Genomic DNA, 121,896 nt, shown 5'->3' on the forward strand with positions numbered 1-121,896 from the left:
CTAGTTACTTAGGAGGCTGAGGCAGGAGAATCGCTTGAACCCGGGAGGCGGAGGTTGGGTTGCAGTGAGCCGAGATCGTGCCACTGCACTCCAGCCTGGCACAGAAGGAGACTCCGTCTCAAAAAACAAACAAAAAACACTTCAGCCAAAAATGTAAAAAGATACACTGTTACGACAATGGCTTTGTGCTTAGGTGGATTCTTTTTTTTCTTTTTTCTTTTTCTTTTTTTTTTTTTTTTTTTTTCCAGATGCTCACTAGAGTATTTAGGGGTGAATGTGACTGATGTCTGCATTTTTTTGTTGTTGTTTTGGAGATTTTTGTTTTTTTTTTTCTTTTTTTTTTTCTTTTTCTTTTGTTTTCATTTTGATGTCTGTATTTATTTTATAATACTTTAGAAGAGGTCAGATGAGGTGGTTCATGTCTGTAACACCAATGCTTTGGGAAGCCAAGGCAGGAGGATCACTTGGGGCCAGAAGTTCAAGACCAGCTTGGGAAACATAAAGAGACCTCGTCTTTCCAAAAAAAAATTAAAAATAAAATAAAATTAGCTGGGTGCAGTGGCCCGTACCTGTAGTCCTAGGTAGTTGGGAGGCTAAGGTGGGAGGATCGCTTGAGCCTGGGAACTGGAAGCTGCAGTGAGCTATGATTGCACCACTGCACTCCAACCTGGGCAACAGAGCAAGACCCTGTCTCAAAAAATAAATAAATAAATAAATAAATAAATAAATAAATAAATAAATACTTGAGTGGAAAATAAAGGCAAAATAGCCAAATGGTTGTATCAATTATATAAAGGTAATGGGTATATAGGGGCATATTATGCCATTCTGTCTCCTTTTCTGTGTGTTTGAAAAGGCTTATAATAAGTTTTTTCTTTCTTTTTGTTATTTATTCATTTATTGAGACAAAGTCTCACTCTGTCACCCAGGCTGGAGTGCGGCGGTGCTATCTTGGTTCACTGCAATCTCTGCCTCCTGGGTTCATGCGGTTCTCCTGCCTCAGCCTCCTGAGTAGCTGGGATTACAGGCACCCGCCATCACGCCCTGCTAATTTTTGTATTTTTAGTAGAGATGGGGTTTCCTCATGTTGGCCAGGGTGGTCTCGAACTCCTGACCTCAGGTGATCCTCCTGTCTTGGCCTTCCAAAGTGCTGGGATTACAGGCATGAGCCACTGCACCTGGCCAAGTTTTTTTTTTTTTTTTTTTAAGTAAAATAAAACACTAAAGATAACATTGTCTCCCCTTCTTAGGATGCATCTAGCTAAACAGAGCAATTTAATGTAGGTGCAATGCCTGAAATGGCTGCCGGCCAAAATGGAGGGCTCAACACATTCCTTTAACTTTTACCAAGGACATAATTTGTGCTGGGCACTGGTCCAGGAGCTGGGGGCACAGCAGGAAGCAAAGCAAAGTTCCCACCTTTTGTGGTGTTGACAGTGGGGAGCAGATACGTGTTATCTAAACTTTCACTGTCTGAGAGGGATAAGCAAACTGGAGAAAGCAAAGCAGGCTGAAGGAAGTACCTGGGTGTAAGTGAGGCGTGAGCTGTTTTAGGTGGGTGATCCAGGAGGGGTTCCCTGCGCAAGTGGCATTCAGGCAGAGGCTGAATGCAGTGAGGGAAGAAGTGGGGCAGATGTGCAGGGAACCTTTCCAGGAAGCAGAAACAGCCAGTGCAAAGGCCTTGAGGGGGAAGCCTGATGAGATTCTAGGAATGGAAGAGATGTCAGTGTGGCTAGAACAGAGTAGGAGAGGAAGAGAGTCGTAGGGGATGAGTAAGTGGTAGCTACTTCTACTGCTGTAATAATGATTATACTATGTGATTTGTTGTTGCTGTTTTTGAGATGGAGTCTAACTTTGTCTCCCAGGCTGGAGTGCAATGGCGTGGTCTCGGCTCACTGCAATTTCCAACTCCTGGGTTCAAGTGATTCTCATGCCTCAGCTTCCTGAGTAGTTGGGATTACAGGCATGCCTGGCTAATTTTTTTTTTTTTGTTTTGAAATGGAGTATCTTTCTTGTTACCCAGGCTGGAGTGCAATGGTGCAGTCTCGGCTCACTGCAACCTCTGCCTCCCAGGTTCAAGAGATTCTCCTGCCTCAGCCTCCTGAGTAGCTGAGATTACAGGCATTCTCCACCACACCTGGCGATTTTTTTTGCATTTTTAGTAGAGACGGGGTTTTACCACGCTGGCCAGACTGGTCTTGAACTACTGATTTCAGGTGATCTACCCACCTCAGCCTCCCAAAATGGTGGGATTACAGGCTTGAACCACCGCGCCTGGCCCTAATTTTTGTATTCTTAGTAGAGATGGGGTTTCGCCATGTCGGCTAGGCCGGTCTTGAACTCCTGACTTCAGGTAATCCACCTGCCTCAGCCTCCCAAAGTTCTGGGATTACAGGCGTGAGCCACCGCACCTGGCCCTAATTTTTGTATTGTTAGTAGAGATGGGGTTTCACCGTGTATGCCAGGTTGGTCTCTAACTCCTGACTTCAGGTGATCCACCCACCTTGGCCTCCCAAATTGCTGAAATTACAGGCGTGAGCTACTGCTTCCAGCCTATACTATGTGATTCTTACTAATTCATTGAAGCTGTAAGCTAATGATTTTAAGATAAGGTTAGAAAACAAAAAACAAAAAACTCCCAATGGTGAGCACAGCGGTTCATGCCTGTAATCTCAGCACTTTGGGAGGCGAAGGCTGGAGGATCGCTTGAGCTCAGGGGTTCGAGACCACCCTGAGCCACAAAGTAAGACCTTGTCTCCATAAAAAAACAAACAAAATTACAGCCTGGACTACATAGTGAGACCTTGTCTCTACAAAAAATACAAAAATTAGCCAGGCGTGGTGGTGCACACTTGTGGTCTCAGCTACTCAGGAGGTTGAGGTGGGAGGATCACTTGAGCCTCAGAAGTTTGAGGCTGCAGTGAGCCAAAATTGAGCTACTGAACTCCAGCCTGGGCAACAAAAGTGAGACTGAAAAAAAAAAGAACTCCCAAAGAATTTCCTAAGAAGTAGTATAGCCCAGTGGTTAAGAGTGTGGGAACTGGTCTCAGATTTTGAGAATTTAAATTCCATCTACATATTGGCTGTGTCACCTCTAGCAGGTTACTTAATCTCTCTGTGTGCCCAAGCCCCTTATCTTGAAAGTAGAGATAGCAACGATCACCCTCCCAGGGCTGGTGTACTGGGGAGCTAAAAGAATCCACCTAAAACGACTGAGCGTGGTGGCTCACGTCTGTAATACCAGTGCTTTGGGAGACCAAGGCAAGTGGATCACTTGAGATCAGGAGTTCAAGACCAGCCTGGCCACCATGGCAAAACCCTGTCTCTACTAAAAAATACAAAAAAAAATTAGCTGGGTGTGGTGGCATGCACCTGTAGTCCCAGCTACTCAGGAGGCTGAGGCATGAGAATTGCTTGAACCTGGGAGGCAGATTGCAGTGAGCCAAGATCGCACCATTCCACTCCAGCCTGTGCGACAGAGCTAGACTCCATCTAAAACAAACAAACAAACAAAAAGAAGAATGCACCTAAGATGCTTGCCACAGTGCCTGGTACATAGTATGTGCTCAATAAAAGCAATAGCTGCCAGTATTATCGTTGTTGCAACTCTGGACTTTCACCTCTTCCTGGAGTAGGAAGGAAGATGGAGGCCTGTCATTGAGTCTGACGTCAGCAGTTACCATGCGTCAGCTGCTGAAGTGGGACCTTCCCTGGCTGGGTCACCTGGGCCAACAATGTTCTTTCTGAGCCTCAGTTTTCTCAGCTGGAGAAGGGGATCCCTCTTGGGGCTGGTGTGAAAACTAAACTAGATAGGAGTGTACATGAGGTGCGGAAGTAGAACGCTGGGGTGTTGGTCCAAGCAGGCTTGAGACCCAGCTCAGCTACTTGCTTCTGGGTGACCCTGGGCAAATGGCTTCACTCCACTGATCCCTGACTTTCCCACCTATGAAATAGGTCTGGGGTGGGTGGGGGGCATCTCTCAGTGAAGAGAAAACTCAGGTTTGAGGGTCATGCGGAGCTGTGTGCTCTGCTGCTACCACTTCCTGGTTGGATGACCTCACTTCTCTGAGCCACAATTTCCCAATTTCCTTTTTTTTTTGGAGATAAGGTCCTAGGCTGGAGTGCAGAGGCATGATCATAGCTCACTGCTGCCTTGAACTCCTGGACTCAAGCGAAACTCTCACTTCAGCCTCCTAAGTAGTTGGGACCTAGGGGTGTTCACCACCATGCCTGGCTATTTTTTCATATTTCGTGTTTTTTGTACAGATGGGGTCTTGGTCTGTTGCCCAGGCTGGTCTTGAACTGCTGAGTTCAAGTGATCCTCCTGCCTTGGCCTCCCAAAGTGGTGGGATTACAGGTGTGAGCCACCATGCTCAACCAATTTCCTCTTTAGTTAATAAGAGGTATTTCAGAGCCCACTCATCACTGCCCAAGGCTGCCCTCGCCTCCTGAAATCTGTCTTTTCCTGTGTCTGTCTTTGTCTTTTTCTCTCTCTCTGTTTTGTCCTTTTTCTTTTTCTCTGTCCCTCTTTATCTCTCTCAATGCCTATCTCTGTTTCTCCAACTCTATCACTTTCTCTGTCTGTACCTCAATCTCTGTATCTGTTTGTCTCTCTCTTCATGTCTTTCTATCTCTGCTTCTCCCTTCTCTCTGTCTTTCCCCATGGCTCTCTTTCTCTTTCTGTGTCGCTGTTTCTGTTTCTGATTCTTTCTCTCTCTCTCTCCCTCAAGTGACACACACACCTGTAAGGTTCTGCTGACGTGTAAAGGGAAGGGAAATGCAGGGATCAGGACTTGGACACTCTCCAGAAACACTGCAGGGATGTTGGCTCCTTCCTCCTCATGACTCACCTGGGCCTCACCCAGCTCTTGCCTGCCTGCAGGGTCATGGGTGAGGCCCATGGGTTTCGGGGGCTTCCCCAGCCTGTGGAGAGGAGAATTTCAGGCAGAGACAGAGAGGGTGAGAGAGTTGGAGGCAAAGAGAGGGAGAGACAGAGAGAGCTGGGGATAGAGATGGAGGTGGGGAAAGGAGGCAGAGGGAGAGAGAGGAGACCCACAGACAGACTGGTTCGGGGGAAATCTGAGATGGGGGTGTGGGGGGAGAGAGAGAGAGAGACAGAAAATAGCAACCGAAGGACAAGGACAGGGAGAAAGAAAAGTGGGCAAGCAGGGAGAGAGAGAAGATAAGAGACTGACAGGAGTTAGAGAAAACAACACACAGTTGCCTTCAGAGAGCACAAAATAGACATAGTGATACAGGGACACTGTGTGTGTGTGCGCGCGCGCATGTGTGTGTGAGTGTACATGCATGCGTGTGTGTGTGCACATGTGTTCGTCGAACATAGGGCATTTACATTAAACAAATTCTTGTCACTACGAATACCCCCCTCAGTTAGTGGTTTCTTGTTCACCATCCTCCGTGAAATCAATATCCCGCACAAGAGTGCTACTCTCTTGTGCGTGAGTGTGCGTGTGTGTGTGCATATGTGCATGTGTGTGTGCATGTGTGTGTGAGTGTGTATGCATGCATGTGTGTGTGCATCTGTTTGGGGCTCCTTCATCCTCTTGCCACCTGCCATGGTGAAGTGACTACCCTCTGGCCTGGCCACTGGGAGCGTCCTTCTCTGGTAGGGGAGCAGGGGTGGGGGATGGGGGGGTGACTGGGCTGATGGTAGGGAAAGGGCCATTCTCCATAACCTCCCCTTTCTGGGACGCCTAACAGGCCACACTGATGTGGCTTTCAGATCCTGGCCTGGCCACCTCTTAGATGCAGGGAACCTCTCCACTCAGGGCCTCCCTAGGGAGTGGAAGAGGTGGTAAGCCCTTGAGTCCAATAACCGTCTTCCCCCGTTTTCCAGGCGGAGAAACTGAGGTCCAAAGGGAAGACTTTTTATTTTTTTGAGATAAGGTCTTGCTTTATCGTCCACGCTGGAGTGCAGTGCTGAGATCTCAGCTCACTGCAACCTCCGCCTCCTGGGCTCAAGCCATCCTCCCACCTCAGCCTCCTAAGCAGGTGTGCACTACCACACCTGGCTAATTTTTGTATTTTTTGTAGGGATGACATTTCACCATATTGTCCAGGCTGGTCTTGAACTCCTGAGCTCAAGTGATCTGCCCACCTCGACCTCCCAAAGTGCTGGGATTACAGGCATGAGCCATGGCGCCTGGCCTAAAACAGCAGACTTTAAATGAGTTTCTCCCCATCTCAAGTTTATTGTGTTTGTGTTGCAGTGGGTACTGTTCTGAGAGTATTATCTATATTATTGGTGAATCTGTAAATATCCTATTTCGTACACACATATACACACGCACACGGAAACTGAGGATTAGAGATGTGTGGTGGGCTGGAAAATGGTCCCCCAAAATATGCAGGTCCTAAGCCCCAGAGCCTATGGGTGTTACCTTATAGGAAAAAAGGGTCTTTGCAGGTATTATTAAGTTAAGGAACTTAATCAGGAACATTTTCCTAATTATCCAGTTGGGCCCTAAGTGTAATCAGAAGTGCCCCTAGAAGGAGGGACAGGGACATTTGACTATAGACAGGAGAGAAGTAAGTCATGGGAGAGAAGCAGAGGAAAAACAGGGTGGGAGAGAGAAGATATTTGTTGCGAGCTTTGACGAAGGAGAAAGGGCCAAGAACCGAGAAATATAAGAAATACAGCTCCTGCTGGAAAACGACAAGGAAATCACTCACCCCGAACATCTCTTGACCAGAGCACTGCTCTGCTGACACCTTGATTTTGATTACGAGACACATTTTGTACTTCTGACCTCCAGTCTGTAAGAGAATAAATTTCTGTTGTTTTAAGCCACTAGATCTACGCTAATTTGTTACAGCAAAATAGGACACCAATATAAGAGGTTAACTTACTTGCCTGAATTGAGCTGATATTTTTTATTTTTTGAGACAGGGTCTTGCTCTGTTGCCTAGGCTGGAGTGCAGCGGCAAGATCATAGCTGACTGTGGCCTCCAGCTCCTGGTCTCAAGTGATCCTCCTGCCTCAGTCTCCTGAGTAACTGGAACTACAGGCCCAAGTGACCAAGCCTGGCTGATTTTAGAGAGCTTTTTTGTTTGTTTGAGACGAATTCTGGCTCTTCTGCCCAGGCTGGGGCACAGTGGCGTGATCTTGGCTCACTGCAACCTCCGCATCCCAGGTTCAAGTGATTCTCCTGCCTCAGCCTCCTTAGTAGCTGGGATTACAGGCACCTGTCACCATGCCCGGCTAATTTTTGTATTTTAGTAGAGACAGGGTTTCACCATGTTGGCCAGGCTGGTCTTGAACTCCTGACCTCTGTTGATCCACCCACTTTGGCCTCCCAAAGTGCTGGGATTACAAGCGAGAACCATCATGCCCAGCCCCCTGGCTGATTTAAATCTTTTTTTTCTTTTTTCAATAGAGACAGGGAGTCTCACTATGCTGCCCAGGCTGGTCTTGAACTCGTGACCTCCATCAATCCTCCAGTGTTGGCTTCCCAAAGTGTTGGAATTAATAGGCTTGAGCTACCACATCTGGCTTCTAAACTGACTTGTTAGGCCAGGTGCCTCATGTTTGTAAACCCAGAACTTTGGGAGGCTGAGGCAGAGGGATCACTTGAGGTCAGGATTACAAGATCAGCCTGGCCAACACGGTGAAACCCCATCTCTACTTAAAAAAAAAATGAAAATCAGCCCGCTATGGTGGCAGGTGCCTGTAATCCCAGCTACTTGGGAGGCTGAGACATGAGAATCACTTGAACCCGGGAGATGAAGGCTGCAGTGAGCCGAGAACGCACCACTGCACTCCAGCCTAGATAACAGGACGAGACTCTGTCTCAAAAATAAATAAATAAAATAAGATAAACTGACTTGTTAAGTATAGTGTCAGGATTTGAATCCCCTGCAGTCTGGCTCTACTTCCTACATGTACACCCACCATGCTGAGGGGTGCTGCCCTGGAGTGGTGGAGGCAAAGTCTAGGAGCTATTAATAGAAGTTTCATCCCGTTCGCTCGCAGCTCCCCCCCCCGCCTCTTTCCATCTCATCCCTCAGCAGCCTTCTTTGCTATGCCTCTCTGTGGCTTCATGGGATTAGGGGTGACTTGGAGAGAAGAGGGGACCAGAGAAATAATATTCGCTGAGTTTGTGTAAAGAAAAATGCTTTTCTTGCCTCTAGCACCTTGCAGCTCTTTTATTCCACTGCCTAGATGCAATAGCAGAAATAATCTTTGCAATTCAAGGCCTAATATTCTGCATATATAAGGAGCTCCTGTTATGGGTTGAAATGCTTCCTATCCACACCAGAGAAAGATAGGTGGAAGTCCTAACCCCCAGTACTCAGAATGTGACCTTATTTGGAAATAGGGCTGTTGCAGATATAATTAGTTAAGATGCAGTCATACTGGAGTAGGTTGGGCCACAAATCACTATGACTGGTGTCCTTATAAGAATGTGGCTCAAGGCTGGGTGTGGTGGCTCACGCCTATAATCCCAGCACTTTGGGAGGCTGAGGTGGGTGCATCACCTGAGGTCAGGAGTTTGAGACCAGCCTGGCCAATATGATGAAATCCCGTCTGTACTAAAAATACAAAAATTAGCCAGGTGTGGTGACGTGCACCTGTAGTCCCAGCTACTTGGGAGGCTGAGGCAGGAGAATCGCTAGAACCCATCAGGCAGAGGCTGCAGTGAGCCGAGATTGTGCCACTGCGCTCCAGCCTGGGCGACAGAGTGAGACTCCGTCTCAAAAACAAAACAAAAGAAAACAAAAAAACAAACAAACAGAAAAAAAGAAGGCAGCCCTGTGACGACAGACAGACACAGGAATAATGCCATGTAAACACAAAGGAAGAGACTGGAGCTAGGCAGCTGCAAGCCAAGGACCGCCAAAGATTGCCAGAAAGCCACTGCTGCTGGGAAGAGCGAGGAAGGATTCCTCTATGGGTTTATGGCCCTGCTGACACCTTGATCCGGACTTCTGGACTCCAGACTGTGAGACAATACATTGTCGTTCTGACCCACCCAGTCTGTAGTCCTTTGTTACAGCAGCCACCGGAGGCTAACAGAGCTTCTATGAATCAACTGAGCTGAGCACAGGGGCTCACGCCTGTAATCCCAGCACTTTGGGAGGCCAAGATGGGTGGATTGCCTGAGCTCAGCAGTTCAAGACCAGCCTGTGCAACACCGTGAAACCCCGTCTCTACTAAAATACAAAAAATTAGCTGGGCGTGGTGGCGTGGGCCTGTAGTCCAAGCTACTCGGGAGGCTGAGGCAAGAGAATTGCTTGAACCCGGGAGGCGGAGGTAGCAGTGAGCCAAGATCGTACCACTGCATTCCATCCTGGGGGACAGAGCGAGACACTGTCCCAAAATAATAATAATAATAATAGAGGACAGGAAAACAAGCACAAATGACCCCTATAAAAATGACACTAGCTGGGCACATTGGCTCACGCCTGTAATCCCAGCACTTTGGGAGGTGGAGGCAGGGGGATCGCTTGAGCCCAGGAGTTCCAGACGAGCCTGGGCAATGAAGGGAGACTTTGTCTCTACAAAACAAAAAAAGGTTAGCCAGGTATGGTAGGACATGCCTATCTTCCCAGCTACTCAGGAGGTTGAGGCAGGTGGATTTCTTGAGCCCAGGAGTTCAAGACTGCAATGCGCTATGATCGTGCCACCGTACTCCAGCGTGGGTGACAGAGTGAGACTATGCTCTAAAAAAAATTAGTCAATAAGAGAGACCCCAGAGATCTGTTTTGTCCCTTCTAACAGATGAGGATGCAGCAAGAAAATGCCTTCCATGAACCAGAGAGCGGGATCTTGCCAGACACCAAATCTGCTGGTGCCTTGACCTTGGACTTCCCAGCCTCCAGCACTGTGAGAAACAAATGTCTACTGTTTGTAGGCATTCAGTTTGACAGATGGTCTTATTCATACATCTAGACTCTCAACTGCAATGTTGGGGGTGCTGGGAGCCTCTCTCCTCAAGGCTTCTTACCCTGCAAAAGGTAAGCCTGGGCTACTTCATCCAGTGTCAAAAGAGTTCTCAGCAGCAAGAAAGTGAGAACAGCAGTGGCAAGTTCTTTTTGTTTAAATTTTTAAAGCTCATTATTAATTTTCTTTATTTTTTTGTTGTTTTTTTGAGACAGGATCTCTCTCTAATGTCACCCAGGCTGGAGTATAGTGGTGAGATGTCGGCTCACTGCAACCTCTATGCCCTGGGCTCAAGCAATTCTCCCACCTCAGCCTCCGGAATAGCTGCGACTACAGGTGCACACCACCATGTCTGGCTATTTGTTTGTATTTTCAGTAGAGACGGGGTCTTGCCATGTTGTCCAGGCTGGTCTTGACCTCCTGAGCTCAAGCAATTAATCTGCCTCGGCTCCCAAAGTGCTGGGATTACAGGGGTGAGCCACTGCACCCGGCCTAATTATTAATTATTATTATCATTATTATTTTTGGACACAGTCTTGCTCTGTGGCCCAGACTGGAGTGCAGTGGCGTGATCTCGGCTCACTGCAACCTCCGCTTCCCGGGTTCAAGTGATTCTCCTGCCTCAGCCTCCTGAGTAGCTGTGATTATAAGCGCCCGCCATCATGACCAGATAATTTTTGTATTTTTAGTGGAGGTGAGGTTTCACCATGTTGGCCAGGCTGGTCTCGAACTCCTGACCTTAAATAATCCACTCACCTCAGCCTCCCAAAATGTTGGGATTACAGGCGTGAGCCACTGCACCTGGCCTAATTATTCTTTTTTAGAGATGGGGTCTCACTGTGTTGTCTACACTGGTCTTGAACTCCTGGGCTCAAGTGATCCTCCTACCGCAGCCTGCCAAAGCACTGGGATTACAGAGGTGAGCCATTGCCTCCCACCAAAGCTGCAAGTTCTTGAAGCCAGGAACTCAAGGCCCAGGCTCAGAACTCATGGAACGTCAACATATCTCATTCTATTGACCAAACCAAGTTACAACACCAGCTCAGATTTGAGAGGAGGAGGATCGACGCTCTCTCTTGATGGAAGGAGCTGCACAGAACTCGTGGCCACTTGTATTAGACCACACACCTTTTCACCTGGCAAAAATAAAACGGTTTGATAATGCATGGAGTTGATGAGGCTGTGGGAAAACAGATACTCCCCACTGTTGCTCCTGGGGGTGTAAACTAGTATAGCCCTGTGAGAGGTAATTTTGCAATCGCTCTCAAAATCACAAATGTGGCAAAACCTTCGTCATTTTGCAAAACCGCTCACCACGTCCAGGAACTTGATGCATGTATGAAATGATATGGGCACAGGGCTCTTCATTGCAGCATAGTTTGTGATGTCAAATGGGAGCATACTAATGCTACAAGAGGTGCATTTATCTAGTGGAGAAAAGAAAGAGGATACTCTTCATGCAATTCAGGTTACATTATTGCCAAGTTCAAAAATCTAGGGCAGAACAGTGCGGAGAATACCCCACTGTGCATTAAAGGAGAGGGGCCTGCCCTGGCCAACAAGGCAAAACCCCGTCTCTACTGAAAATACAAAAATTAGTCGGGCATGGTGGCAGGCGCCTGTAATCCCAGCTACTCGGGAGGCTAAGGAAGGAGAATCGCTTGAACCCGGGAGGCGGAGGTTGCAATGAGCTGAGACGGCACCACGGCACTGTAGCCTGAGTGACAGAGCGAGAGTCTGTCTCAAAAATAAATAAATAAATAAATAAATAAATAAATAAATAAATAAATATTAAAAAAACAAAAAAAAAAGAAAGAAAAGAAAAAGGAGAAGGGCATATGTCTATATTTGCTTGTAGAGTATATGCATTAAATAACTTTTCGGTGCTGGGCGTGGTGGCTCATGCCTGTAATCCTTACACTTTGGGAGGCCAAGGTGGGAGGATTACTTGAGCCCATGAGTTTGAGACCTGCTTAGGCAACACAGGAAGACCCTGTCTCTACAAAAAGTAAAAAAATTAGCCGGGTGTGGTGGTTTGTGCTTGTAGTCCCAGCTACTCAGGAGGCTGAGGTGGGAGGATCGCTTGAGCATGGGAAGTTGAGGCTGCAGTGAGCAGAGATTGTGCCACTGCACTCCAGCCTGGGTGACAGAGCTAAACTCTGTCTCAAAACAAAAAATAAAAAAACAAAACAACTCGTCTGATGCCCCCTTGCCTCCACATTTCAAGTGAAGTGCAGGGAAATGTCCCTTCCCTGTGTGCCTGCTCTTCATTCTTCAGTCCACTAGCCTCGTGTTTGTGCAGCTCCTGGCCTGTCACCCAACCCGAGTTATCAGTGATGATAGCATCTAGAGAGACTGGCTTCCCCTAGTCACGAAGTGCCAGGTGCTGCTCCCTCCTATCCACACTCTAGACTCGCTGGGGGACTCACTGTCCCGTCTTCTCACCTCTCCTGCACCAAAGGGTTCTGGGTTTACCTGGGAAGGATATGAGCCAAGACCACAGACTTCTCCCTGCCCCGGCAACCCATCGAGAAAAGCCACCTCCCCATCCCCAGGCTGCTATCTTTCCTTCCTAGGCTTGGCGCCTTCCAGAGTCACCTCCTTGATTGTACACACTGATTCAGGGGCCCCACCTGGGATTCTGGGAAGCCTGGCAGGCCCGTGGGTGACCTTGAACTTGTCCTTTCTTTTGCTTGGGATCTCTCCTCTGAGCCAAGAGGGGAGGTCAACCTCAACTTGCCCCCTTAGCAGCCTTATTTTTGTTGCTAAATAATGATGATGATGACGACGACCACAATGACAGCAGCAGTTACTGCCCACTGTTCTAAGTGCTCTACATAAATCAACTCAATCCTCACAGCAGCCCTTCGATGGAGGTCCTCCTAGTTGCCCTGTTTTACAAATGAGGAAACTGAGGCCCAGTAGGTAAAATGTCTTGCCCAAGGCCACTTAGCTTGGAAGTGGCAGAACTGGAATTTGAACTCGGATTGTCTGGTTCCAAAGCGTTCATCACTCCTCTGGACTGGTGTGCAGTTTCCTTAAAGCCCAAGCATCACTACTACAAATACCTCCAATCCTAACAGAGCCACCATTTAGCATTAGTAAAGAGGCAGGCTGGGCGCCATGGCTCAAGCCTGTAATCCCAGCACTTTAGGAGGCCAAGGCAGGAGGATCACTTGAGGTCAGGAGTTGGAGACCACCAACATGGTGAAACCCTGTCTCTACTTAAAAAATACAAAAATTTGTCTGGGCATGGTGGTGGGCACCTGTAGTCCCAGCTACTTGGGAGGCTGAGGCAGGAGAATCACTTGAACCTGGGAGGTGGAGGTTGCAGTGAGCTGAGATCGTGCTACTGCACTCCACCCTGGGCATCAGAGTGAGACTCTATCTCCCCCCCAAAAAAAGGAGGGCACTTACAACTTACAGCAATCCAGGCCCTGGGCTACACCCATTTAGCAGATGAGCACACTGAGGCCTGAAATAGGGGAAGGGACATCCCCAGAGTTGCACCTCAGAGTAGGAGCAGGTGGGGTGTCAAAGCCCATGAAGGGTGGACTTGCCAGGCACCAGGCTGGAAGGCCCCTCACGGAGTGGTTGAAATTGATCTTATTCCCATTGAACAAGTGTGAAAATCAAGGTGGCCCAGGGAGAGGCAGGACAAGAGCGACGCAGGTCTCATCCAGAGAGGGCAGATCAATTTCCCTCTTGGTACCTGCCCTGTGCTCAAGCCAGAGACGTTTGGGTTCAAATCCTGGTTGTGCTGATTTTCTTATTGCATGCCCCTGGACAAGGCCTTGACTGCTCTGAGCCCTGGTTCCTTTCTTTGTAAAAGAGGGAACCCCAGGGCTGGTTTCATTTGTACTGGTTGTTAAAATATTGAGGTATGTCCAGATTTGGTCGATAAAATTCCCCTGTCTGGAGGCCTTGAGTGCCCTGATGGCATCTCTGGGTCCTCCCAGACATCCTCATGTTCTAGAAAGATGAGGGAAAGACTGGGTCCCTGGTGGCCACCAGGATGATACTCTAGCAACTGGGCAGAATTGTTACTGCCAATACCCTGGCTATATTGACAGGTGGTCAAATATTTTGAGTATCCTTCCTGGGGTTAATGATAATGGCTGGTAGGACTACTGTAAGGATTTTGTGAGCTAACGTCTATAATGAGTGATGAGGCAACCCATTATTATTTTATATTATTATTATTATTTCTTTTTTAGAGCAGAGTCTCACTGTCACCAAAGCTGGAGTGCACTGGCGACATCATAGCTCACTGCAACCTCTAATTCCTGGGCTCAGGCAATTCTCCCACCTTAGCCTCCCGAGTAGCTGGGACTGTAGGTGTGCACCACCATGCCTGGCTAATTTTTATTTTTATTATTTTTTTGAGACAGAGTCCCACTCTGTCACCCAGGCTGGAGTGCAGTGGCGCAATCTTGGCTCACTGAAACCTCCGCCTCCCGGGTTCCAGTGATTCTCCTGCCTCAGCCTCCCGAGAAGCTGGGACTACAGGCACGCACCACCACACCCAGCTAATTTTTTGTATTTTTAGTAGAGACAGGGTTTCACCATGTTGGCCATGATGGTCTCAATCTCTTGACCTTGTGATCCGCCTACCTTGGCCTCCTAACGCGCTGGGATTACAGTTGTGAGCCACTGCACCCAGCCCTAATCGGCTTTTGCCATCCAGTGTCGGGCCCAGCCTTCTCCCGCAAGTATGCAAAACAAGTTGGTAAAAATCAGAGAAGCTGGATGGGTAAGCCTGAACTATGAAGTTAGATTTATCGGCAATATGGGGCTCTTCAGTAACTTCAGGAAATGCCTTGGATATAGCATGGAGTTCAGCTTTAGTTCCAGAGACATAAGAAATTTGAGGACCTCAGTGTCGTCAGACAGCCTGGTTTTAAGGGGATAAGTTTTTATAGGTTGAGGTTATGAAGCAGAAGGGGAAGGGGTGTTAGTGGGGAAAGACTTCAGAAAAGAAAGAAAGAGAAGGGTTAACAACCAGTATATGGGACCTGAGAGAGAAAGATTTGGGGCTTCAAATGCTTTTTTTTTTTTTTTTTTTTTGAGACAGTCTCGCTCTGTCGCCCAGGCTGGAGTGCAGTGGCATGATGTCAGCTCACTGCAATCTCTGCCTCCCGGGTTCAAGCGATTCTCCTGCCTCAGCCTCCCGAGTAGCTAGGACTACAGGCACGTGCCACCATGCCTGGTTAATTTTTTTTTTTTTTTTAAGTAGAGACAGAGTCTCGCCATATTGGCTAGGCTGGTCTCGAACTCCTGGCCTCAAATGATCTGCCCACCCTGGCCTCCCGAAATGCTAAGATTCCAGGTATGAGTCACTGCGCCTGGCCCACCTGTCTAATTTAAAAATTTTTTTTTAGAGGCTGGGTCTCACTATGTTGTTCAGGCTGGTCTTTAACTCCTGGGCTCAAGCAATCCTCCTACCTTGGCCTCACAGAATGCTAGGATTACAGGTACGAGCCCCTGCGCCTGGACACAACCTATTAATAGTAGTAATAATAATAATAATAACATGTCCCCCTGTCCTTCTCTGGCCTCACTGAGTAGTCCCAGGCTTTCCCCACATGCCTCTCAGGACTCAGTTTCCCCATCTCGATGCTCTTTCAGTCCCCTCTCTTGCCGGGTGTCCCAGTGGGCAGGAGAGTGGGAGGGGCCGCTATCTTCCCGGCCTATTTGCTCTCCCTCTTCCGGGGCTGCTACCCTGGCCAAGGCCCTTGAATAAAAGGCAAGGGCACCTATGTCCTGCGTCCTCCTCTCCGGCCTGGACCATGCTCTGGCTCCTCTCTGCCCTGGTGCTCCTGGGAGCGCTGGCCGCCCCAGCAGGTGAGCGAGTCGTGGTCCATCAGAAAGGAAGAGGGTTGGCTCAAGGTCACATGGGGTGGTAGGAGTCCAGCTTCAGAGTCTGGACCCCAGGTCCTTCCAACTGGGCTCACTGTCTGGCAGAGGCAGAAGAACAGGGCGGCTGAGAACCTGGTTCTGGAACCAGGTTGCCTGGGTTCAAATCCTGACTCTGCCACTTCTTAGCTGTGTGACTTCAGACAAACCACATAACCTCTCTTGCCTCATTTTTTCTGTGAAGTGGTGACAATGCCCCTGCCTCAGAGGGTTGTTGAGGCATTGGTTGAATCCACATGTTTGAGGAGTTCAGAACAGTGCCAGCCTGGCAATGGCTCTGTTTGAGGGTGAGCTCTGCTGGATTATCCAGGAGCAGTTGCTGTTACTCTTTTACCTCGTCTGCTTGTCTCCCCTTTGGCTCTAATTCTGCCACCTTTGCCTGAGTTGGGAATTAAGTGGTTTGGATCCTGGCCAGGACCTCACTGTGTGATCTTGAATTGAAACCGTAAACCCAGCAGCTCCCACTTAGAGATTCGGTGATTCCCATCTCCAAACCTTTGCCTGCATTGTTTCATCGACTTGGAATGCCATTCGCACTCCTCACAACAAACAAGGTTGTTGATCTCCCAATGGCCCTCCCCCGCCAGCCCTTAGTTTTATTCTTTATTTTATTTTATTTTATTTTTGAGACAGGATCTCACTCTGTTGCTCAGGCTGGAGGGCAGTGGTGCAATCTTAGCTCACCGCAGCCTGAACTTTTGGGCTCAAGTCATCCTCAGCTTCCTGAGTAGCTGGGATTACAGGCATGAGCCACCATGCCTGACTAGTCCTATTCTTGAATTGTGTGTGTGTGTGTGTGTGTGTGTGTGTGTGTTCTTTGTCCTTCTCAAACTGCAGAGTTTGATCGCTGTTCTCTTCCTTGCAGGAAGCTCCAAGACATGTCCAGCCTGCTCTTTGCTGCGAAACTGCACTGAAATAACTTGTCCTTCTGCCCAGGACTCCTGCTTGTTTAGCCAGATGCAGCTGGGTGGGGGACCGGGCTGGGGACTGGACAGGGGCTGGGTGGAGAGAATGGACAAAGGCGGTGGTTGGAAGGGGGGCATGGATGAGGCATCCTGGGACTGGAGATTGCCAGCCCTGCCTCATAGCTCAGCCTGGTGCTGCTGGGGTAAAGGGCAGAGGGGAGCTCAACAGCAGAAGAGGCCCTGGATTGACCATGGGGATTGCTATAGAGTGGGCAGAGGTCCTGGAGGGCTTGGAAAGCAGGGGCCCTAATCTCCCTTCCTCAACCTCTATCCCTAGAAAATGGGACTCTCATTGAGAAGGTGTCATGTGTGGCCCCTGGAGAATGCCAAGAAGGTGTCTATGCCCTGACCTACGGCCCCCATGCAAGTCTCTGGGTCAGCACAGTCTGTTGTGAAAACAACTGTAGTAGCCTTCCCCAGCAAGGTTTGTTGGGGGGACCTCGGGCTCACACACCAGGGTAGGGTGTCATGCAGACCCGGCCTCAATTTCCTGCCTCACAGACTTTTGTCTGACTAATTGGGGCAAGAAGGAGACCCTCAGTTTTCTCATCTGGAGAATGGGTGTGATGTAGATTTTAAAGGGTGTTCATCCCCTAAGCTGGCACGTGGTAGACACTCCTTTTGTTGCCATGTTTATTGAATATTGGGAGGCTAAAGAGAACTCCAAGCTCTTTTCTGTCTCTCTCTCTCTCTCTCTTTTTTTTCTCTTTTTTTCTTTTTTTGAGACAGAGTCTCGCTCTATTGCCCAGGCTGGAGTACAATGGCGCAGTTTTGGCCTACTGCAAACTCCACCTCCCTGGTTCAAATGATTCTCGTGGCTCAGCCTCATGAGTAGCTGGGATTACAGGTGTACACCATCACATCCAGCTAATTTTTGTATTTTTCGTAGAGTTGGGATTTTGCCACGTTGGCCAGTCTGGTCTCAAACTCCTGACCTTAAGTGATCTGCCCGCCTGGGCCTCTCAAAGTGCTGGGGTTACAGGCATGAATCACTGTGCCCAGCCTCTTTTTTTGTCTTTAATAGAGGGGCTCCCCTTGAAGGCTAGTCAAACAGAACATAAAACCTCACAAGTGGTGACAGGCCCAGGTCTAGGGTGATCCCAGCCAGGAGCCCAGGATGCCAAAAAAAAATTTTTTTTTAAAATTTTTTGACAGAGTCTCACTCTGTCGCCCAGGCTAGAGTGCAGTGGTGTGATCTTGGCTCACTGCAACCTCTGCCTCCTGGGTTCAAGCAATTCTCCTCCCTCAGCCACCTGAGTAGCTGGGATTACAAGCGTATGCTACCACACCAGGCTGAGTTTTTTGTATTTTTAGCAGATATAGGGTTTCCCCATGTTGACCAGGCTGGTCTCAAACTCCTGACCTCAAACAATCCACATACTTTGGCCTCCCAAAGTTCTGGGATTACAAGTGTGAGCCCTCGTGCCCAGCCACAGAGTGCAAAATTTAAGGAGATGCTTACTCTAACGGATGGCCCTCTACTTGCACAACTGTGAAAAGTCGTGCCTCCTCAAATTCTGGGCCCCTGGTGTCACCCTAGACCTGTCCCTGGGTGGTGAAAAAGATCACTTTTCGTTGCTTGGTTATTTCTTCTAAGAAGGAATTCGTACTTGGCAGATGTAGCAATGGGGAGAGGTAGCCATCCTTTCAAATGAGTGGGATTTCCCGCTTCCTAATTTGTGTCTAATTTCCCTCCTAAATTGTGTCTCTCAGCAAAATAAAACCCCAGGTTCAAGTTAAGAGGTGGGCATGCTATTCAGAATATAAAATGCCAGGTATGATTATAACTGCATGAATTTTTTTTAGACAGTCTTGCTCTGTCGCCCAGGCTGGAGTGCAGTGATACAATCTTGGCTCACTGCAACCTTTGCCTCTTGGGCTCAAGCAATCCTCGCACCTCAGCCTCCTGAGTAGCTGCAGCTACAGATACGTGCCACCATACCTGGCTAATTTTTTTGCATTTTGTAGAGATGGAGTTTCGCCATGTTGCCCAGGCTGGTCTGGACCTCCTGGGCTCAAGCCTTCCACCTGCCTCAGCCTCCCAAAGTGCTGGGATTATAGGCGTAAGCCATTGTGCCCAGCCTCAGGTCTCAAACGCTCCTTGCAGACCCTGAAAACTTATTCTGGGGCCAGGTGCAGAATCGCTTTGGGTTGGGAATTCAGGAAGAGCTCCTTTGGAGAGTTCAGGGTCTCTCACGTGTTGTAGTCAGAGGGTGTTAGGAGCTGGAACTGCTGGGGCAGGAATAACCAGGGGCTTTCTGAGCACCTCTTGCATATATGTAAAAACAGGGCCTTTCTATGTGGCCTCTCCACATTGGTTAGATTGAGCTTCCTCCCATCATGGCTACCTCAAGGCTCTTTACATGGTTGCTAATGATTTCATTCAGCAAACAAAGTTATAGCAGCTTGGTCTTTATGGCTCAGCCTTGGAAATCACGTAATGTGACTTCTATTCTGCTTTATTGATTGAAATGGTCACAAAAGTTCCATCTGGTTTCAAGATGGAAGAGGCATGGACCCCACTTGTTGACGTGTCATAGATTTGCAGAGGTATTTTTTAAATCACCACTATGATTTGCAAACAGTTGGAGAAGAGGACTTTTCAGCAAAAGATTTATAATATAACCACAGTAGCCAGAGGATAAACTAATTATGAAGCCAACCAAATAATCGAGAGCAGTAGCTTGGGCTTCTGCTTTTGGCAGTATGGTGGACTTGATCCTCTAAAAGGTCTTTTGCTCCAAACAGTGGCATACTGGGAAGGTGGAGGACAGAGACAGTGAAATAGAGGAGGTGGCCCATCATGGTGGGGAGGAGCATTTTATCACTGACATTGTTTAGAATTGCTGGTACTACATGGTGATAATAAAAAGCAAACTGATCTTTTAGTTGGTTTTATGATTTTAAAAAATTCTCTATAGGCTGGGCATGGTGGTTCATGCCTGTAATCCCAGAACTTTGGGAAACTGAGGCAGGTGGATCACTTGAGAACAGGAGTTTGAGAATAACCTGGCCAACATGGTGAAACCCCGTCTCTGTTAAAGATACAAAAATCACCCGAGTATGGTGGCACACACGTGTAATCTCAACTACTTGAGAGGCTCAGGTAGGAGTGAGCCGAGATTGTGCCACTGCACTCCAGCCTAGGTGACATAGTGAGACTCTGTCTCAAAAAAAAAAAAAAAAATTCTCTATAGACAATAAACCCCTTATAGCCTATTCCCAGGATGGACTGCTCCCGTTCCCTACCCCTGCTTAGTATGCCACTGTTTACAGATGAACAAGATCCTATACAGAAATACTTTTCCACACTTTTTCGGGTTGCAGAAAGTTAAGAAAATTTCCACGTGTCCCTAAGCAAAACAAAAATGTGAACAGAAATCAGAATGGGAGCAGTGAGAAAACATGGAAGGCACAGTGGTCTGGGAGCAAATGCTGATAATAGCCTGCTTTAGGTAAACAGGTTTTGGGCTGGCAGCATGCTTCTGGAATTTAGATTCCCACATAAGCTAGGGACCTTGGACAGAGGCCGAAATGATCCCTGGTCAGTAGCACCTCCTGGCACTCAGTAGAAGCAAAAGCAAGTCCTTTCCAGGGAAAAGCTCCCAGGATTCCCACAGATGAATATCAACCAAATATGAGCTGACAATCATAGTTCATGAAAGGCACAAGGAAACAAGCCACCATGAGTGATAGCAGAAATAACAAATCACAGATACAGACCTGTGAGGAGCTCAGCTATTGTAATTATCAGCTGTAGAACATAGCATAACGGTATATGATATGTCTGAAGGAATAAACTTAGAATCACAAATGTGAGCAGGCAACAAGAGGTTGTAAAAACTGACCAGGTAGATTTGAAACTGAATCATATAGAACTACTAAGATGGGAACTTTCAGATAGCGAAAGATAGACATCAAGGTGGGAGGGTTGGACTCTGAGCCTCTTGTTGCAATCTCCTCTCATTTCTGCAGGGGGTCCCCAAATTCTGAAGGGCTGTGCTACACCAGAGGTCTGCAACTTACACAAGAATGCCACCCTGGGTCCAGAAGACTCTGGATTTCATCTCACCGCTAAGCCTGAATGCAATTACCTTACTCCTCCGACACAGCCAGGTTCTTTGAACCCTGCCTTTCTTACCTCCCTGGATCCCATATGCTCTTTTCAAACCTATGTGTTCCCAGGGTGTCCACATTCCCTATGATAATGCTCCCAATGAGTACAATTACCCATACACACACACACCCCACCTGACACACTCAGAAGCAGAACATCTATTGGCACATATCCACGAACATCCACATTTACATCCTAGCACCCAAAACAAATATGCAGAGGCACATAAATTTCTAAACATGAACATACTGTGAACATATTATGTGAGTGAGATTAAAGATCCACACTCTGTTTAAATGGATCTGAGCCTGGGCAGCATGGCAAAACACCATCTCTACAAAACAACAACAACAACAACAACAAAACAAAGCTAGGCATGGTGGCATGCGCCTGTGGTCCCACCTACTTGGGAGGCTGAGGTAGGAGGATGGCTTGAGCTCGGTAGGCAGAGGTCACAGTGAGCTGAGATTGCATCACTGTACTCCAGCCTGGGTGACAGGGCAAGACTTCTTCTCAAAAAAAAAAAAAAAAAAAAAAAAAGGAAGAAAAGAAAAATTTGATGGTGGTTTATCTCTCTTTTCTTCACTTCCTCGCTTGTGAAAGAAGACAGATTTGCCAATAGTCTCCTTTTGGCTTAACAAAGAACATTCACAAGAAGTTTTGTCTTCCACAGAAGTGATATGCTAATTGAAATAGTATTTACTGGGGCCACAGTTTATTAAGCAATTCAACCAACTCAACAGAGGGATAGATGTTTTAGAGGTGAGAAAGGCAATTTTCTCTGGATAGAGCTGCCTTCCCTCAGCTCCAGAGATATAGAGGAAACTGTGTTAGAAACTACACCAGAAAGGACCATTCTGTGTGTGTGTGTGTTTAGAGACAGAGTCACCCTCTGTTACCCAGGTTGGAGTGCAGTGGCACGATCATGGTTCGCTGCAGCCTTGACTTTCCAAGCTTAAGTGATCCTCCTGCCTCAGCCTCCTGAGCAGCTCGCACCACAGGCACACACTGCTACACTCAGCTGATTTTTAAATTTTTTTTTAGAGGCTAGGTCCTCCTTGTGTTGCCAAAGCTGAAGGACCATTCTGTGATGCAAAAGAGAGTGTGTTTACTGGCGTGGTGGCTCATGCCTGTAATCCCAGCATTTGGGAGGCTGAGGTGGGAGGATCACGAGGTCAAGAGATCGAGACCATCCTGACTAACACGATGAAACCCCGTCTCTACTAAAAATACAAAAAATTAGCCAGGCGTGGCGGCGGTAGTCCCAGTTACTCAGGAGGCTGAGGCAGGAGAATGGTGTGAACCCAGGAGGTAGAGCTTGCAGTGAGCCGAGATCGCGTCATCACACCCCAGCCTGGGTGACAGAACGAGATTGTCTCAAAAAAAAAAAAAAAAAAAAAAAAAAAGGCTCATCAAAGAGTGTGTTTACTGAATTTTCAGGCAAAGCTGAAACATTCTCACCTTAGCTTCTTCAAATCTCCAGCTGCCAGGAATTTTCCTTTTTTAAACTGAGCAGTGGATTTTTTTTTTTTTTTTTTTTTTTTTTTTTTTTTTTTTTTTTTTGTGAGACAGAGTCTCACTCTGTCAGGCAGGCTGGAGTGCAATGGTGTGATCCCGGTTCATTACAACCTCCGCCTCCTGGGTTCAAGCTATTCTCCCTGCCTCAGCTTCCCAGGTAGCTGGGATTACAGGTACCCACCACCACACCTGGTGAATTTTTGTATTTTTTGTATTTTTAGTAGAGACAGTGTTTTGCCATGTTGGTCCGCCTCAGCCTCCCAAAGTGCTGGGATTACAGGCATGAGTCTGTAATTTACAGCAGATTTAATTAATTATCACAATGAAGAAAAAGGCTGACTTAGGAGCTCAAAATTTACAATACGGAAAGAAAAAGGGCAAAATAGGAAGACTGACAACAGAAATGTGGGACACGGAATTTTTGCACACATGATCCCTGTGGACACAGACACAGAACATATCTATGCATGGACACACAGGCTTTCATATACATGACGTGGAAAAGAGGCACAAGCACCCACAAGCATACAAGAGCACAAAATATACACAGGCAAGCTGAAATACATTACCAACATCCACGAACGTTCACATCTGTACACCAACATATCTATATATATATATATAAGCACCCCCACATCTTGATGGAAACACAAACACACCCAGCCACAGAAACACACACATACCCTTAAAACCAGCTTTATACACATACACATAAACACACACCCTTGTTTATACAGACATGCAGGTAAACACTTACTCACACAGTGTCCTGCAGAGCTACACTCTCCTCTGAGCTCTCACCAGTCAGTTTCCTAGCTTGAGCTTCCTTACAGTATGGTGACTGGCTTCTGAGAAGGAAGAAGTGGGAACAACCAGAAGAAGTGGGACACATCCCTGCCCTCCTGCAGACAGTTTCAGAAACACACAGATAATTCAACACAGGAAGGCGCAGCCAGATGTGCACACAGACTTAACAGGCCTGCAAACTTGCACACACAAATGGCATTCTTGCAGAAGTGCGCACACGAAGGCACTTTTGCGCACTCATGGGCACATATTGATGTGCCCAGAAACTCAGCTCCATGCACATGCATGCACACTGGTTGTCTTCCGTCCGGTTCATCTTCCTCTGTCCCCAGGTCCTCATGCAACTGTGACACACGCCAAAGCTGAGACCACCATCTGCTTCACCTGCTCAGACCTCCACAGCTGTGGCCCACTTCCGTGCCCAGAGGATAATAACTACTGCCTTCAGATGGCGGGCATCACAGCAGAGTGCCCATGGGGACAGAAATAGGGCCTAGGGCACAGCAAGACCTATCCTCACTCTCCCACTTTGCTGCCTAGCTCCAGCCATTGTAGCCTTTTCCTGGGCATGCAGGACAGAGGCTGGGGTGCAGTGAAGGGTGTGAGTTTAAAATCTACTGCCATTGTTGTTTAAGTTACTGCTGAATAACAAATTGGCCAGAACTTAGTGGCTTAACCGATCATAAAAAGACAAATACTGTATGATTTCACTGAATTATCTAGAGTAGTCAAAATCATTGAAACAGAAGATAGAATGGTGGTTGCCAGAGGTTGTGGGAGGGGAAAATGGAAGTTGTTCGATGGGTACAGTTTCAGTTGTGCAAAATGAGTTCTAGAGATCTGTTACACTCAACAATGTGAATGTAGTTAACATTACTGAATGGTGCACTTAAAAATTGTTAAGAAGGCCAGCCGGGTGTGGTGGCTGACACCTTTAATCCCAGCACTTTGGGAGGCCAAGGCGGGTGGATCATCTGAGGTCAGGAGTTCAAGGCCAGCCTGGCCAACATGGTGAAACCCCGTCTCTACTAAAAATATAAAAATTAGCTGGGTATGGTAGTAGGCACCTGTAGTCCCAGCTACTTGCGAGGCTGAGGCAGGAGAATCGCTTGAACATGGGAGGCGGAGGACACAGTGAGCCAATATCACGCCACTGCACTCCAGCCTGGGTGACAGAGTGAGACTCCGTCTCAAAAAAAAAATAAAAAATTGTTAAGAAAGCCACACATGATGGTTTATGCCTGTAATCCCAGCACTTTGGGAGTCTGAGGCAGGAGAATCACTTGAGGCCAGAAGTTCAAGACCAATCTGGGCAACACAGTGCGACCCCATCTCTATTTTTTTTTAAAGGTTAAGAGGGTATATATTATACTGTGTGATTTTCAAAAAAAAAAAAAATCACAATTGGCAAAAAAAGCTTCTCAGATTAGACAAGTATTTGTTATCTCTCACAATTCTGCAGCTGACTGGGCTCAGCTGGGCAGTTCTGCTCTAAGTGGTAAAGGCTGAGGTCACTTATGTGATTGCATTCAGCTGGGAGCTTGACTGCAACTGGAATGTTCAAGACAGCTGGGGAGAGCATCGCTCCTCTGAGCTCTCACCAGTCAGCTTCCTAGCTTGACCTTCCTTACAGTATGGTGACTGGCTTCTGAGAAGGAAGAAGTGGGAACAACCAGGCCTTCTTCTTTTTTTTTTTTTTTTTTTTTTGAGATGGATTCTTGCTCTGTCGCCCAGGCTGGAGTGCAGTGGCGTGATCTCGGCTCACTGCAAGCTCCACCTCCCGGGTTCACTCCATTCTCCTGCCTCAGCCTCCCGAGTAGCTGGGACTACAGGTGCCCGCCACCACGCCCAGCTAATTTTTTGTATTTTTTTTAGTAGAGATGGGGTTTCATCTTTACTATTAGCCAGGATGGTCTCGATCTCCTGACCTCATGCTCTGCCCGCCTCGGCCTCCCAAAGTGCTGGGATTACAGGCGTGAGCCACTGCGCGTGGCCACAACCAGGCCTTCTAAGTGATAGACCCAGAACTGTCATAGTGTCAGTTCTGCCACTGTCCATTTGTCAGAGCAAATCCCAAGGCCAGCTCAGATTTAAGGGGTGAGGTAACAGATTCCACCTCTTGATGACAGAGTGGCAAGGTTAGGTTGCACAAGAGCATGCAGGATGGGGGATACAGTTGTGGCCATCTTCGTATCTACTACAACACTCTGGGCCGGCAGCCCCCCTTAAGGCTCCTGTCACTCTGCCTCCACAGAAGGAAAAAGTTGACTCTTCTGTAAATGGGAAGAGGAGTTCAACTTGAAATCGGCTCTTTGCTATCTTTTTACAGCATAAAGAGGCATAATAAAGATGGTGTTCCAGTCTCCAGTTCTAGATATTTCTGGGATCTTAGAGAAGTTTCTTACTAAGCCCATGAGATGCTCATAGACAGGGCGGGGAGACTTCCCAGGTACAGAGCCGCCCTATTAATTGGAACCCTAAGGAGAGAAGGCAGGGGATCATGGAAGGCTTTCTGAACTATGTGATTTTTTATTGTTGTTGTTGTTGTTTTGAGACAAGGTCTCACTCTGTCACCCAGGATAGAGTGCAGTGGTGCAAACTTGGATCACTGCAGCCTTGACCTCCTGGGCTCAAGCGACCCTCCCACCTCAGTCTCCCAAGTAGATGGGACTGCACCACTATCTCTGGCTAATTTTATTTTATTTTTTTGTAGAGGCGGGGGTCCTACTATGTTGGCCAGGCCGTTCTTGAACTCCTGGGTTCAAGTGATCCTCCTGTCTCAAAGTGCCAGGATTATAGGCGTGAACCATTGCCCCCAGCCTGAACTTCATGTGTCTTAATGAACAATTACCAGCTTTGGATGTATTATGGGGAGATCTCAGGCAGAGTGAATGCCATCAGGGAAATACCCAGAGAGATTTGGGGAGTTCGGTTGGGTGGTGGGTTGTGATTGCCTTTCCTCACTAACCTGGCCTCCATCTCTCTCCAGACTTTGGAGAAGGTAACCCAGTTTCCTGGAGAAACGGTTTCTGTGTGACCTCCAAGGACTGCAAATTTGGCAACTCCATCTATGCCCTGACCTACGGCATTGGCTTTGGCTTCTGGGTCAACACCACCTGTTGCCAAGGCAACTGCCAGGAGCCCACCCCTCTTGGTATGCTGTCACCAGAAAGCAGTCAGATGGGTGGCCACAGAGGTGGTGGGTGACTCTGGAGGCAAAGTTGGGGAAGGAATGCAGGAAGGAACATCACTCAACCCCCATCCACAACCAGGCTGCCCTCAGGCACCCTGACCCCAGCTTGGGAGGAAATCCCATCAAGGTCATGACAATGTCAAGGTCGTGACAATATTAAGGTCGTGACAATGTGGTAGAGCCTAGGAGTGCACTGAGGGCTCCAGGAGGTCCTGAGTTTCCTTCTGACTGACCCTCATCCTCTTCTACACAGCAGCTCATCTGGCCTCACACACCCTGAGTGAGATCTTGTGTCCTACATGTCCTGGGAGCTCCTTGGAGCCCTGCAATTCCTCCTTCTACATGCAGTGTCCCAGTGGGGAAACTGAGTGTGTCCAGCTGGACCTGACGTCTGAAGAAGGTAATGGGGACAGCACGTGTGTGTGTGTGTGTGTGTGTGTGTGTGTGTGTCAAGAAGGTAATGGGGACAACATGCCTGTCTGTGTGTATGTGTGTGTGAAGAAGGTAATGGGGACAGCATGTGTGTGTGTGTGTATGTGTGTGCACATGTGTGTATGCATGAGTGAGCCTGAGCACGTTGGATTTGGACACTGGTGTGCTTGAGTTTGGAGTTTCCCCTCCATCCTTTACTCTGTGTAGCTCAAGGCAAGGGACTTTATCGCTTTGAGCCTCAGTTTTCTCTTCTGGTAATTGGAGATGGTAGACACACACCTTGAAGGGCATTGTGAGGACAAAGTGAACTTATGAGGGAGGTGAAAGAGTAAAGGGCATGAGAACAGGACCCTAGGGCCAGGCTGCCTGGGTTCAAATCCTGAATCCACCACCTATGAGCTGGGTGACCTTGACCAGATGACTTTGCCTCTCTGTGCCTCAATTTCTCCATCTGTAAAAGGGGATAACTTGGTATGCAACAAGTTCCTTAAAAAACAGGGGAGGGCCGGACACGGTGGCTCATGCCGGTAATCCCAGCCCTTTGGGAGGCCAAGGTGGGCAGATCATGAGGTCAGGAGATTGAAACCATCCTGGCTAACATGGTGAAATCCCATCTTTACTAAAAATACAAAAAAATTGGCCCAGCATGGTGGCAGGTGCCTGTAGCCCCAGCTACTTGGGAGGCTGAGGCAGGATAATGGCGTGAACTCAGGACGCGGAACTTGCAGTGAGCTGAGATCACACCACTGCACTCCAGCCTGGGCGACAGAGCGAGACTCCATCTCAAAAACAAAACAAAACAACGACAACAACAACAACAGCAACAAAAAAAACAGGGGAGGCCGGGCGTGGTGGCTCACACCTGTAATCCCAGCACTTTGGGAGGCTGAGGCGAGCAGATCATCTGAGGTCGTGAGTTCAAGACCAGCCTGACCAACATGGAGAAACCCCATCTCTACTAAAAATACAAAATTAGCCAGGCGTGGTGGTGCATGCCTGTAATCCCAGCTACTTGGGAGGCTGAGGCAGGAGAATCGCTTGAACCCGGGAGGCAGAGGTTTGGTGAGTCGAGATCGCACCACTGTACTCCAACCTGGGCGACAGGACTCTGTCTCAAACAAACAAACAAACAACAACAACAAAAAACAGGGGAATAACAACAGTCGCTAAGTCCTAAGACTGTTGAGAGAATTGAATAAGATAATCCACTAAACTATATCAGTGCTGTCTGAAAGAAATGTAATGTAAGACGCGTGTGTAATTTAAAATGTTCTGGGCCAGGTGTGGTGGCTCACACCTGTAATCCCAACACTCTAGGCGGCCAGGATCGCTTGAGCCTGGAAGTTTGAGACCAGCCTGGGCAACAGAGGCTGACCCTATCTCTACCAAAAATTGTCAAAATAATTAGCTGGGCCTGGTGGTACAACCTGTAGTCGCAGCTACTCAGGAGGCTGGGGTGGGAGGATCACCAGAGCCCAGGAGGTCGAGGCTGCAGTGAGCCATGACTGTGCCACTGCACTCCAGCATGGGTGACAGAGACCCTGTCTCATTAAAAAAAAAAAAAATTAAAAAGGAAACATTGCACACAAGTGAAAACACACCTGTAACATACGTGTAAGGTAGGAGTGACAATGAGAGAGACAGCGGTGACCAGCCTCCAGCTCAAGGAAAAGAACATTCCTGATGAGCTTTCACGAAGGACATGGACTCGAGGGGCTCGCGGACACTGAGTGTGCAAGGCACTCTGCCTGAGCGCGCCCCCACGTCCCCTCCTTGCACCCTGTCTCCGTCTCCGCAGGCGGCCGGAACGTGAGCGTACGCGGCTGCGGCTCCCGAGACCTGTGCAGCGCCCCGGACTGGACCCACGGGCTCTCGGTGCTCCCGAGACATCGGCTGTCCAGCCACTGCAGCCCCGGCCGCCGCGCCGTCCTAGAGTCCCACTGCCGCTCAGGCGCCGCGCCCGGCCTCCGCCTCACCCTGCCGGTTCTGGCGGTAGTCCTGGCGACCGCGACGCTGTCCTAAGGAATCCCGCCTGGACCACCCTGCCGTCCAGGGGACCCCCCTCCTCCTGCTTGTTCGGCACGTTGCTAGATGGTGCCCTGGCTCCCCTCTGCTGGGGCAATGCGCGGACCTGGAAGCTTCTGGTGAGGAACTCAGGAAGTAGGGGTGATCTTCCTCCCTCAGACTAGCGCTTCCCAAAGCCAGACCTTTTGCTCCAGACTCAGGGCTTACTCAAGGCTAAGTCCTCTTTCCTCCCACCAGGGCCCCAAAGGCCATGCCTCCATCAGCCTAGGGTGTGTCTTCCCCCCTCAGACTAAGGCCACTCACCCCCTGCTGAGATCAGACCTCTGCTTAGCTGGGGGGGGGGGGGCGCTGTACCTCCCCCCTCTGATTAGCACTTTCCCCAAGGCCAAACCTCCTCTCTCAGAAGAGGGCTGTTCTTCCTCAGGTTAGAGACGTCAGGGACATCCCCATAGCTGCACATTCTTTCCTTTAGATCAGGGGGCCTCAAAGACTAAGCCTCCTTCTTCAAACGAGGGGGTCCCCAACATCCGGCTGCTCCCGGACACCAGGGATGTGTCTCTTCTCCCACACACTGACAAGCCACTTCTCCTCTTTCGTTCTCCCTCTTTGGGGTCTAGCAAAATCCTGGGCAGCCAAGGTGGGGCTTGAGGATCCAATACACCCACTTCCAAGGTTTTCAGGGCAGCCTCCTCCACCCCTACCGTGGGCCAAGACCCGGCAGGGGGCTTGGGTGGGGTGAAGAGCCCCTCTTCTGTGTGGGCTCAATCTCCCAGCTGTAACCAGATCTGAATGAATCACATGTCACAATGCCAAGTGGTCTGAGTTTCCTTTTTCTGACGTTTTAACCTCAAAGAGGGACCTGGTGTGGTCCTCTCTCCTCTGGGGCTAGAGGAGGTTAAGCCTCTTCAACTGGGGAACCTGGAGGGGACATACCGACAACAGTGTCTGGGAGCCAGGGTGGGCATAAGACCAAATGCTGCATCTAGAACTGAACTCAGAGGACTGAGCGGAGAGGTGACACTGGGGAGCTCACCATAGGCACAATGCCAGGAACCATTTGCTTTCTGCTGAAAGTGGCTGGGCGTGGTGGCTCACGCCTGTAATTCCAGTGACCGGGGGCTGACAGTGGGAGAGAGGGCTACCTAAGAAACCACTCCAGGCCATGCACCAGACAGATTAGGTGGCATGGCTCTAGGGTGCTTGAAAGAGACCGCCCCCGCTGGGCGCAGTGACTCACGCCTCTTATCCCAGCACTTTGGGAGGCTGAGGCGGGCAGATTACTTGAGGTCAGGAGTTTTAGACCAGCCTGGCTAACATGATGAAACCCCTGTCTCTATTAAAAATACAAAAAATTAGCGGGTCATGGTGGCGGGTGCCTGTGTTCCCAGTTACTCAGGAAGCTGAGGCAGGAGAATCACTTGAACCTGGGAGGCGGAGGTTGCAGTGAGCTGAGATTGCACCACTGCACTCCAGCCTGGGCAACAGAGCGAGACTCCGTCTCAAAAACAAAAACTGAAAGTAACAGAAAGCCCAGCCAAAAGAACAGAAACAATTTATTTAACATTCATCTAACAAATCTTTATCAGTCACAAGCTATGCATCCTTTTGTAAGTGAGACACTGGTGATACAGACAAAATTCTCTGCTCTCATGGAGGTTGTGTTTTAGTGGAGGAGACACATAATAAATAAATATCACCTATTATACATCACACATCAGTGAGTACTAGGAAGGAATCATAGTGCAGGGAAGGAGAATGGGCAATGCTGCCAAAGAGATTTGATTTCATATATGGTGAGTAAGAGCCTCACTAAGGTGATGTTCAAGTAGAGACCTAAGTGAGGCAAGGGAGAAGACCATGCAGGTGTCTGAGGAGGGGGAGGGGGGAAAGCAGAGGGAACTGCAAAGGCAAAGGCTCCAAGGCAGATGCAGTAAGAAACAGTTAATGTGGACCAGACGCAGTGGTTCACGCCTGTAATCACAGTGTGATTTTAGGAGGCTGAGGTAGGAGGATTGCTTAAGGCCGGGAGTTCAAGACCAGTCTGGGCAATACAGCAAGAGCCCATCTCTACAAAACATTGAAAAGTTAGCCTAGCATGGTGGTGGCTACTTGAGAGGGTGAGGGAGGAGGATCACTTGAGGCCAGAAGTTCAAGGCTGTAGTGAGCTATGATTGTGTCACTGCACTCCAGCCTGGGCTACGGAGTGAGACCCTGTCTCAAAGAAAAAAAAAAAAGAGAAGGAGAAAAAGGGAGAAAAAAGGAAGGAAGGAAGGGGTGGAGGGAGGGAGGAAGGGAAAGAGAAAGAAAGAAATGAAAGAAAGAAAGAAAGGAAGAAGGGAGGGAAAAAGAAAGGAAGCAAGGAAGGAAGGAGGGAGGGAGGGAAGAAGAAAGGAAGGAAGGGAGGAAGGGAAAGAAAGAAAAAAAGAAAAAGAAAGGAAGGAAGAAAGGAAAGAAAGGAAGGAAGGAAAGAAAGAGAAAGAAAGAAAAAGAAAGAAAGAAAAGAAAGAAAGGAGGGAGGGAAGAAGAAAGAAAGGAAGGAAGGAGGGAGGGAGGGAAGAAGAAAGGAAGGAAGGAAGGGAAGGAGGGAAAGAAAAAGGAAGGAAGAAAGGAAAGGAAGGAAGGAAGGAAACAAAGAGAAAGAAAGAAAAAGAAAGAAAGAAAGATGGAGGGAGAAGGAAGGGAGGGAGGCAGGAGAAAGAAAGAAGTTAATGTTATACAAATGGAGGTAGAGTAGAGGCTATCCAGAGGTCAGTAATTCAGCGATTCAAAGGAAACATTGAGAAACTATCTTTCTCCTCTGCCGTCCTCTGCATGTTTCCATGATGATGGCCATAGCTGCAGCATCATGGCCTCGTACAACCATATCCAAAGCCAGAAGGGGGGACCTCTCATCCTTGTCTTTTCAGAAGCCCCATCCCCTAGCAGACTTCCCCTCATACCTCGTTGGCCAATATTGAGCCAGCCAATCCCTGGCAAGATGATAGACTTATCCTGATTGACTTCACCTAATCAAGATTCAGTCCCTGGGGTTGAGAAATGTTCCAGTCTCTCCTATGGATCATGGCTGCCCCAGAGTCTGGATAAATACAGGGTTTGAGAAGGGGGAAATGAAAAAAATATGGGGTTTGAAAAGGGGGACATGGTGAAAATATGGGGTTTGAAAAAGGGGAAAAGAAAAAGAAGAAATGGATCAATAAGGATCGGTCAGAAAGACAAGTTACCCTAGGCATTTCAACAGAAGGAATTTAATGCAGGGAGTTGGGAAGGGTTGGGAGAGCAAAAGGGAGAAGCAGGGGAGCTGGAGAGTAGAGAGGAAGAAATTGAGGGTTCAGTTACTGTGGCTGTATGACATATTTCCCCCCAAAACTTGGTGGCATAAAACAATTCAGGACTGTGAATCAGGATTTGGGGGTGGGGTGTGATGGTTAATACTGAGTGTCAATTTGATTGGATTGAAGGATGCAAAGTATTGATCCTGGGTGTGTTTGTGAGGGTATTGCCAAAGGAGATTAACATTAGCTTCTAATTTAAGATTACCAATTTCAGTCGGGCGCAGTGGCTTATGCCTGTAATCCCAGCACTTTGGGAGGCTGAGGCGGGGTTATCACCTGAGGTTGGGAGTTCAAGACCAGCCTGACCAACATGGAGAAACCCTGTCTCTACTAAAAATACAAAATTAGCCGGGTGTGATGGCGCATGCCTGCAATCCCAGCTATTTGGGAGGCTGAGGCAGGAGAACTGCTTGAACCTGGGAGGTGAAGTTTGTGGTGAGCCGAGATTGCACCATTGCACTCTACCCTGGACAACAAGAGTGAAACTCCGTCTCAAAAACAAAAAAACAAGATTGCCGATTACCAATTTCACTTTGAGTTCATCAACAGGGAGATCATCTTGGTGGGCTTAATCTACTCACACAAGCCCTTTAAAAGTAGAATGTTTTCTCTTGCTGGTAGCAGAAGGGGAAGTTAGATTTGAAGCATGAAAAGGGTTTGATGCGGCATTGCGGGCTTGAACATTGAAGGAATCAGGTGGAAAAGACCCAAGAGTAGCCTCTAGGGGCCAAGAGTGACCTGAGACAAGAGCCAGCAAGAAAGTGGGGGCCTCAGTTCTATAACTGCAAGTAACTGATTCTGCTGAACACCTGAATGAGCTGTTTTTTGGTTTATTTATTTATTATTTATTTATTTTGAGACAGAGTCTCGCTCTGTTGCCCAGGCTGGAGTGCAGTGGCACGATCTTGGCTCACTACAACGTCCACCTCCCAGGTTCAAGGGATTGTCCTGCCTCAGCCCCTGACCCCCAGCCCGGTGGCATGTGCCACCATGCCCGGCTAATTTTTGTATTTTTAGGAGACGGGGTTTCACCAGGTTGGCCAGGCTGGTCTCGAACTCCAGACCTCAGGTGATCCACCTACCTCACCCTCCCAAAGTGTTAGGATTACAGGCGTGAGCCACCGTGGCCCGCCATTTTATTTTATTTTATTTTATTGAGAGACGGAGTCTTGTTCTGTGGCCCAGGCTGGAGTACAGTGGCGCGATCTCAGTTCACTGCAACCTCCGATTCCCAGGTTCAAGGATTTTCCTGCCTCAGCTTCCCAAGTAGCTGGGACTAGAGGCATGTTCCACCACAACCAGCTAATTTTTGTCTTTTTTAGTAGAGACAGGGTTTCACTTTATGTTGGCCAGGCTGGTCTTGAACTCCTGACCTCAGGTGATCTGCCCGTCTCAGCCTCCCAAAGTGCTAGGATTACAGGTGTGAGCCACCACACCCGGCCTACCTTAATCATTTCTAAGTATGCAATTCAGTAATGTTAAGTATATTCACATTATCATGGAATCAATCTCCAGAACTTTTTCATTTTGCAAAACTGAAATTCTATACTCATTAAACAACTCCTCCTTTCCCTCTTCCCAGTCCCTGGCCACCACCATTCTATTTCCTATTTCTATGAATTTGACTACTTTAGATACTGCTCATAAGTGAAATCACACAATATTTGTCTTTTTGGGACTGGCTTATTTCACATAGCGTAATGTCCTCAAGGTTCATCCATGTTACAGCGTGTGTCAGAATTTCCTTCCTTTTTAAGGTTGAATAATATTCCATTGTATGGATAGATCCAAATGTTGATCTATTCATTGGTTGATGGACACTTGGGTTACTTTTGCCTCTTGGCTATTATGATGCACATGCTGAATGATGCTGCAATGATCATAAGCATGGTTATACAACTCTCTCTTCAAGACCATGCTTTCAATTATTTTGGATATATACCCTGTAGAACTGGTGGATGATGTGGTTATTCTTTTTTTTTTTTTTTTTTTGAGATAGATTCTTGCTCTGTTGCCCACCAGGCTGGAATGCAGTGGCGCAATCTCAACTCACTGCAACCTCTGCCTCCCGGATTCAAGCAATTCTTCTGCCTCAGCCTCCTGAGTAGCTGGGAGCCACACCACCTGGCTAATTTTTGTATTTTCAGTAGAGACGGGGTTTTACCATGTTGACCAGGCTGGTCTTGAACTCCTGACCTCGTGATCCACCCTCCTTGGCCTCCCAAAGTGCTGGGATTACAGGCATGAGCCACCATGCCTGGCCTGATGTGGTAATTCTATGTTTAATTTTTTTGGGGATCACCATAGTATTTTCCATAGTAGTTACATAATTTTGCATTGCCACCACCACTTGTTATTTTCTGGTTTCTGTGTGTGTGTGTGTATATATATGTGTGTGTTTTAATTTTTTACATTTTTTTAGAGACAAGGTCTCACTCTGTCACCCAGGCTAGAGTACAGTGGTGCAATCAGTTCACTGCAGCTTTGAACGTCTGGGATCAAGTGATCCTCCCGAGTAGCTGGGGCTATAGACATGTGCCACTATATCCAGATAATTTTTTTTTTTTTTTTTTTTTTTTTTTTGTAGAGACAGGGTCTTGCTCTGTTGCCCAAGCTGGTCTCAAACTCCTGGGATCTCGCAATCCTCCTACCTCAACCTTCCAAAGTGCTGGGATTTTGAGTGAGTCATCACGCCCTGCTTGTTTTTGTTTTTTACAGTAGCCTTCCTAACGGGTTTGTACACATGGGTGCTATTTTAAGCCCCTAGGCTTGTGGTAATTCATTACTCGGCACTAGGTACCCTTGGGTGAGAATGTCAAGAGAGGGAAGCCATGTTGCCATTCTGATGTACCCTCGGAGATCATACAGCATCACTCTTGCCATATTCTGTTCGTCCAAGTTCAAGGGAAGGGGCAAAAGAATAACAGCGTTCTGAAAAAGGATGTAGGGCCTGAAATATTGCTGTGGTCATTTTTGTAATACCACATGTTGGTGGGTTAGGGCTTCAACATATGAATTTCAGGAGACACAAATATTCCATCCACATCACTATTTGAAAGTAGGTGGGAATTGAACAATGAGAACACGTGGACACAGGGTGGGGAACATCACACACTGGGGCCTGTCGTGGGGTTGGGGGAAGGGGGAGGGATAGCATTGGGAGCTATACCTAATGTAAATGATGAGTTAACAGGTGCAGCACACCAACATGGCACATGTATACATACGTAACAAACCTGCACGTTGTACACATGTACCCTAGAACTTAAAGTATAATAATTAAAAAAAAAAAAAAAAGGAAAAAGGGAAGGAGGTATCATTTCTGGCTAGAACTGTGTGGATGTTTCACGTAATTTATTGCATTTGATGCCCTATGATGTAGGCATTATAAGCCCTTATTTTGCAGATGAGGGATGGAGACTTCTGAGTGTTCATCTCAAAGTCTAACAGCAAGTAGCTGGACTCAGCTATGACTGCTGATTCACGATTCATGTGGATCAAAAGGTCAACAGGTCCCATGTTGGAAGAAAGGACAGGAATGTCCTTGCAGAGACTCTGAACTGTGGGCGGATGTAACCTGAGTCATTTCCAGCAGATTTCAGAGCTTGAGTGGTTTGTCAGCCGGGTATGGGGGCTCATGCATGTAATCCCAGCACTTTGGGAGGCCAAGGTGGGTAGATTGCTTGAGCGTAGGAGTTCAAAACCAGCCTGGGCAACATGGCAAGACCCTGTCTCTACAAGAAATTAAAAAAATTAGCCAGGCATGGTGGCACACACCTGTGGTCCCAGCTACTTGGGAGTCTGAGGCAAGAGGATCGCTTAAGCTTGGGAGTTCTGCAATGAGCTATGATTGTGCTATTGCACCCCAGCCTGGGCAACAGAGCAACACCCTGTCTCAAAAAATAAATAAATAAATAAAGTGATTTGCCCTGTCACTGCTCTCTCTGCCATATGGACCACAAGGTTCCCGATAGAGTCCACCTGCCGGCTTCTGGAGTGAAGCTGACATTGAACAGAGCCACAGTGGACTCCAGCAGAGATGTGATAGGAGCGAGCAACCTGCTGTTGTAAGTCACCAAGACACTGGGGCTGTTTGTTACTGTAGCATCACCTGGCCTATCCTGACTAGTCCAGAAGTCTCAGAGGGGATTGATGACAGAGGTGAGGGTAGAACCAAATATGTCAAATTGCTGCCCCAGATAGGTTGGTGAAGATCTTTGGACTCTTCATGTACCCTATAAATATACATACCTAATATGTACCCATAAAAATTAAAATTAAAAAAACTGAAAAAAATAAAAGATCTTTGGACTCAAACAGACCTGGTGGGTTTGTGGTGTGGATTCACAATTTATCTTCAGTGTAGTCTTGGACAAGTTTCATAACCTCTCTGAGCCTTGTGTTCCCATATTGTAAGCTGCTATTGTAACGTATGTTAAGCACAAAGCTTGGCCCACACTAAGCTTTCAACCAATTGAAACAGTCATGTCTTCGGGTTGTTAATCATGAGGACTGTGCTATTATTTATCCACATTGTATAGAGGAGGAAACTGAGGCTGAAGGAGGCTAATAGGCTGCTAGTATGTAGAACATTGGGATGGAACACACATCTATCTGACACTAGAAGATAAAATTTCCCCCCCTTAAATGTTAAGAAAACGTCCAAATATATACAAAAGTAGAGAAAATAGTATAATATCTATGATAGACTGATACCCCAATCTATGATGGAATCAGAAAGTGACTGAGCCCAGAGCCCATGGCAGAGTGCTCAGGAAAATGTTTGCAGGCAGAATAGTCATTAAATGACCCTTCAGGTCTCAATCTCCCAGTGTCCAAAATTATCCACATTTTGCCAAATTATCTCTTCCTTCCTGTCTTCCCTGCCTCCTCCTTTCCTATACCTTCCCCTCTTCCTCCCTCCTCTCTTCTCTCCTTTTGCTTTTTTTTTTTTTTTTGAGATGGGGTCTCGCTCCGTTGCCCAGGTTGGAGTGCAGTAGCATGATCTTGGCTCACTGCAACCTCTGCCACCCAGGTTACAGCGATTCTCATGCCTCAGCTTCCTGAGTAGCTGGGATTACAGGCACACATCACCGTGCCCAGCTAATTTTTGTATTTTTAGTAGAGACAGGGTTTCACCATGTTGACCAGGCTGATCTCGAATTCCTGACCTCAAGTGACGCGCCCGCCCTGGCCTCCCAAAGTGCTGGGATTACAGTGTGAGCCACTGCTCCTGGCCTTTCCTTTGCTTTTACCCTCCCTCCTTTGCTCTTTCTCTCTCCCTCCTTCCTTTCTTCCTTCTTTCCTCCTCTTTCTCTTTCTCCCTCCTCTCCTCCATACTTCTTTCTTCCTTTCTCCTTTCTTTCCTTCCTGTATTCCCTCCCTCTTCCCTTCCTTCCTTTTTGTGCTGAGACATTTAAAGCAAATCCCAGTCATCATATTCCACCCATAAATACTTCCATGTGTATCAAAGCCCATGCTTTCAACTCTTGTAGGACAGATGCATCCTTTCTGGGAGGGAGGATGGAATAAAATAAAGCATATTGAGAGCTTAGCATAACCTGTACCCATCCCTCCCTGTTTGCAGAAGGCCTAGAATATCCTAATCTTTCAGGGGAGATCTCCCCTCACCCATGGATCTGTGACATTCTTCTAAATCCTTCATGGAAAAGCTCATATCAAAAGTGACAGGTTCACCTGTCTCTACAAAAAAAATTTAAAATTAGCCTGGGTGTGGGGGCATGCACCAGTGGTTCCAGGTACTCAGGAGGCTGAGGTGGGAGGATCACTTGAGCCTGGGAGGCTGAGAAAAAAGTGACTGGTTCAATATGGATACAAGAGACACATCCACAGAGCTCAGCGTAGTGGTTCAGAGGATACTCAGGTTCCAGTCTGTCTGGGTTTGAAAGCCAACTTTGCCAGTTACTAGTTTTTGTTTGTTTGTTTGTTTGTTTTTTAACCTTTGGAGACAGAGTCTCACTCTGTCGCCCAGGCTGGAGTGAAGTGGCGCGAACTCAACTCACTGCAGCCTCTGCCTTCCAGGTTCAAGCGATTCTCCTCCCTCAGCCTCCCCAATAGCTGGGATTACAGGTACACCACCATACCCAGCTAATTTTTGTATATTTAGTAGAGATGGAGTTTTGCCATGTTGCCCAGGTTGGTCTCTAACTCCTGAGCTCTGGCAATCCGCCTGCCTCGGCCTCCCAAAATGCTGGGATTATCACCGTTTTGTGAGCCACTGAGCCCAGTCACTAGTCCAGTTACTAGTGGCCTCAGGTGCGTATCTTGACCTCAGCTTTCCCATTTGTGAAATGGGACAATAATGGGTCCTACTCATAGAGGAGACACGCGGTTGAGGGAGTCCACACGTGCACAGAACTCGGAACAGTGCCTGGAATTCAGAGTTCAACGCAGGTAAACGGTGGCCCTTACTGTCATTATTGGGGAAGGGAGTGCCCTTTGGGTCATGGGTGCCATTTCTGTCTGTTACCCAATATGGCCTCCCGTTGTGAAGGTTGCCCGCCCCAAGGTATGGGTGTGAAGGAACCTGGGGGTGGTGAGGAAGGAAGGCAACATCTCTGCCAGACTGGAGTCTCTGGGGGATGAGTCCCGGATATGACCCATCCTGGCTGAGTCCAGAGTCCATGGCAGGTGGTCAGGAAATGTTTGTGGAAAACAGTCATTTAATGGTCCTGGAATCTGCAAGGGTAAAAGGGACTTGGGGGATAGGGTGGGGCTAACCTGGGTGAAGAATTTGATGTTATTGTACATTGCTAATTTTCCATAGGGGCATACATGTAGGCATATTATTCAAGTTTTGAAATTTTATTATAAATTATTTAAAACAAATAAAGAATAAGTGGAGTCTCCTGGCACTCAGTTGAAAGACAAAAAACAGGCCGGGCGCGGTGGCTCAAGCCTGTAATCCCAGCACTTTGGGAGGCCGAGACGGGCGGATCACGAGGTCAGGAGATCGAGACCATCCTGGCTAACACAATGAAACCCCGTCTCCACTAAAAATACAAAAAAATTAGCCGGGCGTGGTGGCGGCGCCTGTAGTCCCAGCTACTCGGGAGGCTGAGGCAGGAGAATGGCGGGAACTCGGGAGGCGGAGCTTGCAGTGAGCCGAGATCGCGCCACTGCACTCCAGCCTGGGCGACAGAGCGAGACTCCGCCTCAAAAAAAAAAAAAAAAAAAAAAAAAAAGAAAGACAAAAAACATCAAAACATTTGAAATACATGCCCAGAGGCCACAGCCTTCCCTGGCCACAGCTCCTTTCCTCTCTCCTTGCCTGAGATCACCTCTATCCTGCACATGATATCTCTAATTTTGTCACCTACAGGCATGCTTTTAATTTTTTTTTTTTTTTCCAGACAAAGTCTTACTCTGTTGCCCAGGTTGGAGGGCAATGGTGCTATCAATAGCTCACTGCAGCCTCAACCTCCTGGGCTCAAGTGATCCTCCTGCCTCAGCTTCCTGAGTAGCTGGGACCACAGACATGCGCCACCATGCCCAGTCCGTCCTTCCTTCCTTCTTCCTTTCCTTCTCCTTTCCCTTCCTTCCTCTCCCCTCCTTTCCCCTCCCCTGCCCTCCCCTTTCCTTCCTTCCTTCGTTCCTTCGTTCCTTCCTTCCTTCCTTCCTTCCTTCCTTCCTTCCTTCCTTTCTCTCTCTCTCTCTCTCTCTCCCTCCCTCCCTTCCTTCCTTCTTCCTTTTTTTTTGAAGGGGGAGTCTCGCTCTGTTGCCCCGGCTGGAGTGCAGTGGCACAATTTCAGCTCACTGCAACCTCCGCCTCTCAGGTTCAAGTGATTCTCTCAGCCTCCCAAGTAGCTGGGACTACAGGTGCATGCCACTGCGTCCGGCTAATTTTCTTTTGTATTTTTAGTAGAGATAGGGTTTCACCATGTTGATCAGCTGGTCTCGAACTCCTGACCTCAGGTGATCCACCTGCCTCGGCCTCCCGAAGTGCTGGGATTACAGGCGTGAGCCACCGCACCTGGTTCCTTCCTTCTTTCTTTCTTTCTTTCCTTCCTTCCTTCCTTCCTTCTTTCCTTCCTTCCTCACTCCCTTCCTCCCTCCCTCCCTCCCTCTTTCTGGTCTCCCTATGTTGCCCAGGCTGTTCTCAAACTCCCGAGCTCAAGCGATTTTCCTGCCTCCAACTCCCAAGGTGCTGGGATTACAATGATCAGTGTGAGCCACTATGACCAGCCACTTTTAATTTTTTAAGGGAAGTTTTTTCTTCTTTTCTGCTTGGTTCTCTCCTCACCTTTCTCTTCTCTCCCCCACAGACTCCTTCATAGGAATGCTGGTAGCTCACTGCAGCCTTGATCTCCTAGGCTCAACTGATTCTTCCACCTCAGCCTCCCACGCAGCTGGGACCACGGGCATGCACCCCCATGCCAAGCTATATGTATATGTTTCGTAGAGATGGGATCTCACTATGTTGCCCAGGCTGGTCTCGAACTCCTAAGCTCAAGCGATCTACCCACCCTGGCCTCCCAAAGTGCTGGGGTGACAGGCAAGAGCCACTATGCCTGGGCAACTCTCTGCATCTTGCTTTCCTCAACCCTCCGAGTCATTCGATTCACCCTTTCTAATGGCTGTGTGGTGTGGTTTCCATGGCCTATGGCATGGATGTACCAACATTTACTCAGCAGTCACTGTCCTATTGAGGGGAATTCACCTTGTTTTCTCTTTTGTCCCTCCCACTATGAGAGATGCAGCAGTAAACATCCTACTGACAAGACAGTTTATCATCTGTTATGTGTCTCTGTGTCTTAAATAATTTCTAATGAATTTTAAAAGCTTGGGGACGGGTGTGATGGCTCACACCTGTAATCCCAGCACTTTGGGAGGCCAAGGCGGGTGGATCATGAGGTCAGGAGTTCGAGACCAGCCTGACCAACATGGTGAAACGCTGTCTCTACTAAAAATACAAAAATTAGCTGGGCATGGTGGTGCACGCCTGTAATTCCAGCTACTAAGGAGGCTGAGGCAGGAGAATTGCTTGAACCCAGGAGGCGGAGGTTGCAGTGAGCTGAGAGCCGAGATTGCACTCCAGCCTGGGTGACAGAGCAAGACTGTCTCAAAAAAAAAAAAAAAAAATTGCACGCCGTATCCCTTTCATGCATTTTTTAAAAAAATTCAAAAATGTGTAATTAAATGAAATTGAAAGTTACAGTTAAAAATTAGAAGTAAGAGGCCAGGTGTGGTGGGTCACACCTGTAATCCCAGCACTTTGGGAGGCCAAGGTGGGAGGATCATTTGAAGTCAGGAGTTCGAGACCAACCTGGTCAACATGGTGAAACCCTGTCTCTACTGAAAAATGGAAAAATTAGCCAGGTGTGGTGGCGCTTGCCTGTAATCCTAGCTACTTGGGAGGCTGAGGCAGAATAATCGCTTGAACCCAGGAGGTATAGGTTGCAGTAAGCCAAAATCACGCCACTACACTCCAGCCTGGGCAACAGAGACAGACTCTCAAGAAAAAAAAAAAAAAAAGTAAGAAACAGTGAAGTGGCCCTCACCTCCCCAGGTGTGCTCCACTCCCCAGGTGCCATTTCCATCCAGATGGGGCCCCCTAGACATCCTTTTTCCCCTGCAAACTCCAGGGAGTGGTCAGTGAAATTCCTTCAGTCATGAAAAGGTCCATCGGATAGATCTTTAGGAGCAGGGATGCTCAATTGAAGGAAATGTGTGCATTTAATTCATTAATAAGTGTTGTCAGATTTGCCTCAAGTGTTTCATCTGGGGCCTTCCTGCATGGGGAACACCTGTTTCTCTCTATCAGGCCGAATCCAACTTCCCAGCCATCCCTTCTGCCTCCTCCCACCCTCTCTCTTTGAACCTTCCAAGTGAACCTTCCAAGGCCACAACTTGGGGTTCTGACCAGTGTTGTGCTGAGCCACATGGGACCTGATACAAAAGGCACTATTTACTCATGCTCCTCTGTCATGGTTTCATGATTTCATGGTTTTTTTTTTTTCTTTTTTTTTTTGAGACAGGGTCTGGCTCTGTTGCCCAAGCTGGAGTGCAGTGGCTTGATCTCCGCTCAATGCAACCTCCGCCTCCTGGGCTCAAGCCATCCTCCTACCACAGCCTCCAAAGTAGCTGGGGCTATAGCGCCTGCCACCAAGCTCAGCTAATTTTTATAGAGACCGGGTTTTGTCACGTTGCCCAGGCTGGTCTCTAACTCCTGGGCTGAAGCAATCCACCCACCTCGGCCTACCAAAGTGCTGAGATTACAGGTGTGAGCCACTGCACCTGGCCCTCACGTATTTTTTTGTTTTTTGTTTTTTTGAGACAGAGTTTCTTTCTGTCACCGAGACTGGAGTGTAGTGGTGTGATCTCAGCTCACCTCACTCCTAGCTTGTTACGTGAAAACCTGTGGGTTGGCTGGGCTCAGCAGTATGGTTCTTCTGCCCCCATGTGGTGTTGGCTGGGGTTACACCTGTGCCTGCATTCAGCTGGAGCTCATCTGTGGCTGAAATGTCCTGGATGGCTTCAAGCTCATCTCCATGTGGCTGCAGTCTCTACATGAGGTCTCTCCAGCAGGGTAGCAGGACCTCTTCGAATAGAAGCTTCGGAGAAAGAAGGAGAAAACAGGAGCTGAAACCTGTTAAGGCCTGGGTTTGGGAGTCTCAGAGTGTCACTTCTTGTGACAAAGAAAGTCACAAGACTGGCCCAAATTTAAGGGAAGGGGAAAGAGACTCTGCCTCTTGCTGGAAATAGTGGCACATGCCCACAGGGATGGGAAAATTGCCAGTGGCAGTCTACCCCTTCCCCAAACCCCTTCCCCAACTGCCCATCTCTATCTTCTTGCTTGCTTTTCCTTCGTTTTTCTTATCATTACTTGACACTATCTTAATTACTTTTGCTTATAAGCTCCATGAGAGCAAGGACTGTTTTGTTTTGTTTTGTTTTTTGTTGTTTTTTGAGACAGAGTCTTGCTCTATCACCCAAGCTGGATTGCAGTGGCACAATCTCGGCTCATGGCAACCTCTGCCTCTTGGGTTCAAGCAATTCTCATGGCTCAGCCTCCCGAGCAGCTGGGACTACAGGTGCCCATCAGGACACCCGGCTCTTCTTTTATTTATTTATTTATTTATTTATTTATTTAGTAGTTTTAGTAGAGATGGGGTTTTGCCATGTTGGCCAGGCTGGTCTCAAACTCTTGACCTCAAGTGATCCACCCAAAGTGCTGGGATTACAGTCGTAAGCCACCATGTCTGGCCCTTTTTCTTCTTTTTTCTTATCACTACTTGACACTACCTTAATTACTTTTGTTTACTATCTATATATTTAAAAAATATATAAGCTCCACGAGAGCAAGGGCCTTCTGTGTCTTATTCATCATTGTATCAGTACCTAAAACTGTGCCTAGCACCTAAAAGACAGCCAATATTTACATAAATATTGAATATGAATCCCTGAGGACTGATTTCAGGTTTACCCAGGTTGTGGAGAGTGGAGAGAAGGTGGAGGCCACCACATGTATATATTCCTAGGGACATGCTTTAGAATTTCTAAGAGACACAGAGAGAAAGGGCAGGCAGGAAAGGAGGCTTGGGAGTGGGCAGGAGAAATGGTTCAGGGACTGTCTTTGTCACTGCTGTGTCTCCAGCCTCGACCAGCCAGGGCCTGGCTCACAGTAGGTGTCTGGAAAGCATGTGTTCAATGAATTAACTTTCTCCAAAAATCCTTCACTGACTCCATCCCCACCCCTAGGCTGGGTCAGGCACCCCCATGGCTCCCACACCTCTCTGGGCAGCTTCAACCCCATTGTGGCCACCAAGGGTCATCACTGTCTGAGGACGGAGGTGTGTTCCCTTCTAGACTCAGAGTCCACAGGGTTGGTGCTGTCTCAGTCACCACTGGATCCCCAACATCAACCAAGGGGTCCTTGGAGGTAGTAAGTATACTTTGCATCAACCTCCTCTCTCTGGGGTAGAGCCGGCCCCATCATTGCTGTATTCTCACCCCAGAGGGACGCAGAGTAGACACTCACAGAACACCTTTGTTGATTCTAAGATAGATTCTTTTTCCTTTTTCTTTTTCCACGTTTTAACAATTTTTTTTTAAGAGACAGAGTCTCACTGTTGCCCAGGCTAAAGTGCAGTGATGTGATCACAGGCCACTGCAGCCTTGACCGCCAGGGCTCAAGCAATCCTCTCACCTCAGCCTCCTGAGTAGCGAACCACAGGCACACACCACCATGCCTGGCTAACTAAATTTTTTTTGTGTGTGTGGAGACGGTGTCCCCCTATATTGCCCAGGGTGGTCTCAAACTCCTGGGCTCAAGAAATCCTCCTGCCTTGGCCTCCCAAAGTGTTGGGATTACAGGTGTGAGCCACTGGGTCTGCTGCAATTTTTCAAATAAGACAACTGACTGGGTACAGTGGTTCACATCTGTAATCCCACTTTGGGAGGTCGAGGCGGGGGGATCACCTGAGGTCAGGAGTTTGAGACCAGCCTGGCCAATTTGGTGAAACCCCATCTCTACTAAAAATACAACAATTAACCAGGCGTGGTGGCACATGCCTGTAATCTCAGCTACTCGGGAGGCAGAGGCAGGAGAATTGCTTGAACCTGGGAGGCTGAGGCTGCAGTAATCTGAGATCGCGCCATTGCACTCCAGCCTGGGTGACAGAGTGAGACTCTGTCTCAATAAGTAAGTAAATAAATAAATAAAACAAGACAACAGTGAAGTTTGCTGCATCATTTGCCTCTTCCTTCACAAAAGATTTCTCTGTAGCATGCGATGCTGTTTGATAGCATTCTACCCACGGTAGAACTTTCAAAACTGAAGCCAGTCCTCTCAATCCCTGCTACTGCCTTATCAAGTAAGTTTATGTCATATCCTAAATCCCTTGTTGTCATTTTAACAATATTCACAGCATCTTCACCAGGCACAGATTCTATCTCAAGAAACCACTTTCTTTGCTCATCCATAAGAAGCAACTCCTCGTCTATTCAAGTTTGATCATGAGATTGCAGCAATTCAGTCGCATCTTCAGACTCTACTTCTAATTTTAGTTCTCTTGCTATTTCTAGCACATCTGCAGTAAATGCCTCCACCGAAGTCTTTTTTGTTGTTGTTTGTTTGTTGAGATGGAGTCTTGCTCTGTCACTCAGGATGGAGTACAGTGGCGCGATCTCGGCTCACTGCAACATCCGCCTCCCAGGTTCAAGCCGTTCTTCTGCCTCAGTCTGCCGAGTATCTGGGATTACAGATGCATACCACCATGCCCAGCTAATTTTTGTATTTTTAGTAGAGATGGGATTTTGTCACATTGGCCAGGCTGGTCTCAAACTCCTGACCTCAGGTGATCCACCTGCCTCAGCCTCCCAAAGTGCTGGGTTACAGGAATGAGCCATCATGCCCTGCCGTTGTTGTTTTTTTTTTGTTGTTTTTTTTTTTTTTTTTTTTTTTTGAGACAGGGTCTGGCTCTGTGGCCCACTCTGGAGTACGGTGTTGTGGTCATAGCTCACTGTAACCTTCAACTCTTGGAATCAAGCAATTCTCCCTCATCAGCCTCCCAAGTAGCTGGAACTACAGGCATGTGTTACCACACTTAGCTAACCTTAAAAATTTTTTTATAGAGATGGGGTCTCACTATATTGCCCAGGCTGGTCTCAAACTCTTGGCCTCAAGGGATCCTCCAAACTCGGCCTCTCAAAGTGCTGGGATTACAGGCGTGAGCCACCACGACTGGCCCCTATCTCGGCTTTGGACAGGCCTTCTTCACTAAGTTTAATCATTTCTAGCTTTTGATTTAAAGTGAGAGACATGTGATTCTTCCTTTTACTTGGACACTTGGAGGCCATTTTAGAGTTATTAATTGGCCTAGTTTCATTATAGTTGTGTCTCACAGAAGAGGGAGGTGCAAGGAGAAGGAGAGAGGCAGGAAAATGGCTGGTCAGTGGAGCAGTCAGAACACATATAATGTTTATCAATTAAGTTTGCTGTCTTCTGTGGGCACAGTTTATGGTGCCCTGAAATGATTACAATGGTAACGTCAAAGATCACGCTAGCAGAGATAATAATGATGAAAAAGTTTCACATGTTGTGAGAATTTCCAAAATGTGACACAGAGACATGAAATGAGCACGTGCTGTTGGGAAAATGGCACCAACAGGCTTGCTGGACACAGGGTTGCCACACACTTGCAATTTGTAAAAACCACAGTATTGGCCCAGGCGGGGTGGCTCATGCCTGCAATCCCAGCACTTTGGGAGGCCAAGGCGGGAAAGTCACTTGAGGCCAGGAGTTCGAGACTAGCCTGGCCAAGACAGCGATACCCCCGTCTCTATTAAAAATACCAAAATTAGCTGGGCATGGTGGTGCACGCATGTAGTCCCAGCTATTCGGGAGGCTGAGGTGGGAGAAGCTCTTGAACCTGGGAGGCAGAGATTGCAGTGAGCCAAGATCATACTACACACTCCAGCCTGGGCAACAAGAGTAAAACTCCGTCTCAATAAATGAATGAGTGAATAAATGAATGAATAAATAAATAAATAAAACAATAGTTGGGAATGGTGGCGCGTGCTTGTTTGTCCCAGCTACTTGGGAGGCAAAGGTAGTAGAGATTGCTTGAGCCCAGGAGGTGGAGATTGCAGTGAGCAGTGAGCCAAGATCACGCCACTGCACTCCAGCCTGGGTGGCAGAGCAAGACCCTCTTCTCCACCACATACCCGCCTCCCCAGGAAAAAAAAAAAAAAAACATAATATCTGTGAAGGACAATAAAGCTGAGTGCAATAAAATGAGGTGTGCCTGAAATTGAATTTATTATTGAATGAATGAAAGCTCTCTCTCAACTCAGGGTTTTTGCAGAGGCTGGTCCCTTAGCCTGGGATGCAACTCCCTAATGTGCCATCTGGCTCACTCCTACCCATCCTTTGGATCTCAGGTCAGGTGCCCCCTCCTCCAGGAAGCCCTCCCTGACTCCCAGGCTGAGTCAGGCATCCCCCTTTGTGCTCCCACAGCCCTCTGGGGTCCCCCATCCCAGAGCTGCCCCCTCTGTCATCATTATCTTGGGATGGATCTGACTCCACCACTGGACTCTGAGTCCTGTGGGGGCAGAACCTGGGGCTGTCTTGTTCATTGCTGTGTTTCCAGCATGCAGATAGGCAGGGTGCAACCCCTCCCTGGCTGGTGCTCTGAGGAGCTGCTGGGGGCATCCTTGGGAACATGCCAGTCTGCATCGGTGCATATGTGCAGGTGGCGGTGGCTCTCTTTCTTGGTCCACAATCATCCTGGGCCGCAATTATCTCCATTTTCTGGGTCTGGAGCCCCTGAAGCAGTGCCTGGGTTTGATGCATCTCTGGGGCCCTAGCTGCTGCAGCAGAATGAATGAGGTTCCTGAATGGAGTCAGTGGGTTTCGGGGTTTCTGTATATGTTGTCAGTGTGTAATTGTGTCTCTTAAAGTCTGCACGTCTGTGTCCCTGAATGAGGGTGTTTGTGAGGCTTTGGTAACTGTGTGTTTGTCTGAGTCTTGCTTTCCTTCAATGACTCTGTTGTTTTGTTTCGTTTAGAGACAGAATCTTGCTCAGTCACCCAGGCTAGAGTGCAGTAGCACGATTATGACTCACTGCAGCCTTGAACTCCTGGGCTCAAGCAATCCTCCTACCTCAGCCTCTTGTGTAGCTGGGACTACAAATGTGCACCACCACACCTGGCTAATTTTTTTTTTTTTAAGAGATAGGGTCTTGCTGTGTTGTCCAGGCTGGTCTCGATCTCCTGGGCTCAAGAGAACCTCCTACCTTGGCCTCCTAAATTGATGAGATTACAGGCATGAGTGAGCCATTGCGCCCACCAGCAATGACCCAATTTGTATCATCAACTTTCACACTTGTCTGGGGAACTGAGAGTCCCCGGGTGGAGGGTGGAGTGGTAGCAGGGCCAAGCCCTCGGACACCAAGCTGTGAATCTGAGAGTTTGTCCTGGGGGTGATGGAGACCATGGAGGATTTTGAACAGGTCTCAGTGTTAGAAAGATCTCTCCGGAGCCTTCAGCGGAACTGGAGGGCCCCGTGTGAGTGGGTGGTGAGCCCATGAGCAGCTGGGGTCTGGAGTCCCTGCTCCACCTCCAGGCCCCGCCCCCTGACATCACTGTCGCATTATTGCACCAAGGCTGGCTGACCAATAAGCTGCTGCTTGCTATTACAATGGGTCCTAGCAACGGCGTCTGACCTTGGGTTAACAGGGAAGGAGATCCTATCAGTGGGGAGAGTGTGAGGGGAGAGGGAGAGCCTGCAGGGCAGGTGAGTCCCCCAGGGCTCTCTCGCTGGGCCCCTGTGCATGTGCGGAGCAGGGGCTTGCGGTCCTAATCTGGACTCTCTCAGCCCAAATTCCAACCACTGACTCGTCTGCCCCTTGCTGCCAGGACCTGTTCCAGGTTCCCACTCTTCCCACCCAGACCATACTAGGGAGAGGGCACAGGCAGGAACCCTTCTGACCCAGGATAGGAGGCTCAGATCTGGAGGCAACAATGTCTTTATTTATTTATTTATTTATTTTTCTAAGACCGAGTCTCGCTCTGTTGCCCAGGCTGGAGTGCAGTGGCTCAATCTTGGCTCACTGCAACCTCCCCCTCCCGGGTTCAAGAGCTGGGACTACAGGCATGCGCCACAACACCTGGTTAATTTTGTATTTTTAGTAGCGATGGGGTTTCACCATGTTGGCCAGGCTGGTCTCGAACTCCTGACCTCAAGTGATCCACCCACCTCGGCCTCCCAAAGTGCTAGGATTATAGGTGGGAGCCACCACGCCCAGCCAGGAACAATGTCTTAAGGACACATTTCTGTGGGGGGTGGAGTGCGGTAGCAGAGGATGGGGTGAGGGGTGGGAGGTGAAGAGATGGGATGCAGGGGGCAAGGAGACAAGGCGGGAGGCAGGGACATGTGGCTGAAGGGAGAGTAACTCTCTAGAGGGGTGAAGGAGCCTGGGGACCTGGGTTTGGGTCCTGGCTGTGCCTCTGGATGAGAAGGCCTCACTTGTCTTGTCTGAGCCTCAGTCCCTCTCCCTATCAACTGGGGACAGTGATCCCAGACATAAGCAGCTCTCCCAGGGCTCCCTGAAGACCCTTAGTGAGTAAATGTATTTTAGAGGTGATGGGCCAGAGGAGGGTGAGTGGGAAGGGGGAGGACCAGGGAAGCTCCTGGCGAGGAGGAGGGATCTGAGGGGGGCCATCACGACAGGAGCTCCAGGGGGATGGGAGGGGAAACTGAACCCCGGGAGGCAAGGGCTGCCATGGCAGGGCTGGGATTTCATGGAAATGACTCCCAGTGTCCAGGTGGTCCCCATGCCTGGCTTCCCGAACCCAAGGGTATCTGAACCCAAAGTCAGCCTAGGGCTAGCTGAACGGGGTTCGTGGTCATCACAGCAGCCCTGCGAGGTGGAGGGGAGTATCCCCCACAGAGCAGCTGAGGCTCAGAGAGGGCGAGGACTTGCTCAAAGTCACACAGCTAAGAATATTACTAATGATAAGTACAATGACGATGATGATGATGCCAATGACACGTGGCACCTGCCCTGAGCCAGGCGCTGTTTTATGGGCTGTTTTATGTCATAACTCATTCAAGTGACAGAGATCCTACAGGGTGGTTTGTCGTGATTGTAGGTATCATTCTCAGTGTACAGATGAGGACAGTGAGGGGAGAGTTAAGTAACTTGCCTCACATCACTCAGTGAGTATGTGGTGGAGCCAGGATTTGATCCCAGGCAGTCTGGCTCCGGGTCTGGGTCCCCTTCACCCCACCCTCCAATCCCAGCCGCAGCAGGAGGCAGCTGTTTCCTCTGAATGGGTCTGTGCCACAGGCCAGGAGCTGGGCTTAAGCCCTTTCCTATGCAGCCCTGGCTATGTAATTTGCAGAGCCCAGTATGAAAAGAAAATATGGGGCCCCTGGTTCAAATATTACAAAGAATTTCAGGCCAGGTATGGTGGCTCATGCCCTTAATCCCAGCACACAGAAGCCAAGGCAGGAGGACCTTGATCTCGGAAGTTCAAGCCCAGCTGGGACAACATAGTGAAACTCCCATCTCTACAAAAAGTTTTAAAAAGTAGCTGGGCATGGTGGCATGCACCTGTGGTCCCAGCTATTCAGGAGGCTGAGGTGGGAGGACTGCTAGAGCCAAGGAGATCAAGGCTGCAATGAGCCATGATTGTAGCACTGTGCTCCAGCTTGGATGACAGAGATCCTGTCTCAAACAAACAAAGAATTTCAGCCAGTGTCAGCAGAGCATTAAACCAAGCACTGGGCTACTCTAAGCACACAGCCCTCCAAGGCATGCATACACCCGGAAAACTGACCTGTGCCTAGATTACACTGGAAACTCCAACAGTGCTCCAAGAGGCTGCTTGGTGGTCATGCCCATTACACAGAGAGGTGCTTCATTTTGCCCCTGGTCACACAGCAAGTTAGTGGCAGAAAAGGGATGTGAACCTGGGCCTGCCAGATCTCAATGCCCTTTAACTTGTGCCAAAAATGTGTCCCCAGTTCTTGAAGGAGAAAGAGAGTTGTGGGCCTCCAGGGGGACTCCCTTCACATCCGTGATGTCTGTCTCTCCCCACCCTATGCCAAGGCCCAGGTGGTGTGAATGGCTCCCTTCTCCTCTGCAGGCGCTGAGGATCACGCATCCTGTGACTCTCCCCTGTCCCCCGCCACCCTCTGAACCACTGGCCACCATGGCTACTTCAAAGTTGCCTGTGGTGCCTGGGGAGGAGGAAACCACCATCCTCATGGCCAAGGAAAGGCTGGAGGCCCTGCGCACAGCCTTTGAGTCGGGCGACCTCCCCCAGGCCGCCTCTCACCTCCAGGAGCTGCTGGCCTCCACAGAGAGCACCCGCCTGGAGGTGGGCGTCACGGGCGAGTCGGGTGCCGGCAAGTCCTCCCTCATCAACGCCCTGCGTGGCCTGGGGGCCGAGGACCCTGGGGCGGCTCTGACGGGCGTTGTGGAGACCACGATGCAACCGTCGTCCTACCCGCACCCACAGTTCCCCGATGTGACCCTCTGGGACCTGCCAGGGGCCGGCTCTCCAGGCTGCCCGGCGGACAAGTACCTGAAGCAGGTGGACTTCAGCCGCTATGACTTCTTCCTGCTGGTCTCCCCCCGCCGCTGCGGGGCCGTCGAGACCCGCCTGGCCGCCGAGATCCTGTGCCAGGGCAAGAAGTTCTACTTTGTGCGCACCAAGGTGGACGAGGACCTGGCGGCCACACGCAGCCAGCGGCCATCGGGCTTCAGAGAGGCCGCTGTCCTGCAGGAGATCCGAGACCACTGTGCTGAGCGGCTGCGGGAGGCCGGCGTGGCTGAACCTCGCATCTTCCTGGTGTCCAACCTCTCGCCAGCCCGCTACGACTTTCCCACGCTGGTGTCCACCTGGGAACATGACCTGCCCGCCCACCGGCGCCACGCTGGCCTGCTGTCGCTCCCCGACATCTCACTGGAGGCCTTGCAGAAGAAGAAGGCCATGCTTCAAGAGCAAGTCCTCAAGACTGCCCTGGTGTTGGGCGTCATCCAGGCCCTGCCCGTGCCGGGGCTGGCGGCTGCCTACGATGATGCCCTGCTCATCCACTCGCTGCGTGGCTACCACCGCAGCTTTGGTCTGGACGAGGACTCGCTGGCCAAGCTGGCCGAGCAGGTGGGCAAACAGGCAGGTGACCTGCGCTCTGTCATCCGCTCCCCGCTGGCCAATGAGGTCTCGCCTGAGACTGTCCTGCGGCTCTATTCCCAGTCATCCGACGGCGCCATGCGGGTGGCCCGCGCCTTTGAGAGGGGCATCCCTGTGTTTGGGACGCTGGTGGCTGGCGGCATCAGCTTTGGTGCTGTCTACACCATGCTCCAGGGCTGCCTCAACGAGATGGCCGAGGACGCCCAGCGTGTCCGCATCAAGGCCCTGGAGGAGGACGAGTCGCAGCCAGAGGTCGGCTTGGAAGCGGCCGGTGACAATGGCGTGGAGAAGGGGGGGTCCGGGGAGGGAGGCAGCGAGGAAGCCCCACTCTCAACCCGCAGGAAGCTGGGCCTCCTTCTTAAGTACATTCTGGATAGCTGGAAGAAACACGACTCAGAAGAAAAATAAAGAGTGCAGCCCCGCCCCCCTGCCTCACCCACAAACTAAGTCTTAACAAAATCCAACAAACCAACAAAAAAGGCCAATGTGGTGAATGTGAGGGCTGCAGTTGCCTGGAGGGTGGGTGTGGAGGGAGCCTGCGTCCGCGGCAGGGAGGGGAGCCTGTGTCCGGGGCAGGGCAAAGGAGGGGGCACTGGGGAGGGGAGGAGGGAGGCAGGTGGGCCCAGGGCCAACAGGAGTGTAGTGAAAGGGGACAGGAGTGCCCTGGGGAGGGAGGTTGGAGACATGAATGGTGGGCCCAGGGTTCCCAGGGCTTCTTGGTGGTGTCTTTCTCCCCGGTCCCCAAGGGGCCAGGAGGAATTTGTGGGGCACAGGACAGCAGGGCCAAGACAGGAGATTGTGTCCTGCTAAGGTACTATTTAATTTAATTTAATTTAATTTATTTTATTATTTTTTGAGATGGAATCTTGCTCTGTCACCCAGGCTGGAGTGCTGTGGCATGATCTTGGTTTACTGCAACCTCCACCTCCCGAGTTCAAGCAATTCTCCTGCCTCAGCCTCCCAAGTAGCTGGAATTACAGGCACACGCCACCATGTCCAGCAAATTTTTGTATTTTTGGTAGAGAGGGGGTTTCACCATGTTGGCCAGGATGGTCTTGAACTCCTGACCCCAGGTGATCTGCCCACCTTGGCCACCTAAAGTGGCGCCCGGCCTGATTTTTGTATTTTTAGCAGAGATGGGGGTTTTGCCATGTTGGCCAGGCTGGTCTTGAACTCCTGACCTTGGCCTCTCAAAGTGCTGGGATAATAGGCGTGAGCCACTGCACCTGGCCCCTGCTAAGGTACTTTAGTTTCAATCTCATATCCCTTTCTGAGAACCCAGTGTACCATAGACAGCCCCTGGGGCCTGGGATGAGCACAGTGGTGTCCAGCAGTGGCTAAACAGGTTGGGGAGAGTGGGCATCTGTGCCTGCCTGCTGCTTGGGAGCCTTGGAGGGGTGGGGGGTAGTAGGGAGAGGGAGGGCAGGTGGCCACAGGGCTCACCTCTTGTGGTGCTTGAGGAGACAGAGAATGGCATGGGGAGAGAGTGACTGGATGTTTCCTTGAATATCGGAGGGGAGAGGAGGCTGAGAACACAACTCATGGCCTAGCATGGGTCTCACTCCAGAAGGATGGAGGGTATGTCTCAGAGCAGGAAGGCACATGGAGTTGAGACATCTGGCGTGTCTGTGATTGGGAAGAATCCTGGTCTCTCCATGACTAAAAAAAAATTTTTTTTTAGAGACAGGGTCTTGCCCTGTCGCCCAGGCTGGAATGTAGTAGCATAATCACAGCTCCCTTCAGCCTTGACTTCTTGATTTTGATGCTGTGAGTCTAAGATTGTGACACATTTGCTGAGTTTGGGGTCACCTGTCTCTGTGGGATTGGATTGGGGTGTGCGTGTGTGAATACTGGGACCTGCTGAAAGGCCCTGGGTCTTAACGTGAGGGCAACTATGTGTTGAGGTTTCTGACCAGCCTGGCCAATATGGCGAAACCTCATCTCTATTAAAAATACGAATATTGGCTGGGCGCGGTGGCTCAAGCCTGTAATCCCAGCACTTTGGGAGGCCGAGACGGGCGGATCACGAGGTCAGGAGATCGAGACCATCCTGGCTAACACGGTGAAACCCCGTCTCTACTAAAAAATACAAAAAACTAGCTGGGCGAGGTGGCGGGCGCCTGTAGTCCCAGCTACTCGGGAGGCTGAGGCAGGAGAATGGCGTAAACCCGGGAGGCGGAGCTTGCAGTGAGCCGAGATCGCGCCACTGCACTCCAGCCTGGGTGACAGAGCCAGACTCCGTCTCAAACAAACAAAAAAAAAAATACAAATATTAGCTGGTGTGGTGGCGCCTGCCTGTAGTCCCAGCTACTCGGGAGGCTGAGGCAGGAAAATCGCTTGAGATCCGGAGGCGGAGGTTACAGTGGGCTGAGATTGTGACCCTGCACTCCAGCCTGGGTGACAAGACTCTGCCTCAAAGAAAAAGAAAATGCTAAGTTTAGAGATTCATGTCTACATTTTTATTTTTCACTTTGACACACTCAAACCCAACTTTTCCCTGCTCAAGACCAAATTAAAAAGTAACCATAACAATAAAAGTCATAACAATGCCGAGTGTCTGAGGCATCACCAGTAATAATACTGAGAGTGTAACCACATGCCAGGCTAAGTACTTCATATTAGCTAACATTTATTCATCACTGCTAGGTACTCCTGGCTCAAAACAGCCTGGAAAAGAAGCTTCTCTTACTGTTTACATTTGGCAGTGAGAGAATGATTAACTTGCTCGGTCAGGTGTGGTGGCTCATGCCTGTAATCCCAGCACTTTGGGAGGCCGAGACGGGTGGATCACCTGAGGTCAGGAGTTCGAGACCAGCCTGACCAACATAGTGAAACCCTGTCTCAACTAAAAATACAAAAATTAGCCAGGCGTGGTGGCAGGCACCTGTAATCCCAGCTACTTGGGAGGCTGAGTCAGGAGAATCACTTGAACTGGGGAGGCAGATGTTGCAGTGAGCCAAGACTATGCCACTGTACTCCAGCCTGGGCGACAGAGCAAGACTCTTTCTGAAACAAACAAACAAAAAACTTGCCCAAGGCTGTTGTAGGGAGGTGTCAACCAGTATTTGCCCAAGCTTCTATTATCTAATTATGGCATTGCTGGAGACCATCAACAATTAAAGGATTAGGAGCATAAGTTATTTTTGGTTTTTTTTTTTTGTGAGACAAGGTCTTGCTTTGTCATCAGGCTGGAGTACAGTCACATGATATCAGCTCATTGCAACCTCCACCTCCGCGGTTCAAGCGATTCTCCAACCTCAGCCTCCTGAGTTGCTGGGATTATAGGCATGAGCCACCGTGCCCAACTAATTTTTCTGTACTTTTAGTAGAAATGGGGTTTCACTGTGTTGGCCAGGCTGGTCTTGAACACCTGGCCTCAAGTGATCCTCCCGCCTCGGCCTCCCAAAGTGCTGGGATTACCGGTATGAACCACCATGCCCAGCGTATTTTTTCATTTAGTTAAATTCCGGGTTTTTTGTAATTTTAAAATCTAATTTCAAAGTCTTTTCTGTAGACTGTAGTCACTGTTAGGGTGAAACAGTCAATCTGAACATGTAAGTCTCAAAGTTTCACTTTGTGGCTGGGCGCAGGGCTCATACCTGTAATCCCAGTACTTTGGGAGTCCAAGGCAGCAGGATTACTTGAGGCCAGGAGTTGAAGACCAGCCTAGGCAACATGGTGAGACCCTGTCTGTACAAAAAATTAGCCAGGTATGGTGGCACATGCCTGTAGGCCTAGCTACTCAGGAGGCTGAGGTGGGAGGATCACTTGAGCCTGGGAGGTCAAGGCTGCAGTGAGCCATGATCATGCCACGGCACTCCAGCCTGGGTGACAGAATCAGATCCTATCTCAAAAAAAAAGAAAAAATAGGCTGGGCGTGGTGGGTGGCTCATGCCTTTAATCCCAGCACTTTGGGAGGCCAAGGTGGGCGGATTACTTGAGGTCAGGAGTTCAAGACCAGCCTGGCCAACATGGTGAAACCCCATCTCCACTAAAAACACACAAATTAGCCAGGCGCGGTGGCGGGCACCTGTGATCCCAGCTACTCGGGAGGCTGAGGCAGGAGAATCGCTTGAACCCAGGGGGCGGAAGTGGCAGCGAGCCGAGATCGCGCCACTGCACTCCAGCCTGGGCAACAAGAGCGAAACTCTATCTCAAATAAATAAATACGGAAGATGTGAATACAGAAGTCAATGCCCTTCAGTTTGGCAGCACAGGGACTGGTGAGAAGGACTTAATATGGGCCTTTCTGGTAAGGCTGGATAGGACTCTTGTGTAGGTATCTTTTCCAATAGACAAAGTCGCCGGGCTGCAGATCATTGGGCTATAGGTCTTTGTCTCCTATGATTGTGCTGTGGAAAGATTGTTCTATCAAAGTATGATTTCTATCCATTGCTTTAATGCCTTTACTTTATTCAGGCTTTATTAATATTGGAGTATGTCTGTTTCGTTTTTTTGTTTTTGTTTTGAGACAGTGTCTCCCTGTGGTGCCCAGGCTGGAGTACAGTAGCGAGATCTCAGTTCATTGCAACCTCCGCCTCCCGGGTTGAAGTGATCCTCCCGTCTCAGCATCCTGAGTAGCTGGGACTACAGGTGCACACAACTACGCCCAGCTAATTTTTGTGTTTTTGTAGAGACAGGGTTTTGCCATGTCACCCAAGCTGGTCTCGAACTCCCAGACTCAAGCAATCCCCTTGCCTCAGCCTCCCAAAGTGTTAGCGTGAGCCACTGCACCCAGATGGATATGTCTCCTTTTATCAATTAAGGGTCAAAAGCAGAGGAGCCCAAGTGCATAGGATGGCCTGTGACTATTTCAAAAGGTGAAAGTTTATGAGCCCCAAAGAGTGGCCCTTAGATAATAATACCAAAGGAGGAACTTAGGTCAAGGAAGATGTAGATAAATTCTGCCAACTGGGATTTTTGTTTTTGTTTTGAAATGGAGTCTCACTCTGTCGCCTAGGCTGGAGTGCGGTGGCTTGATCCCAGCTCACTGCAACATCTGTTCCCTGGGTTCAAGCAATTCTCCTGCATCAGCTTCCCTAGTAGCTGGGATTACAGGCGTGTACCACCACACCCAGCTAATTTTTGTATTTTTAATAGGGATGGGGTTTCACCGTGTTGGCCAGGCTGGTCTTGAACTCCTGATTTCAAGTGATCTGCCTGCCTTGGCCTTCCAAATTGCTGGGGTATGATCTGCCTGCCTCGGCCTTCCAAAGTGCTGGGGTTACAGGGGTGAGCTACCGCGCCCGGCCATCCAATCGGGTTTTTATAGTTCCACTTGTTTGTTCCACTGAGCCAGAAGATTGGGGATTGTAGACAGTGGAAATGCTGAAAAATTGGCCAAATTGAACGCACTTGTTTTATTATATGGCCAGTAGAATGGGCTCCTGATCATGATGTACTTCAAGGGGAGTTCCCTAGGTGGGAATCCTTTTTTTTCCAGAAGAATTTTGGCCACAGCTGAAGCAGTGGCTTGTCTACCAGGAAAGCCTCTACCTAATAGGAGAATGTGCAAACCATTACTAGTACATATATATATATATATATAAAAATAGTATATATACACATATATATAGTACATATATGGTATATATACACAATATAGTACATATATAGTATATATACATATATAGTTATATATACATACATGGTATATATACTATATATAGTAGTGTATACACATATGTAGTACATATATAGTATATGTACACATATATAGTACATATATAGTATATATACACATATATAGTACATATATAGTATATATACACATATATAGTATATATACGTACTATATATAGTACATATATAGTATATATATACACATACCCACATACACATGGAAGTGGGTAGTTGGATAAAATCCATTTGCCAAACCTTGAAGGGCCTATTAGGTAGATAAAAATGTCCAGGATCAGGATATACACATTTTCCTGAGTTAAACTTACGGCAGGCAGCAGAAGTCAAATAGGCTTTTTTTTTTTTTTTTGCCGTGTTTTTTTTTTTGTTTGTTTGTTTTTTGAGAGAGGGTCTCACTCTGTCACCCAGACTGGAGTGCAGGGGCATGATCTCCGCTCACTGCAGCCTTGATCTCCTGAGCTCAGGTGACTCTCCCACCTCAGCCTCTCCAGCAGTTGAAACTACTTCTTTGATATTTTTAGTGGAGACAGGGTTTCGCTGTGTTGCCCAGGCTGGTCTTGAACTCCTGGACTCAAGCAATCGGCCCGCCTCGGCCTCCCAGAGTTCTGGGATTACAGGCCCGAGAGCCACCGCACCTGGCCAGTACAGCTTCTTTTAATGTCACTCCCCCTAATATTGTTTCATAAAATAATTTGTAAGTTCCCCAGTGAGTCAAATTATGTACTGTAGTTAACAACATTGAGTTGCAGAAAACTAGTTATCAGGCCTAAACTATAGCTTTTTTTTTTTTCCCCCCAAATCATTGAACTAGCAGCGTGATCTTTCCAATTTTGTTTTTTGGTTTCTGGTGCCCACTTTTGTGCATCTTTGGTAATCATTTTTAGATCATCTTTTGGTGGCTCTTTTAGCTGGGCCACGAGAGAGATTTGAGGAACCGAACCTTTAACAGCAGCATCCTTTGTGGCCTATCAGCCGAAGCTGTTTCCTCTAGCTTCCGCAGAGGCTCAGCTTGAATGTCCGGAAGTTTCCATAATAGCCAAGGCAGCTGGCAGCTGGATGGCATCCAGTAAGTCCTGTACATAGGATCCATTTTTAATTTGATCTCCAGTGGAAGTGAGGAAACCCCTTCATTTCCATAGCAGTCCAAAATCAGGAGCAACCCCAAAGGCATATGTACTATCTGCATAGAGTAACAGATTGCCCTTTCACGAGGCCAGCCCAGGTAAGGGCAGTGAGTTTAGTTTGTTGGGCAGAAGTAGCCACAGGGGCTAGGCGCAGCAGCTCACACCTGTAATCTCAGCACTTTGGGAGGCCGAGGTAGGCAGATCACTTGAGGTCAGGAGGTCAGGACCAGACTGGCCCACATGACGAAACCCTGTCTCTACTGAAAATACAAAAAAATTGGCCGGGCATGGTGGTGGGTGCCTGTAATCCCAGCTACTCGGGAGGCTGAGACAGGAAAATTGCTTGAATCCAGTGGGCAGAGGTTGCAGTGAGCTGAGATTGTGCCACTGTACTCCAGCTTCGGCGACAGAGCAAGACTCCATCTCAAAAGAAAAAAAAAAGTAGCCACAGATAAGGGGGCGGCTTCAGCAACTTCGAAGGAAGTGGTAACTACATATCTTGCACAGTTTTTACCATTGTCATCTTTCAGATACGATCCATCCATATCCATAGTTCAGCTAGTTCAGCATTATCTAGTGGAAATTCTTTAAACATTTTTAGGGAATCAAAAGATAGTGTCAAACAGTCATGGAGAGCCGTGTGCGGTGGCTCACACCTATAATCCCAGCACTTTGGGAGGCTGAGGTGGGCGGATCAACTGAGGTCAGGAGTTCGAGACCAGCATGCCAACATATAGTGAAACCCCATCTCCACTAAAAATACAAAAAAATTAGCCAGGGGTGGTGGCAGGCACCTGTAATCCCAGCTACTCGGGAGGCTGAGGCAGGAGAATCACTTGAACCCGGGAGGCCGGAGGTTGCAGTGAGCCGAGATTGCACCATTGCACTCCAGCCTGGGCAACAGAGATAGACTCTGTTTCAAATTAAAAAAAAAAAAAAAGCAAAGAACCTGTGGACCTATGCCTGTATTCCTTTAGACTTTCCCATGGTGGTTGTGGATGGCTATTTTAAAGAAAACATGCTTGAAGCGGGAACTTATTTACATGGCTCTGATGTTGACTGACCATCCCATAGGGCCATGGTCAGCCACTGTAGGATGTTGTTGGGTTTTGGGTTGGTGAGATGAAGAACAGGTGGGCTAAACTGCAAGCCACAAGGGGAAGGGGAAGTTTTAATGAGGCTAAGGTGAGGTTTTCACTGGGTTTCAAACAATGTGTGTCAGGCCTAAAAGTGGATGCCAAGGCAGCAAGTATATTGTAACACATTTATGACAGGCATGCAAAGGGATTGGAGAATGGGTAACTCAGGGTGAAAATACTCCCTCACCTGTTCTGCTGAGGGTCACCAAGTTCTGAAGCTGGAGAACTAGGGATCAGGCAACCTACGGGGCAAGTACAGCCCAGCCAGCCCTCAGCCAGTTCAAGAGACTGATGCTATCATGAGAGGTGGCGAGGGCTCTGACAGAGGCCTGCAAGGTGTGGAATCTGCCAGCAGTTGCTGCCAAGTTGCAGGCCACATTTTGTTCATTGGAGAATGTCAGGGTGCACGTTGGCACTACCAGGGCCACAGGCTCAGGCAAGTTGACCTATCAACACCATGAGAGGCTACGAAATGAAGACCCCAACTCAGCCTGCATGGGTGTGATAGAAATGGCTGTGGACCCTACAGCCTACCTGCATCCACAGTCATCATCAGACCCTCCAGGCATAGGCATGCCCACTTTCCAGGCTAACAAGTACCTCCAGCAGGTGCTGCTGGACCGTTACAACCTCATTATCATTGCATCAGAGCATTTGACCACCAACCATGCCCAGCTGGCTGGCGAGATCCTGCAGCAGGGCGTTTCTCCTTCCTTTGTTCCAAGATGGAGTTTGCCACCCCCACAGCTGCCACCCCAGCACCTTCTCTGAGGAGAGTGGGCTCAGCCAGATCCTGGATGGCTGTCGACAGTAGCTGGAGGGTCAGGCAAAGGCTCTGGGGGACTGGTGGCAGAGAAGGAGGGCCTGGACCCTTGAGAGACTGCCTACATCTTCACCTTCACCTTCCAGCACAGGCCCAGAGTGGGAAAAGGTGTCACCCCAGGTACCATCACATGACTGAACTAGACTCCACAGTGAAATAATGCTTTTCAGTTGCCATTCCCTAGGAGTCAGCACTTCTCAGTCACTGGTGACAGAGACCAATCACGTGCATTAAGGAGAAAAAAGAGGATGTATTGGCTCATGTATCTGCAAAGTTAGAGGACTGCAAAATGCTATGTGGCCAATGCAGACCTGGCACCTGTGGATGATGGTGGCATCTAACATTTATTGAGGCTCAGCATAGGTCAGGCACTGATATGGTTTGGATCTGTGTCCCCACCAAATCTCATGTCAAATTGTAGTCCCCACTGTTGGAGGTGGGGCGTGCTGGGAGGGACTGGATCATGGGGATGGTTTCACATGAATGGTTTAGCACCAACCCCTTGGTACTGTCCTCACGACAGTGAATTCGTTCTGTGAGATCTGGTTGTTTCGAAGTGTATGCCACCTCCCCTCTCTCTTGTCCCTGCTCTGGGCATGTGAAGTACCTGCTCCCACTTCACCTTCTGCCATGATGATGTTTCCTGAGGCCTCCTCGGAAGCCGAGCAGATGCCAGCACCATGCTTCTGGTACAGCCTGCAGAACTGTGAGCCAATTAAACCCCTTTTCTTTATAAATTACCCAGTCTCAGGTATTTCTTTACATCAAGGCAAGAACTGACTAAAACAGACACAATTATCATGAACTCAATCACCACAACACCTCTAGGAAGTAGGTACAATCATCACCTTATTTTGCAGACAAAACAGATGCCCAGCAAGCTTTGGCAACTTGTCCAACGCCCCACAGGTGGTAGATGGCAAAGCTGGGATGTGAACATACGCAGCCTGGCTGCAGGGCTGACATTCTTAAGCCAAGTGCTGTGCTCGTGACAGGTGCTTGAGCCCAGGCAGCTGCCAGCATCACATGGCCTGCTCCCATGTAGAAGCTGATTGAGCGGTGCTCGTTTCCTGCAGCGGAGGGTGAGAAAGATACCGACGTATTCCTGTGTCTGAATTGAAAAGGGTGAGTTCCACCTGCTGGGAATGATGGTGAAGGGACTGGAGAGCCACAAGCAGCAAGCATTCCTGGTGGCCAGGCCTATCTTACAGCCCATCCTAGAGCAAAATACCTCCCTGTGGCAGCCTATCTAGCTGGTATCAACAGTGGCCTGCCAGCAACATCAGCCTGAGTCCTCCGCTGGGTGTAAAGGCGGCGGCAGGTGACCTGTACATACCTACCCACTGTTCAGAAGGCTACTGCCAGTGTGACTCCTCTGTCAAACTGCCTCAACGGGCCAGCCCCTGCACAAAACCCTGGAGGTGGGACAGGGCCTTCGGACCAAGGTCACCAGATCACCACAGTGCTGGTGGTGGAAATGCTAGGCTGGGTTTCCAGAGGTGCCTCCTTTCACCCATCCTGGGCACCCTGGTCACCTGCAGCACCTCCTTCACCACCATCTACCGCACGCTTCACACGGCCTGGATTTGGCAGCCAGGGAAACCAAGTGTGCTGATTCAGACCTTCCTTGGCAACACTGGCCACAAGATCACAAGTGAATCCAATCGACAATCTCAGCCCTGAGCTGGGCCAGCAGGAGGTGGCAGGTTTGGGCTGGGAGGACACAGTTCTACCTGTCCCCAGCCGTGTGCTGAAAGGGGCTGGGACGAAGAAACTGAAGCTCCTGCTCTCCTGGACTGAGACGCGTGCTGTCTTGCCTTGGGTCTCCCATCCTTCTCTGGCTGTTGCCCCCACCACCTTTCCTACTCTGGCAAACCCCCAAATCAACCAGCAGGCAGACCCCCTGGGGAAGTAGGGGTGGGGATGAGACACGGGGCAGAAGTTTTGACGAGGCAGGGAAGAGTTCAGTTATCTAGCTGGAGAGGATGGTCAGGAGGGTTCGGTATAGACCACAACAGTGGGGCAAAGGATTTAGAAGCATTTCAGTAAGAGGGCAGTGAATGTCACAGCTGTGAAGGGCCTTGAGGATGACCTTAATGTTGAAATAATGGCCAGGGGAGGGGAGGCTCCTTGCCTACTATGGTCAGTCAGGAAGTGGCCATGCCAGAGCCTGTGCTGGGCCTCCTACCTCCCAGGCCTCAGCCCTCTGTAGAGACTGGCATTCTGTCCACTTCTGGCCTGACCTTCTCTGGCCCTACTGAGCGCTTTCTTCACGGACCACCCTGCCCTTCCCCACTTCAGTTGTTTCTCAAAAGGCCCCGGATCCCTATGGTATGAAACACCAGGGCTGTATGGGATAGTTGAAAGCAGGACGAAACCAGGGAGACAAAGATGTGCCACAGGTTGGAGGGGCACGGGGAGGGCAGTGGCTGAACAGACTCAGCTAGCTGGACTGGAGCTGACTGCTTTACTGAACGGTGGATTAATTTGGGGTGGCGAGACCAAATTGGAGACATACTTTGGGAAACCTCAAACTAAGATTATGCACTGTATTTAACTGAGCAGATGAGGGTCGGTACCGTACCAAATCGGAGAGTGGATTTAACTGAGGGTAGGTTCTGGGTTTACATTAAAGGTAGGGGTTGCTGTTTCTAAGCAAAAAGAGGTTTATGAGAGGAAAGTCACTGTATTTAACCAACAGAAGGCACAGTCTGTACAGGTGAGGCATGGTACTTGGATTAAGGGTAAGTACTTACTACCTTTAAGGACAAGTTCTGTTTTTTAAACCAAAAATAAGCATTGTATTTTTTTTTTTTTTTTTTTTTTTTTTTTGAGATGGAGTCTCTCTGTTGCCCAACCTGGAGTGTGCAGTGGCGTGATCTTGGCTCACTGCAACCTCTGCCTCCCAGGCTCAAGCAGTCCTCAAGTAGCTAGGATTACAGGCATGCACCACCACGCTCAGCTAATTTTTTTTGTATTTTTAGTAGAGACGGGGTTTCACCATGTTGGCCAGGCTGGTCTTGAACTCCTGACCTCAAGTGATCTGCCTGCCTTGGCTAGGATTACAGGCATGAGCCACCATGCCCGGCCAGGCATTGTATTCAACTGGGCATTTAACTCAAAGGCAGGCAACTGTCTTTAAGTGAGAGCAGAAGACACCAGGGTAGTTGCTGTATCAGCTGCACAGTGTATTTTCCCATCCAAAACATACACAGGGGAGGCGTGATGCCACCCCCAGAAACAGAATAACCCCTTCTAGGGACTTCCTTCTTAGCGGAGACTGGTCTCCATCTGTTCCCCACAACTCTATGACCCACAGTGAATGTGGCCCTGAGGGAAGCTTGTTCAGACTCCAATGGGTAGTCAGGGGATGATCTGTCCACAAGGGCTGGGCGTCCAATTTGTCCTGCTTCCCAGAGCTGCATGTTGGGTAGAGGAGTAAATGGAATACAAGAACAGGCTTGCATGACTGTGTTTATTTGAACCACCAGATCTGCTCCAATAAAGAGCTCTCCAGACCCTGCCTCACCTTACAGGGAAGGGCTTAGAGTCAGGGAAGAGGGACCTGTTGCTCCTGTCCCTGAAAAAGGAAGTCAAGATGGAGCCAGGGCTTCCTGGTGCCCATTCAGACTCCTCCCACTGCTTGTCCCTGTGGAGGACGTAGGATGGACCGCCCCATCTCAGGCTGGGGTCGGGGGAATCGCTCACAGTCACCCCCTGAACAGCCCCCAACTGAGGGTGGGGGACCTGTCCCTGGACACCTCATGTCTCTGGGCCGGGAAGCCACGATCCCTCATCCATCAGGCCTGTTGCCGCTCTCCACCCTGGTGGGGGACGGACGTTTGTGCTCCCTCGCCGTCCACTGGGGACCCAGGAGGTCCCCTGCGTGACATTCCTCTCCTTGGCCTCAGGCCAGCAGACGGCTGTACTCTGCCAAAGCAGAGGACTTTTTCACCCCATCCCAGATCCGGGCAGCGTAGTGGAACCTGTGAGAGGAGGTCAACAGTCGGGGCTGCCTGGCCGGGGCTCCCCGAGCCCAGCACAACCCTGGACAGGTGGGGAAACTGAGACCCCTTTTCTGACCTGAGATGTGACTCTGAACCTCTTGGAGCCCAATCTCCTCAACAGGGATACAGGGAGGATCCTGACAGTGATGGGAGGTGGCCCCACTTTTCTTAGCTCACCCAGGTTAAGCGAAGCTGAAGGTTCCAGGGCTTGGACTAAGACCTCAAGTCTCCACCACCTAAACTTCTCCCACCGCTGGCTTTGTGGGTAAGGGTTCAGTTTCCACCTCCCTCCAGACTCTTACGACACAGAAAACACCTAACAGCAGCTGCACAACCCACAATCTTCCCCTCTCCCCTCTGGGTCCTGGTTTAGACAAACGGCAGGAGCAGAGCTGGGACGCAAAGCTCTGCCCCATCTCTGCCCTACAAGCCCCGAAGGGCTTCCTGCTGCTTTGTCTGCACTCCTGACCCCTTCCAGGCACAGCCAACTGCAGATGTGGGAGCCAAGGTAGAGAGGCTGCACCCAGTCAAGCTATTTAGCTTTCCAATTTTTCTCTTTGAAGTAAGATGAGGGAGACCTGGACTCATATGCTGAGAGCTCTGGACAAAGAAGTCATGTAAAGTAGAGGCCACAGAGGTAGGGCAGGGCCAAGCGAAAGCAGGGAGAGAAAGCCACAGGCAGGAACCAACGCAAATGCAGAAGTGTAGACAATGAGACCTTGATGGCTTTCTGGTTCCCATCTCCTGAAGGGCCCTGTTTTCTGTGATCAGGTCCCTGGAATAAATCTTCCTTAAGCTAAATCCGGTCACTGGTCCTACTCCCAGCAATCAAATGACTCCTAGCCACAGATTTGTGGCCTTGCTATGTAACACTTTTCTCTGAGCCTAAATTTCCCCACCAGGAAAACTGGTGACAAGGACCTACATGATGCTGGCTGATGAGGAGGATTCAAAGTCACACGAAACAGCATGTTGCTGCGTGGGTGAGATGCTTACAAGACAGTAGCAATCATCACTGTTCCAGAAAAGGAACCTGAGATCTGGAGAGGAGGGGCTTCATGAGGTCATGCCGATCTAAGAGATGCCCCCTTCTCTCTACACCAGGGTGAGGTGCCTCAAATTGACTCCCTCTGCAAAGAGCTCTTACCAGTTCTTCTCGGTGAGGATCGTGTGTGACAGCTGTGGCCGGGCCATGGACATCACTTGGCTCCGGAGCTTGCTTACCAAGGACTGGAAACTGGGGTGGCCGCGATACCCAGGCAGCAGGGAGAAGAGTGGGCTGGAACTAGGCCCTGGAAAGTTGGGGCAGGGAGGGTAAGAGGGATAGACTGCCAGGGTCTTTCTCCCAGGTAACAGCATCCTGGGCTTCAATGAGCACCTGAGAGTTGAGCCCCGGCCGAGCTCTTCCTGTACTTTCATGACTCTGAAACACACTCCTCATCAAGGGTCCATGCACCCCGGGAAAGAACCAGGGTCTTCTCTCAGACCAGGTAGGCTCCACACTGCTCCCAAACCAGGGCAACCCATGTTGCCTCCTAGACCAGGGGGTGCTGGGTCTCTCTCCGATTAGCACAGGACTTGTCTCTCCATGAACCCATTGAGGGTAACTGTACCTGCTCTTGGTGGGTTTTCACTCTCTGCTTCACTGTCCATGAAGGGTACCAGGAATAAGTTGACCTCAGAGTCCAGGAAGTCAGGTGGAAGCCCCGGGAAGACATTGCATTGTAACATGGACAGAGTCCCTGGAGGAGAAAATGCTTCAGCCTTCAGGTACCATGTTGTGGGTTTTGGGGGGTGGGAATCGTTGACAGGCAGGATCAGGAGGCTAGTCTGGGGGTAGAGACTGACCCACGGGGCTGGATCAGGAAATCAGGAGGCTGTTGACTAGCTTGGGGGGTGATCTGGGAACCCTCACCCTTGTAACGCAGGTGGGAGTGGGCCATGAGCTGGTCGATCATCAGATGCATCTGCCGCAGCTTCCGAGGACAGAAGTCCTCTCGGCGAGCTTTGTTCTGCAAGAAGACTGAGGGTGGGAAGAGACGGGCCCTGTGAGGCAGACAAGGCTTGGCTTCATGGACTCCCCTTTCTCACCCCAAAGACCTGCTATTACCCCTGAGTTCAGATCACTGTGTAAATATTTATGTAACTTCACTTCAGCACCAGGCTCTGGTTAGGGCAATGCTGGGGACCCAGAGGTGAGTCAGATCTGGTTTCTGCCCCTAGTCTCTTTGAGGCCCTAGCAAGGGATCATAAAATGAGCTGGGTCTTTGCAGAACAGTGGAGCGGAGAAAGCATGAAACAGGCAAAGGAACGACATGTGCAAAGGCTGGAGGAGGGAGAACAGGTGGATGGGGTCACTCAGATGAACCCAATCTAATATTCATTTCCTGAGCTGGGAGATTCCACGGACCCAGATATAGGCAGACCTGGGGCCTGTCCCATTCCCATCACAGAGCCAGATACAGGCTCAAGGGGTCATGCCCTCAACTGTCAGGGTGGACCAGGGCAGTGGGAACTTGGGAGGAAGGAGCAGCTAATCCTTTTTGACTTCACTCCTCACAACTCTCAAAAGTGCTCCACCCAGAACTCCACTCCTTCCCTGTCTCTCCCCACCTCTCCAGCATGCTCCTGACCTCCAGCCCCTCATTCTTCCTCCTGCCCACCCCTCCAGCCCCCAGAAAGCCTCTCACCCAGGTGGGGGTAGTACTCGGTGCCTTCATCGGAGCCTGATGAGCTGCTGGACTCGTGGCTGGGGGATGGGGTGGAGGGCTTCACCATCTCTGCTGTCTGCAGGAACCTTGGGGTTTGGGGTGAGTGGCTGTTGCTCCTGCACTTGCACCCCAGGTCCCACGGCCTGGGACAGGGGCTTCCTTTGAGATTCTGATGAAAGCTACAGCCATGCTCAGAAAAATACCATAAACACACTATGTTTCTCACAATTTCAGAGAATTCAGAGATAATCCTCTCGGATACCAATCCACGGACTTACATCAACTGTATAAATTCTTTATGAGTTTACCCTATTTTTTTTTTTTTAAAAAGATCATTTTTTAGAGCAGTTTTAGGTTCACAGCAAAACTGAGCAGAAAGCAGGTAGAATTCCCACACACCCTCTGCACATGCACAGCCTCCCTGACTATCAACATCTCCAACCTGAATGGTTCATTTGTCAAGACTCACAAAGCTGCATTGACACATCATTATCACCCAAAATCCCTGTTTACATCAGGGATCACTCTTGGTGCTGTACATTCTACAGGTTTGGACAAATGTATAAGGGTGTGTGTCTGCCATTATAGCATCACAAAGAGTAGTTTCACTGCCCTAAAAATCCTCTGTACTCTCCCTATTCATCCCTCCCTCCCTCCAACCCCTAATCTTTTCACTGTCTCCATAGTTCTGCCTTATCCAGACTGTCTGTATAGCTGGAATTACAAGTATATAGCGTTTTCAGATTGGTTTCACTTAGTCTGCATCTAATGATCCTCTATGTCTTTTCATGGTTAGACAGCTCATTTCTTTTTAGTGCTGAACAGTATTCCATTGTCTAGATGTGCCACTGATTATTTCTCCATTCAATTTACTGAAAGACATCTTGGTTGTTTCCAAGTTTTGGCAATTATGGATACAGCTGCTATAAATATCTGTGTGGCTGGGCATGGTGGCTCACACCTGTCATCTCAGCACTTTGGGGGGCTGAGGCGGGCAGACCACCTGAAGTCAGGAGTTCGAGACCAGCCTGGCCAACATTGTGAAACCGTGTCTCTAGTAAAATACAAAAATTAGCCAGGCATGGTGACATACACCTGTAGTCCCAGCTATTTGGGAGGCTGAGGCAGAAGTGCTTGAACCTGGGAGGCAGAGGTTGCAGTGAGCCGAGATTGTGCCACTGTACTCCAGCCTGGGTGACAGAGCGAGACTCCATCTCAAAAAAAAAAAAAAAAAAAAAAAATGTGTGTAGGTTTTTGAGTGGATATAAATTTTCAGTTTGTTATTTTAAAATAATTGTTTCAAATAGGTAAGAGTACACAAACCTGTTTTCTAAGGTAAAGGATATTGGGATCTGCTAAAATACAGGGACATTCTCCTCACACACAAACACATCTACAATCTCAAGGGGCTCCCCTACTCTGAGAAGCCCACCTGTAGACAAGAGCTTAAAAACAAGGCTCTGCCATGTGCCAGCCTGAGCCAATACCTCCACCAGAACGTAAACTCCCCAAGGAGTTTTATCTCTTTTATCTGTTTTGCTCACACCTGTGTCCCTAGTGCCCAGAACAGTGCCTGGCACACCTAGATGTGAATGAATCCCAGATGGTGGTGGGAATGGGGGTTTCTTTTTTTTTCTTTTTTTTTTTTTTTTTTTTTTTTTTTTTTTTTTGAGACAGAGTCTCGCTTAGTCGCCCAGGCTGGAGTGCAGTGGCGCGATCTCGGCTCACTGCAAGCTCCGCCTCCCGGGTTCACGCCATTCTCCTGCCTCAGCCTCCCGAGTAGCTGGGACTACAGGCGCCCGCCGCCTCGCCCGGCTAATTTTTTGCATTTTTAGTAGAGACGGGGTTTCACAGTGTTAGCCAGGATGGTCTCGATCTCCTGACCTTGTGATCCGCCCGCCTCAGCCTCCCAAAGTGCTGGGATTACAGGCGTGAGCCACCGCGCCCGGCCGGGAATGGGGGTTTCAGAATGAAATCACAGCTTTACTGCATTAGATCTGGTCAGAACAACCAACTCCCCAGCAGGCCTTTTTTGCTGTTGGCCAGACTCTCAGCTCATCCCCGTCACCAGGGTTACTAATACGAACACTAAGTTCTCTTTATCAACCACTTACTATGTAACAAGGACTACGCTGAATGCTTTAAATTCCTTAACTCACTGAATCTGCACAACGTAATTCTGCTGATGAGGAACTGAGGAGGGAAGAGACACATGCCCAGTAAGAGCTAGGATTCGAAGGCACTGCCTAGCTCTGAAGGAATCTGCTTCCTAATTTCATCTCTCCCCTCCCTACAAGCTCCTGTCTCTTCCTTCTGCCTGGTCCCTGTGCCCAAAGTTGTTCCCCCCAACACCTCCCAGTGGTCTCCTGGGGCCTGAAGCCAGGAAGAGCCTTTGTGGCCACAGGTTCTGAGCCAGTCTCTTCGGGGGGCATTTCTGGAACCTGTGGTTGCTTCAGTCAGGACTCCTGCCAGGTCCTGCCTCCCTTTCTTTTCCTGCCTGCCTGAATACCAACAGGATGGCACACAAACCCGAAGGACATGAACAGCAAAACTCCACAGACCAGACAAGCCAGCTCCTCATGTTACTCATTCAGCAAATTTGTAGTAAATATCTACTGTGTGCCAGGCACTGTGTGAGGTGCTGGGGACCTTGCCCTCCTGGGGCTTACATTTGAATGGGGAACAAAGATCACGAGGAAAGCTATAGTATCCTATTAAGGAGAGGTAAATGCAATGAAGGAAAACACAGAAGGCAGGGAGAGTAACAGGGGATGCTGTGTTAGATGGTCAGGGAAGGCCTGAAGTTGACTCGAATGGCACGAGGGAGAGTCTGAGATCTGCGGTAAGGGTATTTCCCACTGAGGGAGGCGGAGTGCAGAGGTCCTGGGCTGCAGGAAGAACAGCCACAAGGCTCTGTGGCTTTAATAAAGGGAGTGAGGCCGGGCGCGGTGGCTCACACCTGTAATCCCAGCACTTTGGGAGGCCGAGGCGGGCAGATTACCTGAGGTCAGGAGTTCAAAACCAGCCTAGCCAACTAGGCTAGGCTGCAAAAATTAGCTGGGCGTGGTGGTGGGTGCCTGTAATCCCAGCTACTCGGGAGGCTGAGGCAGGAGAATAGCTTGAACCCAGGAGACAGACGTTGCAGTGAGCCGAGATTGTGCCACTGCACTCTAGTCTGGGTGACAGAGCGAGACTCCGTCTCAATAAATAAATAAATAAATAAATAAATAAATACACAAACAAATAAATAAATAAATAAAAATAAAGGGAGTGAGGGGAGGCAGTGAGAGAAGTCAGCAAGGTGACCCGAGGGCGCAGGACTTTGTAAGCCATACACAGGCAGACTTTGGATTTATTCTGGTAGATATGTAAAGTCATTGGAGGGGTATGTGTGTGCGCACAGTGCTTTGAGGTTAGATGGTGGTGATTTGCTCCAACTTAAATTTTAAAAGGGTCCCTCTGGCTGCTGTCCCTTGAGGCAGTGGCTCAGTCTCTGGGCCTTTGTCTCCTGCCTCGTTCCTCCTCTCCAGCCCCCAACCCCTCAGCTCCTCACCTGTAGAGACTGAGGTCTGTGAACCAGTCCTGGACGACAATCACCACGTGGCAGACCGTGAAAAGGAACGCAGCAATCTGGAGTGACTGAGGGTGGGCAGGAAGGAAGGGAGGTGAGGACCTCTTTTGCCTGGACTAATCAGGAGTCCCTGATCCCAGGACTCAGCTCAGGAGGCAGCAGGGCAAGGAGCCTTCAAGCAGCTACTGTGTGCCCAGCACTGTGATGGCACTTCTCTCACAGGCCATCCCTAACTCAGGAAGGGTGGGAATTATCACCCCCATTTTACACGGACAGATGCTGAGGCTTCAAAGGGGTTGGGGTGGGAAATGACTTGCCTGAGGGGCAGAGTCAGGAGTTGAGCCGGTTCTGACTCTCAGTGCAGTCCTCTTCCTACAGCCCTTGGGGCAGCCAGGGCTCTTATGAAGCAGAAACTAAGCGGACCACCCATACCCAGCTCTTCAGATCCCAGGAGGATGGGGGTGGGGATGTAAAACCTCAGTCCTGGGCCTGGCTTGGCTCCCTCACCTGCATCTCAACGTAAGTGTGGGGAAGGTTGTACTCTGGAGGCAGTTTGCGGTCATTATTGATGAGATGGTCTAGGATAGAAGGGCTCAGGATGGGCTGCAGCAAGGAAGAGAACAGAACGTCAGGGAAAGGGCTGCTCACAGACACCCAAGTTTCACATGCTCAAGGCAAATACATCGCCTATCTCAGGACAAAACAAGGTCAGAAACAAAGGCAGGCAATTTCTAATTAGAACAGTAAGGAGAAGCTAAAGAAAAATAACTCAAAGCTGATACACTTTTCCAACTCCTTTACAAATCACTGCTGCTCTCAAGCGCCTCATGCCCAAAAAGAAATCGCTTTCTGCTAATGAATTTTTAATGTTTACTCAAATGAGTCATGTCCCTTCAAGACTCATTTTGTTGTCAGTTGTTTCAGACTCTTTCAAAACTTTGCTAAGATAATTACTTAGGTGAAAAAAAAAAGGATTAGAGTGAAAACTGGTGAGAATTTAAAAAACTGCATCAGTATGTACAAGAATCAGTGGTGAGCTCACCAGACTTTTTTTTTTCTTAAAGGAACATTCAATCAAAAAACTTTAAGAGCTAAATTAAATTGGCCTGATAGTCTACTGGCTTCTTGCTGCAGTGAAATTCTTTTAGAAAGGGGCTCTCACAACTGCTCGCTTTCTCGAACACCAAACACTGAGACGTGCTCTATTCTGTCTTGTTTTGTTAACTTCTGTCCTCCTCTTCACAGGTCTCTGACTCAGATCACAGCTGGTCTGGTTTGTCTCCAGGTCTCTATGGCCCCTGCACACAAGGCTCACATCACATTTGTAGATTTTCCACTCTGTGTCATCAATGCCACAGTGATCAGAACTCTGTTCCACCAACTATGAGTGCCAACTAAGGGCCAGGCCCTGTGCCCCAGCTCTCAGCCCCAGAGCCAGGGCTCTGCCCCGAAGAGCTTCAGGCAGGTAGGGACTGGGAATAGACACGGTGGCAAATCACACGCTGTGATGGGAGGTGCATATGGGCAACAGTGGAAGGGGAGGGCTTCTGAGAGGCGGCCACACCCCAGTGGAATCTTGAGGAAGAAGGCGGCATCAGCCAGGCAAAAATGCAAGGTGAGACACTATTGTACTGATAATGGTATTAATCACTAAGAGTGTTTAGCACCTAACTCCTCTTGGGTGCTGTCATTGGGACTTTACTTGCATCAATGCACTGAAACCTCACAAACCTCCTATGACGTAGGCAATATTGTTTTTCCCACTTAAGAGAACTGAGGAATGAAAATAAATAGCTTGACAAGGTCACACAATTCGTTGGTAGTTTCAGGTAAAAACAGGATATGCAAAGTTCAGAGAAGAGAGAGATCAGTGTGTGCGTGCTTGGGGTTTGGGGGCTCCTCCAGAGGCGAGGATAGGCAGTCTGAGGGAGTCACGCCATACCTTCCGAATGCCAGCTTAAGGAATCTGGACTTTGCCTGAGAACAGAGGAGAAGCCGAGGAAAACCGCCAGGTAAACGCATGACCAGTCAGTTCTAACGACAGTGACGAGCCTGAGCACTAATCTTGTGCCAGGTCCTGGCCAAGCCCTTTGCCTGGACTGTTCCACTGAATCCTTGAAACTCCTAAGAGGCTGAGTACAGTTATCACCCCTACTTATAAAGAGCTGTGGTTTAAAGGAGTTTAAAACTTAAAGTCACCCAGCTGGTAAGAATTAACAGGCAGGACCAGAACATATATTCTCCAGAGCCCACACTTTTCAGCACTATACTAGAAGATCCTTTATGCTACTGTGTAGAAGGCGAATGAGATGGGGGCAAAACTGACAACAGACTAAGGGCCAAGAAAAGACACAACTTGCCCCAGGGCACCCAGCATGTCCATGGCTTGACTGGAAGCACACGGAATCCACGCAGGGTTCTGGCTTAATCGCATTCCAGGAAGAGGCTCAATGCAGGATGTGGCAGGGTGGGGCAAAGGCAGGCGGGGCTGGCACCTGGGTGTCCAGGAAAACAATCCGTTCTTGGGTAATAAAGAAGTCGATGCCACTGGTCTGGTTGCCCCCTCGTTCCTTCATTTCAGCGCTCTGGGCCCGGAAAACATAAGCCCTGTGGAGAGGAGCAGGCAGGGGTGCGTGAGCGCTCTGGTGCTCAGCCTTAGAGGCATCCGAAGTGTGACCCTGTGAGCTGAGCACGTGAGCCGAGGTACCCGGCCTGTTCCCTAAGCTTCCCATCTGCGGCCATGTCAGGGCGTGGGAGGCAGGGGCAGTGCACGTTTTGAAGCACACTTCACTCTCACCCATAATGAGATCCATTAGTTCAACTGATGAAGCCAGTACACTGAGGTGTTGAAGGGCAGAGACTCTGCCAGTCTGCCAGGATTCAGATCCCAGCTCTCCCTCGTCCTGGCTGTGTGGCTTTAGATACATTCCTTAACCTTTTTCCGTCCGTTTCCTCATCTGTAAATGGGGATAACTACATGATCAAAACTCTGTGTATTACTGTGAGGTCGGTATATGTAAAGCCCTTAGAATGGTGCCTGATATATAGTGATACATACTTTTAGCTGTTAATTACCAAATAAACCTGCTAGATCCCAGGCACTGGAGAGAGAGCATTGAGTGCCCTCCACTCCCACAGTGAGGGAGTTTTGGTCTTGTTCCCAGCATCTTCCCCTGTCAGGTGAGTCTCCCTCACTTCTAAGTGTGCTGGGTGCTGGGAATATGAGGGCAAAGAAGGAAGAGCTGGGGCCAGGTGCGGTGGCTCACGCCTGTAATCCCAACACTTTGGGAGGCCAAGGCGGGTGGATCACGAGGTCAGGAGATCGAGACCATCCTGGCTAACATGGTGAAACCCTGTCTCTATTAAAATACAAAAAACTAGCCGGGCGAGGTGGCGGGCGCCTGTAGTCCCAGCTACTCGGGAGGCTGAGGCAGAAGAATGGCGTGAACCCGGGAGGTGGAGCTTGCAGTGAGCTGAGATCGCGCCACTGCACTCCAGCCTGGGCGACAGAGCAAGACTCTGTCTCAAAAAAAAAAAAAAAAAAAAAAAAAAGCCGGGCGCGGTGGCTCAAGCCTGTAATCCCAGCACTTTGGGAGGCCGAGACAGGTGGATCACGAGGTCAGGAGATCGAGACCATCCTGGCTAACACGATGAAACCCCGTCTCTACTAAAAAATACAAAAAACTAGCCGGGCGAGGTGGCAGGCGCCTGTAGTCCCAGCTACTCGGGAGGCTGAGGCAGGAGAATGGTGTGAACCTGGGAGGCGGAGCTTGCAGTGAGCTGAGATCCGGCCACGGCACTCCAGCCTGGGCGACAGAGCGAGACTCCTTCTCAAAAAAAAAAAAAAAAAAAAAAAAAAACAGAAGGCAGAGGCAGAGCTGGGCCTTGCCCTAAACCACTAAGTTCAACTTGGTGACTCTGTCACTTGGGCAAAGTGATTTTACCTTTTGAAATCTGTAAAATCAGGGTAATAGTACCTACCTCTCAAAGAGTAATTTCTATCTCCCCCCAAGATATATAATCTGTTGTCTGACACAGAGCAGGCATCCTTCCACTTTACAAACACTATACGGAAAACCTCTTATTTGCCAGATACCAGAATATAGCAGTGAACAAAAAAGACTAAGTTGGCTTCTGTGGAGCTTCTGGTCTACTTTACAAATTACCAGAAATCAGTAACTGTGGGTGTTAGAAAGAAGAGGCGTGCAGTGCTCCAAGTGCAGATCATTTAGTTGCTGGAGCCAGGAAGGGCTGCCCTGGAGAGGGAAATGACAATGCTGAGGCTGAGAAAGAAGGAGTTAATTGGCGTTGGGTGGGGGATGGATGCAGAAGGTAGGTGGTTTGTTGTACCAGGACTCAAAGACCAGCATGGCAAGAGCAGAAAGATGGTGTATGTGGGAGGGGAGGGAACAAGAGGCTACAGACCCTTGTGGGGCGTGGTATGGCTTTGGCCTATGAGCCTAGAGAAGGTGCTGGAGAGATCTAAGTAGAGCAGTGACAGGATCCGATTGTGGTTTGAAAGGTCCCCCTTGCTGCTATGTGGCGAGGACCGGAGGGTGGAAAAAGTGGAGACAGGCTTACAAGGCCCAGTGCCACGGTGCCTCCCTCTGCCTCTCTGGCCTTATCTCCTACCCCTCCCCTTCCAAGGCTGCCATGCTCTTCTGCACATACTCTGGGCAAGCTCCCACTCAGAGGCATTGACTGTGCCAGTCCCTCTCATTGGAATGTTCCTCCAAGCATGCTTTTTCTCAAACGTTCCCCTTAGGAAGGCCTTCCCTCACCATCCTATTTAAAACTATAAACTAGTCTGGGAAACACAGCAAGACCTCATCTCTACAAAAAAATTTTAAAAATTATTAACGGCGTGGTGGCTCATGTCTGTAATCCCAGGGCTTTGGGAGGCCAAGGCGGGAGGATCACTTGAGGTCAGGAGTTCGAGACCAGCCTGGCCAACATGGTGAAACTCTGTCTCTATTAAAAACACAAAAATTAGCCGGATGCAGTAGTGCACACCTGTAATCCCAGTTACTCGGGAGGCTGAGGCAGAACTGCTTGAACCTGGGAGATGGAGGTTTCAGTGAGCCAAGACTGAGCCACTGCACTCCAGCCTGGGTGACAGAGCAACACTTGTCTCAAAAATAAAAAATAAATAAATTAGCCAGGCATGGTGGTACACAAATGTAGTCCCAGCTACTCAGAAGGCTGAGGTGAAAGGATAACGTGAGCCCAGTCTGGGCAACACAGTGAGATCCTGTCTCTACAAAAAATTAAAAAATTAGTTGGGCATGGTGGTGCATACCTGTGGTCCCAGCTACTCATATGGTCAAGGTGGGAGGATGGCTTGGGCCCAGGTGTTGAAGGCTGCAGTGAAGCCATGATCACGCCACTACACTCCAGCCTGGGTGACAGAGCAAGACCCTCATCTCTTAAAGAATAGTAATAATTTTTAAAACCTGTAACCTAGGCCCAACATCACCTCCCTATAACCCTTTCCCATTTTGTTATATTCTAATGTGCCAAATAGTGTGTTTATTTTGTTTACTATCTCCCCTATTAAAACATAAGCCCCATGAGGGCAGATTTTTTCCAGTTTTGTATACCGTTGTATCCCCAGCACCTAGAACAGTGCCTGGCACATAGTAAGCAATTAATACAGTACTTGTCAAACTGAATTAAATCACGAAGACCAGATAGAAAACTCTTGGCATCCTCCATGTAAGATATTAATGGCTTGGACTAAGGAGGTGGGAGTGAAGGAGGGAAGAAACACATGAATTAGAAAAAGAATTAGGAGGAAGGCCAGGCGCGGTCGCTCACACCTGTAATCCCAACACTCTGGGAGGCCGAGGTGGGCAGATCACCTGTCAGGAGTTCGAGACCAGCCTGGTAAACATGGCAAAACCCCATCTCTACTAAGAACATAAAAATTAGCCGGGCATGGTAGTCGCAGCTACTCAGGAGGCTGAGGCACATGAATCAGTTGAACCCAGGAGATGGAGATTGTGTTAAGACGAAATTGTGCCACTGCGCTCCACCCTGGGCGACAGAGCGAGACTGTCTCCAAAAAAAAAAAAAAAAAAAAAGAGAGAGAAGTAGGAGGCCAAACCTAGACCTGATGAAAAGAGTTGATACTAAAGTCTACCACACCACAGGCTGACGTGGCTCAAAAAGACAAGCCGGGCGACAGGATTCTCTCTACCTCAGGAATTTGAACTGAGAGCCATGGGGAAAATCTGCTAGTTGGGGTGAAAAGCTGAAATGGAAAGAATGTTATCTAAGATCTGGAGCTGTTCCAGAGTGGAGCCAAACTGAGTCATGAGTGAGCAGAGAACAGCAAGGAGAGAGGCAGAGGAACCTCACAGCTCCAGCTCTATGGGATGTGTATTTGCACAACAGTGGTCTTCACCTTTTCTAGACCTCCATCAGCCCACTCTGAGATCTGGTGCAAACTAGGGACCTTTTCACTAGAAGAAAAGCCTGACTGCAAATGTGTGTAAAATTCTGCATATGGCTAGGGGTGGTGGCTCACACCTGTAATCCCAGCACTTTGAGAGGACAAAGCGAGAGGATTGCTTGAGTCCAAGAGTTTGAGACCAGTCTGGGCAACACAGGAAGATGCCATCTCTACCAAAAAAGTTAAAAACTAGCTGGTGTGGGGGCATGCCTCTGTAGTCCCAGCTACTTGGGAGGCTGAAGTGGGAAGATCACTTGAGCCTGGGAGGTAGAGGATGCAGTGAGCTATGATCATGCCATTGCACTTGAGCCTGGGTGAAAGAACAGGACCCTGTCTCAAAAATAAATAAATGAAATTCTGCATATCCTGTTAAGGGGTTAATGGACTCACCGCTCATCCATGGAGGCCAGGGTAGTATTGCCTGCTTTACAAAAAACAGATCCCTGTATTTTTAGGTAACTTCAATGTGTCTGTGTTCTTTACCACCCCAGTGGCTACCATCCATTCTCATTCCCCATTTTGATTCTTCCTTAATGAGATGTTTATCCCCCCCATTCCCAAATTCCTACCTTTTTCCCTTTCCTTCTCTGCCCCCAGTTTTGGGACCTGTTTCTTAAGCTCTCCCCTCCCCAAAACCTGCTCCTGTGCCCTTATGCTTTATCTTCATAATCACATTCCATCCTCACTCAAGAATGTTGTTCAGGCCAGAGAATCCTCATGTCTGATCCTCCCCAGCCTAGAGAAGCAGAGCCATTTTGCCAAGGTGACACAGTAGGACTGAGGCTGATACAGAAACCACTCTGTCTCCAGATCTCTTTCCCCACCCTATTTCTCAGATCGTATCAGCTACCATCCTGTGAGTACTTGCTCTGTGCCAGGTATTCATTAACTTTTGCCTTCTTGATCTTACTTTATCCTCCAAAAATCTACCTGGACAGGGGATACTGGAAATGAAGTCACCTGCCCAAGGTCAACCAGTTATGGAGCAGGGCTGAGCCTGAGGTGGGCCCAAATCCAAAACCTTAACAACTACATCATCCCACTTCCTGTCTACGGCCTGTACCATTTCCTGGGGCCAGGCAAGAAGGGAGGGAGGGCGGGAGGGAGGAAAAGGATTGGATGCCTTGGAGCTACACAGATTTAGTCCAGCCCATTATCATCCTCATCTCATGAAGACACTGAGGCCTAGGGAAGAAAAGCAACTTTCCAAAGTCCTTTGGTAACACCACTTACAACACCAGAGCCTACCTTGCCCCAACCCCCGGTGGGTGCCCACCTCCCTCCTGTACCCTACCTGATAGCCCCTCACCTCTGGTCCTCCTCTGGAGTGTTGGCTGACAACAACGACATCACCATGGACTTGCCTGTCCCCTGAAGCCCCAGGACACCAACCACCAACACATCAGTCTGATCCAACAGGTACTGTGGGAAAATACAGAAATAAGACTCTGACAAGTCTGTCAGTTGCTGGAGCTGGAATCAGAGGGGGGACTCCAGAGACCCTTGTGGCTCCCCCATCTGCCTTATCATATAGGAAGAGAAACGCCTATTGTTGCAACCCCTTCAACTAGGCATAGGGCCTCTGTTCCGTGTCATGGTAGGATTATGTCAAATGTTCTAGACACAAAGAACAGTGTCTGTGAGAACTCTGAAGTGGAAAAGAGCCTAGCACGGTCAAGAAGCTAAAAGGAAGTCAGCGTGGCTGAACACAGCGGGAAAAAGGGAAATCTGATCTTGGAGAAGTGAAAGTGAGTCACAGGAACAGAAGGGCAGGTTGGAGAAGATAGGACTCGGCGACTGAGGGCTACTGGCACAGATTCCTGGGAAACCTGGGAAAGCACATAAAAGGGAGTGGTGTGCAAACAGGAGCCACCCAGGCTCTCGTCTGTGTGTGTTTTTTGTTTTGTTTTACATTCATATGCTGTTGTCTGTGGGATTTAAGAGCCCCTCTGGAAATTACTGAGACCAACCCTGGGCCACCAGTTCTGCTGACTTTCACCACCAGGGGGTGTACGAGACACTACTTAAGGAAAAAGCTACGTCCTGAACTGTGGCTGCTGCTCATTAGAATTACCTTAAAATTTTTTTGTTTTTCAAAAGCGAATCCTACAGGCCAGGTGTGGTGGCCCATGCCTATAATCCCAGCACTTTAGGAGGCCAAGGCAGGAGGATTGCTTGAGGCCAGGAGTTCAAGACCAGCCTGGCCAACATGGTGAAACCCCGTCTCTACCAAAAATACAAAAACTGGCTGGGTGCAGTGGCTCACACCTGTAATCCCAGCACTTTGGGAGGCCAAGGCGGGAGGATCGCTTGAGGCCAGGAGTTCAAGACCAGCCTGGCCAACATGGTGAAACCCCGTCTCTACCAAAAATACAAAAACTGGCTGGGTGCAGTGGCTCACACCTGTAATCCCAGCACTTTGGGAGGCCAAGGCAGGCAGATCACCTGAGGCTGTGAGTTCGAGACCAGCCTGACCAATATGGAGAAACCCCATCTCTACTAAAAATACAAAATTAGTTGGGTGTGGTGGTACATGCCTGTAATCCCAGCTACTCAGGAGGCTGAGGCAGGAGAATTGCTTGAACCTGGGAGGCAGAGGTTGCGGTGAGCTGAGATCGTGCCACTGCACTGCAGCCTGGGCAACAAGAGTGAAGTTCCGTCTCAAAAAAACAAAAAAAAAATACAACTATCTGTATGTGGTGTTGCACACTTGTGGTCCCAGCTATCTGGGAGGATGAAGCTGGAGAACTGCTTGAACCTGGGAGGTGGAGGTTGCAGTGAGCCGAGATGGTGCCACTGCACTCCTGCCTAGGCAACAGAGCGAGACTGTCTCCTAAATAAATAAAGCAAACCCTGGGCCCAATCAGAATTTAATGTGCTTTAACACATTAAAGCTGAATATCTAGGGATGCCCTGTTCAATCAGTAGGCACTGATCATACATGGCTGTTTAAATAAGATTAAACAACATTAAAAATTATTTGGTTGTACTAGCCACATTTCAAGTGCTCTAAAGCCACATCTGGGGATAGTGGCTACCATACCGGACGGATAGTTCAAATATATATGATCTTCATCACTGCAGAAAGTTTTCCTTAATAGCGCTGAAGGGTAGGGCTTGGCTCTTTGTTTTGTTTTTTGAAAGCTCCCCAGTTAATTCCAATGTGAGAGTGGACATAGAAGTGGCAGGGGCAAGGCAATAAATGGACTTGAGCTAATAAGTCCAGGCTGCTGGGTAGGAGAAGTGACACCTCTGGGAGAATCTGAGCAGGTGTGTGACAGGTCTAGGGGAGAAAAAGCAGAAGAGGGGATACAAAGTCTGGGAGACTGGAGGTATGTATGATGATCTAGGAATGTGAGATCTGAACTTGAGCAGGGGGTGCTGGGATGGATGGGGGGGCACTTCGGGGGAGTGACATTCAAAACGGTTAACACTGAGACAGCGTGGGTTTCTTGTTCTTTTTTTTTTTTGACACAGGGTCTCACCCTTGTTGTCAAGGTTGAAGTGCAATTTCATGATCACAGCTCATTGCAGCCTTGACCTCCTAGACTCAAGTGATCCTCTTACGTCAGCCTCCTGAGTGGCCTGGATGCCTGCCACCATGCCTGGCTAATTTTTATATTTTTGGTAGAAATGGAGTATTCCTATGTTGCCCGGGCTGGTCTTGAACTCCTAGGCTCAGGCGATTCTCCCACCTTGGCCTCCCAAAGTGCTGGGATTACAGGCATGAGCCACAGCAAGGGTTTCAACCTAATAAGAAGGGTACTGGCCGGGCGCGGTGGCTCAAGCCTGTAATCCCAGCACTTTGGGAGGCCGAGATGGGCGGATCACGAGGTCAGGAGATCGAGACCATCCTGGCTAACACGGTGAAACCCCGTCTCTACTAAGAAATACAAAAAATAGCCGGGCGAGGTGGCAGCGCCTGTAGTCCCAGCTACTCGGGAGGCTGAGGCCGGAGAATGGCGTGAACCCGGGAGGCGGAGCTTGCAGTGAGCTGAGATCCGGCCACTGCACTCCAGCCTGGGCTACAGAGCGAGACTCCGTCTCAAAAAAAAAAAAAAAAAAAGAAGGGTACTGGGGCAGGGTCGAAGAGACTCCCCTGCTGTGGATGGCACAGGAGATCCCAGGGGTCCTGGGGTAGTAGGGACAGTACCTCTTTACCAATCAGTACCAAAGCAGTTCGGTATTTTACCAACTAGCAAGCACAGCTGAGCTAGCTGAAATTCAGCTCTGGTGAGGTGAGAATGTTCTGATTCCACCCCGTCGCACTGCTGTAAGTTGCCTGAAAGCTCTCCAGTCTGGTGTTGCCTACCAAGAGGTGGAGGAAGGGGTGGAGGATCAGAGGATGCAGGACGTGTGGAAGCTCAGGCAAGGAGGGGCCCGTCGGTACCTCAATGGCACTATCACACCAATTCATCTGGTCATCCACCAACTTGATGCTGTGCTTCATGCGCTCTGGGGGCAGCAGTTTGGCCTGGCCCACGACAGCTGGAGATTGGAGAAAGCAGGAGATAGAGAATGCAGTGAGGGTCTGTGAGGAGATGCCAGTTCCCAACCCAGTCCTGCCCGGCCCCAACTCACGGTCCATGGCTGCTGGGGCGGCAGTCCCCATGCCCCGGTTCTGGATCTGGTACACAGGCTGTGTGGGTCTCTGCCCCTCCTTTTCCCCCTTGGGTGGCGCAGGGGCTGCAGGGGGTGGTGGGGCGGTGCCCTCAGGGGTAGAGGCACCTGTCACGGCCACAGGCCCCTTCCCCTCCTCCCGTGGCTTCATGAGGACGATGGGCTTCTCCAGAGGGGCTGGAGCAGGCGGGGCAGCAGGGGCTGTTGGAGGTGGTGGCTGCTTTGACTACAGAGGTAAAAAAGTTTCCGTCAATGGGGGCAATCCATTCCTTAATGGCTCCCCTCCTCCCACCTTCTCTGCTCACCCGCTCTGCTGGAGGTTTTGAGAGGATGATGGGGGTTTTCTGCATGACGGAAGTGCTGGTCTCTTCGCTGGCATCCTGTGGGGAGGGAGGGCAGTTACTCAGGAATGGCTCACTGGCTCTCCTGGACATTTCAGATCTTTATGTGCCATGAACTATTCTAAATGCTGAAATACATTAACTACCTTGATCCTACCAACAGCCCTGTGAGATAGATACTATTATTACTCCCACTTTACAGATGAAGAAAACGAAGCCCAGAAAGGTTAAGCAGATTGCCCAAAGTCACAAAGCCCAGGCAGCCTGGCTGCAGAACCAAATCCTCAAGCATTCTGCTCAGCGGCCTCTGCAAGGCAACAAGCCCAGGTGGGAAAGAACTAGGAGCTAGACAGGTCTGGGTGCAAACCTGGTCCCGCCTCGTGTTGGCTGTGTGAACTTGAATAAGGAGCCAGCCTCACCACCTTCACTTATGCCTCATTTTCCCATCTGTGAGTGGGTACGGGAATTCCTTCCTCACAGGATTATGATGAGGATGAAAGGAGACAGAACTCCTCAAGCGCCTAGCGTGGCACCTGACACATGGCAGGTGCTCATATGTGAGAGCTGCTGGTGGCACTTGCTATCCTGATCACCTCTGCCCTCAGCCCCGCTCCTGCTCTAGCAAAGCTGGCAGGCTGATCCCACGCCTTGACCTCTTTGTGCCTCCCCGACTCGCCCTCAGTCTGCTGAAGAGGGGAGAAATCTGAGTCTCAGTCCCGTTCTTTCTCTGGTTCCTTGAGGAACCTCAGGACAGTCTTGACCCCTCACTGCTTCTGTTTCTTCACCAACAGACTGACGACACTTACTTAAATCCTGCTCACTTCACTGGCTTACGGTGAAGAACAAACAAAAAGATGATGTGAAAGTGCTTCGAAAAGACGTTCCAAGGGAAAAACTACAGGAGGAGAGGCTGTGGACTTCCAGGAGGCTAGGAAGGGGGAGATTATATAGGCTGAGTATCCCTTATCTGAGATGCCGGGGACCAGAAGTGCTCTGGATTTGGGATTTTTTGAACTTTGGAATATTTGCATATTTACTGGTTGAGCACCCCAAATCCATCTGCTGCAAGGCTCCAATAAACATTTCCCTTAAATGTCATGTTGGTGCTCAAAACGTTTTGAATTTTGGAGCACTTCAGATATTCACTCTGTACCTGGAATGAGCACTGTGAGGGTGGAGAGAAGACACACAGATATACCCAGGTGGCGGAGTGTAAAGCACTGGTGCCTGACTAGCACAGACGAAGCAGGGGAGAGGCGAGGGAGGCATTCAGGATGAGGCCCAATGGGCTGTCACTGATATGGGAGAAAAAAATGGGAAGAGGAAAAATGGCAGAAAGATGCTGAGGTCAGCAGGGGACACAGAGGATGAGAAGCCCATGGGTGTGACAGGAGGCTGCCAGGGCTCAGTAGCATATTTAGAGACAAAGATGAGATTTAGGAGTTGCTTGTTCAGGGGTTAAACCTGAAGGTGTGGCGGGATAACATTCCCCAGGAGGGCATTATGTGGAAGGAAGAGAGACAACGCGTTCTCATTTACGCTGTGGCCCAAGAGAAGGAGCAAGTAAGAGCCCAGCTCACTGTGAATAAACTATTCTTCATGTTTGTACAGTTTTATAGCTCAGAAGCTGGCCTCAATTGTTACCTACTTCCACCCTACCAGACGTGTCTGAGGTGGACAGGGCCCTAGAGAAAAAAGCCCAGGGGGCAGGTTCGGGCAGTGAGTCACCTAAGTACAGGAGGGGAGTGAGGCAGGGTCTGGGCACAAGCCAATCCCTCCTGATTCCCAGCCCAGGGCGCTCTCTACAGCACGCAGAGTGATGCCATATGTGAGACTAAGCTGGACCTGGATCTGAGTCCTGGACCCAAAGTTTATTGACTCTCATTATGGAAAAGTCCCTTCACCTCTGGGGCTCATTTTCCTCATTAGTGAAAATCAGATCTATTATAGAATCTACTTCATGGGGTAGCTGTAAGGGTTCAGGAAGACCCAAAGGATGTAAAGGACTTTGCACAGTGCAAGCACAGTATAGGCTGCTTAGTAAAAAGAAACAGAAACAGTTGTTGTTATTATGACATGACTCTTTAAAACGAGCTATGAAACCTCTCAGCTCAAACTCTCCAATGCCAATTTCACTTAGTGAAATATAAAGTTCTTTCCAAGGCCTACTAGGTCCTACCTGATCTGGCCCCAATTAACTGACTTCATCTCCTCTCTCCCTCCTTCCTCACCCATTGCAGCCATCCTGACCTCCTCTGGCTACTCCTTGAACATGCCAGATATGGGCCACCTCAGGGCCTTTGCGCTTGCTGTTCTGTCTAGAATGCTCTTCATCTCAGATGTTGGCATGGCTTATTCCCTCATGTCCTTAAAGCCTCTGCTAAAAAGTCACCTCTTCAGAGAGACCTTTTCTGACCATGTTATCTAAAACAGTCTCCTTTATCACTCTCCACCCTCTTTATCCATGAGGGCGGTAGGTTTTCTTTACAGATATATCCCTGGCATCTGGATTAGTGCCTGGCACATGGCAGGTGCTCAATAATCATTTGTGGAACCAAATAGATACATGAATGCTGCTCCTGGGTCCAGACACTCACCCGTCTCTCTCTTTCCCATGGTGCAATGTAGTCCCTCTCCCGACCACCAGGCCCAGAGAGATTCTGGGGGCCACCAGAGCCAGGCTCCTTCCACCGTCGCCGCCGCTCTATCCCATAGAGTCCAGGCTGACTGTGTCCAGACTCAGACATGGTCACCTACGGAGGGAATGAGGGGATTTCAGGATGAAAGAGTCTCTTCCTACTCTACTTGGCATACCCTAGACTATACGAAGTCCCTTCCTTCCTTTTTTTGGGAGATGGAGTCTCTCTGTCGCTCAGGTCGGAGTATAGTGGCCTGATCTTGGCTCACTGCAACCTCTGCCTCCCGGGTTCAAGTGATTCTTCTGTCTCAGCCTCCCCAGGTAGCTGGAATTACAGGCACCCACCACCATGCCTGGCTAATTTTTGTATTTTTAGTAGAGATGGGGTTTCACCATGATGGCCAGGCTGGTCTCGAACTCCTGACCTCAGGTGATGCACCTACCTTGGCCTCCCAAAGTGCTGGGATTACAGACGTGAGCCACTGTGCCCAACCAAGGCTCTTCCTTTCTTCTTTTTTTTTTGAGACGGAGTTTCACTCTTGTTGCCCAGGCTGGTGTGCAATGGTGTAGTCTCAGCTCACTGAGCCTCCGCCTCACAGATTCAAGCAATTCTCCTGCCTCAGTCTTCTGAGTAGCTGGGATTATAGGTGCCTGCCACCGCACCCGACTAATTTTTTTTGTATTTTTAGTAGAGATGGGGTTTCACCATGTTGGCCAGGCTGGTCTCGAACTCCTGACCTCAGGCAATCCACACATCTCAGCCTCCCAAAGCGATGGAATTACAGGTGTGAACCACCGCGCCCGGCCAAGGCCCATCCTTTCAACAGAGCTCGGGCCTGTGGTAGCAACTGCAAGCTGGCTCCTAACATGCACTCCTGACTTCTTCCAAAAAAGTAAAACCCTCAGTTCTGAGCTAGGTACATGGATGGCTATCCAGAACAAACTTCTCATCCTTGTTTGCAGTTAGGTGTGGCCATGTGAGTAAGTACTTTCTGGCTATGGTATGACACTAGAAGTGTGGCTTGGCAGCTTCCAGAAACTTCCCCTCACAGACTCCGGCACATGCCTTTTGCCCCTTCCTCCCAGTGACAGGAATGTGGGTGTGGAGGTTGGAGCTCAAGCAGCTATCCTGGGCTGTAAGGCAACTTAATGGAAGGTACAATAAAACAAGACACAAAGTTGGGGGTTCCACATTAACCCTGAATTGCCTACTTCAAGAGGCAGCGAAAAACAAATACACACCTATCTCTTACTTGCAGCCAAAACTATTCCCGACTATTAAAATGCTCCAGCATCAATAAACTCACAGGGGCAAGTTCATGTAAAAATAGGATATTCTCCTTAACAAAATGCAGCAAGGCATTTGCTTACAAACCAGCAATGTGATCCTCAGTCCAACAGCTACTCTTGATGATCCATTACTAGTGCATGTCATAGTGGGGCTCCAGCACTCAAGGGCCTGTTTTCACCTGGTACCCCACTACGTTTCAGTGTCTGTCTGTCTTCCGTTCCTGACGGTCTGCCTTCCCTCCCACTGAATTTCATTTCAAGGTATCCCCCGTGTTTATTCTATTTGACATGTTATTTAATGTCTGGCTATCTATGCAACCCACTCTCCACCATTTTAGTATCTGTTTACAGGTCCTTAGAGAGTTTTCCAGCTGTTCACACATCATTCTAGGGTGGCCTTTGCTACTTAACTGTTTGTAGAACTCAATGGGGCTATCTGCTCAAGCTCAGAGGTCAGGCTGACAAAGTGTGGCCTAGAGGCCAAATCTGGTCTGCCTTCTGTTTTTGTAAGTAGAAAGTTTTATTGGAACATGGCCACATCCGTCAATTTACAAATTGTCTATGGCTGCCTTCTTGATGCAATGGCAAAGCTGAGTAGTTGAGACAGACAATACAGTCTGCAGGGCCTAAAATAATTACTCTCTGGCCTTAACAGAAAGTTTTACTGAATGGCCGAGTATGGTGGTTCACACCTTTGGGAGGCCGACACAGGAGGACTGCTTCAGCCCAGGAGTTCCAGATCAGCTTGGGCAACATAGCAAAATCCTCTCTCTATAAAACATTTTAAAAAGAAAAAAATAGCTGGGCATGGTGGCATGCACCTGTAGTCCCGGCTACCTGGGAAGCTGAGGTGGTGGGATTGCTCGAGCCTGGGAGGTCAAGGCTGCCATGATCATGCTGTACCACTGCACTCTAGCCTGGGAAACAAAGCAAGACCCTGTCTCAAAAAAAAAAAAAAGAAAAAGAAAAAGAAAAAGCAGAACCCTGTCTCAAAAAAAAAAAGTTTGCTGACCCTTGCTTAGCTTGGAAGTATCTGTTAAATCCCTCCATGAATTTTCCCCAGCCCAACCTCATAATGACATAAACAGGTCCCTCGGAGACTCTCCAGAACTGAAGGGTCTGTTTACAAGACAGAGTCATAATTTTGCTAGCCAGACAAGTGGCTTGTCTAGCTCCTCTCTTACTGTGCTACATGACCTCTCCCCCAGCCACAAGCCAGGTTGAAGACTGCTTTCCTAGACAGAGGAGGACAAGGGCCTGTTTACAGATGCTTAGGGAAAATGACTCATTCAATACCGAAATAACTGCTTACAGTCTCGGATGGAGATTCTCCCCAGCATCTGAAACTCCTCCCTCCCTTGCAATTAAGTGTCTTTATATATTATTCCGAAATCTACCCAGTGCTTAAGTACCTGTCTTCATGTCTCAATTGGGATTCCGCCCAGCCCTGAAGTTTCTGTTTACCCGCCTATGAGGATACCCTTTCCTGTGCAAAGTAAGCGCACCATGTGTGTGCTTTTCTTTTCTTTTTTTTTTTTTGAGACAGAGTCTTGCTCTTTTGCCCAGGCTGGAGTGCAGCAGCACGATCTCAGCTCACTGCAGCCTCTGCCTCCCGGGTTCAGGCAATTCTCCTGCCTTAGCCTCCCAAGTAGTTGGGATTACAGGCACGTACCACCAGGCCCGGCTAAGTTTTGCATTTTCAGTAGAGACGGAGTTTCGCCATGTTGGCCAGGCTGGTCTCGAACTCCTGGCCTTAAGTGATTCGCCAGCCTCCGCCTCCCAAAGTGATGAGATTCCCCATGAGCCACAGCGCCTGGCCTCCCTGTGCCCTTTATTCCAGGAGCTTCCACAGTATCTGAATGTGGGGAGTTCCTTGGAACTTAAGAGCCCACCTAAGCCAGGTGTGGAGGTTACAGTGAGCCGAGATCGTGCCATCGCACTCCAGCCTGGGCGACAGAGCGAGACTCTGTCTCAAAAAAAAAAAAAAAAAAAAGGCCCATCCCACATGCAAGCTGGGGACTTCCAATGCTGTTTCCGGGCTCCTTTGGGGGGATTTCCCCCAAACTTAGGAAAGCCGGTCTATTTAAGTATCTACTGATAGACTTCTAGGGTGACTTCCCGAAAACTAACAATCGAATTTACATATTTTTGGTGAGTGTCTCCTCAGTGCTTAGGCATCGCTTCACACACTCCCTTCGGGCATCTCCCAGAACCTCAGTGACTATTCGCAAATATCTGGGGAGACTCTCCCGATTCCTGAGTATGTAAGCCCACTTCGTGGGACACTGCCCACCCCAGAAGTGTGGTCGATTTGCACATTTTCCTAAGGACTCCCTAGGATTTAAACTCTCTATGGGGTTCTAGAGGGGGGCCTCCCCGGATTTAGGCATTGATTTACAAAGCTTCCCTCAGGGAACCCAACTCCAGTTTCTCTTCACGCGTTATTGGGGCGGCCTCCCCAGTACTTGACGGGCAGTTTGCAGGCTCTACTTGGATCTCGCAGAGCATTAGTTTCTTATTTACACGTTATTTCCGTCCCCCGCCCCCATTCCTGCCAACCCAGTAACGAAATGACCGGCCCCGGACCCTTACTCAGTGCCGCACCCCCGGCGGACATCCCAGCGACCTTTTAATAGCCAAGGCGAGGGCGGGGCCTGCCGGCGCGCCCCGCCCCCTGCCGGTGCACGAGCCTCGCGCGGACTCGCGGCTCCCTTACCTAAGGCGGCTGCTGATTGGTTCTCGGGGCGCGGTGTGGGCTCTCCCGTGACGGGAGTCGGGTGGGGGCGGGGAGGCTGACCCCAACCACCCGCCTGTAAATGGCGTCTGGGGGCCAGGAACGTGGGAAAGAGAAAAAGTGGGCAACCCCCACTCCGAAACTGGCCTCGGCGTCCGGGTTGCGGCCCCTAAGGAAAGCTGGCCCGAAGAAGGAAGAGGAGGAGGAGTAGGTAATGCGGGGCCAAGCTGAGATCCGGTCCCTCAGGCTGCTGGTCCTGCGCATGCGCTGAGGGCTGGACGCTCGAGAACCGAACCTGCGCGCCGGGCGGAGCATGCGTGGATGGAGGCGGTCGACTTCAGCACGCATGCGGGTTCCGGAGGGGCAGGCGGGAGGACGCCGCGGCTCTGACTCAATGCGCGTGCGCGCGGTTGGAGCTTGAGGGTGGGGAGATGAGTAGGGAAATGGATACGCCGAGGAGCGGGAGGGGAACCTGGGGTTCGAGTTGTGCCTCTTCAGTGATGTTGGCGGGATGCGGTGGGGTGGGGCGACAGGGAGGAATTTCACTGTTCTGGGCTCAGTGCCAAGAACACATGAATGAATCAGACTTGGCGTGCGTCCTGGAAGACACCCCAGCCTGTGGAGAGACTGCCAGGGCCTCAAATCACTTAGGAAAGGGCGCGGGTCCGGTTGGACCTTGAAGGACAGACAGGCGAGGGCACTCCAGGGGACAGCTAAGCAAAGGCGGTGAAGACCCCGGGGGAGAGGTCCAGACTCGCTTGGATTCAGGGTACCCCAGGGTGGGAGGTGAGGCAGCAGAGTGGGCAGATCAGACCCTGAAGGGTCCCCTGTGTCAGTTTTATCCTTAAGGCCTGGGAGATGCAGAATAGTCCGAGAGAGAACCATGTTTAAAACCTTCGAAGGCTGCGTTGGAGGAGGGAATCCGCTCCAGGTTCGAAAATTTAAACACCCGTGGGCGGAGTCTTGCTCGCGCGGAAGAGGAGCATTGGGCGAGGGGCGCGGCCTGGGAGCGCATGCGCAGTCGGAAGGGCCAGCGGTTCCCTAGTGGGCAGAGTGGGTGAATGGGAAGGTTCTAGCTTCTTATTTGAATTTATTTTTATTTTATTTGTTTATTTAGAGACGGAGTCTCGCCCTGTCGCCCAGGCTGGAGTGCAGTGGCACGATCTCGGATCACTGCAACCTCCACCTTCCGAAATTCAAGCGATTCTCCTGCCTCAGCCTCCCGAGTAGCTGGGATTACAGGCGCCTGCCACCATGCCTGGCTAATTTTTTTGTATTTTTAGTAGAGATGGGGTTTTGCCATGTTGGCCAGGCTGGTCTCGAACTCCAGACTGCCCGCCTCAGCCTCCCAGAGTGCTAGGGTGACAGGCGTGAGCCAACGTGACTGGCCTAAAAAATGTTTTATAAAATTGTATTTGAACAGGTATTACATGTACATACACAATTCAAGCCTCTCTGGCTGTATACAATAAAAGCAAGTCTCCGCCTCTGGTTCCCATTTTCCTTTTCTAAAGCACTGGTTCCCGGTTTCTTTCTGGAGCTGCTGTTATATTAAAGCATTGGAGTTAAGAGCATGTGTTGAGTTCATATAAATAGCGGCTGACCTTGACCAAATGACTTAATGCTCTCTACTTCTACGTCCCTGTTTGTGAATTGGGTGTGGTATAACCTTACAGCATTGCCGCCAGCATTAAATGGGTGAGAGTGCGTAGAACAGTGCCTGTTGCCTAATAGCACTGTGTGTTGTCACTGTGTTTTATTTTGTGATCTACCATGATGATAGTTGTAGATTCTGAGCAGCCATCTCCCCTCCAGGCCTCATCCCTACTGTCATTGTCCCAGTACCAGTACCAGGTGGAGCCACCTCTCCAGGCTGCCACAGGTAGAAATACCAGTCACCCAGACTGACTTGAGTCCACTGTTGATGGATTCTGGGGAGAGATTCTGGGTGTTTGACAAAGATACACATGACAGGCCATCTCTGTATTATGTCTATCAGTGTCCAATTTTACTTCTTTGGCTCAAGCCATATCTGAATTTCTCAACCCCAGATCACCCACGATTGCCAGTTTCACATCAGGACAACCCTCAGAGGTAGAATTTTCTTTTTTTTTTTTTTTTTTTTTTTGAGACGGAGTCTCGCTCTGTCCCCCCAGGCTGGAGAGCCATGGCCGGATCTCAGCTCACTGCAAGCTCCGCCTCCCAGGTTCACGCCATTCTCCTGCCTCAGCCTCCCGCAGCTGGGACTACAGGCGCCCGCCACCTCGCCCAGCTAGTTTTTTGTATTTTTTAGTGGAGACGGGGTTTCACCGTGTTAGCCAGGATGGTCTCGATCTCCTGACCTCGTGATCCACCCATCTCCGCCTCCCAAAGTGCTGGGATTACAGGCTTGAGCCACCGCGCCCGGCCAGAATTTTCTTAAAAGAGAGAAAGAAGAGGCCTGGCATTGACCTTGGATCCACTGTGTGCCAGGTTGTGTGTTCTCTGCTTTATATACATCACTATAATCTTCTCCCCTAATTTGTTTAACAGATATTGACCCGTGCAGTGACTCATGCTTGTAATCCCAGCACTTTGGGAGGCCAATGCAGGCAGATCACCTGAGGTCAGCAGTTCAAGACCAGCCTGGCCAACATAGCGAAACTCCATCTCTACTAAAAATACAAAAATTAGCCAGGCGTGGTGGCATGCACCTGTAATGCCAGCTGCTTGGGAGGCTAAGGCACGAGAATCACTTGAACCCGGGAGGTGGAGGTTGCAGTGAGCTGAGATCGCACCACCACACTCTAGCCTGGGTGACAGAGTGAGACTCCATCTCAAAAAAAAAAAGAAAACAGATGTAGACAAATGAGCCTGGAAAAGAGAAGGGCCTTACCAAAGTCCCCATAGCCAGGAAGCAGCAGGCCTGGATTCAAACCCAAGCCTGTCTCACTCTAGAGCAAGCCTACACTTTTTCCCTGGCACCAGGGAGCCAGCCTGGTGATGAGTCAGCAGTACAGTCAGGCACCCAGTGAGCTGCCTTTTGTATTAGTGGCATGGTGTGCTGTTCTGGAGATATATCATACTTTAACACTTTCTCTATTGATGAGCATTTAGACTGTTGCTAAACTTCTGCTCTTACAAACATTTACTGCAGGGGTTTGTGTGTATGTTTTTATTTTCTAATTTTTTCTTTTTCAGACATGGTCTTACTGTCTCGCCCAGGCTGGAGTCCTGTGATACAGTTGTGGCTCACTGCAGCCTCAACCTCCTGGACTTAAGCAATCCTCCCACCTCAGCCTGCGGAGTAGCTGGGACCACAGGCATGTGCTACCACACCCAGCTACTTTTTTATTTTTTGTAGAGATGGGTGTTCACTATGTTGCCTGGGCTGTCTCAAATTCCTGGCTCAAGCAATCCTCCTGCCTCAGCCTCCCAAAGTGCTGAGATTATGCTACAGTTAATATCCTTATACACGTGACTGCATGTATATGTTAGTATTGTCAGTAGACTATCTCATTTGAAGTGCAGCTAGAATTGCTGGGTCAAAGGGTATGTGCATTGGGAATTTTGAGAGCCATTGCCAAATGATCTGTTCATCTCTTTATTTTTTGTTTTTGAGACAGGGTCTCCCTCTGTCACCAGGCTGGAGTACAGTGGCATGATCACAGCTCACTGCAGCCTCAGCTTCCCAGGCTCAAGCAATTCTCCCATCTCAGCCTCCCGAGTAGCTGGGACTACAGGCGTACGCCACCATGCCTGGCTAATTTTTGTATTTCTCGTAGAGACAGAGTTTCACCACGTTGCCTAGGCTGGGCTCAAGCAATCCTTCTACCTCAGCTTCCCAAAGTGCTGGGACTACAGGTGTGAACCACTACGCCTGGCCCTGTTCATCTCTTTCTCACTTCTGTTCATTTCTTTCAGTTATATGTTGAATGAATTATGGAACTCTAGTCATCTTCCAGGCACAGCTGTAGGCTGGAGATCCTGTAGTGAATAGGAAGAGCACTTACCCTTTGGGAGCAGATATTCTAGTGGGGCAGATGACATCACATAAAGGATGCTTGGAAGAAAAGGAAATTGGGGGTGAGGATTGTGAAGACATTGCAAAGGATATTAAATTTCAGTTAGACAGGAGGAATAAATTCAAGAGGTCCAGTCCACAACATGGTAAGTATAGTTGGTAACAATGTATACTTGAAAATTGCTAAGAGAATAAATTTTCAATGTCCTCACCACAAAAATGATAAATATGTGAAATAATGCATATGTTAATTAGCTTGATTTAGCTATTGTACAATGCATACATATACAAAACATATTGTACACCGTAAATGTATACAATTTTTATTTTTCAATTAAAAATAAAGTCAGGTGCCAGGCATAGTGGCTCACACCTGTAATCCCAGCACTTTGGGAGGCCAAGGTGGGCGGATCACGAGGTCAGGAGATCGAGACCATCCTGGCTAACATGGTGAAAACTCATCTCCACTAAAAATACAAAAAATTAGCCGGGCGTGGTGGCGGGCACCTGTAGTCCCAGCTACTCGGGAAGCTGAGGTAGGAGAATGGCATGAACCTGGGAGGCAGAGCTTGCAGTGAGCCAAGATTGCGCCACTGCACTCCAGCCTGGGCAACAGAGCGAGACTCCGTCTCAAAAAAAAAAGTCAGCTTACAGGAATTGAGAGTGATAGAAGTCTTAGAGACTAACAGGTGGCCAGGGAAGGCCGCTTTGAGGGGGTGACATTTGATCAGAGGCCTGAGTACAGTTAAGGAAGGTCAGGAAATGAGCCATCTAAAGATGCTGAAGAATGGCCAATAAAGACCCCAAGGTGGGAGTGGGCCTGGCTGTCCAAGGATGGTCAAGGTGGCCAGAGTGACTGAAACAGAGCAAGGGAGGGAAAGAAGGGCAGGATTGTTTAGAGACGGAGCTCTAGGCAGGACCAGTTTACATAAAGTCTTATAGGCCATGGTAAGCATTTGGAATTTACTTCCAAATGTAACAAAGCCATTGAACGGCTGCAAACAAGCACTGGCTTGTTCCAATGAATGTTTACAGAGACTTCTCCAGTGAACAACAAAAATTAAAGGTGATTGCCTGTAGGGATAAGGGTTATAGACAGATGTGGGTCAGGGCTATGGGGACTTAAAAAGCATTGTTGTTTCTTTTAACCACATAATTACTAGCTATGCGCAAAAATGTTCAATGCAAACAGTGCTGGTTGCTGTGAGGAGAATGGCCTGCAGGGGCGGAAGCAGGAGATGAGAGAGCTGCTGTCCTTGCCTGGGTGAGAGAGGATAGTGGTTCAGGAAGAGGATGGTGCTGATAGATAAGTTGAGAAGGGTCAGGAACTGGGATATGTTTTGAAGGTAGTGCCAAGGAATTCAAAGTGGGGTGTGAGAGGAAGCATGAATCAGGGATGACTTAAAAGTCATCCCAGAGATATGTTGTACAACAGGGTGACTCTAATTCATAACAATGTGTTATATACTTGAAACTTACTAAAAGAATGTATTTTAAGTGTTCTCACACCACAAAAAAAAAGTACGTGAAATAATGCATGTGTAAATTAGCTTGATTTAGCCATTCCACAATGTGTACATATATTAAAACATCATATTATTTGCAGCATTAAAAAAAGTTCTAGAGGTTTTGGGCCTGGTCAACTGCCTGAAGACTGAGGCTATTTTTTTTCTTTTTTTTTTTTCTTTTGGAGAGGTGGCTCTGTCGCCCAGGCTTGAGTGCAGTGGTGTGATCTCGGCTCACTGCAATCTCCGCCTCCCAGGTTCACGCCATTCTCCAGCCTCAGCCTCCCGAGTAGCTGGGACTACAGGCGCCCATCACCCTGCCTGGCTATTTTTTTTGTATTTTTAGTAGAGTTGGGGTTTCACCATGTTATCCAGGATGGTCTCTATCTCCTGACCTCGTGATCCACTCACGTTGGCCTCCCAAAGTGCTGGGATTACAGATGTGAGCCACCACGCCTGGCCTAAGACTGAGGCTTTTTACTGGGATGAGGAAGAGTACTTTTGATGGGAAATCAGCAAGTTTTGAAATTCTTAACTTTGAGATGCACGATGGTCATCAAATAAGTGGTCAGAGTTAGAGGAAAAAGACGGGATTTGGAGATAAAGATTTTTTCTGACTTTTCATTACAGAATTTAGTTTAATTAATTTATTTATTTTGAGACAAAGTCTTGCTCTGTCACCCAGGCTGGAATGCAGTGGCACAGTCTTGGCTCCCTGCAACCTCCACCTCCCAAGCTCAAGCAATCCTTCTGCCTCAGCCTCCCAAGCAGCTGGGACCACACATGCTCTAGCATACCTGGCTAATTTTTTAGAGACGAGGGTTCACTATGCTGCCTAGGCTGGTCTCGAACTCCTGGGCTCAAGCAATCCACCCCCCTCAGCCTCCCAAAAGCTGGGATTACAGTCACTACAGAATTTTAACAACACACAAAGAGTCTCCCACGTACCCATCGCCCAATATTGACAGTCATCTGCATTTTTCTTGTCTTATGGCTTCTATTTTTCCCTCCCACATATAAGCACACTTCCCGCCACCCCCCTGGAGTTTTGTTTTAAGAAAATCACAGATAACCTGTCATTTTGTTAATAACTATACAAGTATGCTGAATTTTCGAGCTGCCTATGTATAGATGATATTTAAAGCTGTGATTTGCTGAGATCATCTAGGCTGAGAGGTTGAAGACAGCAGGGACTAGGCCTGAGCCTCCCTCATGTAGGAGCCAGGATCCTGGAGAGGGGCCGAGATGGAGCCAGGAGTGTCAGGAGAAGGGATGACCTGGCGCCATGGGAGCAAAGGGTTCCAAAGAGAAGATAATGGACTAAGGAGCAGAGACACGGGGCAGCAGCTGGAAGCGGATGTGGGGTCCACCATGGAAAAGACATGGCTTTTGATCCCCCATCTAACTGTGTTACGGAACCTTCTCAGTATCTATAAGGAAAAACATATAAGTACTCATTTTTCTTTATCTTTTTTTTGTGTGTGTGAACTATAACTTAAGTGTGGTAACGTATATAAAGGGCACAGATCTTAAGTGTACTGGGCAACGAATTTTTACAAATTTATGCATCCATGTAACTGCTAATCAGAGAACATTTCCAGCACCCAGACATCTTGCTTGTGCTCTTTCCCTGTCAATTCCCCCGCTCCAGAAGCAACCACCCATCTAATGCCTTTCAAAAACAGGCACAGAGATTCTTTGTGTCTGTTTTTGAACTTCATGCGAATGAAATCTTACAGCATGTCTTCTGTGTGTCTGGCATCTTTAGCTCTTTATGTCTGGGAAAGTCTTTTATGTCATTCTATGTAGCAGGAGTTTGTTGTATAAGAAGCAACTTTATGGCCGGGCTTGGTGGCTCACATCTGTAATCCCAGCACTTTGGGAGGCAGAGGCAGGCAGAGCACGTGAAGCTAGGAGTTCGAGACCATCCTGGCCAACATAATGAAACCTCATCTCTACTAAAAATACAAAAAGTTAGCTGGGCGTGGTGAAGGTGCACACCTGTTATCCCAGCTACACTCGGGAAGCCGAGGCACAAGAATTGCTGGAAGCTGAGAGGCAGAGGTTGCAGTGAGCCGAGATCACGCCACTGCACTCCAGCCTGGGTGACAGAGTGACAGATATTTTGTGGTTTGGTGAATAGTGAACTTTAAGGAAAATGGAGAATCTAAAATGCTTCTGAAAGTTCCAGTGGGATGTTTATAAAGTGGGAGGAATTATAGCATGTTTATGTGCAGATGGGAATGATAGAGGGAAAAGAGACAAGGAGACTTTGGAGCTGAGTTTTTTGAGGAGGTGTGGACAGGGTACAAGTGGAGAGGGGGTTGGACTTGACTTGAAGAAGGGCCAGCTCATCCTGGAAAAAGACAGGAAAGTTTTATCATTTGACACCCCCTCCAAATTATACAAAGCACTTTCCTGGCTTGTATATGTTAGCAGCTCTTCCACACAACATAAAAGCTTAAAGCCTGCCTTTGGACTGCCAGTCTGGCGTTGATGATGATGATACAGCTTCCTTTATGGACCGTAATAAATAACTGGGCTGGGCGTGGTGACTCCTGCCTGTAATCCCAGCACTTTGGGAGGCCAAGGCGGGAAGATCGCTTGAGCCCAGGAGTGCGAGACCACCGTGGGCAACCTAATGAGACCCCCATCTCTACAAAAAAGAACTGAAAACATGTTAGTGATATTTATTTTTATTCTAAGCGGATGGGGCAAGAAGGAGGGGAGAGCAGCAGGCAGTTTGGGAAGGAAGAGGAGCCTAGTGGCCTGAGCAGCCAGGACAGGGAAGAGAAGGGGAGACCAGAAGACCAGAGAGTCTTGCAGAGTTGAGCTTCCAGAGCCCCCTGGCTTGCAGAGGCTCGTGGGCATACTGACACAATGGAATACTACTGTGTAATGAAAAGGACGAGCAGCGTGGCTGAATCTCACCACCATCCTGCAGAGCCCAAGACACAGATACACACCAGGGCGTGCAGCAGGGTTCCTTCCAAAGTTCAAAGTCTAATGAAAGGAATCAAGATAGGTCAGGATGGTGGTTCCTGGGATGAAGGGGGCTGTTGGCTGGGAGGGAAATGAGAGCTTTAGGGGGCTAGACACTTCTAGCTTGATCTGAGTGATGGCTACTCAGGTGAATGTATTTAAAAAAACATATTGAGATTACATTTACAATTTCTGTACTTTACTGTATGTTAAAATGTATGTCAGTTAAAGAGAAAAAGAGGGCCAAGCATGGTGGCGCACACCTGTAGTCCCAGCTGCTTGGGAGGCTGAGGCGGGAGGATCACTTGAGTGCAGGAATTCAAGGCTGCAGTGAGCTACAGTTGTACCACTGTACTCCACCCTGGGTGACAGAGCAAGACTCTGTCTCTTAAAAAAAAAAAAAAAAAAAAAAAAGCAGCTGGACTCAGAGCTAGACTTTGACAGGAGGGCAGTGGGAGGTAATGGGAAGGGTGTGGGTGTTAGAAAGGTCCTCAGGGGCAGTTGGGGGATTCATGAAGGGGAAAGGCCCGTGACTGGCTGTTTGACCCTAGGAAAGCCCCTGCCCCTCTCTGGACCTCCTTTCTCCCACCCAGTCCTCACAGGAGTGCAGGCAGAACAGAAATAGGAGAGGGAAGGAGCCAAAATCACCATGAGACTGAGCCTCTGGAGGACAGAGCCCTCTGATTCATGTTTGCAGCCCAGCTCCTGGCTCAGGGCCTTCAGGAAGTGTTGATTTGGTGAGGGGGGTGCAAAACCTGCCAAAAGTGGGGGCATCCAGGCCTGATCCCCACAGTGGAGAATGAGGGCAGGTGGCCCAGGGCAGATCCAAGATAATTCAGAACACAGGATCTCATGTATGTTCTCCTGGGTTCTTAGTCAAAAACCCCTTCTCACTGGTTCTGACCTTGCCTCAGCTGAAACCAACATAGGATGACTTCAGGCCATCCCAGGCATTCAGAGGGTTCGTTTAATGACATTCACTGAGGCCCTGTCTACGCCAGGCCCTTGGTGTTGAAGACATCGTGAACAAAAATGAAAATAGAATGTGGTGATTTCCTGAGTGTCTGAATAGGCCAGGTGGCTAAGTGCTGGGGCTCTGGGGCCAGGCTGCCTGGGTCATAGCCTGGCTCCAAACTGCTTTGCTGTGGCTTTGGGCAGTTACCTCATCTGTAAAATGGGACCAACAGTGCCTACCTTGCCTCCTTTTGTGAGATCACTTATTAAAAGGGCTTAGCGTGGTGCTTGACCCATTATTATTATTATTATTATTATTATTATTATCATCACTTGAGACAGGGTCTCACTTTGTCACCCAGGCTGGAGTGCAGTGGCACGATCACAGCTCACTGCAGCCTTGACTTCCCAGCCTCCTCAAGTGATCCTCCCACCTTACCTTCCCAAGTAGCTGGGACCACAGGTGTGTGCCCCCACACTGGCTAATTTGTTGTTGTTTGAGATGGAGTCTTGCTCTGTTACCCAGACGAGTGCAGTAGCACGAGCTCGGCTCACAGCAAACACCGCCTCCTGGGTTCAAGTGAATCTCCTGCCTCAGACTCCCAAGTAGTGGGATTACAGTCACGCACCACCACGCCCAGCTAATTTTTGTCTTTTCAGTATAGACAGGGTTGCACCTGGTCTCCAACTCCTGGCCTCATGTAGATCTGCCCACCTCGGCCTCCCAAAGTGCTGGAATTATAGGCGTGAGCCACCACGCCTGGCCAGACCTAATGTTATTATTGTGATAGGGATAGGTTTATGAGGCTATAGGAGTGTCAGACCGGGCCTCCTGAGGAGGGGACATATTAGCTGAGGCCTAAAGGAGGCATAGGAAGGAGTTTGCCAGCTACAAGGGAGTGGAGGCAAGGAAAGAGAGGTCCCAGAAGAATGAGTTTGGCAGGGGCTTTGGCAACACTGCCAGGAGGGCTTCTTGCAGGGGAAGGGTGTCAGCACTATCTGGAGGTCTCATCCAGTTCCTTTCCTGAGTCCCTGCCTTTACTCCCCAGGTGGGCTGGCCTCCAGAGGAAGGGCAGTTCGTGGCGGAGGCTCCAATTTAGCTCTCAGGGATGAAGGGGCGAGGCTGGCTGTGGACTTTAAGGGAAATCCAAAGATAGCTCAGCAGAAAAGGATGACTCGAAGCCTGATCTTCCCCTCAAGAGGAGGGAAGCAAGAATGAATCAGCCCCTCAAGCTGGAATGAAGTTGCGGCGGGAAGTCAGTCCTGGGTTTGTGGCCCAAGGCCACTCTGCCTCTGACTCACCTTGGCAGTGGGGTGGGATGGGTGTGAATCTGGGCTCTGCAGCCTGGATTCCTAGCTTCCGGCTGGGGGCCTGAGGGGAGGCCTGGCTCCTCTTGAAACCTCAGTTTCTGGATCTATGCAGTGGGGTAAGGAGGGTCAGGAGAATGGTTATGGTGACTTACAAACAGAGCAGGGCACACAGTAGGGCCTCTGGAAGTGCCAGCCCCCTCCTTTGCCCCCTTCCCTTTCACATCCTCTCTTCAGCGGATGTGAAATGGGTATGTGGGTGGTTTGGGGAAGTTTGGGGCTTCTGTTAGTCTCTTGATGGGTGAGTTGTCAGCTAGATTCTGGTAAGGCATGAATAGAGGGAGAAGAGCAACAAAAGATCAGAAAAAGGGCAGCCGCGCATTGTGTGTGAAAATCAAAAACAATAATAATGATTCTTGGCTAGGGACAGTGGCTCATGCTTATAATCCCAGCATTTTGGGAGGCCGAGGTGGGCAGATTGCTTGAGCCCAGGAGTTCAAGACCAGCCTCTGCAACATAGTGAAACCCCATCTCTACTAAAAATACAAAAATTAGCCAGGCATGGTGGCAGGTGCCTGTAATCCCAGCTACTTAGGGGTAAGGCAGGAGAATCGCTTGAACTCAGGAGGCAGAGGCTGAAGTGAACCGAGATTGTGCCATTGCACTGGAGCCTGGGTGACAGAGCGAGACTCCATCTCAAAAAAAAAAAAAAAAAAAAAAAAAAAAAAGATTCTTTCTCACATATTTGGTTCCTACTAAATGCCTCTGGGCTACTCCATGTTTTAATCTTCACAGCAGTCCCATGGGGAGACAGTCCCATTTTACAGGTGAGGTAAACTGTTCAGAGGTGAAGCCACTTACCCGAGGTCACACAGCCAGTGGATGGCAGAATCAGGATTTGGAACCTGATCTGTCTGAGTTCAAAGCCATTGCTCTTTGCCTCAGATCTGGGCAGGGGTTTGCTGAGGACTGCCCAGCCTACAGACCTGAGAGGGCACTTAGAGGAGGAGGCCTCTGAGACAGGTTCAAACAGGGCAGCAGTCTTCCACTGGATGGTCTGCCAGTGAGGAGTGTAGATATGTTTAGAGAGAAATGGCAACTTCTGGCTTTAACATTTATTACAAAGATCAGAGCAGAGGCTGGTGAGTTACACTTCTTCCTCCCCACCAAGTGCTCTCTGCAGCTCTGGAAAAATGGTGTCCTCTTTGTTGTCCCGCCAGGGGGCGCCACCTCCTACCCGCCCCAGCCTCATACCTAGTTCTTCAGCTCGGCCAGCGGTAACTGAAGCCTCCCAGAATCCTGGATCCGGGCCCCTAGTACCCTCTGCCCCAGGGACCCAGGAGTCCGGCCTCCAGGCGCCTCCACTTGTGACTGAGCTGGAGGTCGTCCATAGCAGCATAGTGATTTTGATGAGGGTATGCAGAGTGGGGGTGACCATGTTCCCACCTGGGGCCTCAGGTGGGCCAAGGCCTCCCCACTTTAGCCAGCGTCCTCTCCAGCAGCCATCACAAGCCAACCCACTCCAAGCCGGGGCCCCCTTTGGTCCTTGCACTTGAGGTGCTTTGTTCAGGGCCAGGGCAGGAGTGGCAGAGACGACGTACATCACCTCAGTCCTGGGGAAAGTAGCCTGGTTCCTCCGTGGGTCCTGGAGAGACGGAGAGACTGATGGAGAGGCAGGTCAGGAAGAGGGAGAGGGAGAGTGAGAGTGGGACACACCGAGGTGCAGACAGAACCTGCTGAGCAGAGGTGGGAGGCAGGGGGTAGGTGTTTCCGGGCCCCAAGGCCAGGATGCAGGAGGGCATTTAGACAGACACATTGAATGGACAGAGCCAGAGAATGTGCCCAGGACAGGCAGAGAGAGAGAGAGAGAGAGAGAGAGAGAGAGAGAGAGACCAAGCAAAGAGGGAGAAGGGCATCAAGGGTCAGTGAAGGGGAGAGGGAACACCATCTTCCTTCACTGCCAATCCAGCCCTGAACTGAGTCCTTTCCTCCAGACAGTGCCAGAGCTGACGAGAAAAGGTGGCCGTGTCTCCCAGCCATCCCCTGCCCCCTTGGCCACAGAGGGTGCTGGCCACAGGAACCCTTCCTCCGGGATGCCTTCCTGCCCAAGTCCCAGCCCCCTCACCAGCTACGTGGACTGCTGGCTGGGTTCTGGAAGCTGCCTCGGCCCCAGGGCAGTGCTAAGCAGCTCAGTCAGGGCGTCCAGCTTCCCCGCCAGCGTGTCAATCTGCTTCTCTAGGGCCCGGTGTGAGCTGCTCAGATTCTGCTGCAGGTCATACAGGATCATGTGCATCTGGACGGGAGGAGAGGATCAGAGGTGTCAGGGGGGTGGGGTCGACCCCTGCCTGCTCCATAGCGTAAGGCAGTGGAACCAATATTGACTACATCCTTGTGGTCCTCTGAGGATTATCCTCAATAATAACTGTTACCATGTACCACTTCCCAGCTACCTGCCCAGGTGTTTCCCTGTATGGTTTAAAATCCTCCTAAAAGCCACTGGGAATGGGAATCCTGTTCCCATCTTATAGCTGAGGAAACAGGCATGGAACCGTTAAATGACATGCCCAAAGCAGCTCCTGAAGTAAGACCTAGAACATAGTAGGTGCTCATTAAATATTTATAGCATGGATAGTGCCTGACTTCCAAATCCACATAGTCTTTTACTACACTCTCTGGCTAGGATTCACAGCTTGCTTGATCCCTGAGGGTTTGTGGGTTTTCTGTGGAAATTCTTGAATTCTGTGTTTTTGGCTTGATAACCTTCAGAAATTACCGCCTGCCAATTCCTGCCGATCTGGGCCACCGCCTCCTCACTGAGACCTGCCATGCGGTTTTGGGGCCTGCATCTGTGACCGTGCTTACCATGGCATTGGTGCCAGGGGCCACTGTTTGAACTGCCATGGGCTAACGAGAAAAAGCAAAGGCCACCGGATAAGCAGAAGATGCTGTGAGCCAGGCCAAGGGGGTGTTGTGACATCACTGTCCCTGAGCACCGGCAAAATCAAGTGGTCTCAGCAGAAGGGGGCGGGTAGCTGAGTCACGCCTTGGCCAGGCAAACTTGCATGGAAGTCCCTGTGGCCCTGAGCACCCGTCCACAAGAGCAGCAGAGATTGAGTTTTACGGAAACAATGTCACCTGTGTCCTTGTCAGTGTTGTTCATTTTAATTGTATTGGTTTTGCCATCTATGGGCTTGGTTTGTAAATTTGCTTTGGTTTTATTGTATGAGTTGTAGTTGGAAGGAATTTTATATCCGTCCACATGTAAGTAACTTAACAATAAAAATAATTTGAAACCAAACACTGGGGTTCTTTGTGCAATTTTTTTTTTTTTTCCAGTTTGTAAGGGATCTGTTCCTTGCATGAATGTAAGAAGCTCTGTGTTGCATCATTCATTCCTTCCTTCCTTCCTTCATTCAACCACAGACCTTTACTGACAGCCTGTGTGTGCCAGGCTCCTGCCAAATTTCCCTGTTCTAGAGCCAGATTTCCCTCCCTGTGGCCCCAACCTCCCCCTTCTTCGAGACATCCTCCCATGGGATCCTAGTACCTTGGAGATGTCCACCATGGAGTTCACTTGTTCCTGGAGCTTCCGGTGTTTTAGCCGCACCTGGCGGAACCTGTGGGAAGAAGTGGGGAGTCAATTTTACAAGGCTGGTCCCTGAATGTGGCTATAGCTCAGGGGTGGAATGAAGGGAGGAGAGGCACATGAAGCAACAAAACAAAGACAAAACGTTGTCAAAGAGCTGAAAGAGTGGGAGGGGATGACTGCACCGCACATCCCCATGAGCCCCCATCCCCAGTAGAAACCCAGGTACCCAGGTCCACAGACACGCCAAGATATGCAAAGACAAACCAGCACAGACACACAGAGTCATGCATGGTCAGATCCAGGTGGACAAGCTGTTGAGTGAGACCACACCTGGGTGTCCTGACCTGGACGGGCATGGACACGCACACACACAAGCCGTGCAGAGAGGTGACTTGGACATGGGTGCACATGGACACATGTGCATACAAAGCGCCCTCACGCGTTGATGGCAGCCAGCAGCCTGCGCTGATGCCTGCGGGCAGCTCGAGACTCCTTCCTGCGAGTATGTTTGTAGAACATCCAGGCTTCTTGTAGCACTCGGGCAGCGGACTCCTTCATCTGGGGGTGGGTGGCACAGTGTCCATGGAGATAGACCCTTACGGTTCTGGGAAGGCAGGGCTCGGGCTGGGACTCGGGTCCTAGGGGAAGCGGGGGAGCTTGGACTCCTGCCTCTTGAAAGAGGGGTGTGCCATGGGGGCCATATGCCCATCCTCACCTCTTTGGTATACTGGATATCCATCATGAAATTGTGCACATGCTTCTCTGCCTTGTTAAACTCCAGCTTACGGGCCACCACGGCCACCAGCAGGGCTGTGCAGCAGACCCCCTGTGGGCACAACAGGTACTGTGGCATGAGGCTGTGCCACCGACTCCCTCCTTGAACCCTCCCAACAGCCACAGAAGGCAAGCACAATATCCCCAGTTGACAGACAAGCAAACAGGCTCAGAGAGGAGAGCCAAGGTCCCAGTTCAGAATGGGGGAGCTAGAATCATAAATCGCCTATGTACGAGCCCAAATTTGATGTGTAGTATTCACACTCGCAGGATGGCCTCTTGCATTAGGGGTATGATTGGAGGAGCGAGAGGAAGGCTGGGTTCTGAGCCAGGGGCAGGCCTCTGGGTCCTCACTGCTGACATGGTCGGCCATTGCATTGTGGAGGGTGTCCCTCCTTCTCCCACCTCCACAGCCTCTTCCTAACTCCAGCCCTGTCCTCTCTCTCCTGGACCATCTCCAGCTTCCCACTCATCCTCCCTAACCGCCTTGGACCCCTCTAATCTCCTAGGCTTCCACTGCCTGAACTTCTCAGCCTGGCTACCAAGGCCTTCCAAGGTCTACGCGTCTCACCGAGACAACTCAGCCCTGGCTCCATTCTGCCTGCCCTCCCTGAGCACCTTCCTGCAAACACTCATTCTCCTCCCTTCCTTCTCCCAATGCTCCTGGCCCTTCATGGCCTTGCCGATTCCTGGCTGCTTGTGGCACCTGCTCACCTGTCCCCTAGTTAGAATGAATCGTCCTAGGAAGCATCCCCCACCCTATAGTTTCAGGTCTTGATCACCCAGAACAACTTCCAGTCACAAATACTGGCTCCAGGGGACTGCCTGGGTTCCAATCCCAGCTCTGAGCCAATTATTTAATCTCTCAGTATTTCAGTGTCTCATCTGTGAAATGGGCATGGCCTCAACAGGGTTACTCAGTGGATTTCATGAGTTACCCCTGGCAAGTGTTTAGGGCACAGACTGGCACAGAGTATGTGCTCAGTAAAAGTAAGCTATTATGGGCCGGGCGTGGTGGCTCATGCCTGTAATCCCAGCACTTTGGGAGGCCCAGGTGGGTGGATCACGAGGTCAGGAGATCGAAACCATCCTGGCTAACATGGTGAAACCCCGTCTCTACTAAAAATACAACAAATTAGCCGGGTATGGTGGCGGGCGCCTGTAATCCCAGCTACTCAGGAGGCTGAGGCAGGAGAATGGCATGAACCCGGGAGGCCGAGCTGAGAGTGAGCCGAGATGGCGCTACTGCACTCCAGCCAGGGTGACAGAGCGAGACTGTCTCAAAAAAAAAGTAAGCTATTATGGCTCAACTGTGCCATGGAACCTTTCTTTTTTTTTTTTTTTTTTTTTTTTTTTTTGAGACGGAGTCTCGCTCTGTCGCCCAGGCTGGAGTGCAGTGGCCGGATCTCAGCTCACTGCAGCTCCGCCTCCCGGGTTCACGCCATTCTCCTGCCTCAGCCTCCCAAGTAGCTGGGACTACAGGCGCCCGCCACCTCGCCCGGCTAGTTTTTTGTATTTTTTTAGTAGAGACGGGGTTTCACCGTGTTAGCCAGGATGGTCTCGATCTCCTGACCTCGTGATCCGCCTGTCTCGGCCTCCCAAAGTGCTGGGATTACAGGCTTGAGCCACCGCGCCTGGCCGCCATGGAACCTTTCTGCCAGGAGCAGGCTGTGAGCTCAAGTGCACATCGCCCTATCTCTCTAGGTTTCGGTTTCTCCTTTTGTCAAGTGAAGGAGGAGGTCCTGAGCGGCACTGCAGTTCCCTAACTGAGTCTCTGCCCCTCTTCCCTTGCTCTAAAGACTCACCACTGGGGGAGTGAAGGTCACCACATCCTTCACCTGTGCACCCAGGGACTGGGGGGATGGATATGTCTTTCCTGGGTCCACATCTGGGCTAGGTGCTGGTGGCTTAGATCCCCGAGGGTGAAGGAAACCCAATCTTGTAGGGAGGTGAAGGCCAAGGCATTAGGTGCTGGTCTCTAGAGGGGGCCAGGGCTGGGTGGGAGGACCTGAGTGACTGGGTCTACGGAGGGAAGGAGGTGGATGTTGGGGTTCAGGAAAAGGCTGACTCAGGCTGCAGAGCCTCTGCCTCATCCTCGAGGGCACAGGAGCTGGTGGAGAGGTGGCTGGATGCCTGGGCGCCCCCAGACCTGCTTACCGAGCACCTCCTGTGGGCTGGGTACTGTTGGAAGCGCTTTCCATAGTTGAACCCATTTAATCATCTCAGCAAGCCCATGAGGAGCATGCTAGCATCAGCATCCCCATTTTATAGGGGAGGAAAGTGAGGCCCAGAGAGATCACGTGGCTCGCCTGAGCTCCCCAGCCAGGAAGTGGCAGCCGCAGGATTTGGACCCAGGTAGCCTGGCCCCACAGGCATGCACTTGATAACTGGACTCTACACCCTTGGTGGAGGCTGGGAGACAATTTCTGGGTTCTGAAAGAAAATGGGGCTGGGAAGTCAGGAGCCTGGGTCCCTGAGGAGGATAAGGGCTGGGGCCCTAGGTTCTAGAGTGAGCAAGGCCTCAGGGACTGGATTCCTAGGTCTGATTTTTTATTTTTATTTTTTAAGAGACAGGGTCTCACTCCGTCACCCAGGCTGGAGTGCAGTGGTACGATCATAGCTCACTGGAACGTCAAACTCAGGCTCAAGTGATCCTCCCACTATATTTGGCCTCCCAAAATATTGGGATTACCAGTGAGTATCTTGGTCTTGAAGAGAGAATGGGGCTGTGGGCACCCCAGACACTCAAGTTTCTCAGGAGCTGTCCCTGAGAGCCTGTGTTGCCTCCATGGCTTCCTGGAGCCAGAGGATGACCACTTTGGGATGAGGATCAGGTCCCCAAGGGGGCCGTACTCACCATGACTCCAGTGCACAGGCAGACTATCTTGCCCCACATGGTGCCCGGCACCACGTCACCATAGCCGATGGTCAGGAATGTGATGGGGATCAGCCAAAGTGTGTCTGAAAGGTGCCCGGTGGCATTCACAGCCTGCCTATGGGGAAGGGTGGGTTAGTTCTAAAACCCCACCATGGAGGTTTCCATGATATTCAGTCCCCTTCCCTCTATGCCCTCCCCTCCCTTCCCCTCAACTCCCCTCCCCTCCCCTCCCAGTATACACCCATAGTCCTAAGAATCAGCTGGACAAAAAGCCATTAAGTTCTGAGCTTTGGAAAGGCTGCATGGCCTCCTCTCTGCTGTGTGACCTGGGCAAGTTGCTTAGCCACTCTGGGATCTGAGACTGGATCTGGACAATCCCATTGCCGGTATGGTCTCAGCTAGGCTACCTGGGCTGCTGTGGCATTCAGAGCACGTGGTTGAGGGTGGAGAGTCAAGAAGGGGCCAGAACCCAGTCAGACCCTGACTGGCGGCTGCATCCACCCAGAGGAAGGGGTATATTTTTCTAATTTCCACAAAGATGCTGTGTGGTCCAGAAGGGGCCCTATCAGGATCAAAAAGGACTGTAAAAAGGCTTGGTGGGACTCTGCCTTCCTTTCCCCTCACTTCACAGAGGGAGACATTTTTTTTTTTTTTGAGACGGAGTCTTGCTCTGTTGCCCAGGCGGGAGTGCAGTGGCCAGATCTCAGCTCACTGCAAGCTCCGCCTCCCGGGTTTACGACATTCTCCTGCCTCAGCCTCCCAAGTAGCTGGGACTACAGGCGCCCGCCGCCACGCCCCGCTAGTTTTTTATATTTTTTAGTAGAGATGGGGTTTCACCGGGTTAGCCAGGATGGTCTCGATCTCCTGACCTCGTGATCCACCCGTCTCAGCCTCCCAAAGTGCTGGGATTACAGGCTTGAGCCACCGCGCCTGGCCAGAAGGAGACATTTAAGTCCAGCCATGGAAGGGATTGAAATATTGAGATTTGTCTAACTTTGTCCACAAGCCCCTTGCTGCAAGATAAGCAGGGAAAACTTCATTCGTGAGAGCCCCAGACACCCCAGACCCACCAGGTTAGAGTTTCTAGGAGCGAAGATAGAATCTGAACTGTTTACAAACCCCACCCCCCTCATTCCCAAGTACATTCTAGTTTCAGGACTTCTGCCTTGGAATTTGGAACTTTGACTTCCTCCCCATTCTCCCATCATTCAGATGAGAAACATGGTGGGGGGATCATTCATTAATCCTGATTCTGACCAATTTCCCAGTTGGGAAAACTAAGATCCTGGGAGGTGAAAGAGTTTAAAATCATGACAGAGGGCCGGGCACAGTGGCTCACGCCTGTAGTCCCAGCACTTTCCGAGGCTGAGGCAGGCAGATCATGAGGTCAGGAGATCCAGACCATCCTGGCTAACACAGTGAAATCCTGTCTCTACTAAAAATACAAAAAATTAGCCGGGCATGGTGGCGGGTGCCTGTAGTCCCAGCTACTGGGGAGGCTGAGGCAGGAGAATGGCTTGAACCCGGGAGGCAGAGCTTGCAGTGAGCCAAGATTGCACCACTGCACTCCAGCCTGGGCGACAGAGCAAGACTCCGTCTCAAAAAGAAAAAAAAAAAAAAATCATGACAGAGTCCAGGCATGGTAATCCCAGAACTTTGGGAGGCCGAGGCAGGAGGATCACTTGAAATCAGGAGTTCAAAACCAGCCTGGGCAACATGGTGACATGGTCTCTACTAAAAATACAAAAATTAGTCAGGTATGGTGGTGCACACCCATAATCCCAGCCACTTGGGAAGCTGAGGCTCGAGAATCGCTTGAAGCAGGGAGGCAGAGGTTGCAGGAAGCAGAGTTCGTGCCACTGCACTCTAGCCTGGATAACTGAGACTCCATCTCAAAAAAAGAACTGTCAGGGAGACTACAGATGGTGGAATGTGACACTCATTTTTCAGATGAGGAAACTGAGGCTCAGAGAGGAGAGATCTAAAGCCAGATCTTCTCATTCTCCTCCTGCCCTGAAGGATCTTTGCCACATACACTAGACCAGAGGTTCTCAACCTTGGTTGGGCCATACAATCACCTGGAGGGCTTGCTAAAGTGGATTGCTGGCCCTACCGATCAGGATTCAGTAGGTCTAGAAGGGACCTGAGAGTTTTCATTTGCAAGTTCCCAGGTGATGCTGCTGGTCCTGAAACCACACTTTGAAAACCACTGGCTGAGATCACTCCCAACCTCTTTCTCCGTAAGGGATAGAAATTGAGGTGCGGCTTCGGGTTACACAGTATCCAGGCGGCAACCAGGATCTAGTTCCAATTCCCTGCATGGAATTATTTTCCAGAGAAGCTCCAAATCATCCCCTTCCTAAGGTCACAGAAAGCACCCACCTACAGTGCATTCTGTGCTAATTTGGAAAATATGTCCCCTTCCTCCAAGGCAGACGCAACCCTTTAGGCAGGTCCCAGAGACAGGTTTGGAGACCGAACAGACGGCCTGGAAACCTGAGGCAGTAGAAGTCCAGGAGCCAGAAGGGAAGGGCTTTTTAGGGTCTGTGTGTGCATTTGGGGAGACTGAAGGCTGCACATGGAGGATTGGCTGGGGGCTTGTCTGTTGGTTCCTCTCACCCCAGTTGATGCGAGTGTGGGCAAATTGCAGCCAGCAAGAGGAGAAGGGGTCAAAGTGTGAACTTTGACCTCTGCTTGGTCCTAGGGGGCCTCAACCTGCACCGCGGCACAAGACGGCCACCGCGGCTGTCCGGGGTTCCCTCCCCTGCGCATTTATGCCTCCAGCACCCTCACCTCTCGGCCACGGACAGCACCCAGGCCGTGGTCAGCCAGAGGCCAAGCGTGAGGCCGAGCAGCAGGCGGCCGGGGTGCGTGTTCATGTAAAGCTTGGCCACGAACCAGTGGCGGAAGCGGACTTGGTTGAGAGCGCCGATGCTGCGGTAGGAAGCGTTGAGCAGGACGCCGCTGCGCAGGAGCACGGCGCGGGGCACCAAGTAGAGACGCAGCAGCATGGCCAGGGACAGCAGCGCTTCCCCTTGGCCCAGGAATCCCGGCCAGGGCTGCGGGGAGGTCAGCGGCGCCCCTAAATCCTGCGCGCACGGCGGGCCCCGCATGGGCGCCGGGTGCAGCCCGCACACCACCAGCTCCAGCACGATCTGCGCCGCCTGCCGCCCGGTCAGCGCCACGCGCCAGTCCCGCAGCCCGTTGTCGGTCATGAACAGCTGCGGGGAACGGGCCAAGAAGGGAGGGGTCAGGCGCAGGTCAGGCGGCGGCCCGCGCCTCCCTGCGCCCTGAGATAAGTGGGGTGTGCCCGCCTGGCCGGGAGGGAGGAAGATAGAGCAGGGCGGGAGAGGGATAGGGAGGGAGCGGGACAGGACTTGTGGAAGACATCTCTCCACTTTCTCCTACTTCCCCACCGTCCACCCCACTAGTTTCAGCCCACTTCCTGCCTTTGAACACTGAGTGCCGACTGTGTGCCTGGCATTGTTCTATGTGGTAAGGATACACAGTGAACCAAACAGACCCGCCTGCCTCCCTAGAGCTTGCATTCCACGTGTCTGGAGCTCGCTCCTACTTCTGTTTCGGTTGACACGCCTAATAACTGTAATAATAATATCAGCAATAACAAAGCCTTACGCCTGTAATCCCAGCACTTTGGAAGGCTGAGGTGGGTGGAACACTTGAGGTCAGGAGTTCGAGATAAGCCTGGCCAACATGATGAAACCCCATCTCTACTGAAAAATACAAACATAAGCCGAGCATGGTGGCGCACACCTATAGTCCCAGCTTCTGAGGAGTGTGAGGTGGGAGAATCACTTGAACCCGGGAGGCAGAGGTTGCAGTGAGCCGAGATCACGCCACTGCACTCCAGCCTGGGTGACAGAGTGAGATTCCATTTCAAAATAAACAAAAACAAAACAAAACAAAACAATAACAATAGCAAAATCAGCATGTACTGGGCACTGTGGATACGCCAGACACTGCTCTATCCATTTACATGTTGTGACTTAGTAAATGTCCACAGCCCAGTGAGATTGATATTATTTATTATTGCCACCATTTTATAGATATGGAAACTGAGGTCCAGGTCCCTCCCATGGGCAATGGTGCACTGAGCTACAGACCATTTGACTACTCTATGATAAGATGATAATGTGCACTGTTTACTGGGCACCTCTTATGTGCCAGGCACTGCTCAGAGAATTGCCACACATGACCGATAATCCCCATTTTACATGCAAAGTTATGATAGGAGAGGCGGAAGAGGGGAAAGGGAATGGAGGAACAGCATCTGGGGCAATGGGGCAGTGGGCGATGGGATGTGTTTGGGTGAGACCCAAGGTGGAGTATGGATGGGGAGAATTCCTGGGTCTGGGGCAAGAGGGAGGTTATTGGCACAGAGATAGGGTGATTAGGAGTGGGCACCCCTAGGACTGGGCCAGGTGCAGTGGCTCAAGCCCGTAATCCTAGCACTTTGGGAGGACAAGGTAGGCAGATTGCTAGAGCTCATTTGTTGGAAGCCAGCCTGGGCAACACAGTGAAAGCCCGTTTCTACTAAAATACAAAAAAATTAGGCGGGCCTGGTGGCATCTGCCTGTAGTCGCAGCTACTTGGGAGGCTGAGGCATGAGAATTGCTTGAACCCAAGAGGTGGAGGTTGCAGTGAGCAGAGATCGTGCCACTCCACTCCAGCCTGGGCAACAGGCCAAAAAAAAAAGGAAAGGAGTGGGCACCTCTGGGACCTTAGGTTGCATGGGGACTGGATTGGGGATGCGATGTTGGAGCACAGAGATCTGGAAGGCTGAGGTTGCCTGGGAGCAGAGTGGACAGAGGCCTGGGGGCAGAAGTAGGGCTGCAGGTTCGCTCTCAGCATCTGTGAGTGTGCAAGAGGGGACCAGGGGCTACAGGGGAAGAGCGGGGCTGGTTGGGGAGGCTCTGCCTGTCTGCTTGTGGTTCATCCCATCTGGGTGGGTGAGGGTGTGGACACAGCATCTGGGGCAGAGGAACTTCATTACTCAGATCAGGAGGAGGAGGAGGATGGAAAGTATGAGCTGACAGGGCACTGAGGGGGTTGTGGGGAGCAAGGCTTAGGGGCGGGGCCTGCCCTACCTGGACCTCTTTGGCGTGAAAGGCCACGATGAGGCAGAGGAGTAAGAAGGTGGAAATGCTGATCATGCATTTAACCAGGAACAGGTAGAGCGCCCACTGTCAGGAGGGACAGAAAAAGGAGTGTGAGATCCCAGGTCTCCCTCCACCTGGCCCTCCACCTTTCCTTCAAAACCACCATTTTTTTTTTTCGATTCCCAATTTTCCTAGCCTCCTTCCCCCACAAACCAGTCCCTCTTGATGTATCGGTTCTGGGGAAGTCTCAAAACCATCATCTGGGCCCAGTGCGGTGGCTCACACCTATAATCCCAACACTTTGGGAGGCCGAGGCAGGCGGATCACCTGAGGTCGGCAGTTTGAGACCCCCTGGCCAACATGGTGAAACCCAGTCTCTACTAAAAATACAAAAATTAGCTAGGTGTGTAATCCCAGCTACTTGGGAGGCTGAGGAACCAGAATCTCTTGAACCCAGGAGGTGGAAGTTGCAGTGAGCTGAGAGATTGCGCCACTGCACTCCAGCCTGGGCAACAGAGTGAGTCTCCGTCCTGAAACAAGCAAGCAAGCAAGCAAACAAACAAAAAACCACCATCATCTGGTCCCCAGGAATGCTCTATTTCTCCCCAACAGCTCAACCCTGTTCAGATGCTGGTGTCTACCCTCTTCCTCAGCTCTTCTCCCAAGACCCATATCCATGAAGGGGGGCCTTGAAACTCACATTCCTTCTTATTCCTGTCCTGTTTCCCATCAAAAATAGTTCTGCAGGGGTGTGTGTGTGTGTGTGTGTGTGTGTGTGTGTGGTGTCTAGAAAAAGACATCTAGCTTCTGGAGAGTGCCCCCTCCCCTTCCCTTCCCACCCAGCTGGTGTTGCCCTAGAAACCAACTTCAACCATCCCCAACCCCAAATCTGGAAGAATGTAGAAACTACCATTCAGTCCTCAAAGACTGAATCACACCCTTTCCTGCTCTCATCCAGAGGGCTGAGTCCCTGAGACCCCAGCCTCAGCTCTGAGCCAGCCCCCTCAGTTCTGCCACCCTGCAGCTCCCCACCCCCCACCCCGCCCCTCTCTTCTGGCTCTAAGCCCAGGGCAGATCTGGCCGGAAGCACAGGGCCTCCAGAAACCACGGAGCAGTTGTTGCTTTTTTTTTTTTTTTTTTTTTTTCCTCTCTTTGTGTGGCACAACCTTGGAGGAATCTAGAATTCTGGAGAGAGGGATTTAGAGGGGACTGGGACTGTTGGATTTCCTAAGAGGGGTTGGTCCCTGCCTGGCGGGTATTTGCAGGGGGAGGGGTCCACGTGGGCATCCTTACAAACCATTGCACCTGTTTCTCCTAAGAGGGCTGCCAGCTCCCCTGGCTGGGCCAGCACCACGCCTCTGAGCAGGGGAAGAGAGCCAGTTTCCTGCCCCAGGGGCTGCTCCCCAACCCCCTACCAGAACAATAGTGCTGTTGTCACCAGCCCTCCCCCACCTTCTATGGCTCCCTGGTTCCCTGCCTCCTTCTTCAGTCTGTCTCAACCCCCCACACCACTAGACAACAAGCCCCCTCCTCACACTGCAATTCACTTCTCTGGTGGTCTTCTCTACTTTTCCAGTTCCTCTTCCCCCAAATCCCGGACCTGTCTGCACTTGGGCCTGTACTCTGTTCTCTGAATTTCTCTGACTCTAGAGATGGTTGTTTCTGTCCCTCTATGTGTTTTGAGGGTCTCTGTTTCTATTGTCTTTTCTAACACCATGTGTGTATCTCTTACTGGTGGATTTCTCAGTAGCTTGATAGCCCTATTTGTCTTTCTGTTTAGCTGTACCTCTATCTTTCTGCATCTTTGTCTCCATCTCTCTATCTCTTTCTCTCCGTGTATCTCTGTGTCTCTGTCTCTCTCTGTACCTCTCGCCATCCCTCCTCCTCCACCCCACCTGGTGCTTTTGGATATCTCTATCTGGTTCCCTTGGACTTCCTAGGGTTTGGCACCTGCCTCTCTGCCAGCCCTTCCCCTTGGGGAGTAGGTGTCTGGGTCCTTTGCAGAAATGAGCTCATTAGATTGAGATGGAGGTGGTGAGGGGCCATGGGTGTTATTAAGAGAGACCTCAAAAGGGGACTGAGGAGCTGTGGCTCAGGCCTGTAATCCCAGCACTTTGAGGGAGGAGGATTGCTTGAGTCCAGGAGTTCAAGACCAGCCTGGGCAAACAAAGCAAGATCCCATCTCTACAAAAAATAAATTAAAAAGGGTGAAGGGTGACCCTTAGGGTCATGTATTTTAACCCTCACCCTAATTTACAGATGGGGAAATTGAGGTTCAGAGGGTTGGAACAGCTTCCCCAAGGTCCTACTGATAGAGGCAGTGACCTGGCCATGGTGGAGGGAAGGAAGAAATGAGGGGTGAGAAAGCAGAGGGGGGAAGTGGGGTAGGATGGACCCCGACTCTTCCCATCTGCCAGGGTCACTGTGTTCCCACCTTGGCTGCTGGGTGCGGTGCTTCGGCGTGGGAGCGGCGGCCAGGCCCCGGCCATGCTTCCTGTTGGCATGGACTTCGGCGGCCCCACCCCCTCAGTGCCCGCCGCCGGCCAGAGGAAGCTGCCTGTCTGACCCTCCATGTGACTCCTGGTCACTTCAGAGCTGCCCACCACCCCCTCCAGATCCGAGTCGGACATCAGACCCTCAGGAATCTACCCAAACTTCAAATCAGTGTCTGCTCCTGGCTCTACCAGCCCAGTTCTACAACCCTTCCGCCAGAGAGGTCTCCAGCCCCTCCTTTCCTATTGAGTAAGTCTGTTCTCCCCTCAAGCCACTTATTCCAACCCTTGTCCTTCATCTGCCCCATCACTGGCCTGACCAGGGCTGGAATGTGACGGCAGCCTGCTGAGACCTGTCCTGACCCCACTTTCCCCTTTCTTCCCTACTCACCACGATCTTCAGAGTCAGCCCCTCTTCCCCAAAGACATTCAAAACCCCCTTCTCCTTAAGACTCAGGAATCCAGGACCCAGCCCCCTCCTTCCCTGGTACCTAGGGGTCCAGGCCCCTGTGAGCCTACCTCTCCACTATTTCCCTGACTAATTAGCATATGCAGATTTGGGGAGAAATCGAGCTTGTTAACAACCGAGACTGGGTTGGGGGTGGGAGGGGGGAGGCAGGTCAGGGGAGAGGTTCCTTTCCCATTTCCCATCCCCACCCCCAGGCAGTTTTTTCTGTCCTTCGCATCTAAGGCACTGGGTAAACATTAGAGGTTAGATAAGGACCAAAGAGCTGCCGCCTACTGGAAGAACTTTGTCTTTCCTCCACCCTCCCTTCACCAAACCTGGGGCTACCTCTCCCCTTACTGGCTCTTGGGGGACTTGAGTGTCTGATCAGCCACCCTCTGGCCTCCAGGGGTCCTGGACCTCCGGCCGTCTAATGACAACATCTTCAAATACTGAAACACTGAAACAAATATTCCCTTCCTTGTGCAGAGGTCCCCAACAACTAACTCTCCCCTGGGAGCACCCAGGAGTCCCAGCCAAAGCCCATTCTCTCTCAGACCCAAGAGTCTAGGCTCCCAACCCCTCCTCCCTCAGATCCAGGAATCCTGACCATCAGTCCCTCCTCCCTCAGACCCAGGAGTCCTGACCCCAGTCCCTCCTCCCTCAGACCCAGGAGTCCTGACTTCCAGTCCCTCCTCCCTCAGATCCAGGAGTCTGACCCCCAGTCCCTCCTCTCTCAGATCCAGGAGTCCTGACCCCAGCCCCTCCTCCCTCAGACCCAGGAATCCTGACCCTCAACCCCTCCTTCCTCAGATCCAGGAGTCCAGACCCCCAGTCCCTCCTCCCTCAGATCCAGGAATCCTGACCCCCAGTCCCTCCTCCCTCAGATCTAGGAGTTCTGACCCCCAGTCCCTCCTCCCTCAGATCCAGGAGTCCTGACCATCAGCCCCTCCTCCCTCAGACCCAGGAATCCTGACCCTCAACCCCTCCTTCCTCAGACCCAGGAGTCCAGACCCCAGCCCCTCCTCCCTCAGACCTGGGAGTCCAGACCCCCAGTCCCTCCTCCCTCAGACCCAGGAGTCCTGACCCTCAGCCCCTCCTCCCTCAGACCCACGAGTCTAAGCCCCAGCCCCTCCTCCCTCAGACCCAGGAATCTTGACCCTCAGCCCGTCCTTCCTCAGACCCAGGAGTCCAAGCCCCCAGTCCCTCCTCTCTCAGACCCAGGAGTCCTGACTCTCAGCCCCTCCTCCCTCAGACCCAGGAGTCCTGACCCCCAGCCCCTCCACCCTTAGACCTAGGAGTCCCAGCTCCCAGCCACCATTTCCCACTCACCGAGCACCCCCCGAACCACAGCATCTCTGCATGCAGCACCATGAGTCCGATGCCAGTTCCCGCCAGCACCAGCGCCCAGCCGGCCAGAGACTTCTCCTGCTCCAACAAGCGCTTTCGGAGTCTCAGGGCCCCCAGGCCAAGCACCAGATCCCCGCCCATGGCCCCCGGGGTCTTGGGGCTCAGCCAGCTTCCTGCCCAGGGTCCCCCACCTCGCAGCACACACAGGGCAGCCACTGTGGCTTGCAGGTCGTCAGCCTGCTCTGCTGGCTCTGGGACTTTTGCTCTGAGGCACAGCAGAGCCCTGTGCCCTCTGGGGAGTGGTGGCGGCCAGGCAGGGCGGGGAGGGGCAGGGGAGGCCCCAGGGTAGGGGGAGGCTCCCCAGCTCCCCCTTTTGAGAATAAGGAGGGGCTAGGGTGTGTCTTGGGGCAGAGCAAGAAAGAGACGTCCATCCACGTGGGTAAAGACACACACCGACACACGATGGGCTTTGTCACACACAATGGTCTGTACCTTGTGACACACACCTCCACTCACCACACCCAGACACCGAAGGACACTCCACGGCCCAAGACAGAGACTAACACACCAGGGCACACAACACAACCTACACAGAGTGACTCACAACTCCCAGCAAGCTCCGAAACCCACAGCCACACCCAGACACCACACACATGGTGTGACACACACCAGCACTTAGCAAGCAGGCAGCGTCCCGTGGCACACACAGCCACACAAACATCGTCCACACACAGGCACAAATATTACACTCAAAGTTGTCACAACTTTCTCTGACACAAAGAGCCTCACCCAAACACCACAAATAGGATGATGCACATCTGTGGCCACACAAACACAATATACATCAGGTGTTACACAAACACATAATATATATTAAAATACTGACACCCCGTCGCCACACACCACACATCTACAGAAACACGGTGCGGTCCCAGTTTCCTAAACACTACACACCCTTGGAATGAAACCCGATATGTGCAGACACACAACATTTAGGGACATACCTAGAGCAGCCCCCAATCACCCAGCACCTAGAGAAATGCACATACATTGTGGCACCTGTTGACTTGAACACAAGTGCTCACGGTTATGATTCAAAACACACACTGATCCAGCGTGCTCCAGTGTGTGATGCGATTCCAATGTATGGTCAGAGGACACGCTGAGTGGATGCATGCGGAGACCTACAAGGTACAGAGACACACGGAGAAACCCAAGCAGCACATGCCTGAAGCAAGATGATTCTGGTATATTCTGGTCACACAGGACACGACCCAGGATGGTGCCCCGGGGGAGGAGGATGGGGTTGGACCTTCATAGACCCCAGTGCCCAAATGCAACATACGGCTGGGTGCAGTGGCTCATGTCTGTAATCCTAGCAGTTTGGGAGGCTGAGGTGGGAGGATCGCTGGAGCCCAGGCGTTTGAGACCAGCCTGGGCCACATAGCAAGATCCTGTCTCTAAAACAAACAAAAACAAGAAAATAAACGCAACATATACCTTTGACCCATGAGCCACACCCAAACATCACCGACAATACCGCCACACAACCCAGCACATGTTATATTCCAACATGCGTGGCCACACAGACAACACGCACGGAGTAATACACCAGCACACAGCAACACAAAACACATAGACACAATGTTTCCCAACACACCCAACCTTCCACAAACGACCACGTGTCCCATAAAACACCAGATGTCACCACTCACTGATACCACTGACACTGAGGCCTACCACCACCCACACAACACCAGCATCCGAGGAGCGGGACATATCCTCCGACATAACACACAGCTACACAAATACAAGACACTTGGGGTGGTTGGCACTCAGGCTGGGTGCTGGGGGCTGGGAAGGAAGAGGCCCCGGACAGAGACATGGACCCTGATGTGAGACACAATGTCACGTCCTTGAGTGATACACAATGTTACATACAGGAGACCCACCAAGAGAAAACACACACACTGCCACACACAGCAGCAAATGGAAGTGTGGAATGCGCACAGTGACTCTCAGAGTGACACACGACAAAGGACATCACCATGCGTCGTGGTATGAGCCACTCATGGGCCTGTATACCATACGCTCTGACACAGATCCAACCCTCCTGTGGAGACACACAGCCATGCACTGACCTGGTGACGCACATCGCCTCCCAGCGTCGTGCACTGACCTGGTGACACTGCCCTTGGCCTCATGCACACCCATCTGGGAGGAACCCGCGGACACAACCCTCCCCCTCCTTGTGTCCTAGGTCATGTGGGACCCTGGACCCACCAGCCCCAGGGAAGTGCGACACGCACAGACATGCCTGGTTGCACACCGAGGCAGCCCACACAAACACACCCAGAGACACCAAACCATACACACGGACACGCCCAGTGACAAAAACACAACCCTTGCGGGGGCTCCGCCCCTCGGCACACACGATTACCCACTCGGCGAGACTTGGCGGGAGAGGGCTAGAGACACACCCGGGCGCGCCCAGACACCACACATGCGTCCACTTGGAGAAAGTGCAGCCGCCAGGCACTTCCGAGCCTGCAGCCTGGGTACCCCTGCCCACTGGCCGCCGGGCTCTCCACGTCTCCCTCCTCCCTCTCTGGCTCTTTCTCTAGTTCTTTGGGCCTTGCTTCCTGTCTCAGTCTCTCCTGGTCTGGAAGCCTCTGCTTTTGTCTTTTTTTTTTTTTTTTTGAGATAGACTCTTGCTCTGTTTCCCATGGCTGGAGTGCAGTGGCGGGATCTCGGCTCACTGCAACCTCCACCTCCCACGTTCAAGCCATTCTCCTACCTCAGCCTCCCGAGTAGCTGATATTACAGGCATGCACCACCACACCAAGCTAATTTTTGTATTTTTAGTAGAGACGAGGTTTCACCATGTTGGCCAGGCTGGTCTTGAACTCCTGACCTCAGGTGATCCACCTGCGTCAGCCTCCCAAAGTGTTGGGATTACAGGCGTGAGCCACCGCTCCCGGCCAGGTTTGTCTTTATCTCTGTCTCTGTCTGTCTGTCTCTGTTTTTCTCTCCCGGTACCTTTGTCTCTCTCTGTCTCTCTCCGCTCTGTCTCTCTGTCTCTGCCTCTCTTAGCCTCTCTGTGTCTCTCTCACCTCTCTGTCCCTTTCTCCATCTTCCTGTCCCTCTCTGCTCCTCTGTTTCCTTCTCTCCCTGTCACTGTCTCTGTCATTATGTCTGTCTCTGTGTTTGTCATTGCCTGTGTCTCTGTCATCCCGTCTCACTCTGTCTCCATCTCTCTGTCTCTAGGACCCTCTGTTTTTGTCTGTCTCTTGCTGAATCGATGTTTCTCTCTGTCTCTGTTTCACTCTCTCCCTGCCTCCTGGTCTCCTTCTGGGTCTCTCTCTTCGGGCCTCTCTATGCTTGTCTCTGCCTCAGTTTCTCTCTGTTGTTCATTGGCACAGCTATGGACAACCTCGTTCCTTCTAGTTCTACCCCAGCCCCACTCAGAGGCTGAGGGCCAGTGACCCAGAGACTGCAGCCACCCGAGGGTCAGAAGCCACTAAATAGAGAGCGCTCCAGCTGCGGCCATGCCATGGCATCTGTGCCCCAGTTCAGGCACTTGTGAAAAATGGAGACAGAGACTGACACAGAGGGAGAGAGAGAATCAGAGACACCTCGAGTCGTTCAGCCCAGGGAAGGAGGGGGCATGTGTTAAAAAAAAAAATCAAACAGACCCACAGGTGCAGAGAAACCGGAAAATAGAATCAAGACACGGAAGTTAGAGCACAGAAATTTTGTCTCCAAAGAGACTATGACTGAAAGAGAAAAAGAGCAAAGGCCGGGCATGGGCATGCCTGGGTGGCAGTGATGGGGTTACAGTGGGAAGGGCACCTGCCTTCAAACTGCAGTCCTGGGATGCAGGGGTCAGTCCTAGGAAACTGCTTTGCTCCACAGCCAGCTGCTTCCAGCCCAGGGAGGGGTTAAGTGGGGAGGGAGAGGTGACTCAGGGCCCCAGGGCTTCTTGTGACTCACCATTGGTCTCAATCCTAGAGTGGGGAGTGGAGGCAGAGAGGGGTTTGTGTAAAAGAGAGGGAGAGGGAATAGTAGGGGACCTCAAAATGCCTAAGAAGAGGGGTCCAGGAGGAAGAAGCTGGGGGCCTGGACTCCTGGGTCTGAGGGAGGAGGGGCTGGGGTCTGGACTGCTGGTCTGAGGGAGGAGGAGCTGGATCTGGACTCCTGGGTCTGAGGGAGAAGGGGCTGAGGCCTGGACTCCTGGGTCTGAAGGAAGAGGATATGGGGTCTGGATTCCTGAGTCTGAGGGAGGAGGGCTGGGGCATGGACCGCTGGTCTGAGGGAGGAGGGGCTGGGGTCTGGACTCCTGGGTCTGAGGGAGGAGGGGCTGGGATCTGGACCCCTGGGTCTGAGGGAGGAGGGGCTGGGGTCTGGACCCCTGGGTCTGAGGGAGGAGGGGCTGGGTCTCATGTACTGGAAGAACTGATTCCAGAGTCTCCGGGATTTTTCCTTGGCCTTGTCCCAGTTGCACCACCTCTGTCGCGCCCCATCTCCGGGCCTGGAAAGAACCCAGGTGCCTCGGGGCCCAGCAGGAAGGGCCCAGGGACAAAGAGTTGTTTAACTGGGCAGGCTGGTGAAGGAGAGTGAAGCGGGTGTCTCAGGCGGAAAGGTCATTCATCGCCCAGGGCTTGTGCAGGGAAAGGCAGGGCTGAGCCCTGGCGAAGAGATCCTGAGAGTCAGAGGTCAGTGGCGGCAAATCCTCCACCGTCATCTCTGGGACCTTGGAGCCTGGAAGCTCCAGGGCTTATAAATACTGTCACCTGGTGTTCACTTAGGGAACTGCAGGCACTCTCCCTGTCCAGCCTGGTTTCTTGCCAGCATATAGCAAACACCTACTGAGTGCCAGGCACTGCTCAAGGAGTTGGCGATATGTAATGAACAAAAACAGACAAAATTCTTGCTCTTGTAGAGCTTCCAGGCTAAAGGAGGGCGACGTCGTGGTTCCATCAACCTCAATCTCTTCTTCGCTCTCAGTCTTCGTTTTTATTTCTGTATCTCGTCTTTCTTCTTTCTTTCTTTCTCTTTCTTCCTTCCTTCCTTCCTTTCTCTTTCTTTCTTTCTTTCTCTTTCTTTCTTTCCTTTCTTTCCTTCCTTTCTTCCTTCCTTCCTTTCCTCTTTTTCTTTCTTTCTTCTTTCTCTTTCTCTTCTTTCTTCTTTCTTTTTCTTTCTTTTCTTTCTTTCTTTTTAATTAAAAAACCTTTTTTTTCTTTTGTCATAAAAACAGGTCTCACTATGTTGCCAGGCTGGTCTCGAACTCCTGGTCTCAAGCCATCCTTCTGCCTCGTCCTCCTAAGGTGCTGGAGTTACAAGTGGGAGCCACCACGCCTTGTCTTGCTTCTCTGTTTCTATCTCCTGATCTTAGTCTCCAAGTGCATATTTTTCTCCTTTCTCCCTTTTTCTTCCTTTCTGCTTTTATTTTCTTCTTTGTATCTCTGTGTTCCTCACCAGTTAAAAAAAGTATGTATGTTATGTTATTACACAGAGACATACACCCGAA

The 121,896-nt window shown here is 50.1% G+C and overlaps 4 protein-coding genes and 2 long non-coding RNA genes across 47 annotated transcripts; 3 read left to right on the forward strand and 3 right to left on the reverse strand.

Moving 5' to 3' along the window:
- The first annotated feature begins 15,693 nt into the window (after window positions 1–15,693).
- On the forward strand, window positions 15,694–29,690 carry LOC141409150 (uncharacterized). The gene is made up of 6 exons (XM_074024726.1): window positions 15,694–15,748; window positions 17,063–17,209; window positions 20,761–20,901; window positions 26,217–26,381; window positions 26,674–26,820; window positions 28,651–29,690. The coding sequence occupies exons 1-6, from the start codon at window positions 15,694–15,696 to the stop codon at window positions 28,872–28,874; spliced, it is 879 nt and encodes a 292-aa protein (XP_073880827.1). The 3' UTR covers window positions 28,875–29,690.
- A 12,788-nt stretch (window positions 29,691–42,478) lies between these two features.
- Window positions 42,479–89,235, reverse strand: SMG9 (SMG9 nonsense mediated mRNA decay factor). 30 transcript variants are annotated; one of them, XM_074023785.1, is made up of 15 exons: window positions 88,949–89,235; window positions 84,902–85,057; window positions 82,269–82,343; window positions 81,925–82,180; window positions 81,734–81,831; window positions 78,653–78,765; window positions 73,385–73,496; window positions 71,397–71,492; window positions 70,872–70,957; window positions 67,298–67,404; window positions 66,523–66,630; window positions 66,221–66,349; window positions 65,755–65,899; window positions 61,449–61,670; window positions 42,479–42,783 (listed from the first exon to the last, which is right to left on the reverse strand). In XM_074023785.1, the coding sequence occupies exons 2-15, from the start codon at window positions 85,049–85,051 to the stop codon at window positions 42,666–42,668; spliced, it is 1,815 nt and encodes a 604-aa protein (XP_073879886.1). In that variant the 5' UTR covers window positions 85,052–85,057; window positions 88,949–89,235; the 3' UTR covers window positions 42,479–42,665. The 30 variants fall into 30 exon arrangements, 26 of the variants coding, with proteins under 26 accessions (XP_073879886.1, XP_073879885.1, XP_073879882.1 ...); XM_074023784.1 differs by having other exon boundaries at window positions 81,925–82,189; XM_074023781.1 differs by having other exon boundaries at window positions 42,481–42,783; window positions 81,656–81,831.
- Window positions 48,687–52,353, forward strand: IRGC (immunity related GTPase cinema). The gene has a single exon (XM_074023799.1). It carries the CDS (start codon window positions 50,573–50,575, stop codon window positions 52,280–52,282), a length of 1,710 nt encoding a protein of 569 aa, XP_073879900.1. The 5' UTR covers window positions 48,687–50,572; the 3' UTR covers window positions 52,283–52,353.
- On the forward strand, window positions 88,930–90,540 carry LOC107128259 (uncharacterized). The gene is made up of 3 exons (XR_001487210.4): window positions 88,930–89,177; window positions 89,803–89,897; window positions 90,084–90,540. It is a non-coding gene; the product is annotated as an uncharacterized lncRNA (long non-coding RNA).
- A 10,278-nt stretch (window positions 90,541–100,818) lies between these two features.
- On the reverse strand, window positions 100,819–116,619 carry KCNN4 (potassium calcium-activated channel subfamily N member 4). Of its 13 annotated transcripts, none has more exons than XR_012427656.1 (9): window positions 116,349–116,619; window positions 112,068–112,163; window positions 109,753–110,180; window positions 106,939–107,070; window positions 104,023–104,133; window positions 103,747–103,945; window positions 103,266–103,335; window positions 101,844–102,011; window positions 100,819–101,363 (listed from the first exon to the last, which is right to left on the reverse strand). XR_012427656.1 is itself a non-coding variant. In XM_065534541.2 (9 exons), exons 2-8 carry the CDS (start codon window positions 112,135–112,137, stop codon window positions 101,847–101,849), a joined length of 1,095 nt encoding a protein of 364 aa, XP_065390613.1. In that variant the 5' UTR covers window positions 112,138–112,163; window positions 116,349–116,619; the 3' UTR covers window positions 100,819–101,363; window positions 101,844–101,846. The 13 variants fall into 13 exon arrangements, 9 of the variants coding, with proteins under 9 accessions (XP_065390613.1, XP_015297371.1, XP_005589523.1 ...); XR_012427655.1 differs by having other exon boundaries at window positions 106,939–107,074; XM_065534541.2 differs by having other exon boundaries at window positions 103,747–103,865.
- Window positions 116,620–117,600: 981 nt separating this feature from the next.
- LOC141409104 (uncharacterized) lies at window positions 117,601–118,708 on the reverse strand. Its single transcript, XR_012427659.1, has 2 exons — window positions 118,546–118,708; window positions 117,601–117,826 (listed from the first exon to the last, which is right to left on the reverse strand). It is a non-coding gene; the product is annotated as an uncharacterized lncRNA (long non-coding RNA).
- Window positions 118,709–121,896: the final 3,188 nt, after the last annotated feature.

The sequence above is a fragment of the Macaca fascicularis genome, chromosome 19, assembly GCF_037993035.2.
Source record: "Macaca fascicularis isolate 582-1 chromosome 19, T2T-MFA8v1.1".
Taxonomy (NCBI): Eukaryota; Metazoa; Chordata; class Mammalia; order Primates; family Cercopithecidae; genus Macaca; species Macaca fascicularis.

What these genes read in the sequence shown, in the direction of transcription:
- LOC141409150 (XM_074024726.1), top strand. Translation starts at nt 15,694, where the DNA reads ATGCTCTGGCTCCTCTCTGCCCTGGTGCTCCTGGGAGCGCTGGCCGCC. An exon ending in AGCGCTGGCCGCCCCAGCAG is followed by an intron (nt 15,749 to 17,062) that starts GTGAGCGAGTCG and finishes CTCTATCCCTAG; the next exon opens with AAAATGGGACTCTCATTGAG. An exon ending in TACTCCTCCGACACAGCCAG is followed by an intron (nt 20,902 to 26,216) that starts GTTCTTTGAACC and finishes ATCTCTCTCCAG; the next exon opens with ACTTTGGAGAAGGTAACCCA.
- IRGC (XM_074023799.1), top strand. Translation starts at nt 50,573, where the DNA reads ATGCCCATTACACAGAGAGGTGCTTCATTTTGCCCCTGGTCACACAGC.
- SMG9 (XM_065534527.2), bottom strand. Translation starts at nt 85,051, where the DNA reads ATGTCTGAGTCTGGACACAGTCAGCCTGGACTCTATGGGATAGAGCGG. An exon ending in CAAAACCTCCAGCAGAGCGG is followed by an intron (nt 82,190 to 82,268) that starts GTGAGCAGAGAA and finishes TTACCTCTGTAG; the next exon opens with TCAAAGCAGCCACCACCTCC. An exon ending in CGCCCCAGCAGCCATGGACC is followed by an intron (nt 81,832 to 81,924) that starts GTGAGTTGGGGC and finishes TCCAATCTCCAG; the next exon opens with CTGTCGTGGGCCAGGCCAAA.
- KCNN4 (XM_015441885.4), bottom strand. Translation starts at nt 116,507, where the DNA reads ATGGGCGGGGATCTGGTGCTTGGCCTGGGGGCCCTGAGACTCCGAAAG. An exon ending in TTCACGCCAAAGAGGTCCAG is followed by an intron (nt 110,181 to 112,067) that starts GTAGGGCAGGCC and finishes CGTTCCCCGCAG; the next exon opens with CTGTTCATGACCGACAACGG. An exon ending in GTGCTGTCCGTGGCCGAGAG is followed by an intron (nt 107,075 to 109,752) that starts GTGAGGGTGCTG and finishes CCTTCCCCATAG; the next exon opens with GCAGGCTGTGAATGCCACCG.